The sequence below is a fragment of the Protopterus annectens genome, chromosome 3.part0, assembly GCF_019279795.1.
Source record: "Protopterus annectens isolate FY-2018-M chromosome 3.part0, PAN1.0, whole genome shotgun sequence".
NCBI classification, from domain to species: Eukaryota; Metazoa; Chordata; order Ceratodontiformes; family Protopteridae; genus Protopterus; species Protopterus annectens.
Genome location: NC_056731.1, coordinates 33,229,319 through 33,373,497, shown reverse-complemented (window position 1 = coordinate 33,373,497; position 144,179 = coordinate 33,229,319).

Sequence of the window (144,179 nt, the reverse complement as noted above, 5' to 3'; positions counted from 1 at the left end):
CATTTTCTACCTGGAGTCAGGGTGTCGCATTAACTGTTGACATCTTCTGAACTGAATGCAACTCTCCTGCCTTCATCAGTGGTTATGCCCAACTCTCACAGTTCTTCTCTTGCTCCATCTAACCATCTATTTGCTGGATGTCCTCTTTTCCCCTTGTCGTCTTCCTGTCTCTCACAAATCTTCTTCACGAGACTGCCTTCTGCTTTCCTGCACATTTGTCCAAACCTCCATAATCTGTTCTCTTTGACCCTCTCTGCAACTGGAGTTACTTTACCATCTGCTCTGTCCCACAGTGTGCATCCTACCAACTGTTTCTGGCACTTCATCCCTATCACCTCTAGCTTCCTCAACCACTCTGCTTTCACTGCCCAAGTTTCTATACCAAACAGTAGTACAGGTAACACTACTGTTTTGTACACCTTACTTTTCAGCTTCTTTGGAATCCTTCTGTCACACACTACCTTTGGCATTATATGCCAGTTGGCTGCAGCCCCTCTGATTCCAACTTTGACCTCCTCATTCAAGCTTCCCTTCTCCTCAGCCTCCCCATCCGAGATACTTGAAGTTGTTAACATGTTCCACTATTTTTCCTTCACTCTCAATTTTCATATTTCCCCTAGTTGCTACGACAACTTTTTGTCTGTACTCAGTTTCTTCCCATGAGCCTTCAGTTTTGTACTCCATTCCCCTATCATTTGCTGAGGTCCTTGTTTAGAGTCTGCTTGTAATGCCATCTCCTCTGCATACAGCAGCTTTGTTGATCTGTCCCCTCCCACCTGTTTGCTGATGCAGTCATTCACCAATATAATCAACAGTAGACTCAGCTGTAAACCTTTATGCATGCCCACTCCCACTGAAAATCCCTCTGTGAATCCAAACACTGTTCATAGTTGTGTCCTTGGGTCCTTGTATATAGCATGCACTAATTCGATCAATGTTTCCAGGACTTAGAACCATTTCAGGACTTTCCAAATCAGCTTTCTTGAGACATTGTCATATGCTTTCTCCAAGTCTAGAGATGTCCAGCTGGACTCTTTTCTCATCTTTAACTTTCTCTTAGCTATCTGTGTGTGTATTGGATTGGTTGTAATACATCCTGATATGAATCCAAACTGCTCATCTGCAATCTTTCTTTTTCCTACTCTGTATATTTATTTATCAGTCAATCTCTCCAACATTTACATACAATGTGACAGGAGTTTGATACCTCTATAATATCAGTTGTGAATACCCCCTTTATTCTTGTACTTTGGCAGCAGAATATTTATTCTCCAGTCATCTGAGATATGTCTTTCTCTCCACTCTGCTACAGGTAATCTCTGGAGCCGTTTCTCCCTTAATTCACCCAACATCTTGAGCATATCTGCTATAATCTTACCTGAGACTGCAGTTTTCACTGACTTCATTTTCTTTCGTGCTCTTCTTCTTCTAGCATGGGATCTTCCCCCTTTTTCATTGTTGGTTGCGTCTGAGGCAGTACAGCTTCTGTGGGGTTTCTTCAACGAGAAGCTACTAGAAGTACTTCTACCTGCCTTTAATGTAATATGGACTTGTGAGTAGGTCATTATTGGAATCCCTTCTGACTGGTGTGTTATGACTATCACTTTTATCTTTCTGTTTTTGCCTTGTGACCTGATAGAGTTTCATTTTGCTATTTGCTGAGTTGCTTTCCAGAAGACAGTACAGTGTCTCTGATGCCTTGTTCTTTGATATTGTGACTACTTTCTTAGCCTTTTTGTTAGTCAACCAGCATTCCTTTTTAGCCTGGACCACCACATTTTCTATCCTCCACTTTTATCCTGCACTCTTTTTTTTATAACTTTCAGCATTCCATTACCAGTTTTCCTTCTATAACTTCTTTCCATACCTGGTATGGCCACATATCTGTTATATAGTCCTCAAATATACTGTTTTGAGATGCTGCCATTTTTCTTCAACTTCACCTACCTTCTTCTTTCTGATGAGCTTCAGACCTGAGTATTTCTTTCAACTATTGTGCTTCCTCTCCAGTCAATTTCCAGGTCTTCAGCCTAGTCTCTGTTGACCTTTCAGCCTCCTCTAACCACTCCTTCCAGATGATTGTGGTCACCAGCAGTTTATGCTGTGGGCATACTGTTTCACTGGGGATGACTTTGCAATAGAAAGTAACCTAGATAAGAAGTTTTCAACAGTAGTGTTGAAAGCATGAAAGTAGCCCTACAGTGAAAGGAAGACAATCAGTTACTTCAGTTATTGGTAACTATGCTGCATTTAAGAGGAGTGTGACATAAAGAACAAAGTGTCTTAAGCTGTATCCTGGAATCATTAGTAACTCATAATATTTCAAGATAGGCATAACTGCAGCCAGCATTGAAAGTGGCTGAAACAAAGTAGGGGAACTGGCATAAGGGACCTTGGATTGGGACATGCAGTTCCCACCCATGGAGTAGGTGGGGCATAAGCAAAGAATTATTACATGGCATACATGTTACAATCTTTCCATTTATACATAAAGGAAAAAGTTCTCCTTATGTCTAGGATTGCCCCCCCCCCCCCCCCAGTATGTGTAATAAAATCAAATTCATCCCACCTCTAATTCTACAACCCCTAATACCATTTGAAAAATGAAAAGCAAACTTGACATGCATGGAACAAAACTCCCTTCTACCAATATGTAACAATAAAAATCAAGATCCCCTCACAGTTCTATCTAACCAATTCACAAAAGCTGCAAATGCACTCCAATTCTAAATCTAGACTCTCTCACATTGTTTGCATTTGTTTTCTTTTTCATAGCCTTTTCATCCATGAGCAGTGCCAATTTAAAAACGCAGTTTTGATATAAGAATATCAAAAGAAACCTCTCCATAGAAACCAAATGGAGAGAACACAAAACCCACACAGATAGTAACAAGATGTTAGAACTGAATCCTTGTACTCTGTGGATGTGTCGTAGAAAATGAAAACACTGAAACACCACGCTGCCCTACGTTTTTAAACTTTCTGTTCCCTTCACAAGTGAAATATATTTCAGTCTGCATATTGTCTTTTACCACATGATTAACACATTCACTTTTAATTTAAGTTTAGTTTTGCCTTGGCAGCAATACATTACAATATACAGTAAAATATTAAACAATCTATGTCAATCGTTGCATTTTGTATGCTAAAACATAGGATGCTGTGTTTAAGAAGCCATTTTAACCATGTTCAGAGTACATAAGAACAATTTTATATTTACTTCCTAGTGCTGTGACATGTTTTCTGGTAGCATAATGTAACATATACCTGCCCCCTCCCTGTACCCACTCCTCTCACTGTGACAGAATCTAAAACCTCAGTCCAGACAGGCTTAAAAGGAAAAGTGCACATGGGTCCTTTTAAACTCAGTAATGCTACATTTTTCATTGTCTTGTCTGAAAAATGAACTAAAACATATAATTTTAGTTTAGTCAGACAGAAGTAGCTGTTGCTATGACTAACCATGCAAAATGTCACTTTCAGATTTTTTTCACATCAGGACAAACCCAGTTTGGACAGCAACCAAGGATCCCCCTTACTCCATGTTTCTGTTAGAGATTGTAGTGCAGTGTACTTTTGTTAGGATGCAAGAAAGTTGTACAGTAGTAGTTATGCACTTTTTGCACACTGCATACGTAATGTGTTGTCTTTTTGTCTTTCTTATAAGGATACATGTAAGGCCATCTGCCTACAAGATCCATGAAAGTATATTTATTCCAAATGATCTAAGGTGGCTTACAATGTAAGTTATTATAATGTAAAGTGTTTAGTTTGTAAACACCATAACAATGTCTGGTTAGTTGACAAATTAAGGTAAATAATTAAGCCTCTTGCTCTCTAATTTCTTATATCCTCTTGCCATCCAATGGTACATTTAATATTCTAGAAACTGTACCATTTTGATTTCTTGTACATATTTAAGTTTCCCATTATATCATTCATCAAAAGGCATTTCTCTGTCAGGATCCATATCTCCCAACTGTCCAGAATTTCCAGGATGCCCAGATTTTTGGCTCATATTTTTGATCTGTTTCTCATAACATTTGTGGTTTTCTAGCAAATCACTGTGGATTGAAATCACTAAATAAAGACAAACATTTCAGTTTGAGACCTCATGTCTTTCTGGAAATGCATGCTAATGCAAAACTTACTATTCTATCAAATTTCTAAGTTTATAAGAGCAGCATTTAAAATCTGTCCCTGTTTTATAGGTTCATAGGTAGGTACTGGGCTATCTGCCCGAAAGCATATATTAGCCCAGTCATGTTGTGCGGTATTCACCACCCCTTTGGTTAGTTCCCCAGGCCCTTGATCTAGCAGCTAGTACCCTTGGCCCCTATCTAGTAGAGCTGTTGGTATGATCCCTGGTGTGAACTTTCTGTTACCCATCCACTAAGGTTCCTCTTGAAGAGTGATAGTGAGCTCTGTCTTATGTAGATCGGGACCTTGTTCCATAGCAAAGGAATCTATCCCTCCAGCATGTTCTATTCATTGTTGTGCTGAGGTTTATATCCCTAGAGTGTGTAGCTCGAGTGGATTTGGTTTTGCTAAGATGGAGCATGTTCAACAGTTCTGGGTTGGACATGGCTCTGTATGTTAGACAGAGATCACCTCTGAGAAGGCGGTATGCAACAGAGAAAAGCCTTAGTTTTTTCAATCGTGCTGCCTAGGGCAACTGTTTGAGGCCAGTAATCCTCTTAGTGAGGTACCTCTGTGGTCTCTCCAGCTGCTGGAGATGCCTAACCAGGTACATACCAATTGGTGCATTGTACTCAATAATGGGTCTGATGAGGGAAGAGTAGAGGGGCACCATTACATCCTTAGATCTTGATGCGAACACTTTCATGATCACATGGGTCACATAGAAGGATTTTATAACAACCTTGGCTACATGGTTATCAAAGGAAAGCTGACTATCTACTTGGGTCCCTAGATCCCTTATTACTACTTCAGATTTCAGGGGGTTACCTCTTATGTGGTAGTTCGCGGGTACTCTGTTTTTTCCAAAGGGGATTACTACACATTTTTTAGCATTTAGCTTGAGACCATGGCTTTGACACTATGCATCAGTCTCATTAATGCCCTTCTGGAGGATATCCATGTCTGCCGGAGACTATTATAGCACCCAGTTTGCAGTCGTCCGCGAACTTGGTCAGCCACAGCCCTTCAGTGTTTACCTATACTTCAGAGAAGTATATGCCAAACAGGAGGGGCCCCAGGACAGAGCCCTGAGGCACACCGCTTGTTACTGGTCTGGATTTGGACATAGATCCTACTACTCTTACTTTGTGGGATCTGTCTGAGAGCAAGTTTGCGATCCATCTTGTGACGTAAGGGTTTATGCCCAGGTTAGTGAGTTTATCAATAATACCCGAATGGGGAATGGTGTCAAATGCTTTAGGAAGGTCAAGGTAAGCCGTGTGTACCTCCTTTCCCTTATCTATAGCCTGAGTAACTGTCTCAAAGAAGTCCACCAGGTTCAGGAGGCATGCTCTGCCCTTGACAAAGCCAAACTGTGTGGGGTCAAGCGTTTGGAGGTTCCCAATCTCACCATTTATGAGTTCCATAATGATTCGCTCCATTGCCTTACAGATCAAACTGGTCAGGTTTATTGGTCGGTAGTTCCCAGGGTCGGTTGTGGGCCCACCCTTGTGCAGCGGAACCACCATTGCTGTGCGTCATTCTATGGGCACATATCCTGGCGAGAGGCTGAGACTGAACAGGGTATTCAGATGCAGGCTTAATTCATTTTGGAGCTTGCGTATGACACAGCCCAGGACACCATCTGGTCCCATGGAGGCAGTGTTTTTAGCTTTAGATAGAGCCTTATTAACCAACGTATCAGTAATAATTGGAGTTACACAATCCCCTGGAATAGTAATAGGCCCTGTAGGTGGTGGTGGGGGGGGTTTGCACTGAACCTGTCAGCCAAGATGTTGGCAATGTCAGTGGGGTCAGTGTATTTTGTTCCATTTTGTACTAGCTCAGAACAGACCTGACGGTTGCCATTTAGGTTTTTGACATAACCATAGAAGGCCTTATGGTTATCCTTGGCATCCTTGGCAACTTTCTTTTCGAAATTGGCTTTAGTTGACTTGATGAGGGCCCTCAATTTCTTACTAAAGCTGATCAGGGAAGATTTTATCCTCCCATTATTCCTTGTTTTGGCCAGAATTCTTGTTTTAAGAAGCTGAGATATATGCCAGCACCATTTGTGCATAGATATCTGTTAAGAGGAAAGATTTGTGCTAGAACATATGATACAATCACTATATTCATTTTAGGTGCCAAAAGCAGAAATTTTGGTAAAATGTGATTTTTCACCAAAATGCCAACACACAGCAATGGCAAATGATTTCTTTCATAGCATCTTAAAGATGTGTCTTGTGTGTTAAAGCATGTGTTTCCATTGAAATGCTGCCAAAGCATGTGCTATTTCTGTGTACAGAACACAGTTCTGAAGTCAGGATTGCTAACATCCAAATGGCAGCTAATACAGATCTAGCTCTCTAAATGATAAGCCATACAAATCAGAAAGTGGAATGTTAGGGGATAAGAAGCTCTACTGCCATAGTAGAATAATGGACTTCCTTCTGCTTTTGCTATTGGACCCCTGCAACTGTGTACAAATGGCAGTTTCTGTAGATTGCCTTGGTATACAGTATAGCTGCCTCTGAAATGTGTTAGCACTAATATTCACATTGAACTCACTGGCATATGCACTGGATACTATCTTTCCTATTTGTGCCAGTAATATATAACATCTGCAGTTTTGGTTTGCAAGTCTTTCTGCAATGGGACTTTATCTGTATTCTTCTCTGCAGTACCCTCTATAGAATGCCACGCCTATGAATCTAAATCAGTAATGCAGCTGAACATTTTGGTACCGCAGGATATCGTCATTCCCCAACATCTGCCTATTTATCTATCCATCTATATCTATCTATATATCTTTCACACTGTCAGAAGATATATGTTATATGGAATTGTTTACTGTAATATGTAATTTACTATTGTCATACTCACAGTTTCTGCATTCTAACAGCTTGTTTCAAAAAGGAAAGGTGGATTCTATTTCTATTAGGAAAAGTATCTAACTTCTATAGAGTATACTAAGCCAGAGATCCTGCTGACCTTTTCTTTCTGTTTTCCTGAGACTGTTTGGACTTGGAAATCTACTCTAACTTCCATGGAGTATAGTGAAACAGAGATGCTCCTGTCATTTTCTTTCTGTTTGCCTGGGACTGTTATTTGGACTTGGGAAATCCTAAATTGTGAAAAAAGTTAAACCAAAGATTTCTGCATCACAGAATTGTTGAAAATTATTTTCATCCTGAGGCTTGAGTCAACTATAAGTACCATGTAATAACAGATACTGTTAGAGTTTTTTTCTGTCATCAGCCTATCCGTATGAAGTATTTAATTTTATTTTTTCTGTGTAATTGTAAATCTGTCTTGTATGTGTATGCCAATCATTTTTGAAGCTTACATTTGTATTTGTTCATATGTAGAAAGCTTTCTTACTTTACAAATGAAATATATCCTCACTATATTGTTGTGACTGTTGGCATCTGCCCTTTTGAAGGGAAACTGGACATCAGCTATTATAATTCAGAGTTGGTTGGCTCATTGGTAGAGTGGTCAGTGACTGAGATCTTGATATCAGATTAGTAATCTGACTGGTGGCAGCATGCCCTGAATACAGGGAATGGTTACTTTCACTAGAGAGGTATCAGTAATCCCTCCTGAAAAACAATGTGATGAATGATTATGAAAATGAGCATGGTTAAGTCTCAGTTATTGTTGGAAAAACTGCACTGGAAGACATTAGGCTTACACTGAGGTGGGTGAAATTGTAGGCAGTCACTGATTATAACCTTGATCTGTAGTTAACAATATCAGTCTTATTTCAGTATGACAGGTATCAATCACAACTCAAGGCAGCAGTGCACATTTGCTATAAGCTCAAAAGGCCAATCACCCTTTTTTATGTATAACAAGTACAAATGGTGCATCTTTAGACTCTGTAACCTCTATACCTCACATTATTTTGTGGCAATGGTGGGATTCAAATCCAATTTGTCCATCACATTATTTGGTAAGAGCAGGGTTGGATTTAAGGATCATACCCCTGTCCTTCACATGCACACATGTACATCCATAGGTAAAGTTCATTCTTTACTTTTTAAGCATGGATTTTTTTGCACATTAATATTATTAGTCCTGTTGTACAGAATGCTGCAAACAATGTCACAATCTAAAACATACTATATGATATGATTCATAGCATGTTCATGGCAAAATGGCCATGAAGAGAATTAATTTAGACATAGGCAACTTAACTGATTTAGACCCCAATCAGTTTTGTTTTGTGAAGGACAGGTCCTTTCTCCAAAACCTATTACATTTATCTGACAAGGTCACACTGGCTGTGGACAGTGTTCATTCTGTGTACAGTGCTTACCTTGACCTAGTTACACTTTTGTCACCATCACTCATTCAGGTATTACTGGAAAATTAAACAAAATTAATGTAAAACCCCTTTGTTGTCCACTGGATTGCAAATCTGTCCTCCAACAGATCCCAAGTGGTGAAAATTGCTGTTACACTCTCTGAACCAAAAACTGTAACTAGTGCAGCATTATAGGGATCAATATAGGGATCAATGCTGAGCCTTCTCCGGTTTGGCATTTATTTTGCAGACATCCACACCAATATCACAGAAGTTTGGTTGACCAAGTTTGCTGAAGACTGCAAACTAGGCACTATTATTTGTTCATACACTGATAATAAATGGTTCCAATAAGGACTGGAATATGCACATAACTGATATACAGAAAATAGTCTCATGCTAAATGCAAAAAAAGCATAATATAGTTGTGTTCAGTAAAAAAAAATGCTCCGAATTCATACTACTCTTAAGACAGACAGACCATTTAAGAGACCTGGGTACTTATGTGGGTGACTGATTGCCATGTATCCACAATTGTTTGAAAATCCTTCTGTCACAGCCATTCAATTTCCAAGAGAATATGCTTAAGATCCAAAGCAGTCATCCTACCCTGTAGTCTATCCTTGCCATACTTATTATCAAATATGATGCCTCATTTGGTGTGCACAAATCCAAGCATATTACCCAACTAGAAAGATAACAAAGACATGTAAAGCCCATAAATCTTTCAGTTATCCCAGCAGATTACCATGATTTTCATTATATCCAGTAGCATACCAGTTGCTCTAAGGTGACCTATGTCTGCTTTTCAAGCAATAAAAGGCCCATTGCAAAACTAGTAGTTCTGCTAGCATCTGCACTATGACCTAAATCTACACCAATAAATAAACAGGCCTTGCTAGAAGGAATAGGTTCCCAACTCAATGTATTCCCAGCCTATGTATTAAGTTACCAGTACATGCCTATCAAAGTAGTACTTTGGCTAACTTTAAGGCTAATCATGATTATAGGATGGGTAGACACAAATTTACACTAGGGTTATCATGTATGACCCTGCTTGATTTGGGAAGTGATCACTGTTAAGTGTTCAAAAAGGATATCAGGAGTTTTTAAGGGTATCTCCTTAAAGTTCGATATGACTGAGCATCTTATAGTTCCCATTATCTCCTTCCTAGTATTGTTCCTGTATTCCTCGATATCAGAGCTATATCCTGCATTTAAAGTCTGCCTCTGTATAAACAGCGACAATGTTGCTGGGTATCATTAGGACTCCAGTAATGACACGTTGAAGACCATGCGAAAATGCTGAATAGACACGGAGACACTCCCCACTTTTATTTTCCTGCAGAAACATAAAGAAATACACAGGAAGACTTTGCAATATATTTAGAGCCCCTGCCAAATAAAATAAGGGATTCGGAAATTCAAGGATATAATTAGTATGGTAGTCAAGAAAAGCTGAATCTATTTGCAGATGAAATTGTTTATACCTGATAAAACTAGAAAAGGACATTTCAGTGTTGTGGAACATTTTGAGACAGTTTCAAGCCTTTTCAGGATATAAAATTAATGAAGCTAAAACAAAGGCAACAGCTGTAAACTATGAACCCACACATGAACTGGTTCAGCAATATCCATATTTATGGGGACATGGTAAAATAAAGTACTTAGGAGTATGGATTAAAAAGGATTCTAGTGTGGCAGTTAAGGATATGTGGGGAGAGACTAAACAAAAGATAATACAAAAACTGAGAAATTGAACGCTCTGTTTTATGGATATGGATAGCAAGATACAAGCAGTTAAAATGTCTTCAGTACCTTTAGTTTTATATATATAGGTCAGGCATATTTTATCAGCCAGAGGAGAAGTTGCGGAAAGCAATCAATAAAAAGCTGAATGATTTTATCTGGGAGGGGAAGACGGCAAGAGTCAAATGGGATAAGCTGATTCTTCCAACAGAACAAGGCAGTCTGTGATTACCCAATTTGATAGGGTATTTCAGCGCTACAGAGTTAAGGCTCCTATACATAACACAAGCAGAAAGTTATAATTCACAGTGGAAAGGGATGATGTTGAAACAAGGAGGAAGCTCAAGAAACAAGGAGAGACTGGGATTTTGGATGCAGATCCCTAAGGAGAATAACAATAACAATAACCATACAGAATATTATATTCAAAAAGTAGCAGAAAGTGTTCTAAGAACTAAGCCAACACAGGAATGGAGAAAGGAGATTCTACTGATAGGGCTGATTTCAATTAGGGATACAGACAACAGGCAAGATGGGACTGGAATTTACTGGTGAAAATTGGCAAAAAAACAAGATATAGGGAACAATTAATTACAGATGAAAAGGTAATAGAACGGGAAGATGCCAAGAACTTATTAGGACTGCAGGCAAGAGATTGCCTTCCCTATCAAGGACTGATATCAGAGTACAGGCAAAGGGAAAGAAATAAGGAGCTCTTGAGTACAACACCAGCACTGGTAGAGTTTTTAGCAGAATCTATAACAGAAACTGCTGTTAAAAAGGGGTAATTGGTTGAACATATACAATATTACATGATAACTATAAGAATCAATCAGAGAAGGACAGAAAGGATTGTGAAGAGAGACTGGATAAACAATTCACAAAGAAACAATGGGGTGTGTGTGTATATATATATATATATATATATATATATGTCTCCCAAATATGCAACAAAGTCTAGAAGATTTAGGATCTTTGCTTGGAAGTAATTACATAGATATTTTTATACCCCAAGCAGACTCCAAATAATTTTTCCTCAGGTAGATAGCAAATGTTGGAGGTGTGATGGGGAAAGAGGTAATTGGGAACATATTTTCTGGGAGTGTAATGAGTTGGCAGACTTTAAAAATTCCCTTCAGACTACTCTAGCAGAAATACTGGGTAAGCAAGCAAACTTGTATAACTAAGGAAGGGTCTACTGCCTTTAATCGAATACCACTTATTCGAAAAAGAGCAGCAGAAGTGCACATATTCAGTGCACTTTTTCAACGAACCAATAAAAAGAGAAAAAAAAACAGAAAACACTTACTAACATTATGAAGAGGATCACCTAAGGAACACTGCAGCACTCAATCTAGAAAATTTATTGAAAAAAGTTAAGAGCTTTCGTCAAAATCACAAGACTTCATCAGAACAAGAACAAACAGAAAATGCCATATTTAAGTACCCTAACCCTTACAGCCATTGGTTGACAAAGGAAACATCATTTCCTGTAAAATAATTAAGCAATTTAAAAAAGACAGTAACACATAATCAAAGTAACTGCCCACTACAACACATCAATTGCCACCTACCAACCACAGACATTAATGTGTTGTGTATTGAAGTATGATTTAAAACACAGATCTTGAATAAAATCACATAAAAAAGCTGATTTTAGTTTTAATACAGAACTAATGGATAACTTGTCATTGAGCCCAGGTGGTTGACATGCATTTAATTTAATCTGCCACTTGAGCTCTAAATATTCAAGGAAGTCATCATCAGGCCCCCCTCGTGGACCCAGGTCTACTTGTTCAAGTACAAAAAATTTAAAATAATGTGTCGGGTGTACCTTTATATGCTTAAATAAAGCATTGGTTTCTTTGTTTTTTTGTATATCATAGTTGTGTTGATATATTCTTTGTCTAAGGGCTCTGATTGTCTTCCCCACATAGTACCCCTCACATACCATACAGGTTGCAATATATACAACTCCCTTGGTGTAACAGTAACACTTCTTAATAGTAGTAATTTTATCATAGTTCCTGATTCTAATGGAATCAGTGTCCAATATATAGGGGCATTGTCCACACCTCCCACATTTAAAAGTTCCACCAAGGCCTGCCTTTAACTTTTTTCTCTCCACCAGGCCTTTCAAGGAGGTGCCCTTTTTGTAAAGCACAAGAGGTTTTTCCCCAAACTTTTGTTGATCTTCTCATTCAAACAAAAAATGTTCCAAAAATCATAAATGATGCTTCCAATGTTAAAAAAATCCCTGGTGAAGGGCAAGACACATGCCCTAGTAAAACTGTCAGTTTTTACCAAACCAGAGGTTCTATTCAAACCTTCAGGCTTCTCCAAGAGTGTAGAATAAATACCCCTAGCTCGTTTTGATTTAGTTCTTCAGCTATGTCATTGGCAAAGTTAAAGGGGTAACCTCTTTTCTGCAACATACCCATTAGGACATCACATTCTTTAATAAAATTGTCCTGGTCAGACATCATTCTGGCCAATCTCACATATTGACCCTTGACAAGGGATTTTTTTCTGATGTAGAGGGTGGCAACTCTCAAAATGCAACAAAGAGTTAGAATAGGTACGTTTTCTATAAAGGTGCGAAGTAAACCTACCCTTAAAGTGATCTTTCTTAATAGTAACATCCAGATAATTCAAGGTGTCAAGGTCCTTGGTCATGGTAAATTTCAAAAAGTTGGTGGTGGTGTTAATGTAAATGAAGAACTTGTTCAGGTCATCTTTGCTCCCATGCCAAAATAAGACCATATCATCCAGGTACCGTCCATATAGTACCCACATGTCCTTGAGGTCTTCCCACTGTGCTAATACAATGTTAGCAAATGTTGCCACCCTGTGAACCTGCTTGAATAAATTCCCCTCAAAAGTGATAAAATTGTTGTCCAGAACCATTTCCATACAGGACCTGATAGTAAGGATACTGTCATGGTTCAATGTACTGTTTAAGCATAGTCATAAAACCATTCTAGTCTAACATCATAGGGTATTACTGAGAAGAGGTCACAGATGTCAATGGTGACCAAGATCAAGTCCTTGTGGTACATACTGTTCTTAACTTTAGACAGAAAGTCCCAGGAGTCCTTGATCACCAGGTCTCTGTTATCGAGGGTGTGCTTAACAGTGTTGTCAATATATTTAGCCAAACTGAAGGTTTTAGAAGCTTTTGCATCGACAACTGGTCTTAAGGGGGAGTCAGAGATACTCTTATGTATTTTAGGGATTCCAAAAATGGTAGGAATCCTAGGATGCTTAGTTTCCAAGAATCTAGAAGTTTCTACAGTAATTTGCTCATTGAGTAAATGTTGTTCAATGTCTAAATCTATACGCCTGTAGGATATATTCAACTCGTTTTTGGAAACCTCTGTGTATGTATCACTATACAATAAGTCAGTCATTTTACTATTGTAATCACACACATCCATGATAACTATACCTCCCCCTTATCTGGTTTCATAATCCTGATTTCATCATTCTTCAAAATATTACGGAGCAATGTAGTTTCTTGCCTAGTTAAATTATTGGCCCCATTATTGTCAAGAAGGTTTTTGTTACAGTTTTTGGCAACCACTTTTCTGAATTCATTTTCACAAAGGGTCTCATACATTTGTACTGTAGGGTGCATAGGGGGAATGAAAGTACTTGGTCTATTTAATCGGCCTAGATTTCCCTGCAATATGCATTGTCCAGCCCCCTCTTGTGAAAAAAAGAATTCCAAATTCAATTTCCTAGTGAATAATTTAAACTCCAAAATAGTATTGACAATGTCACTACGAGTTGTTGGCAAAAAGTTGAGCCCTTTTGAGAACAGTTCTGCCCAATCAGTACTCACAGTTGTCCATACATCATCATCTTCATTAATTACATTAACCTCTTCACATCTTTCAGCCCATGACTCGGTGCAATTGCAAAAAAGGAAAGAAAGAAAGAAAACTGTTCAGAGATAAAACTGATTATGATGAGGGGAGGGCATACCCTGACCCACCCCTGGGCCAACAAGCTAGGTGGGCTGAAAGATGTGAAGAGGTTAATGTAATTAATGAAGATGATGATGTGGTAGATTCAGTGGATGACAATGCCCCTTTAGAACCACCACCTCTGAGGAGATCCCAGCGATTGATGAATCAGAGGGGGGGGGGGACAAGGGAACAGAGGGTATGGACAAGTAAATTATCAGAATCAATGGAGGAGGGGGAGACAACAACAACAGTATTGCAGGTGATGAATGATACCAATGAAAGGGATGGGATGTATCAATGTACCATTGTGAAGAATCTTGAGCATGATTTCAGCATTTACAATTATAGTAGGACAACTGTGAGTACTGATTGGGCAGAACTGTTCTCAAAAGGGCTCAACTTTGTGCCAACAACTGGTAGTGACATTGTCAATACTATTTTGGAGTTTAAATTATTCACTAGAAAATTGAATTTGGAATTCTTTTTTTCACAAGAGGGGGCTGGACAATGCATGTTGCAGGGAAATCTAGGCCGATTAAATAGACCAAGTACTTTCATTCCCCCTATGCACCCTACAGTACAAATGTATGAGGCATTTGTGAAAATGAATTCAGAAAAATGGTTGCCAAAAACAGTAACAAAAACCTTCTTGACAATAATGGGGCCAATAATTTAACTAGGCAAGAAACTACATTGCTCTGTACTATTTTGGAGAATGATGAAATCAGGATTATGAAACCGGATAAGGGGGGAGGTATAGTTATCATGGATGTGTGTGATTACAATAGTAAAATGACTGACTTATTGTATAGTGATACATGCACAGAGGTTTCCAAAAACAAGTTGAATATATCCTACAGGCATATAGATTTAGACATTGAACAACGTTTACTCAATGAGCAAATTACTGTAGAAACTTCTAGATTCTTGGAAACTAAGCATCCTAGGATTCCTACCACTTTTGGAATCCCTAAAATACATAAGAGTATCTCTGACCCTCCCTCCCCCTTAAGACTAATTGTCGATGCAAAAGCTTCTAAAACCTTCAGTTTGGCTAAATATATTGACAAAACTGTTAAGCACACCCTCAATAACAGAGACCTGGTGATCAAGGACTTCTGGGACTTTCTGTCTAAAGTTAAGAACAGTATGTACCACAAGGACTTGATCTTGGTCACCATTGACATCTGTGACCTCTTCTCAGTAATACCCCATGATGTTGGACTAGAATGGTTCTATGACTATTAATGCTTAAACAATGCATTGAACCATGACACTATCCTTACTATCCGGTCCTGTATGGAAATGGTTCTGGACAACAATTTTATCACTTTTGAGGGTCATTTATTCAAGCAGGTGCAGGGGGTGGCAATGGGCGCATGTTGCGCACCGTCATTTGCTAACATTGTATTAGCACAGTGGGAAGACCTCTACGTAATGAACTCTGAATTCAAGGACATGTGGGTACTATATGGATGGTACCTGGATGATATGGTCTTATTTTGGCATGGGAGCGAAGATGACCTGAACAGGTTCTTCGTTTACATTAACACCACCAACAACTTTTTGAAATTTACCATGACCAAGGACCTTGACACCTTGAATTATCTGGATGTTACTATTAAGAAAGATCACTTTAAGGGTAGGTTTACTTCGCACCTTTATAGAAAACGTACCTATTCTAACTCTTTGTTGCATTTTGAGAGTTGCCACCCTCTACATCAGAAAAAAATCCCTTGTCAAGGGTCAATATGTGAGATTGGCCAGAATGATGTCTGACCAGGATGATTTTATTAAAGAATGTGATGTCCTAATGGGTATGTTGCAGAAAAGAGGTTACCCCTTTAACTTTGTCAATGACATAGCTGAAGAAGTAAAATCAAAAAGAGCTGGGGGTATTTATTCTACACTCTTGGAGAAGCCTGAAGGTTTGAATAGAACCTCTGGTTTGGTAAAAACTGACAGTTTTACTAGGGCATGTGTCCTGCCCTTCACCAGGGATTTTTTTAACATTGGAAGCATAATTTATGATTTTTGGACCATTTTTTGTTTGGATGAGAAGATCAACAAAAGGATGGGGGAAAACCTCTTGTGGTTTACAAAAAGGGCACCTCCTTGAAAGGTCTGGTGGAGAGAAAAAAGTTAAAGGCAGGCCTTGGTGGAACTTTTAAATGTGGGAGGTGTGGACAATGCCCCTATATATTGGACACTGATTCCATTAGAATCAGGAACTATGGTAAAATTACTACTATTAAGAAGTATTACTGTTACACCATGGGAGTGGTATATATTGCAACCTGTATGGTATGTGAGGGGTACTATGTGGGGAAGACAATCAGGGCCCTCAGACAAAGAATATATCAACACAACTATGATATACAAAAAAACAAAGAAACCAATGCTTTATTTAAGCATATAAAGGTACACCCGACACATTATTTTAAATTTTTTGTACTTGAACAAGTAGACCTAGTTCCATGAGGGGGGCCTGATGATGACTTCCTTGTATATTTAGAGCTCAAGTGGCAGATTAAATTAAATACATGTCAACCACCTGGGCTCAATGACAAGTGATCCATTAGTTCTGTATTAAAACTAAAATCAGCTTTTTTATGTGATTTTATTCAAGATCTGTGTTTTAAATCATACTTCAGTACACAACACATTAATGTCTGTGGTTTTTAGGTGGCAATTGGCGTGTTGTAGTGGGCAGTTACTGTGATTATGTGTTACTGTCTTTTTAAATTGCTTAATTATTTTACAGGAAATAATGTTTGCTTTGTCAACCAATGGCTGTAAGGGTTAGGGTACTTAAATATGGCATTTTCTGTTTGTTCTTGTTCTGATGAAGTCTTGTGATTTTGACGAAAGCGCTTAACTTTTTTCAGTAAATTTTCTGGATTGAGTGCTGCAGTGTTCCTTTGGTGATCCTCTTCATATATTTTTTACTTGGTTTTGGTATTCGTTGTTTCTAAACTTACTAACATTGCATTGAGTGGGGGGCTTTGCCCCCACACCCCCTATTTAAATATACCAACTCCGAGATTGCACTACAGTGGGGAACATGTAAACTCCTTATTCCCCACTGTAGTGTGCCTTGGTGCTTCAGTTTCACTGAACGGTTCATTGAACTGTGTTTCACGGAAGTGCACTTTCGCTTAAGTGCACTTTCACGTAACTGAGGATCCACTGTTCATTTTCGAACAAGTGGATTTTCGGTCTTTTACAGTAGATCCATATATATATATATATATATATATATATATATATATATGTACACACACAGATATATATATATATATATATATATATATATATATATATATATATATATAGATAGTCACACACACACACATATATTTATATCTATATATTACATATGGGTTTATGTCATAAGGTCAACTTTTCAGAAAATCGTGCTACATATGGTCGAGACCATATGACTGACTTTCTGAAACAAAGTGTTTGTACTGATAACAGTACCATGGGGATCAGGAAATTTGCCCTTTTCCCACTGTAGTGTGATCTCAGAGTTGGTATATATAATTATGAAGGGGGTGTGGGGGTTCATCGAAATTCATATGGTCGAGACCATATCATCGAGTGTTTAGAATATCAATGTTGTCAAGAGGAAGAAAAAGGTAAGTAAAAAAGGGAAAAAGTCCTGCACACTGTCTGTGAATGTGCCATCTCTGTGATGGCACTGCAGACAGGGTATGGGAAATCTCCCATTTAGCGCTTCTGCATATAGCGCTAAAATGGAGATTTCCCTTTACCCCACTGTAGTGCGATCTTGGAGTTGGTATATTAAAGTAGGAGGTGTGGGGGGTGCAGGGGGCTTGCCCCCATGCATACACTTGTTTTAAAAGGTTTTTTTTGGTTTTACTTGAAAGCTTCGATGTTCCGAAATATCGATGATATGGTTTCAACCATATGGCATTCGATGTTTTGGAATTTCGATGTTTTCAAGTGGAACTATATATATATATATATATATATATATATATATATATATATATATATATATATATATAAAACAAAATTACACACTACAGACACTGATACCAACAGCAGCTGGTCAGATTTACTTTAATTTGTTCATCTATTAACTGGGTAATGACTGGTTTATTTCAGATCCATTTCAGTAGTGACCTAGGCCAAAATGGCAAAAGTAAATGCAGGTTCTTCTATGAAATGCAGTCTTCCTAAAAGTCTATGTTTCAAAGGAACAACAACAACAACAAAAATCTCTGAAAACCAAAAGGGCAAAAACTCCTTTTTTCTTGTTTTTTTGCAGGGGGCTGCACCCCTTGATTAGTGGGGAAAGCTGCCCCACACCCCAGACTTCTATATACCAACTCTGAAGTAACACCAACTTGAAGAAGAGAGAAATCTCCCTTAAAAGTGAATCACTGCTTACACACTTAGAAATCCTGAAAAAGTATGGGAAAAAGCATTCTGCGTAATGCCATTCAAAAGTGTCGCTGGCTCAACTAGAACCCTAAGCCAGTACCATGAACTAGCACCCCCTTTAGCTCTTCAAATGAAGAACAAAAAAAAGCATTTTACTGCTTATTAAAGCTCCCCCAGCTCTCACATTGTCCAGTAACAAGAAAAAAAAATCCACAAATACCTAGCCATTTAGGTCCTGTTCCTGTGCTCCACCGCAACCCTCCTCCATTTTATTAAAAAATAATTTCTTATTATTATAAATGCAGCAAACAGTTGCCACAGTTTATACTGCGTTTGTACAGAGCGCTACAGTGCTCAAGTTTTACTTAAAAAAAAAAGAAGAAAAAAATGTTACTGTTTGCTACAGTTTATACCCTGCCTGCACAGGAGGTTTTAGTTAAAAAAAGTGATTTTATTTTTCTTTACTTTTCAACTTTAATAAACTGCTTGCCACAAATGTAGTGAACAGTTGCTACAGTTTATACCCTGCGTGCAAAGACTACTAGACTCTCACATTTTACTTTAAAAAATCTAATAAACTGTAGCAAACAATTGTTATGGTTTATACACTGCCTGCACAGAATGTGGTAGTGTTTTTTTTTTGTTCTGTTTACTTTTAAACTATGTTAGCAAGCAGTTGTTACAGTTTAGACCACACATGGAGTGATACAGTGCACGTTTGACCATGAATGCAATACCAGCTTTTAAAAGCACCTATAGAAGGTACACAAAAATCATAGCAGGCCAACTTGTAGACCTATAATGGCTGCAGCTCAGTCTACGACAGAACTTGTTTCTATTTTACTGGATCACATTTTGAATGCAGTTGTTCAGAGCTCACAATATTATTGTGAAACCCATGGCACATGCCATTTGTATTTACTTCTCTTGAGATTGTTTCCCTCTACACCAGTATTCATCAAGAGGTGGGAATTCATTACGTCAGGGAATATCTCAGTAATTAAACTTCTTTTGACCACAACAAGATTTATATTGTTTGTTCCTTGCTGGACCTTGTATTATGTAACAACTTTTTCTGCTTCTCTGACAAGTTTACAAGCAGATTTCTGGGGTGGCTATGGGAATGAGAGTTGCCCCAGTGTTTGCTAATTTAGTTATGTGCATGTAGGAGCAGAAGCTCCTTAAGGGGCACAATTTATCTAAGAACATTTTACTACGTCACAGATACAGAGATGATTTGTTTTTTTCTATGGAGAGGAGACTTTGAGGATTTTCACACTTTTGTATGCTATTTGAATGAAAGCATGAATTTTTGAATTTTACTATTGGATGTTTTGGTGACCATTTGAATTTCCTGGACATTTCCCTGAGTTACAATGTTAGCTTGAGAGTTTTTTGAAAGGATACCTTTGTTAACCAGTACCTTTATAGGGACAGTTTACACCCCAATCATATGAAAACAGGGATTGTCAAAGGTCAGTTGATCAGAATGAGTAGGCTGACCACAGACAAGGTTGTGTTTTCACAAGAATTGATTAGATTAAGGACATTTTTTATGGATCAGGGTTATGATCAGTCATGGTTGGAAGGTTTGGCAAAGGAAGTGCTTTTGCTGAGACACACTAAGGCATGTCCTATTTTGGCTGGTCAATGCTCATCTGTTTCCTAACCATGTACTGATATTTCATCTTTCGAAACACAGCAGTCTTGTTTATTCCAAATGGCTTTTCCCATTTCTAATTAAATGTGGTTAATTAAAGACATAATTTTGATGACCTGGAAGATCATTCTTGGGAATGTGGATTTATCCAAAATTCTGAGTGACAAACCAGCTTTTACCTTCCATTATTACTTGAGTTTGGTCAAAAGGAGAAATCTTTTGTTTTGCCACATGGTTTATTAGACATCTTCAGTTGTGGCCATTGCAAGGAGTCCAGGTACATTAGCAACTCGTCCTTTGTTCAGTTTAAGCATTGTGACAAGTTAGTTTGGACAAAGGGTTGTTACAGTTGCATCTTGAAATATGTGGTATACGTTGCCTACTGTGTTTCTTGCAACTGTTTTTACATGGGAAAAACAATCAAGTGTTTAAATAGAAAGTTTTATGAACACTTGCTAGCTATAAAGAGAGAGGATTCAAACAATGCATTAATTAAGCATGCAATAGTTTGCAATGACTTTAAAAAGTACATTTTCAGTTTTGGATTGTGTTAGAATGGATGGGTACACTGGGGATTATAAGACTTTACTCAAATGCAGTGAGTCTATATGGCAGATAAGACTCCAAGCAGATTGCATCCCATGTGTTAATGAATCTATTAACATCAAGTTTGTTTCTTACTAATGCAGAATATATAATTATTTTATTAGTAGTTTTATGTTTGTGTCATTAAGAGTAGTTTTACATCATAGCACTTTAAAGTTTTGATTGATGGGACAACACCCACTAGTTTTTTAGTACTAGTGATGGTTTCAAGTCACGTGAATTTTTGTTTTACTTTTAAAAGTTGGATGCATTCATGTATATACATTTTCTGAATAAGTTCTTAAGTAATAAAAAATGAAGGAAAGCGCTAAACTCTTAAGTCAGTAGAATAGCTTTGGTTTTGGTTATTTTCTGTTTTTTATTTTTTTTTTATTTTTATTTTTTTTTACTGCTTCACTGTGCTTTTCAAGAGGAAAATATGGCCAGTCACCCAGTTTTAGGTTAGACTGAGAGCACTCAAGTTTAAGTCTACTGGCAGTTACTCTTAGGTTATGGTAAGAGGATTTACTTATCAAATATGTTACAAGAGGAAGGCAGTGAGTGAGATGTACAAGTCTGAAGGATAACAGACTGATGGCTAAGCTAGCTTTTTCTCTGACTGGGAGTCAAACTGTTCTCTGCAGAGTTCTTCAGTGATGCACAAAGCATTTAGTAAGGAGAATGAGCTAGCACACCATGTTTTACTAGGTGAGGGGGAGAAGTAGGTTTTGTATGATGAGATAATAAATAAGGGGAGAGTGTATTCACTTTAACAAAGAATACAATTGCCAGTGACCTTACTTAGTGGTGGTTAATAGGCTAGAGATTTTCTTGACAAGGGCAAGTGGAGCAATGATTCTACCCTTGAGAGACAGAATGTGATTTTGGAAACAGAGGTGTCTAGACAGATACCCCACTGATCAGCCTCATTAGGGGTACCAATAGTATTGTTTTTGTTGCTGACCAGGCTGATTATTAGATATATGAAGGTAAACCATTCCGCAAGTTTTACTAAGTTAAGTTGTAGCACTTCTTTTACTAAGGCAGCTAAACAGGATTTCCTGATAAAGCCATTTATCATTAGAACATATTATAGTATTCAAAAGCATCCAAAAGCAAAGATAAGAAAGATTGTTTTGATGTAAAGTCAGTATTCTAAAGCAAAGATAAGGAAGATTATTTTGATGTAAAGACAGAGTACAAGATGGCCACTGAGACAGCACTGGTTACTTGAGAACCAACATAGATAAAAGTAGTGGTTACCAATATTAACCAACAAGGAGCATCTAATCTAGTTAGATTCTCTGAGAAGCATGCACAACTTCCTTGATCAAAGTCTATTCAAGAAAGTAACTGTAATAGAAAGGAATGACAGAGGAGTTCAAATTCATCTGTGAGGGCTATATAGAAAACAACTGTGAGCTCACGGTCATCAGTTCCATGTAGAATGTGATTGCACACAAGCCACATGGCAGAAAACTATGACAGCAACACTTGAAATACATCTTGTTACACTCGTTTGATATAAGAAGACAATACATCTATCTAATCTTCCTTTTAATTGAAATCGACATTCTACCTCCCCACAACCCTTTAATTGAAATCGACATTCTACCTCCCCACAACCTTTTAATTGAAATCGACATTCTACCTCCCCACGACCTTTTAATTGAAATCGACATTCTACCTCCCCACAACCATTATCTTTCTATTTATCTCTTCTTAAATGATCTCATACCTTCTAGAATTCTTCCACAGAGCCCCATACTACTACCCATTCTGGAAATCTGTTCTCTGTCCACAACTTTGTCAGTGGAGAAGTACATTTGCAGATCCAAGGAGAAGTTAATCCCTACAGTATTCTGCCTGCACCTCCTCCTCGCCCTCTGTAGTTCCTGGTTAGGACAAACCCTTCACATATCCCTACTATAGTCTTGTATATCCATATTATTAGATTAGGGACTTCCATTTTATAGTAGTTACCAGACATTAGACAGGCTAAAGGGTAAAATAGGCTAGAAATTGTGTTTCATTTATGCATAAAAGATAGTTAAGCAGAAAGAAAGAATAACCTTGCTGGTCAAGCATGAGAGACAGTTTATTAGAAAGGAAAGATAAGCATAAAGTGTGTGGAAAATGCAGAATGTTCTTTTCTCAAGGGAAATATACAATCTTGTCAGCTACAGAATGTTCCTTAATGGAATGTTAAATAAAGCACATACGAGACAAAGCTCAAGACCAAGGTTGGGGGAGTGAATGCTGTTTACTGAGGAAAATTACTGGACTGAAGCAATATAATACATTGTGTTCAGGATAGCAGTACAGTTAAAGTTAGTTCATTCAAACTGTTACTACAAAGAAGACTAAGCTACAATACAGGCACTCGAGCCTGACTACAGAAGACAGGTCAAATAAAGACTAGTATTATTTTAGTTTATGTTGTTCAGGACAATCAGAATATGACATGCAGTAACTTTGGATATTGGTTATCAGCACTGTTAATGAAGACAGTATATGGATATTGTGAACATCTAATAAAGCCTTATTAAATGAACTACAATGTTTGGAGAATTCATTCTGAAAAGTACAAAGTACACAAGACTTAGTCCATAATGGAGAGACTGGCACCTGTTCAACATGAGTTTGGATAATTAACAGATAAAGACTTTCATTCTCAGCATCATTCCAGTGTTTCCAGCTAATTACAGTACAGTACAGTTTTATCACTTCTTTCACATATTATGTTTACCTATCTCTACTTGGTTCTAGTGAATAAAACTTTAGCTCCTCTAGTCATATCCTTTCTTCTCCCCCTGCAATGTACATTTGGATGGCTTTCTTCTACACTTTTTCTGCAGCATGTCCTCATATTACCCTCAGAACTGTACACTGTACTCAGGTTGTGCTTGACTAGATTCTGGATAACAAGAGGAATTCTCTCTATAATATGGAGTCTTTCCCCCCTTAACATACTTCCCAGAATTCTGCTGGATTTTGCCACTACCTTTTCACTCTGCTCTTCTCCAGATCTTTTATTTGCTCTTCTACCATCAGCTATAATCCCCCAGGTGATACTTTACAGCTGGATTGCTGTGGCCCAGGTAAAGTAGTTCAGGACTTTGCACCTGTCTGCAGTGGACTTCAACTGCCAAGTTTTTGATTATTTTAGCAATTGTTTCACATCCTTCCTTAAATTTCTGCTCCATCCTCTATCACTTTACCTGTCTGTCATCAGCAGAGAAGTTGTCCTGTTATATGTTTTCTCAAACAGACCTGAAACAAACACATTGAATGGCAGTGAAGCTAGGACTTAGTACTGTGATAATCTACTAGTCAGTTTCCTTATTCCTGATGCTGTACCTCTCACTACAAACCTTTGTATCCTACTTTTCATTCAGTAATCCAGTTCCTTAGTCTTGTTCCCACCTTCCAGTTTCCCTTTTCCTGACATCTGTCTCTTTAGGACTAAGTCACAAACCTTGGTGACATCCAGGTAACTCACACCTACTGGCACTTCCCTGTCAGTTTTTCTGTAACCCATCAAAAAACTGGCTCATATTTGTCTGGCCATGAGCCAGTGTTAGTTGTTGGTCTGCAGCCTGTTGATTTCCACCAGATTTCTCTCAATGGCTTTCCTTGCCATTGCTGTTAGGTCAATAGTCTTGTAGATCCCCTGGATTTTTCAAGATCCACTCCTTGTGCAGCTGAAAACAGTTGCCACCTTCTGGTTCTAAGGTACTTTTATAAAAGTGATCTGCTGAAAACTTTTGATAGGTGATCTAACAATACATTGGCCAGACTCTTTTTGACTCTGAGAGGCAGACTACCCAGTCCCTGTGCTCCATCTTTCCTTAGGAAGTCACTTATTTCTTAGCCTTTTCCTTTTTTGTTCTGATATTTGTCCACTTCTCTCCCCACTTTGCTCTACCTCTCTCTCTCTCTCTCTCAATCCCACCACAGCAATGTCCTATTGCTTTCCTTTGTAAAGATACCTACCTACCATACCTAGGGCTAGTGGTAGGGACACTGCTGCTTATGTCCATAGGTACTCACCCCTCAGGAGATCTGAGAGACTCCAAAACAAGAGTAACCCTAGGACGGACAGTAATGTTTTTTTAGGGGCTCAGGGTGGGGGGAGGGTAAACACATACAGGAAGGAGACAGTGGAGGAAGAACAGTTACCATTAGGGAATAGTACTGATGATCTTGTGAGAGAAACCAGTGTTAATGAGATTAAAATTTCTTTTGGTGGACTTCTCCATACATATCAAGGTTTTAACATTTTTAACTATGCAGGTATCAATATCAACAAGGACTTCTTCTCCCTTTTAATGAAGGGTGTTAAGTTTGTGCTGTCCAGAAAGGAAGAGCTATGTACTACTTTAACTGAATTTAAAATATTCGCTAGGAAGATGAATTTAGGGTACTTATTTAGGGATAATCCCTTAAATGGAGGTACAAACAAACTGAAGAAGAAGAGTTGTTACAATCCACCCCTTCACCCTCTTATTGGGACATTTGATAGAATATGTTCCCAGGAGATACATCATATGTTAAAACAACACAAATATAATAAATTTAATATGAATAGAGAAGTGAGGAGACTATTAGAAGGCCTTAGAAGCATGACCACTCTGAGATTTATGAAACCGGACAAGGGTGGGGGGATGACTATTATCAACACTGTGGACTATAACAATAACATTTTTAGTATGTTGCAAGAGGGTAACAAATACCAGTGTGTTTCGCAAAATGAAATTAATATTGCTTATAGAAAAATTAGAATGGTAATTGATGACTCTCTTTTCCAGAGAGTTATTAATGAGGAGACCCACCAATTTTTGATCAATGAACATCCAGATATTCCTGTTGTCTTCGGTATTCCGAAGACTCATAAAGATATCCATGACCCCCACTTATCGACTCATTATATCTTGTCAGAATAGTATTACTTATTCATTGGGGGTCTTTATCGACTGAGTGGTGTGGAAATCCCTAGCTCAGATTGATCATATTTTAATCGATTCTTGGGATTTCCTGAGTAGGATTAAGGACGAGTATTTTAGTGAGGAGGTAAATTTTTCCACAGTAGATGTTGTGGATTTATTTTCATCTATACCTCATGAGTTAAGGTTGGAATATTTCCATGAAATTTTAGTTGAGAGGACTGAAATGGGAAACTGTATGGTTAATTTCATTATGGTTCTTATGGAAATTGTTTTAAAGAATAATTTTTTTAGTTTTGGAGGTGAGTTCTTCCGTCAAATAAATGGTATAGGAATGGGAAACAGCTGTGCACCTTTGTTTATGAACATTGTTATGTATCGTTAGGAACGTGAATTAATTTTAGAAGCCTATTCACTGATTTGTGGGTCGTGTATTTGAGGTTTCTGGACGACCTTTTCATTCTTTGGAAAGTGAGGGAACAATACAATGTTTTTTTAATTTTTCTTAACAACCTTTGTGAATATTTCAAATTCACTGGTAGTAGTGGTGATTTTGGGATCAACTATTTAGATGTTTTTATTTGGAAGGAACCAACAAGTTGGGTTTTCAATCTAGTGTTTACCGAAAGCCTACTTTTTCAAATGACTACCTTGAATTTCGGAGTTGTCACCCTCACTTTGTTAAAAGAAATATAGTGAAAGGACAGATGGTGCGCATAAGTAGGATTGTGTTCCGATCCTGACATAGTGAAGGGAGAAATGGACAAGCTTGTTAGTATGTTTACAGCTAGGGGGTATCCATTGGAATTTATGAGCAACATCAGGAACCAGGTTATCAGTGAATGAGACACTCGGTATAAGCTGTTATTGGGGACTAGGTTGGATAGGGAAACTGAACATACCCGCTTACCCATTAATGATTTCTCCTACTCTATGGTATTGACATATGGAGAAACTTCCAACAAGGTTAGAGATACCATTTTGAAAAATTGGGTAATATTTAAAACTAATTCTGAATTTTAAGGCGGTGTTGGGAGATGTTCCAACTTTTTCCTACAGGATCAATAGTAACTTGAAAAGATTATTAGAACATCCGATAGAAGGGAAGATTATGACTTCCAAGGGTAATAAAAAGTGTGGGACTTGTGAATATTGTAAGTATATTATTTCCACCCCCACGGTTACATTGGGTTCTGGTGATTTTATAGTTAGGTTAACCTCAGGATCCTGTAATAGTAATGATGTTGTTTATATTGCCATTTGCCAGGTATGTTTTTATTTTTACATTGGCAAAACGGAAAGGAAGTTTCGTAGATGGATTTACGAGCACTTGTATGGGATTAAGAAGAAAGACAATAATAACATATTATATAGGCACATTAACAAACATCTTGACCACTTTTTTCACTTTGGGATTTTGGAGGTGGTCAGTTTTGATTTGAGAGGGGGGGACTGGACTAACAAGTTGGACTGGGCTGAAATGTACTGGCAGATCCGGTTGAATGCAACTGGGTTCCCAGGCATTAACAACCACATCAGTATTAAACCTGAGTTGAAACATAGGGCAACCATATTATAGTTATCCTTGTCAAGCACTTTTTATATATACTTTTTTTCTTCCCATTTGATTTATGTTGTGAAACATTGTTTTTTTATACCTCTGGATACTTAAGGTTTTAAACATTTTATATATTGTTTTATGTAGGATGGGTTTATGAATTTAGGCAGAAGTGTATTTTTGGTAGTTGTGGGACTACCGCTTTAAGGTTGTTATTCGATCAATGGTTGATTATTATTTAATGTATTGGTTTTATGGTGAGCACAGTTTTGAAAAAGTCTTTACGACAAAAGCGCTTGACTGTGTTGGATTGTTTTTGAGGATTAAAGTATTTTACTCTGCTCCAAAGACAGTGTTTGTTCATTGTGTGGATTCCAGTGTATTAACTTACAACTTGTGAGATGGGTTCTTGCCACTTGTGAGGCATTTTTGGTTTTATCCGTGGTTTTTGCCTCTCAAGACCACCTTTTCTTATTTTTCTTTGTAAAGACTGATGTGAAGAATTCATTCAATACTTCTACTTCCCTCTGTCATCTTGGACTTCCTTCCATCTTTGCTCAGTATGGTCAGGTTTGTCCCTCTCATTATTGCTACTATGTATCTAAAGTGCCCTTTGCTTCACCTCTTGTCAGCCCCTAACAATTCCCTTTCAACTTGTGCCTTTGCTCCCTTCACCTTCCTTCAGCTTGCATTCCTTGTAGTGTGACTCTTGCACTGCTCCATTCCTCCATTTAAATGTCCCATATGCCCTGTTTTTTTGTCCTAATTACTAGCCTCACCTTCCTGCATAGCTATAATGTCTTTCTCCTCATTTTGCATTTTTGCCTCTTCCTCAAACCCCCTGAGTACTGAATTCCTGATTGCTAACTGCTCTCTGTGGATATTACAACCCCTGAGTCTCCTATTGTCTCTCTGATGGCTTTCTAATAGAATGTGCAAATGGCTGAGAAAAAGGGGAGGAGCTTCATAAATGTTTTTGAGAGCTATACATTCCAGGGGCCCTTAAGGGATACATGCTTCTATAAAAGCAGGATTGCTTACCAGCAAAATAAAATACACCCATGAACCCATAGCTATATTCCCTAAGTTTGTCCCCAGACCCCTAAGCCATATCTGACTATCTCTCAGGTTCATACCTCTCAACCTCTTGGCACAAAAATTTCTGGTCAAAACTAAAAAAATATGGGGACAAAAGCCCAAAATTAGGGACAAATTTACTGTTCTTATTAACTTAGAAATTTGCTAGAGTAACAGATTTTACATTGGCATGCTTTTTCTAAAGGCTGTTAAGTGTGAATTTCAAATGTCTTCCATTATTTGGTGATTTTGATCTTCAAATGATTTGCAAGAAAACCACATTTTTTGAGGAAAAGACCAAAAATATGAAGTAAAAATCTGGACATCATGAAAAATTCTTGACAGTTGAGAGGTCTGCTCAGGTTCATTATAATCCACATCCCTAAAATCCTACACCATAATCTTTGTGTTTTCACCCCCCAATTCTAAACCACACAGTGACATGATCAGTGTAAGATATTATTGCCTTCACTTGAATGTTCCTCATACTTCTTCCTCTTTATCCCTGGTAAGGACTGCATCCTTAATTCTGTCCTTTCTAGTACAGACCTGTGCCAGATGGCCAAACTCTTCACAGTTCAAGACCTCAGACAACTCCTGCCTCCTCTCTACCAAAGTGCTCAGAACCTTCCAGTCTACTACTAGAATATTCACATCTCCCATGACTATAACTCTTCCTCCTACCCCACTGCTTTATTATCTCATTCAGTATGTCATCCTCCTCTTCAGGCAAGTCTAGCAGGTAACACAATTGAGCCCTCTACCAGCATTTTTTGTCTTCCTTAACCACCAGGGTGCTTATTCCAGCTAATGATCCTTCTTACTTCTTTGCCCCTTCATGAGATGGAGTTCCTCCTTTTCTCTGATCTCACATCTGATAATCTGCCTTATACAAATCCTTTTTCTACTTCCGCTCTTCCTCATCTGCTACAGCCAGACACCTCCATGTCCCACTCCTCTTGTTTCTGTGATGCTAGCTATGCCCACTCTCTCTTGTGCATTACTGCCTGCAGCTCCCCAACTTTTTACCTTGACTCGTTGCATTGCACAGTAATACTGCCCAGCCATTATCTGAGTATTCCTTATTCTCTGCCACTTTTTTCTTTCTTTCAGCTGCTTTAGTACCTACCCCGACTTTTGCATTTGTGACACCACTCCCCCTCACATCTTTGGTGGCCTTTTTGCCAGGTCTTGATTCTCCTATCAGTCTCAAGCCCTTTTCCTTTGTCTACTGCCATCCATTGTACTCCTAATCATCTTCTTCCTCAATGTGCTGGCTGTTGGCATAGGTAATACTTCCTAGAAAGCTACTTCCAGTTTCATATCCAGCCATCTCTCTGACACTTATCTATCCTTGCTTGCTACTATTGCAACCGTCTCCATGACAAGTCATTGGCACCTATATGTCTTGTTAAGTCTGAGCACAAAAATAATTCTTTGCAATCCACTCTCCCTGTTTCCTTGCCAAGAATCTTAATATCTTTAGGGACTGATTCTCCAGTTCTCAAAACCCTCTTCTCTCTCTCCATGTTGCCTCTCACCTCCTTTGCTTCCTCACCCATATGCAACCATTTCCCCCTCGGGTTCTACCCCTCAGTGCTCTTTAATACCTGTGCTGGTTGTCTCATTCTTTTTACACCTGTTCTGCACTCTTCCTAGAAGCCCTTAAACTGTTCTGTCACCTTCACCCTCTGCCATTCCCATATGGCTGAATGTTTCTCCCTGCTCTCTTCCCTCATGTTCTTGTTCTGATGTTTGTTCTTGCATGGCCACCACTGTCTCCTTTCCTCAGGAAAAAGTGTCTTATCTTACTATATTGGAAAGTTACTTGACTATTATCCATCAATGACAGACAATACTAATGCAAACCACTAACTGTCCATCACAGATTCCTTTTCCTTTTAATTTTTATGGGAAAAACAGAATGGGATTTGTTCTATGTGTGGAATACCACAGCACAGTTCTTTATTGTCACACTTACGGATCATGGGATCATAGGTGTTTACTAGGCTATCAACCTGGAGGTTATTTCAAGGCTAGGTGTTTCATCCCAATGTAATACCATAGATACTCTTGTCAATACCCAGGACTGTATTTAGTAATGACTGCCTATGTCCAGAAGGGTTGTGGGCATTATCCCCAGTAAGAATTTACAGTGCCCCATCCACTCAACCAAGTTCCTTTTGAATAGTGTCATAGAGGTGCTCTGTTTCACATGAATTGATAACCTATTCCAAAGATGCAGCAGTTGCTGGGAGATAAATCTATCCCTCCAGCATGTCCTATTTAAGTCTCAGGCCATATCTAGGTCCCTGGAATGGGTAGCTCTAGTCCCGCTTGATTTACAGATGTGCAGGAAATTCATTAGGTTTGGGCCTGAGATTGCCCTGTAAGCCAGGCATAATTCTTTCCTAAGAAATCTATATGATACAAAGTATAGTGAGAGAGACTTTAGTCGGTCTGTACAAGGCACTTGCTGGAGTCCCTTGATCTTGTTTGTTAGAAACCTCTAAGATCTCTACAATTACTAAAGGTGCTTTGTACTGTGCATGCCAAAAGGGGCATTATGCTCAATTATGGACCCGATTAGTGACGAGTATAGAGGGGTTATAATCTCCTTTGCTCTAGAGGCGATGTCTTTACTAATCAAGTGTGCTATACAGAAAGCCTTCCTTACTACAGTGGGCACATGGTGGTCAAAGTTAAAGTCGCAGTTAACTTGTAATCCCAGATCCATTACCACTTCATACGTACTTATGGTATTGTTGTTGATCTGATAGTGTGAAGGGACATTTGTTTTGCCAAATGAAAGGATGATGCATTTCTCTGCATTCAGTTTGAAACTGTGACTAAGACACCAGTCATTGGTCTGCATAAGACCCTTCTGAAGTACACTAACATCATTTGGGGATTCAGTAATTGCACCTAGTTTGCAGTTGTCTGCAAACGTGGTCAGCCACAACCCCTTCGTTTTGGCCTGAATTTCTGAGAAGTATATAAAACAAACAGTAGAGGGCCCAGCACTGACCTTGTGGCACACCACTGGTGACAGGTCTGCTGGTTGATGTGGAGTCACCCACTTTGATAGTGTGTGTCCAGTTTGTGAGCCAGCTGGCAACCTATCATACAACAAAGGGGTTTACATTCAGTTTGCTAAGTGTATCAGTAATGCCTGAGTGTGGGATTGTGTTGAAAGCCTTTACCAAGTTGATGTATGCTGTGTGCACAGATTTGCCCTCATCAATGGCACTGGTCACATTTTCAAAGAAATCCACTAGGTTTAACAGGCAGGATCTGCCCTTGACGAATCTGAATTGGGATAGATCCAAGGTTTGGAGGTTGCCTATGTCTTTATTAATGAGGTCCATGGTGATTTTCCATGGCCTTACAGATGAAGCGCGTCAGACCTATGGGTCTATAATTCCCTGGGTCTGCTACTAGGCCACCTTTGTGGAGGGGAATAATGGTTGCTGTTCTCCATTCTGCAGGAGCAAAGCCTATGGTTAGGCTATGATTGAATATGGTACTTAAAGTACAAGGTGTCACCTGTAATCAAGACATTTTATTTTAGCCTCAAGAATATTGCCCACATAAAATATTAGAAACCAACATCAGACCTAGCAATGGTGGACCACATAGCTCATATCCTCTCATATTGGATAATGTACTGTTTTCTACTTAGTGCTTACAGGGAGTGACTTAGAACATATGTAACAGGTGCAGAATTCTGCAACCAGGCATTTGTCTACCGCTTCTAACTCCAGCCAAATAATTCCTGTTATGTACAACCTGCTATGGTTGGTGTTTGCAGACAGATTTATTTTTGAGATAATATTACTTACCTTCTCAGTCCTGTTTATTTAAAGGAGTTCCTACTGCCTATTCCCCACTGGCCCCTTTGAAAACATCAGGAGAGAGTCTGTTAGTTATTTTGACAGCCAGCTTAAAAACTTGCAGTATAAAATACTTTTTCTACCCAAGTCAGGTAGGGGAGAATTGACTGCATTCCCTGATATGAGGATGTAGTGCCAAGGGCTCCTTTTAAAGGCACCCTAGAGTACAAAATCTGTTAGGGAAGCTATTCATCTCTGCATAGCAAACCTGGTCTTTAATTGCTGTAATCTATTTTATTTATATTAATTCTTAAATCACACTGCACTTTCTTTTATCTGTCAGATTTTTTCCTGTTGCATTTTGGAATATTTATTTCATTGTTTAATGCCTTAGCCACTTAATTAATACATGAGATTAGCCCTTTTCAGATCCATAAGCTGAGGTGGGGAGTAAGAAGTCAGAAGCTAAAGAAAGCCCGCAGTAGGTTGCTGACTGATCTCTAAGTGAATAAGGAGTTTATCAATGAAAACAGTAGCAAGAGGGGAAGGTCAAGCCACCCCACTAGGTTCCATTGGAAAAGGCCAACTGTTGACTTAAAATGGACTGTGAGGTTCCTGACTTCTACCCAGAAGCCCTGAGGAAGCAGACTGTTAAATGCACTTAAAGGCCAGACTAGCTAGAAGGTCTCAATCTGCCATTATACAGATGTAATGCAATATAATGCAATTCTATTTTACTTAAGAAATAATGCCTTGTACTTGTGAATGGAGTTTTATAAAAATTATGGAGACTAATAATTGAGTTTCATCTATTATCACATACATACATGAGCGCGCGCGTCACACACACACACACACACACACACACACACACACACACACACACACACACACACACACACACACACACACACACACACACACACACACACACACACACACACACACACACACACACACACACACACACACACACACACACACACACACACACACACACACACACACACACACAAACTGTAGTATTTACAGCAGCAAAATTCTTAGAATGAGATAAACAGATCTACAGTTTGGTATCTAAGAATGTAAGTTGGGGGGTGGATTACACCCTACTGTCTTGTGATCACTTAATTATGTGGATTTGTTCCCATGTCCTGTGACTGAAATCATTGCTTGTTCCCCTGTCCTCTGTCAAGAGTCACTCCTAGCATGCGAGTCATTTTACAACCTTCCCCCCCAAAATGCATGAGCCAGTGTCAGTCCCCAGCTTCCATCACCAACAAGATCCCACCAACCCTAAGCCAACTACTAGAACCCAAGTCGATATCATTGGCTCTATCCCTGTGTATCAAGACAGTGGCCTGTACTTACTGCATGTTGCAGCAGAAAGTAGAAACACAGAGGACAGATTGTGTGACATACAATACAGTCCTGGCAGATATGTATCCAGATCACTTGATTCCTTCTTTCAATGGCCCAGCACAGAAAGAAGCCTGACAGCTTAAGAAGATGGCTAGATGTCAAGGAGGATAAAACTCCATTACAAAAATAAAAGGCTATCAGGCAGATAGACTGTAGAAAGCTAAACAAAATTAGGTACAAGCAAAATGTTGTTGCCTGATTATCTATCAAAAAAATGGCTGAATGCTTACACTAAAAGCAGGCATCCTGAAGAAATTTCTGTTAAACTAAACACAAAGGAAGCTATAGTCTGGGCTGAAAGCTTGAACTCAAAGCAGGCAAGTTATTCCAAAATGAGTACATTCTGCATTAATGCTGGACAAGCCATATGCCAAGAACCATTTACAACTTGACTTGTCACTGACATGTACATGGCTAAATTTTCCAAAACCTGAATGGTTTGCTTTTTGTGTCTGAAACTGTAATTTTCAGCAGAAAAAAAATCTGAAACCACAAAAACAAGAAATGCACTACGCATTTTCTTTCTATGAGCTGCAGTAGTCTTAGAACTTATTACACAATTTATGAGGTTGTAGGACACAGCCCTGTGAAAAACATTTTATCTAAAAAATGCTATCCATATTAGGAACCTTTAAGTACTATCCTTGTCAATAAATAACTATGGACTGTAAAAAGCTGGTTTGGGTACAGTGTCCTATATCCAAATATCAGCTGCAGATACATACTAACAATCTAAAGATAGTCCTGTTGTTAATATTATCAGCAGTGTTGCCATTGTTAATCCAGGCTCCAGGCTCTAGGCTGATGATTCTATTTAAATGGAGTACTCCCTTTACAATGTTTGTTGTGGCAACATGTTAGCTGAAGGTATATGAGAACTGGTTTACATATGCAGCATTTTCAACATAACAGGAAACATACAGAACTACAAACGAGAAAACACAAGTGGCTAGTTGTCACAGCAGGATGGACATTTTGTTCTGGATATACATGTCAAAATAAACTCAACAAATCTCCATAATAGTGCTGTAGAGTTCTGAGCAGGTGCACAGGTCATCTTATTCAGAAATGTATGCAAAATACATTCAGCAAGTTAGTGAGTAAGGTACATTCACTGTTTTTAATACATAACCTCCCAAAGTCTTTATTCAGGGAAGCAGATTTTTATACCACATGCCAGAAAAACACACTGTAGCATTCCTTTATAAAATATCTATGTGTTGTCAAAATATTGAGCATACTTTTTGTGGAGGTTGTGAAAAAATATTTCCTTTGGAACACACAAGGTACCTCAGCATATTATTAATTTTCAGTGCATGTGCTAAGAAATGTTTCTTGTGAATCTGTTAATATTTTTTCAGTACTTGTGTATTATTGCAACCAGATTCTTAAACAACTCACTTGGCTCACTTTGTAAGCAGAAAAAAAATTCCCGCTTCTGTGAGGAAGTCAAGGTAGGCATGAACTAAAACCTTGCTGGATAACAGTAAAAGTTAAATAAAAAAAAAAACGGAATAACAGAATCTGTAAAACTGATGTCATTGTGCAGCTTTTTTCCATGAGTCTTGGATGAAGAAATGGTAAAGAAAGGCAACCCCCAGGATGTGAAGGTTGCAGTGTTTTAGTAACTCTGAGTGGAATTCCCTCGGTATAATTAACAAAGCAAATTCCTAAAATATCTGGAGGCCCAGCTTGTCAAACAGAATTGAAAAGTTGATGACAACAAGTAAGGAAAATAAAGCTTAAAATTCAATAATTAAAAGCACCAACACCATAAAAATTAAAAATGTTTAGCAGACGTTCCTAGGATCCAGTAGATAAATCTCAGTAGTCTTAGCATAAAATAAAGAGTCGAGTCTTCTTGTGTTCCAAATGATTCTTTTTATTGTGCAAGGTAGATGAGCGCTGTGTCTGATAACAAGCAAGTGTGATCTCAGTTGTTATATAGCCATAAGTATCATTCATATTATAATTGTGTGATGTCACTTTGTGATGTAAAGTGGGCAGGTTTATCTTTTACGTCAATCGTTATTCAGTAATCTAGACACGCTTACACCTTATTCAGCTTTGTAGCAATATTTTTTTAAATAATTTTCACAATTGTAGTGTAAACTAACAGATTACAAAACATGTTCATAAAACATTTTAATACAGTCCATGACATAGAGAACAGAAGTAAGTTTGCATCATCAAAACATGTTTGATTAGAATGTTAAGGGTGAACCCGATTCATCGGGGTGTGTGTGTGTGTGTGTGTGTGTGTGTGTGTGTGTGTGTGTGTGTGTGTGTGTGTGTGTGTGTGTGTGTAAGGAGTTTGATTGACTGCAGGGGGCAGTGCTAGTGAAAGTGCGGGCTTCCGGAATGGGGTAGGGACAGTAGTGAGCAATGGTTGGAGTCCTTAATGGGAAGGATCAGGAGGGGTAATCTAGGCATTTAAAACCTAGATTCCAATTTAATAATAAAAATAAAATCTAATAAAAGTCTGAATCTAATAAAAACCACCAATGAAAATAGGTGCGGTTGCTTAATAGCAAGGAGAACGGGTGGCCTAGTGTAAAGAAGCAGATCATTGCGATCCCTCTGTGTCAAAAAAATCAATCCCTCCATGTCCCAAGAAAACGTCCCTTTAACAAGAGTAAATCTACCGGTATTATAAGTGTCAAAAATAAGTAAGCAGTAACAAATGACGTGAAGTCCCACAAGTGCACTGTGTGCTTTTCTATTACACTAAGCATATGCACATGTCATCCTTACTTAGTCATAGACAACTTGTGGCCATTCCTTTGCATAACCATCTAGATCCCCCTAGTGCAAAAACAAACAATGATAAAAATACATATATATATATATATATATATATATATATATATATATATATATATGAAGTGAGCCTAGTGAAAGTACCGCCAGATGAAATAAATACCAAGAGGGCTGGAATTCGGATTGCAAGCGATCTCCGTGTTAGAAAATAGGGTTGGGCTAACGCAAACTTGCAATGTCCATGTGCCCATACTTGTATGGCAGGGTCTGAGCCAGCGGTGATCAGTCTGGTCTGTGCAATGTTGTGAACAATATAAACCAATAAAGAACTACCAGGAAGTGTGCATATCAATCTAAAAGATGACTTAGAAAAATGACTCTGGATAGAAATAAGGGGAAAAATTAAAAGAAAAAAAGAGAACAGGAACAACATTGATTAGTGTAGTAGTGAACTAAGGGCGGTAGTAAGATGAGTTAGCCTGAGGTCTAGGGGTCGTGGTCTGGGTTGAACCCAGAAAAAAATGTCGTTCTTGCCATCCTAGATCCATTTTTGTCATATCTCCTCAGGTAGACACAGTCATAAGGGTTTAAAATAACTGTTAAAGTAAAAATAAAAATAAATATAACATGACCGGGAATGGGGTTAAAAATGGGGCGAGATTGACACCTACCAGTAACTAATCAAACATGTTTTTGACGATGCAAACTCATTTTTGTTCTCTATGTCATGGACTGTATTAAAATGTTTTATGAAAATGTTTTGTAATCTGCTAGTTTACATTACAATTGTGAAAATTATTTAAAAAAATATTACTACAAAACTGAATAAGGTGTGGGCGTGTCTAGATTACTGAATAATGACTAACGTAAAAGATAAACCTGCCCAACTGACGTCACAAACTGACATCACACAATTATAATATAAATGATACGTATGGCTATATAACAACTGAGATCACACTTGCTTGTTATCAGACACAGCGCTCATCTGCCTTCCACAATAAAGAAGAATCATTTGGAACACCAGAAGACTCGACTCTTTATTATATGCTAAGACTACTGAGGTTTATCTACTGAAGCCTAGGAACGTCTGCTATACATTTTTATATTTTTATGCTGTTGATGCTTTTAATTACTGAATTTTAAGCTTTATTTCCTTACTTGTTGTCTTCAACTTTTCGATTCTGTTTGACAAGCAGGTCCTCCAGATATTTTAGGAATTTGCTTTGTTAATGGGTCTTGGATGACAAAAGGTTACTGCCTACTTGCACATTCATGGTAAACAAATGTCAAATAAATAAATAATTTTTTTTTCCTTGTTCAGTGTAATGCTGTTGTTCTGGTAATGAGAAAGATGCCATGACATTATTTCAACACTACATTCTGTACCTCTTAAGAGTCAAGTTAGCTGCTGCGAATGAAAGGGAGTGTTGGGACAACGTTACTTCCTAATCACCAGTCACATAAGTGAAGCAGCACTCAGAAAAGAGAAAAAAAAACACAAAAGCATGATGGGGCTGGGGGGAATGACTGTACCTTGCTCGAGAAAATAACCAAAACCATGATTTTATCTTCTTCCAATTAAGTACAGATCTGAAGGCCGCTTGCACATTCCTGATAAACACTACAAATACAAGCAAAATGGGGAAGTCAGCTGACTGTCTATCCCACTTGGGTCATTTTCTAAACAAAAAAGAAATCCCAGTTCTGTACACTACTACAGGCAGCCATCAAATAAAACCTTGTTGGATAACAGTTACACTTTGACAAAAAAAAAAAAGACTGTGTGACCGGATCACTCTTTACCATCGTAACGTGAAGTCACCGTGAGCTGTTTAGGAATCTGGTTGCGATAATATGTAAGTACCTTCTAAAGGATGATGGCCGCGGCGGTGCAGAGGTTAGCTTTGTCTCCTCACAGCAAGAGGTTCTCCCATTCGATTCTCAGCTGGAGTGCCTTTTGTGTGGAGTCTGCATGTCTTCCCTGTGGTCGAGTAACGTATAAAGACATGCAGGTAGGTGCATGCATGAATGCGTGTGCCTTCTTTGAAGGTTGGACATTGGGCTGGCAACTCGGCACCGTAAAAATCCACTGCCAATCATTAGCAGACCAGAGTTCCACTGTGGCGACCCCTAAGCGGGAAAAGCCGAAAGACATTACATTTACCTTTTTTTCTAAAGGGATATTTTTTTTGTAAAGCTGAACAATATTCCATGCTTTCTTGTGGTAGCATAAGAAAATATTTCCCTTGCAAGTGACCAAAAAATTTTCCACACACCTTTTCTTTGATGCTGCAAACATAACTCTAGGCATTTTTCATGCACTCTTACCTTTTGTTTGTTATTATATGGAACGCTATGGTATGAACTCTTTAAAGACTTTAGAATCAGAAGAAAATGATGAAGTATACAGCTGCTTTTATTTTAGGAAACAAATCACTGAAAAAAAGACTATGAAGCTGAAATCAAGCATTTTGCATATGTTACCCATTTTACAGAGGAGTGTTTATTGAGCACGGAAAGCGTGTGGTAACTGCAACTTGTAAGAAATTGGTGGTGCTAACTTCAAAACATCATGTGAAAAGATCTAAAGCCAAAATATACAGCAGTGTACTGTACCATTTCTTAGATGGAATATTATATATATTTTTGTTTACGAAAAAGGTCATACTATGAATCCTAGCATTCATTCCCATGTAGGTTTCTTTTTTCTTTTTCAGGGAAAAGCTTGTTGAACATCAGTGTACTATAGGGTAGAACTTTCATGATGTAGCATTTTAGGAATGCATAAAAGGGATGTAGAAATCCCAATTACCTCATGATCTGGGCAACTGGTTGTGTTAAAGGGTAAGTGTTAACAGTAGCTATATTTAACAGTGTTCCATATAAATTATTAGATACTCTCCCTATGACACTGAAAGGATAAGCGATTAAAATATTTTATTAAAAAAATGCCACAAGAGTTCAGTAGTACATAATAAAATACACATGTTCTGCGAAATCTGTTCTGTTTACTTTGATGTGTGACTCCTCCAAATAAAAATAAAAATATAACACAGCATACCTTGTTATAAACTGTGCCAAAATATTTCCATTATTAATTTTTCATTAGTATATAAAATCACTGCACTGGAACACAGAAACATCATTATACTGAAGGTATCACAGAAATGCTCTGTCATTAAGCTTCTCAGTTTTCTGTCACCTGGTCTAGAAACGGAAGGTGGCAACAGGGATGTAACAGGGCACAGCTGATGGCATTATGCAAATGCATATTACATATTCTGATTCATCTGGTTGTAGTAAAGCAGACTTTATTTTTGAACTACTTAAAAATGCAACAGCTATTGCCTGTTTATAAGATGAGCTGGCATCATGGTTGCTTGTCAGTTATAGGTCAAAAAAATGAAAATAACACAGAACACTGAATAGCAAGATAGCAACTATCATTTATACTGCTTTCACTATTTGAGAAGATCCCATATACTTTCAGAGAAGCCTTGTTTTAAACACCAAATGGACACCTGACAAAAAAGCCATTCCTAATTATAAACACGGACATTTATTTAAATGCATTAATATATGCATGTGCCAGATATTTCACAACTTCAGTTGGTGACAGCTCATTTAAGGATGTTTGTGGATTACTGATATACATGGAAACAAAGTCTGATAGGAAAGGGCATAAAACAATTGAACTATGCCATAAGGGTGCTACTCCCTTCCCAAACCAATTTATGGGTCAGTGGGTAGAGGGCAATCTCCAAACCAAATTCTATTTGGAGCATTTAAATGTAACCTTCTGTCCATAGATTTCAGGTACAGACACAGAAAAAGTATCCATCTCTGAAGGCTTTGTAAAATGTTGTAAAACATAATCTGATTTTTTTTAACATGACAGAGAGAGAGAGAGAGACTAAGCCAGATTTCTGTATCTTGCTTTTATATTCTAGATGTTTGAAAGGTACAATTGAGTAAATTAACTTACCATAACAGTAGATGTCTGAATAAATCACTGCTGCAGTAGACTTAACTATATGGGGCATATTAACTATATGGGACATATTGCCTCCTAACTTTCAACCGACTTCCATCAAACAGCATATCATCAATCAAAACCAGTCTAATGTCCTACTCAGCAAATGTTTAAGACGTCGCCTCTAGAACATTGAGAAGAGCAGCACAGAGTCCATCTACACCTCCAGCCTACTCTAGCCCTCAAGCAGCAGTGCCTGCTGCACTAGATAAAAGTTACAGTCCAACAAAGTCCAGTAATGTTAAAGTGCCAAAGTATGGTATGAAAAATTCAAAGTACTCAAAGTATGAATGTATGCAAAATTCAAACTGCAGTGGCTATAATCATAATATCAAATAGGTACACAGGTCCAAAATGTAACAATAACTTCAATAAAAAAACAGTAAGAGCATTCCAAAAAAACACCAACAACATCCATACCCTATGACAGAAACCACTGTACCAACAAACAGCTCACTGAGTGGGACTGCTAAAGTGTTCATTACCCAATGCTAACATATCTGCTCTCTGATGCCACCTTTCTGTCTTTCAGGTTTTTATATTTTACTATCAATGTTTTGTAGGTAACATCTTAAACGTTCACTGAGTAAGAAGTTCAACAGGTTCCGATTGCTGATATGCCATTTGATGTCTAAGGAATTGATTGAAACTTAGGAAGATGGGATATTCCCTGCTAAGTACTGGATGTGCAGCCAGTCAGCCAAGCTTTGGGCTCCTTCCTTGCACACCACGTACATCTGCCCATGGTATGAGATTACATGCCGGTGCACCAAAAATCAAAGCTTTCTTGCCCAATGGGGAGACTGAGGTCTAAAGCTTGAAACAGTTTAGTCAAATAAGTAGAGACAGTCATGTCAGGAGGTCAAAGGAAAAGTAGGGAACTTCATCTGGCCTGAAAAAAGCACAAAAGAAAGTAAAAGGGAGAAAGTGGGAGGGTGCTAATACTGCAACAGTGATCTATACAAACATCTACCATTATAGTAAAGTACAGTTTTATAAGTAAACTTACTATAATAGAAAATTTTTGAATGATCACTGCTGCAGTAGCCTTAGCTTTATTGGTAGATTATCCCAGCTTACAACATTTGGGAGGTGGAAGGAGAACAGTCCAGGAGCCCCTGGAGGATGGGCTTGCAAGTCTGGATTAAGACCTAGAGAAGGAATCAAGTTTATAATGCTTTGTAAAAGTATGTACAAAAGACCCAAGTTGCAGCATCTAGAATACTTCTAGAATCCAGCTCTTTCCAAAAAACAATAGATGAAGTCAAGGTCCAGGTTGAGTGGGACTTGACCCTACCTGGAATAATTTTGTTGTGATGAGCATAACAAAATGTAGTAGCCTTAGACAACCATTTCCAAAATAGTATGTTTTGACATGGGTTACCTTTCTTTTTATCTTCACAAGAAATGAACAATTGATCCAAAGATCTGAAAGATTACATTTTGTCAAGATAGTACCAGTGTCATCTGTGGACATCCAAGGTATGAAGTATCCCTTCCCCTCAATTTTGAGTTCAGGAAAGAAAACGGGGAGCTGGATAGTTTGACTTAAAGTAAACTCGGATATCACTTCATATATAAAAGAAGGATTCATTCTCAAAGAAACCCTGTCACTGTGGAAATGCGATAGGGTTGACTCACCATAAGAGCTGGCAATTCAAATATCTTTCTTACAGAGGTTGGAGCAATCAGGAAACTGTCTTCCATGTTAGCTGATTCATATGGAGCAAGTGTTAGTTTCTCTAACACAAAATTAAGATCTCAAGGAGGGGCCACCAGTTTTCTTGGAGGCCTCTTATGCAAAACCCCTTTCAAAGACATTTTGACATGAGACTGCATTGGAAGAGGAGGATCCATGAGTAGACATGCTGAAATAGCTGTTAAACTAACCTTGACAGAGATGTAAGAAAGGCCATAGGATAGTAACTCACATAAACAATGTAAAACCAGAGAGCAGTTAGCCCTGAATGGATTCTGGTTACGTTGCTGGCACTAACAAGAAAACTTTTTCCACTTGGTAATATATGATTTTCTAGCCACAGGCTTTCTTGCAACCATTAGTAACTGCTGCATGTCCTCAGTAAACAGATGTCAAAAGGGAATTAAGACCCTGTCATCCAGGCAGTCAACTGAAGTCGATTGGTGTCAGGGTGTATCAAACACCCCTATTCTTGTGTGAGTAGATTCTGTCTGTGAGAAGGCCTGTGGTAAATGCCCTTAACCATTTCCAAAAGAAGAGAGAACTACAGTTGTCTAGGCCAGAAGGGAGTCATCACAATGATCTTGGGGGATTCCTTCTGAATCTTCAGAAGTAACCTAGATATTAGTGGAAAGGCTGGAAAACATACAGGAACATTCCTGCCGAAGGAAAGAAAGTCTTCCAGGCCTTCTTGCATGGAGTCCTGGAGCAGAACCTTGCCAACTGATTGTCAATATAGGAGGCAAACAGATCTACTCGAGGAACTCTCCACAGATGGATCAAATCTTGGAAGGCCCTCAATCTAATTTCCATTCATGAGCATCTGCCTTTGTCCTGCTCTGTTTGTCTGCAACACAGTTTTGCTCTGATGGAAGGCAAAATGCCAGTAGAGGGAGATTGTGCTGAAAAGTTATATCCCAAGCTAACATGGCTAGTCTGTCAAGAGTGAACATGCTGGATCCCCCTTGCTTGTTGATGTACCACATGATTGTGGTATTGTCAATAACTTTTTATGAGGTCTCAGGGACCAAAGATGATTCAGACAGTCAAGTGTCTTGATAAGGCTAAGCATCTCTTTTACATGTATGGTGTAGTGTTTGTCCTTGGTGTTCCACACACCTTGCACTTTTTAATCCACAAGCAAAGTCCGAGGCATCTGTGGTAACTGACTGCTTTGGAACAGGAAGGAAGAAGGGAAGACCTGTATTTAGGGATATCTGTTGTCTCCACCAGGAGATTTCCCTTCTAACAAACCTGATCTGAAAAGACAAAGGGTGTTTGGGCTGGGACCAAAGAGACTTCAGAAACTACTGTATCCTTCTCATGTGGGGTCTTATCGGAGGTATCATGAGAATCATAGAAGCCATGAGACCCAAGATCCTGAGGTATTCCCTCACAGTGACCAAAGTCTGAGTGGACAACCCTTGAAATAGATCTAGATATAGATCTATTTTTCCTATGAAGGAAGGCTCTTTGAACTGTGGTGTCTAGTTGGCATACCAGAAATACAATATTGTGAGAAGGAATCAAAAAAACCTTTGCATGTTCTTTGGAATCTCAGCTTGTGTAAGAGATCTCTCACCCAAGAGAGAGATTCCTGTCACTTTGGAAAAGACTCTGCAAAGATAAGCAAGTCATCTAAATATGGAAAAATATGGATACCCTGTAGACTGCAATGAGCTATAACTAGAGCTAGACAGTCTGTGAACACTTGGTGCAGTGGATAGTCCAAAGGTTAAGGTAGAGAACTTATAATGTGATCCAGACACACAAAATGTTAAGAAATGTCTGAAGTCTGGATGAATAGGAATGTGATGATAAGCACCATTTAAATCTAATGTTACAAAGAAACTTGAATGAGGGAGATGAGGTAACAGATTGTAAAGTGACATCATTTTGAATTTGGGCGCTATCACAAACCAGTTTAGGAAAGAAAGATCCAGAGCTGGTCTCCAAGCATTTTCTTTCTTTCTTTCTTTCTTTCTTTCTTTCTTTCTTTCTTTCTTTCTCACTAAAATCATCCTTGAATAAGACCCCTTTCCCACCTCAGAAGGGGGAACTGGTTTTATCATTCTCTGGGACAGCATGTGTTGTCTGGTGGATGAGGAATTCCTCCCTGGAAAAGAAGAATTTCCTCCCATAGACATCTGTCACCTTGATGAATGGTCTTCAGAACCCATTTGTGGAGATTCAGACTTTCTGGAAGAAAAAGAGGTTAACAGGGTGAGAGGGGGAAACAAAGTCTTTCAAATAGTCATTCTGACTTGTTGGAATGTCCTTGATTTGGGGAGTTTCCAGAATTCTTCATGGAACCTCCTTGCCATTTCTTCTTAAACATCTGTTTACCTGTATTTTGCTGATAATGTTTATTTTGTTTCTTACCAAAACTGGATAATGAGTTAGAGAATCCCCTGCAAAACTTGGAAATGGAGGGATGAAAAATCTTACAGATTCTCTGTAGCTGCTTACCACTTTTTGATCACCTCTGCAGCAGAGGGGACAAAAACTAAATCTCTATCCACAGGAGAATTTAAAATTTCATTTTTAACATCAGTGGGGAGGTTCTAAGAATGCAGCCATGCAAACCTCCTCAAAACAGTATCAGTGGCTATAGACCTTGAACTATCAACAGAGTCATATACACACACTGTAAGCAATAAGTAGTGACTTGAACAACAGAAGAAATTGTTATTTAAAGCAGATTTTTCCTCACAATAAGAAGAAACTGCAGATTCCTTATGCTTTCACAATTAATCAGAACAGACTGTAACATATGAACCTGACAATTCAAAATTCTTAAAGTCAAAGTTTCAAAAGCATATATTCCCCCCCATACTTATCAATAATCTGCCCATCCTTATCAGAAAGAGAATGATTGGAATTAACCAAGTGTTTAGCAGTAGAAGGATAAATCCCATAGCTGCTGGATCAGGATTGGGAAGTGAAATGTTCCTCTATGCCTTTCCTTCTTTTCTGTGACATGCAAAGTTCTGCTAAAGATCAAGTCAGACTTACTAAAGGTTCCTCTGGTAACTCCTATTTGGCAGAAACAAAACTGGTTCTCCCTTTTCACTCATCTGAAGAGGGGCAATTACCAAAAACTTCCTGATAGAGTAGATTTACTCTCACAGAACAAGGAATCCCTAATCCACTCATCCATCATTAAAAGACTGAGGAACTTTATATATCCTACCTTATAGGTTCATAGGTTGGTACTAGGCTATCAGCCCTAGGGCCTATACAAGCCTAGCCATAACAATTCCCTGGCTATTTCTTCCCACAGTATTTACTTCCCTGGACCCCTGTCTAGCAGGGCGACTGACGTGATCCCCGGGGTGAATTTCCTATCTCCCTTCCAATCATCAAGGTTCCTTTTGAAGAGAGCCAAAGAGGCGCTCTGCTTGACATGTATGGGCAGTCTATTCCACAGTCTGTGGAGTCTCTGGGTCAGGAACCTATCCCTCCAGCATGTTTTGTTCATTGTGATGACAAGGTTTAGATGTCTCTGAGGGATTGGGATTTCTTTAAGTGTAGCATGTCCAACAGCTCTGGGTTTGACATGGCCTTGTATGTTAAGCAGAGATCGCCTCTGAGTAGACAATATGCGACAGAGAATAGGTGGGTTTTTTTAGACAGTCAGCATAGGGCATCTGCTTTAGGCCTGTGATTCTTTTAGTGAGGTATTTCTGCAGCCTTTCCAGTTGTTGCAGATGTCTCGAGAGGTACATACTAAACGGGGCATTGTATTCTATAATGGGTCTAATGAGGGATGAGAACAGTGGGACAATGGCCTCCTTTTTTCTGGATGAAAAGCCCTTAGTGATGAGGTATGCCACATAGAATGATTTCCTGACTGTTGTGGTGATGTGGTTATCAAAGGTGAGACCACTGTCCACCTGTGTCCCTAAGTCTCTTATCACACTTTCGGTGTTTAGTGTACTGCCACCTATGTGGTAATTCATGGGTACATGTTTTTTCCCAAAGGGGATAACTATACATTTCTTGGCATTGAGCTTGAGCCCATGGCTCTGGCACCAAGCATCTGTTTCTGTAAGACCCCTTTGTAGAATATCCACATCATTTGGGGATTCAGTAATGGCTTCCAGTTTGCAGTCATCTGCAAACTTTTTTAGCCAGAGTCCTTTAGTGTTGGCCTGTACTTCAGAGAAGTAGATGCCAACCAAGAGCAGTCCCAGGACTAAACCCTGAGGTGCTCCACTTGTCACTTGTCCTGAGATGGATTTGGAGTCAGCTACTTTTACAGTCTGGGTTCTGTCAGTAAGCCAGTTGGCAACCCATCAAGTGATGTAGGTATTAATGCCTAGCTTAGTAAGTTTATCTATGATTTCAGAGTGGGGGATGGTGTTGAAGGCCTTGGTGAGGTCCAGATAAGCTGTGTAGACCACCTTATCCTTGTCCATGGCTCTGGAGACTGATTTGAAGAAGTCAATCAGGTTCAGGAGACAAGATTGGCCCTTCATGAACCCAAACTGCATGGAGTCCAGTGTTTGAAGGTTGCCAATGTCTTTGTTTATAAGTTCCATGATAATACGTTCCATGTCCTTGCAGATCAGGCTCATCAGACTGATGGGGCGGTAGTGCCCGGAATCCAAGGTGGATCCCCCCTTGTGGAGTGGGATAACTGTAGCTGTGCACCACTCAGTGGGCACAAAGCCTGAGGTGAGGCTATGATTAAACATGACATTTAGGTGAGGTGCCAGTTCATTTTGAAGTTCATGTAGTACATAGCCTGGGATGTCATCTGGTCCCATGGATGCTGTATTCTAAGCTTTGAAGAGTGCATTTTTTACCTGTGTGGCCATTATTATCAGAATTTGGCAGTCTTTCGGTATTGAGATGGGCCCTTTAGGGGGTGAGAGTGGAGTTAAAGTTTGCACTGAATCGATCTGCCAGGATATTGGCAATATCCTTGGGATCAGTATATTTAATGCCATTCTGTTGTAGCTCAGAGCAGATCTGAGCATTGCCATTTAGATTCTTGACATAGCTATAGAATGCCTTGTGGTTGTCTTTGGAATCTTTGGCAATTTTATTTTCGTAACTAGCTTTGGAGGATTTTATGAGGGATCTCAGCTTCTTATTGAGGCTGGTTAGGGAGTTTTTTGCATCCTGGGATTTTCCTCTTTTCTGCAACAGTTTCTTCCTTTTGTTGTAAAGTTTGTTTATGGCAAGGGACCACCAGATTGGCTTCCTTTTTTTTGGAGGAGAGCGTCTTTGTTCTATTGTGGATGGCACGATTCATGCACAAGTGGATGTGCTCATACAGTGCCTTAGTGTAGGATTCAGCAGTCGAACTTTCAGTTCCCATCTGCATGGGTGTCATGAAGTTTGTCACATCTGACTTGAGTAGCATGAAGTTGGCTTTGGAGAAGTTTTTTACGGAGGTTTCCTTACTGGGGGGTGGGGGGTGTGGATGTCAAGAGTGATTAGCTTATGGTCAGACCTGACCAATGATGGGGTGACCATAGGTATGGAGCATCGATTTCCCATGTTGGTAATGACCACGTCTAGGATATTGGAGCCCCTGATGGGACTAAGGATTAGTTGATCCAGGGCATTGGAATTTATGAATTTCAAGAACCGTTGGGCAAAGGTGTTAGTGCTCGAGTAGTTTTCCCAGTTAATGGCAGGGTAGTTGAAATCATCCAGTATTAGGGTGTTTGGTTGTATCTTAATATTTTCCAGTATGTTTAGAAAGGTGTAGTGAGAATCTTGGGGCATGGTGGGGGATCTGTAGCAAGCTACAATTTGGATTGCAGTCTTACCTAGTGTTAGTTGCACCTGGAGAATTTCAGAAGCATTGTGTCTGGCAACTAGCCTGGTGTTGTGAATATCCTTGGTGAATATGGACACTCCTCCACCTTTAGTGTTTCGGTCCTGGTTTGGTGGCCGAAAAGAGTAGTAACAGTTGTACCCTGGTATTGCAGGGGTGCTCTCTGCAGCCTTGAGCCAGGTCTCAGTTACTGCACAGATATTGACGTTCTCCATTTTTAGGAGTGCCTCAAGAGAATGCATTTTGAAGTTTAGACTTCTAGCATTGAGTAGCATTACAATCAGATTTTGCATGCTTGTACCTGTTACGGCGGTGGTTTTATCCTTTGAACTTTGCCTAAAAAAGGCACTATAGGGGTGGCAAGAGCCTTAGCCAGTAACCTGAATTGCAGGGACGACAGGTGCAGACCATCTCTGGCAAAGCATCATGGTCTGTCGATCATGTCTTCCCAGGCAACCAAGCTATCTGCCTTTTAGGGGCAGTTGGCTGACTGACATTAAAATTGCAGGCAGTAACCCACACATCATCCAAAGCTGACAGAAATGGAGGAATGGATGAAGGCTCTAGAAAATCCTTCTGTAACAGCTTATAGTATTTTATGAGGGACTGAGAAACTTCAGTTTTCTCCCACTGAATACACTGAAACATTCTAGAAATAGTTTCAGAGAAAGAGATCAGAAACTAGGCTCTCTTCTGAGTTTGAATCAGAAAACCCTGTATCTGTCTCTTTATCATCCTGCCCAGAGTCAGGATTTTGAATCTCTTCAGGAAAGGAGGGATCCCTCTTTCCTTTACCAGAAACTACTCTATAAGAAGAATCAATAGCCTGAATTAAACCCTGTGCCAACCCAGTTGATTACTCCTGTCTATGAAAATTTGAGAGGGAGCAGATACATGCTTAGTTTTCTGCTTCTTTTTAACAGGAAAAATGGGGTAAACAGTGTTATTAATGGGAGCAGCTGTTTCCCCAGGGATAGGCACAATATTCTGACAAAACAGGGAAGCTTTATCTTATTATTATTTATTATTGGCATTATAAAACATTCTTGTTGGGTCAGACTGGAGATGATAATCGTTAAATATAATGAAAAACAATTTGAAGTTCAGTTTTTGATGATTTGAAAAATGTCTTGTGTTATGTAAAAAATGTTTGAATCTTCCTTCCTTCTTTATATGTATATATTGTAAATATGTTAAAATTAATAAAATTATTGAAAAAAAGGAAGCTTTCCCTGTTTTCTCTCCCAGGACTGACAAGAGTGGCTCTCCCTTGCTCACTGAGGGAGCTCCAACAGCCCCAGAGGACATGGCTAACTCTAGGCCCATAGTGGCTGTAGGTGCTACACCAGAGGGATCCAGGATAAAGAAATGAGTGATCTGAGGTACAACTAATGGCCACATCAGAGTCATCCACCTGCGGCTAAGGCAAATTGGTAGTCTGCTGAGATGGCATAAGCTGCTGGCTTAACTTTTTCTTTTTGTGGTTAGACGAAGGAGCGACCATAGGACTGACAGATTGTTCCATGTTTAAGATGAAAATGGTGCCTTTTTCCCTGGGAAAACAAGCAGCAAATGGCAGTAAAAATGAAGAATCTTTATAAGTCTCTTTTCACAGACAAACACAGTATAAAGAACTTTAAAACACTTTGCTAACCCCACAGAGTAAAATAAATACAATTTCTCTACAACAAAATGGTTTTCAGTTACTTAATCAACTTTTAAATTGACAGAAAAAAAGAGCAGCCTCATTTAAAAGTACAGTACAGACTTGTGGCAGTCCATTAAAACACAACCTCCTAGCTTCAAAAAACATTCCCAGAGAGTATTAATAATAAACAAACATCATACAATGGAAGGTTTTTGCCCCAAAGGGAACTTATCTACTCAGCAAAGGAACAGCATAAGCCAACTGTCATTCTTCAAGGCCTCAGAGGAATGTACTCTTCAGCAGCAATACAATTCTGAAGGGCTTGGCACCCAAACGTGTCTTTCAGTCAGCTCAGCTCAAGCTGCCAGACAGTTTGGGCATGTGGAAAGTGCCCTGAAGCTTTGGCTGGCTGTTATATCCTTGGCAGGATATAACACATATAGCTAAGGCTCCTGTAGCTGTGATCATTATATGAACATGTTACCTTACACAACTGTACTATGTTCATCATTATATCACTGTTGTGGTAGCTATAACTAAATGGGATGATTGCCAAAGCTTATGCAGAAAGAGTGCATGGAGAAGGTTCAGAGTTTAGAAGTCTCTGTAGTATGACGTGCAAATCTTTTTCTAGCTATGGACATTGAATATAACTTGTAGTGTCTAGTAAAGGTGAGTAGTGAAGACAGAGTAGCTACCTCTAGAATAGACCTAGAATCTATCCCTTTCCAAAAGTCCTCAGAAGTAGCTACAGCTCTGGTAGAGTAAGCTGTAACTTTCTGAAGGGAGTCTCATACCATGCTGAGTGCAACAAAACTGGACTGCCAGAGACAGCCACCTGGAAATTGTTTGTTTAGATACTGTGTTTTCCTTTTCCTATAAAAAGAAACAATAATTGGTAAGATTTCCTAAAATCTCTAGTCCTGACCATGTAAAATCTCCACTGACTTTGGACATCCAATGTATGCAAGATTCTTTCGCCTCTGTTTTGGGGTTTAAGATAGAATGCAGGGAGATGGATGGTCTGATTTAAAGTAAACTTAGAAATAACATTTGGCATAAAGGAAGCATTCATTTTAAGATTAATCCTGTCCGTGCTGAAAATCAGAAAAGGTTGCATAGACATTATGGCCTGTAACTGAGATAACCATCTAGCAGAAGTCAGAGCAATAAGCAAAATAGTCTTCCATGAAAGAAATTTTAAAGAAGAAATGCGTGAAAGTTCAAAAGATGTGAGAGTTATCTTCAACAATATACCATTAAGATCCCAATGAGGTGCCAGTCGTTTTCTAGGTGGTCTAATATGCAAACCCCATTTCAAAAATTATTTAACTTGGAATAAGGAAGGGGGGAGTCAAAGGCAGACAAGCCGGAAAAGATGAAAGGTATACCTTTATAGAAATGTATACTAGGCCTGAGATGAGCAATTCACATGGATACTGAATAACTAGAGAAACCCCTGCTTGGGATGGATTTTGTTCTCTTTTATGCCGACAATTAGAAAATATTTTCCATTTGGGTAAATATGATTATTCTAGTAGCTGAGGTTCTAACCTCCTTTAGTAGCTGCTGCGCATCCTCACAAAAAGTAGTGCTTAAAAGGGTCAGAAATCTATCATCTATACTGTCAAATGAAGATTTTGAATTTTAGGGCGGGTTAGGGATTTGTTGTTCTGTGTAAGTCTACTCTATGAGGAAGTTTTCGGTAACTGCCCCTCTTCAGATGCGTGAGAAGGGAGAACCAGTGTTGTTTGGGCCAAACAGGAGTTACCAGAAGAATCTTTGATAAGTCTGGCTTGATCTTTACAAGAATTTTGCATATAAGAGGAAAAAAAGAACAGCAGAGAGGAACATTCCCATACATGGAAAAGAAAATGCATCTGTTTTCCAAGACTTTTTGCAAGGTGGCCTATAACTGAACTAATTTAGTTGTCTGTAGAGATAGGATGAAAACAGGTTTACTTGAGAAGTTTCCCACAGCTGGACAATCTCCAGCAAAACCTCTGGATGTAGCACCTACTCATAAGTATGTATCCTGGATCTGCTCAAAGTATGTGATACTGTGTTCAACTCTGATGGAAAGTATGTGGTCTGCTGGGTGAGGTTGTTCAGTACTGCTAGTTCCTAGGCAATCATCTCTGGGTCTGCACAGGGCTATGACCCTTGTTTGCTTATAGACCACATAACTATATGTTCTCTGTTAAAACTAACAGGGGTCCACAGCTGATTTGGGGCTTTGATAGCTTTTATTAAAGCTGTAATCTCTTTAAGATTTATATGCTTACTCCTGAAATGATGCTCACAAATGCCTTGAATATTGATGCCCTGGCAGACTGCCCCTATGCAAAATCCAAGCATCTGTCATGACATGATTGAATGAGTGGGGAGGGGGGTGAGAGGCCTGGATTTAGTAGATTCTGACTGGTCCAGTGTAGGAGTTCTTTCATGACGAAAATGAGTACTGGAATTTGAAAGGTTAAGGGATGAAGAGGCTAGACCCAGACTGATCTGAAGTACCACTGTATTTTCCTCCAGTGTAGGCTGGCAAATAGGACCATTAGGATTAACAAAGCTATGCAGAGTACAATTTTGAATATCTCATTTTCTATGGACATATTTTGATAGGCCAGATTGAGGAAGTGAAGCTGAAAAGATGGTACTTTATCTGCAGAGAGGTAAGAAGTGGGTAGAGTGGTATCTCTAGGAACACTAACCTGTGAGACGGGTTTAAACAAGGCATTTTCAGATTTAGTTTAAAACCCAGGCTGTTAAAAAGATGAGTCATGAAGGGGTGTCTTGGGCAGAAGAATTCAAATGAAGTAGTTGTCCAAATATTGGAAAATTTAAATTCTTTGAAGTCTGCAAAAGGCTATGGCTGGGCTAGGCACTTGGAGCAGTAGAAAAACCAAAAGGTAATGATGTAAACCCGAAAATCCATTCCCAAGGCAAATACTCTTATGTAACATCTTTTGTGCATTGGGATGTGCAGGTAGGCATTTTTGAGGTTTAGAGTGACTAGAAAGGCCTTAAAAAAAAGAGTTTGTAAAGTAATCATCTTGAATTTTTGGGATCAAATGAAATATGTTTAGCTTTAAAAGGTCCAAAATACGTCTCCATGCACCTTCCTTTCTGGGAACCAGTAATATTCTTGCATAAAAGTATTTACCTCTTTAAGATGGAGACACTGGTTCTATTACACCTTTTGGATAGCATGTCTGACAGAATTTGAAGAAACTGATGGATTTTTTTTTGAGGAGAAGTAGGAGAGCTCTCCAGCAAAACCTCTGGATATAGCATCCACTCATGGGGATGTATCCTGAATCTGCTCATAGTACGTGATACTGTCTTCAGCTCTGATGGAATGTATGTGGCCTGCAGTGTGTGGTTGTTCAGTACTGCCAGTTCCTAGGGAATCATGTCTGAGTCTGCACAGGGGTCTGCAGAAGGAAGTAGCAGTCCATAAAAATCACAAAAATGTATAGGCCAAAGAAGAGCCATAAAGACAATAGAGTGGACTATTGAGGATAAGAAAGAAATTATGTATTGTTACTACTATGTAAAAGCCCAGAATTTCCAGACACAGGATATACAAAAAGATTAAGAAAGAAATTAGAGGAAAGAAAAATACTTCCACAAAAAAAACTGTCAGAAGCTTCAAATGAAAATTTGCGTTCATTAATACAACAGATTTTTGAAAAACAGCATATAGATCAATAAACTTTTATCTGTTTTGAAAAAGAAGCATTTGAGGAAGTGCAAAAATGTAAATAACAAAACCTAGATATTTTTGAAAATTATAAAAAAGAAATATGGGCATGGGAAAGAAAGAGAGATTTGATACAGTACAATATTTATGCAAAGGAGAAAGTCAAATTAATCAATATAAAGAAGGAAGCCCCAAAGATATTTGAAGAGAAATACAGGCAAAGGCATTCAGATATGGAACATTTCACAACAAAAAAATAATATCACAAAGATGGAATGTAGAAAAGATTAGTAAAGTAGAAGTTAAAAAACAGAAGTTGAAGTTATGGAGTGCCTGTGAAGGAGTGAGTCCCCAAAGTAAAGAGAAGCAGGAAGATCAGGAGACATGTGAAGAAGAAATATGGACATGGGAAAGAAAACGAGATTAAATATGGTGTAATATTTATGCAAAGGAAAAAGCAAAACTAACTAATACAAAAAGAACAGCACCAAAGATATTTGAAGAGAAATACAGGCTAAGGAATCCGGATATGGAAAACTTTACAATACAAAAATAAGAAGATAAAGAGGAAAAGTAGAAAAGGAGATTAGTAATGGAGAAGTTAAAGAAATAGAAACTGAGGTTATGCAGCACCTGCAAAGTGAAGGACTCTGTGTAAAAAATCTAATGCAGAAAGCACCACAACAGGATAGAGCAATGGATATCCAAATTAAGGGGGAACCAGTGGAACAGGAAGGAATTTGATAGGTGCCATATCAAGATATTTTGGAGCCTTCCACAGGAAACCAGTATAAACAGTCACTTGAAGCTAGACAGCAAGGGAAGGAACAGGAAACTGTGCAAACTCTGCAATCAATGCTGAGGAGTAAAAGGCCAGTGAGTTCCAATATGACAGAGCAATGGATGGCACAGGATGAAATTGAAGAGAAGGTGCCACAGGAAGATGCTATAGAACTTTCTATAGAATGCCTGCAGAAAATGGAAAACAAGGGATGTACCCCCAGTTTGGAAGAAAATGAACTGAAAGAAGAGTTGCTTGATTTAATAGATAGATATATTAAGATCAATGAAAGAAATAGACTACAGAAGGTCAATAAACCCCCAAAAATCCAAAGTCTGAAAAAACAAATGAACACAGTAATTAGGACTGTCCATAGAGATCCATGCGATATAACAGAAGTAAACAGGATATATTACTGTGCGTCTAAATTAATAACTGATAAAGTTCTACCACAAAAACACAGGGCAGTGAGGGAAAGGAAGGGGAGAAATCGAATACCATCATGGAAGTATTGAATAAAGAAAACTATAAAGCAATTAAGACAAAAAGTGTCATTGTTAGAAGACTATAGAAGAGGGAATAGATCAACAAAAATACTAAGAAAGATAGATGTGATAAAAACAATGCACAGTATTAGAACAGACCAGGATCTATAATGCACTATTGCAAATAAACTAAAAATTTCAGCACTGTCAGAAAAACTTAGACGATACACAGATAAATATAAAGAAAAAGTACAAAATAAGAAATTCATTGATGACCCAAACAAGTTTTATAGAGAACTGGGAAACAAGGTAAAAGGAATTGAAAGACCACCAAAAAAGAAGAAATAGATGTCTTTTGGAGAAGTATCTATGATGATCCTGTGGAACATAACAAAGATGCTAAATGGTTAAAACAAGTAAAAGAAAGAATAAGAAGTTTAAAGGTACAGGATATGAAATGGGATGACATAACAGCCAGAGAGATTGAAACAAAGTTAAGAAAAGCCTCTGAGTGGAACCCCCCCCCCCCCGGCCCAGATGTATTACCCAACTTTTGGTTAAAAGTACTAACATCTTTGCAAGAAGAGTTAGCCATGACTAAGAACTATTTATATGCACACCCTGAACAGACACCAACCTGGCTAACAACAGGTAAAAACATTGCTCCTACTTAAGTATGAGCCTGCAAGCAAGCTCAAATATTATAGACCAATAACTTGTCTTCCGACGACGTATAAACTATACACAGGAATTGATGCTGACAGAGTTTATAGTCATTTAGAAGAAAACTCAATTATGGCAGTAGAACAAAAGGGCAATAAAAAATCATATGGAACAAAGGATCATTTGTTGTTAAATAAAGTCATAGTGGAGAACTGTAAAAAGGGGAAGAATCTAAGTATGGCATGGATTGACTACAAAAAAGCATTTGATAGTATCCCACATTCATGGACAAAAGAGTGCTTAAAAATGTATACACTGTTCGACTATATTACAGTGACCATGAAACAGTGGCAAACCACTTTGCAATTAAGCCATGATAAAGGACAAATTATTATCCCAGGGATAAAAATTCAAAGGGGGATATTCCAGGGTGACTCTCTCTCACTGTTGCAAGTCTGTCTTGCCCTTAACCCATTAAGCTGCTCTACTTAACAGTTTAGGCTATGGCTATAATTTGGCTCCTAGAAAACAACAAAGTCTAAAGACATCTCATCTTCTCTTTGTCGATGATTTAAAACTGTATAGCTCATCAGATGAGGAACTAAAAGCACAGCTGCAGGTTGTCAAAACTTTTTCAGATGATATTAGAATGTCATTTGCATTTGACCTTGATAAATGTGCAAATGCAACCTTTAAAGCAGGAAAACTGCAGCACCAAGAAAATATCAGTTTTGGACAAGAATGTGATATAAAAGAACTTGAGCAAGAGGGAGTGTGTAAATATCTGGGAATGGATGAAGGATCAGCAATAAAACATGAACAAATCCGAATAAAACTTAGTAAGGAATACTTTAGAAGACTTAAATTAATCCTGAAAACAGTATTGACATCTAGGAACACAATCTAAGCTATAAACCAATTTGGATTGATCCCAAAATGTGTTGGATAGATTAGATGTTAAAACAAGAAAGATGCTTTATGCTCACCAAATGATCTATAAAAATCGGTGCATGCCAAGATTATATATTCCCATTCTTAAGGAGGGATGGGCCTTCTTGAAGTTGATTACATGTATAGCTCTGCAATCACGGGACTCCACACATATCTGCTGACCTCACAAGACCCAAACATAGGGAAAGTTTTGAAACACGAGGAGAATAAATCTAAGATGACTTCTCTGCTTAATCTAGCAGGAATGGAAATCAAACCAGAAGTAGATAAAAAATCAGGCAAGAACTGTATGTGCCAAAAACAAAAGAAAGTATATAAGGTGAAGGACCAGATGAAAAGGCAAGAAATGTGGAAAATGCATAAATATAGTTACAAGTATAGAAAACTTATGAAAGAACCTCATGTTGATCAAGAACGAATGCAGGAATGGTTAAGGAGAGGTGAATTCAAACCAAGAGATGAACGGTTAATATTGGTGGCCCAAGATAGTGGGCTATGTATACGCAGGTTTACAAAGTCCATTGAACATGTGAAAGAAACAGATAAATGTAAACCGAATTGGAAACAGTCGCACACCTTGTTGCTGGTTGTGATTTATTAATGGCAGAAGAACTGTATATTGAAAGGCATAATAATGTGGCAAGACTACTGCACTGGGGATCGTGCAAACATTATGGTATTGAAGTGGCTGAAAAGCACTGGAAACATGAGCCATAAAGCATCATAGAAAATGATGAAGTCTACATCACATGGGATCATCCATTACCAACAGTTCAAAAGATAGATACTAGAAAAACGGATATAGTGGTCCAAGAAAAGAAGACAAAAATAGCATTGATCAATGAAATTGCCTCACCCAGTGACTACAATGTCCTGTGTGCAGAGAAACACAAAGTTATAAAATATCAGGATTTGCAAGCAGAAACGAGAGCAATGTGGAAGAAAGATACCCAGATAGTTCCAGCAGTAGTAGGAGCAACGGGTCTTATAAAAAAGAGTCTACAATCATATTTAGATATGCTACCAGTTCATGTAACTCCATACAAATTGCAGAAGGAGTCATTACTGGGCACGTTGCAGGTGCTGCGTAGAGCACCTTTGGCTGATATCAAACAGTGAAACAATACTAATTCATGAAATTTAATCGTACTTTGACTTAGGAATGGGGTCCATTCCCATCATGGTATTAGAAACCCAAAAGATTTGGAGAAATTTAAAAGGAGATGACTTTTTTTCACCCTTATGAATGAGATGGAAGAGATGCCCATTGCAGTTTGCAGCCATTCTGGATTACTTTTAGAATCCAGACATCTGAAATGATCTGTTTCCAGAGGTGAAGACAGTAGGAGACATTGTCTGCAATTTAAGATGAATGGTTGGGATAAGGAGGGGAGGAGGGAAAGAAAAAGAGGCACAAGTTGTCAATGATATTCTTTTGAAAGGAGGGTCCTTATGATCTGTCTCTTTCTCTTTGACTCTCCCTGCCATTTTTTCTTATATTTTTGTTTGGGTGGTTTTTGCTGAAGGGATGCAAATGATTTTTTGAAGAAAGAAAATGGACCTGGGGAAGAGTGGTAATTTCTTTGGAATTTATGGACAGTGGACAAAAAGAGTGGTTTGACACATTACAACAACTTTCACATTTCTTCCAGTATCTTTAATACTTCAGCTGCAAAATTTCCAAAACAAATGTTCTCTGTGCAGAGATGCATTCAGCAGGCGTGCCTTAACATCAGCAGGGAACGTCCATACTCTCTAATCCATGTATCCCTTTGCATAACTATATCTGTAGCAGCAGCCCTGGACACCACATCTACAGCTTCAAAAGGTCATTTAATAGAATGCTTAGTGACCTGTGAGGCAGAATTTAGTGTTTCCAACAGGGAAGATTTAGTATCCTTGGTAAAGAACTTAAGGTTTGATGCATATTAGCAAAATAGGTAGTATATACTTGGACTCGTGAGTCTGTCAATTGGAAATTAATTACTATAAATGCCAAAGTGGATGACATGTAGACATTTTTCCCAAATCTGTCAAATGAAAGCAATTGTATTTTACTGCATTTTTTAGATTGTCTGCTAATTGAATTCCTTTTACAACTGTAATTACTGTTCATCTACTTGTTTTGTTCATTCTATTTGTTTGCTGCACTTGAAAAACACTAGCATAGACTAGGTTCAGTTTTTTTCTGAATCTAGTACTGTCTGTGACCTTTGGTGCTCATAAAACAGTTAATCTTTTGTCTGGAGAGGCCCCACCCCACGTACCCTCGTGGCAGGAAGGTACAGTTTGGACTGATCTAGCTAGAGTCACTGTTGCAGGGATCTGTTTAGGGTGTGTTGATTGGATAATTTGAACTTTAGATATTTCCTGTTTTTCTGCTTTAAAAAGCATGTGTTTTAACCAGTTTGTGCTTGTTTGATCAAAGTTGCAGTCAGTTAGGCCTTCTGCCCTTGCTCTACTGTTTTCCAAATACAAGCTGAGAGACTACAAACAATGTGCTTATTTTCAACTTTTTTTGCACTTTCTGATTAACTAAAACAATATTTGCTGTTTGTTGAAACTGTGTAACTGTATTTTACTGCATTTTTTAGATTGTCTGATAATTGAATTCCCTGTAACAGAGCTACTAGTCCAATGAAAACCAAAATACAGAGGAGGAAACAGAGGTCTCAGACACACTGAATGAGTACTTTCATTCTATTTATACCTATATATGTCATTCACATGTTTTATAAAATTGTTTTTAATTGAGTTTTTAAAACTTAATGTTACATCATCATTTTGATTGATTACATTGGTCAGATCTTTCATGTGAAATGGTGCATTTTTTAAAAGATGGAGTGTGTTTTGTGAATGTTTTCCTGAGAAAGTTCTAGATTATTATTAAATAGAATGAAAGCACTCATTCAGTGTGTCTGAGTCTTCTGTTCCTCCCCTATAACTGAATTCCTCTTACAACTGTAATTACTGTTCATCTGCTTGTTTTGTTCATGCTACTTGTTTGCTGCACTTGAAAAACTCTAGCATAGACTAGGTTCAGGTTTTTGCTGAATCTGGTATTGTTTGTGAGCTTTGGAGCTTGTAAAACAGTTAATCTTTTGTCTGGAAAGGCCTCCCTGTATCCTTGTGGCAGGAAGGTACAGTTTGAACTGATCTAGCTAGAGTTACTGTTGCAGGGCTCTGTTTAGTTTGATTGGATCATTTGAACTTTGGCTGTTTCCTATTTCTATGCTTTAAAAAGCCCAATCACACAGCTTCATGCACTACAGCACAGGGGGATTGCTGGTTACAGACTCCTGCTCTCTAGCCTCATAAATATTACCTAAACCAGAGCTCTTTGTGAATACACCTACTAACACCTTTCCCTGCTGTAGTCCCTCTTGAACTGTTATAGCCAGACCAAGATTATTCCTAGGACAATGAAGTGTCAGTTTCCCTCCTTTTCTCCTTCCAGCCTGGTTGACATGGGTCTACTGAGGCATTGTAGCAACTGCCTCATGTACACTGACAACCCCCTACCTCTAAATCATTCCTGTACCATTTGTGAGAGATACACCTACATTCTGAATCTGGAATCACAGCTCGCTTGTGCAATAGACAGCAATACAGACAGGGTTGTTAACCCACCTACCACAACTCCTACTCATGACATACAGCATATACATAGACCAACATATGCGGATGTACTCATGAAAAAATCTACCTAAGCACCAGTGACCTCCAAAACACATACATTAAATCAACCATATCACCCAAAACACACAATACACATAATGATGCAAGCACAAGTGTCTCACCATCAAAGCCCACAAGGCAACACACATCCAGTCCAAATATCTTAGTCACAGGAGACACTATAGTGAGACACACAGATGTCCCCCTCACCAGGCTGAAAAAGGAGAAAGTCATGGTCTGCTGTCTTTCTGGTGCCAGGATTCATCAGATCATGCAGGCACTCAAGTATCTCATAAACAAGCCCAGTTATGATTCGACTACAGAATGAACTGGCACCATACCTAAGCACCATGTTCAATCATAGCCTCACCTCAGGCTTTGTGCCCACTGAATTGTGCACAGCAATGGTTATCCCACTCCACAAAGGGGGAGCCACCACGGACCCTGGGAACTACCGCCCCATTAATCTAATGAGCCTGGTCTGCAAGGCCATGGAACGTATCATCATGGAACTTATAAACAAAGACATTGGTAATTTCCAAACTTTGAACCTCACCCAGTTCAGGTTTGTAAAAGGCAGATCATGTCTCCTAAACCTGATAGACTTCTTTGAAGCAGTCACCAAAGCCGTAGACAAGGGTAAGGTGGTTCACACTGCCTATCTAGATCTCACCAAGGCTTTTGACACCATCCTGCACTCTGAAATTATAGATAAACTCACTAAACTAGGTATAAATCCCTATGTCACAAGATGGGTTACCAACTGGCTCACTGACAACCCACACTGTGAAAGTAGCAGACTCCAAATCCAACTTCAGACCAGTGACAACTGGAGTACCACAGGGTTCAGTTCTGGGCCCTCTCCTGTTTGGTATCTACTTTTCTGAAGTACAGGCTAACACAGAAGGTCTTTGCCTAACGAAGTTCACAGATTGCAAACTAGGAGCCATAATCAAAACTCCTAACGATGTGGACATCCTACAAAAGGACCTCACTGAGACAGATGCCGGCTGTCAAAGCCATGGCCTCAAACTCAATGTCAAAAAGTGCATTGTCATCCCCTTTGGTAAAAACTATGTACTCATGAGCTACCACATATGTGGTAGTCTACTTAACACCGAAAGTGGGAAAAGAGACCTTGGGACACAGGTAGACAGTAGACTTTCCTTTGATAATCACATCGCCACAGTAGTCAGGAAATCCTTCTACGTGGCACACCTCATCACAAAAGGTTTCTCATCCAAGAAAAAAGAGGTCATTGTTCCCTTCTACTCATCAGTCATTAGACCCATTATAGAGTACAACGCCCCTTTTGGTATGTACCTCACGAAACCTCTACAACAACTGGAAAGGCCACAGAAATACCTCACAAAGAGGATTACTGGTCTCAAACAGATGCCCTACACAGACAGTCTCAAATAATTCCAGCTTTACTCCATCGCATATCGCCTACTCAGAGGCTTCTTACTGAGGCTGACCAGGGAACTCCTTCACTCATGGGATTTTACTCTCTTTTGCAACAGTTTCTTCCTTCTGTTGTATAATTTGTTTATGGCATGGGATCACCAGATTGGCTTCCTTTTTTTGGAGGATAGCATATTGGTTCTGTTTGGGATAGCATGATCCATGCACTTGTGTAAGTGCTTATAAAGTGCAATTGTGTAGGATTTAGTAGTCGTAACTCTATTGTCCATCTGCATGGGTGTTATGAAGTTCACCACTTCTGTCTTAAGAAGCATGAAGTTGGCTGTGGAGAAAATTTTTACCATTGTTTTCTTAATAGGGGGTGGGGGCAGGATGTGGATATGTAGGGTAATTAGCTTATGGTTGGATCGGACCAATGAGGCATTGACTTCAGGTATGGAACACCAGTCACTCATGTTGGTAATGACTAGATCTAGGATATTGTTGCCCCTCGTGGGGGTGTGGATAAGTTGATCCAGGGCATTGGAGTTTATGAATTCCAGAAAGCTTTGAGCGAAGGAGTTGGTACATGAGTAGTTTTCCCAGTTAATGGTGGGGTAGTTGAAATCGCCCATTATTAGGGTGCTTGGTTGAACCCTAATATTTTCCAGTACATCAAGAAAAGAGGAGTGAGAATCCTGGGGCATGGTGGGGGATCTGTAACAAGCTACAATTTGGATTGCAGTTTTGCCGAGATATAGTTGCACTTGGATAACCTCGGCTGCATTATGCTGAGCAACTAGCTTGGAGGTGTGGATATCCTTAATGAATATGGACACACCTCCACCTTTGGTGTTCTGGTCCAGGTTACATGGCTGAAAAGTGTGGTATGAGTTATAGCCTGGTAGTGCAGGGGTGCTCTCTGGAGCCTTGAACCAGGTCTCAGTCACTTACAAGGCTATGTCAAACCCAGAGCTGTTGGACATGCTCCACTTAAAGAAATCCCAATCCCTCTGAGCTACATGCGCTAGGGACTTAAACCATGTCACCACAATAATCAGAACATGCTGGAGGGATAGATTCCTGTCCCAGAGACTTCCCATACTCTGGAATAAACTACCTATCTATATAAAACAAAGCTCTTGATGATTGGATGGGAAACAGGAAATTCACCTTGGGGATCACCGATGTGGTTCTGCTCAACAGGGGCACAGGAAAATAATTTTCTTGGGTGGTGAAAGCCAGAGTACCTTTTTGGCTAGCCTAGTACCTACCTATGAACCTATGAACCTATTCGTTCATAGTATATGTTGGTGTGAACGGCTTGAGATGTACCTCCCTGGACTACATGAAGAGAGGCATGATTGAGCTCTCTGATTATGTGTCACAGGCAGGTATGTCCCTAGCCTTGAGCAGCATATTATCCTTGCCTAGGATGATACCATAAAATAAACAGAAAATCATTGACTTCAATAATTGGCTTAGTTTATGGTGTCAATCTAAGGGGATACAGTTTTTGTCAGCCTGGGATGACATGATAGATAGACCTCAATGCTTTGCCAGTGATGGCCTTCATCTGTCACCCCTGGGATTTTGGCTACTGGCAAAAGATCTTGCCACCCCCATAGTACCTTTTTAGGCAATGTCACGAGGACAAAATTCCAGACCTAAAAATTTAATCAAAAAACAACCTGAAGGGTATGCTGCTAAATGCTAGGAGTCTTAGCATGAAACTGCACTCACTGGAAGCAGTCCTAACCTTGGAAGACACTGACATTTATGCAGTCGCAGACATCTGACTCAAGGTTGTGGAGAGCACCCTGGCCATACTGCTAGTATACACCTCCTACTACATGTTCAGACCATGAACGGAAAGTGTGAAAACTAAAGGAGGCCATGTATCAATATTCATTAAAGATAAATACACCACCAGATTGGTTAAACAGAATGATTCTCTGGAGACACTTCAGGTGCAACTAACTCTTGGTATGACACCTATTCAAGTCATTGCCAGCTACAGGACCACCCCCCATGAATCAGGACACCCAGTCTGCCTACTTGGATCTACTGGAATCCATCAAGATACATCTGAACACCATGGTTCTGTGTTTTGGGTGATTTTATTTACCCATCCATTGACTGGGTAAATTATTTGTGCTCAAACTCACTTGCCCAAAGATTCCTTGAGTTCATTAACTCCAGCGTTCTGGACCAGCTGGTGGACACCCCAACTAGGGGTGTCAACATCCTGGATCTGGTGCTTACCAATATGGGGGACTGCTGTAGCACCCCTACTGTGAAGTCTTCCCTTGTCAGATCTGACCACAAATTAGTCTCATTCGAAATGACTATCACACCTGACCCCCCACCCAGCAGCAACTAAACTAAAAAATGTCTCCAAAGCAGATTATATCCTTCTAAGAGGTAGTATAAATAGCTTCACTGCACATCCTCCCTCAGATGGAACTTTCAACTATGCCGAGTCCTACACCAATGCTTTTTTAATAACACCTGTATAACTGCCTTGATGCAGCCATACCTGATAGGACCAAAACAAGCTCTTCAAGGAAGAGCAAACCTACCTAGTGGACAACTGCCATTAACAGGCTTTACAATAAGAGGAAGAAATTGTACAACAGTACGAGGGAGCATGACCTAAACTGGAAACACTCCCTCCTCAGCTTAAACAAGCAAATAAGACTTCTTGTGAAGTCCTCCAAAGCAAACTATGAATCTTCAACTAAGGACAACCATAAGGTGTTCTTTAGTTAAATCCGTAGCCTAAAAGGTAAGACCCAGATTGCTCTGAACTGGTAGTTAATGATACCACATACACTGAGCCTGTGGACATAGCAAACCTGTTAGCTGACAGATTCTGTGAAAAGTTCACTCTCCTGTCCCTACCACACATACCCTATGAAATTCCTTCTATCTGTCCCCCACCTTGTATCTTTAAAGAGCAGGTCATATACGTCCTCTCTAAGGCCAAAAACAGAGGATCTATGAGACCTGATAACATCCCAGGCTGTGTCCTACATGGGCAACAACAAGAACTAGCAACACCATTGGGTACTCTTTTCAATCATAGTTTAAGCACTGGCTTCATCCCAGCTGAATGGAAAATGGCCACCATTATTCCTTTGCACAATGGTGGTGCTTCCACTGACCCCAGAAACTATAGACCTATTAGTCTTACTAGCCTTATCTGCAAGGCCATGGAGTGAATCACCATGGACCTCATCAACAAAGATATACAGTGGATATAAAAAGTGTACACACCCCTGTTAAAATGCCAGGTTTTTGTGATATAAAAAATGAGACCAGAATAAATAATTTCAAAACTTTTCCCACCTTTCATGTGACCTATAACCTGTACAATTCAATTGAAAAACAAATCTGTTGGAGGGGTATAAAAAATAAAAAATGTACAATAAGCTGGTTGCATAAGTGTGCACATCCTTAAACTAATACTTTGTTGAAGGACCTTTTGATTTAATTACAGCATTCAGTCTTCTTGGGTATGAGTCTATCAGCATGGCACTTCTTGACTTGGCAATATTTGCCCACTCTTCCTTCCAAAAGCCCTCAAACTCTGTCAGATTGCAAGGGCATCTCTTGTGCACAGCCCTCTTCAGGTCACCCCACAGATTTTCTATTGGATTTAGGTCTGGGCTCTGGGTGGGCCATTCCAAAACTTTAATTTTCTTCTGATGAAGCCATTTTTTTGTTGATTTGGATGTATGCTTGGGGTCATTGTTGTGTTGAAAGGTGAAATTCCTCTTCATCTTCAGCTTTCTAGCAGACTCCTGAATGTTTTGGGCCAAAAGTGACTGGTATTTGGAACTGTTCATAATTCCGTCCACCTTGACTAAACCTCAGTTCCAGGTGAAGAAAAGCAACCCCAAAGCATGATACTGCCACAACCATGCTTCACCATGGGGATGATGTTCTTTTGGTAATGCAATGTGCTGATTTTGCGCCACATGTACCTTTTGGAATTCTGGCCAAAATGTTCAACTTTGGTTATCAGACCATAACACATTTTCCCACATGCTTTTGGGAGACCTGATGTATTGTTTTGCAAATTTTAGCCAGACCTGGATGTTTTTCTGTATAAGAAAAGTCTTCCATCTTGCAACCCTACCCCATAGTCCAGACATATGGAGAATATGGGAGATTATTGTCACATGTAGTACTCAACCAGTACTTGCCAGAAATTCCTGCAACTCCTTCAGTGTTGCTGTAGGTCTCTTGGCAGCCTCCCTGACCAGTTTCTGCCTTGTCTTTTCATCAATTTTGTAGGCATGTCCAGTTCTTTGCAACGTCACTGTTGTCCCATAATTTCTCCACTTTTTGATAACTGTCTTCACTGTGTTCCATGGTATATCCAATGCTGTGGAAATTTTTTTTGTACTCTTCTCCTGACTGATACCTTTCAGCAATGAGATCCTTTTGATGCTTTTTAAGCTCTCTGTGAACCATGGCTTTTGCTGTAGCAGGCAACTGAGTAAATGTGAGGAAAATCCTACTAGGACAGCTGAACTTTATTTGGGGTTAATTAGAGTCTCTTTAATTGATGGCAGGTGTGTACTTAAGAAGACTGAATGCTGTAATTAAATCAAAAGGTGCTTCAACAAAGTATTAGTTTAAGGGTGTGCACACTTATACAACCAGCTTATTTTATGTTTTTTATGTTTTATATTTTTCCCCTAACAGATTTGTTTGCTTTGAATTGAATTGTACAGGTTATAGGTCACATTAAAGGTGGGAAAAGTTTTAAAATTATTTATTGTGGTCTAATTTTTTATATTACAAAAACCTGGTGTTTTAACAGGGATGTGTACACTTTTTATATCCACTGTAGGTAATCTCCAAACACTTGACCCTACTCAGTCTGGATTTGTCAAAGGGAGATCAAGCCTGTTAAACTTGGCGGACTTTTTCGAGACAGTCACCAGAGCCCTGGATGAGGAGAAAATTGTGCATACAGCCTACCTGCACTTGGCCAAGGCTTTTGATACTATTCCCCACTCAGGTATTATTGACAAACTCACCCAATTAGGTGTCAACCCTTATATCATTAGGTGGGTCACTAACTGGCTCACCGATAGAACCCATACGGTCAAAATATGGGAATCCACCTCCAAAAGCAGATCCATAACCAATGGTGTTCCATAGGGATCAGTCCTGGGAGCTCTACTGTTTGGAATCTATTTCTCCAAAGTACAATCAAAAACTAAAGGTCTGTAGCTGACAAAGTTTGTTGATGACTGCAAACTGGGAGCGGTCATAGAATCCCCAAATTATATCAACATCTTACAAGTTGGTCTTATGCAAACAAATGGCTGGTGCCAAAATCACGGCCTTAAAATCAGTGCAAAAAATGCATTTATCATCCTTTTCAGTAAGAGCGATGCTCCTGCTAAGTACCACATCAATAGAAACACCATAAGCATGCAGTCAGTGGTGAGAGACCTGGACAAATAGGTTGACAGCAACCTTATGTTTGATCACCATGTCTCCACAGTGGTAAGAAGGGCATTGTATATTGCTCATCTCATAAGTAAGGGCACTGTCTCCATAAAAAATGAAGTGTTAACCTCCCTGTACTCTTCCCTCATCAGGCCAATAATTGAGTACAATGCCCCTTATGTACCTTTCCAAGCACCTGCAGAAAGTGGAGAGATCACAAAGGTTCCCCAAACAGAGAATTCAAGGTCTTCAGCATCTGTCCTATGTGGATCGGCTGAAATCACTGTCACTTTACTCCATTTCATACAGACTACTCAGAGGCAATCTCTGCCTTGCATATAAGGCAATCTCTTACTCTGCTTTATTGGAAATGCTGCATATCCGCAAGTCCAATGGCTCATGGATTACTCGCTCTAAGGACCTTAACCTGGTATGTGACATTAATAGAACCTGCTGCAGGGACAAATTTGTCTCCTAGAGGTTACCACACCTGTGGAACAGACTCCCAATTCATGCAAAGCAGAGCACCTCTTTGACACTCTTCAAGCGCAATCTAGATGACTGAATGGGTAACCGTAAATTCACCCTGGGGGTTCCAACTGTGTCTCTCTTAGACAGGGGCAATAGGTGCTGATCAAGGGCAGAACCTGGCTAGGCTTGTAAGTGCCCTAGGTCCATTAGCCTAGTAACTTCCTATGATCCTATGACCCTATGAATGGCTGCCTTTGTCATGTGGTACAGGGTTATAAGCAGAAAAGGGCCTTAGATCTATCCTCATCACTAGAAATGATAGCCGAGTCTGCCACAGTGTTTTTATAAAGGAATGTGTGTGTGTGTGTGTGTGTGTGTGGGGGGGGGGTGTCACCATGTAAAATGCAATTTTTGGGGGGGAAGGGAATGGGAATCTTGATAAACACAAGCTGGAGCAAAGGCATCCTCTAAGGCTTTTAAGATGGAGGGTAGCTACTGGTTTGAGGAAATCCATACTCAGCAAGCCATAATATTTCTTCTAAGATTTTAACTTTGTCTTACCCTTCCAGATGAAATACCCATTCATTTTAGAACCTGTATCCCTAAAGGGCATTTCTTCATCGTGGTGTCTTCAGTTTCAGACTCTCAAGGAGTGGGAATGATATATTTAAAGTATAGTCCAGATCCTCAATATCTGATACAGAAACATCCTCTTCCATATCATGCTTTTCGGCCCCAAAACCCGGGCCGAACCACAAAGGGAGGGGGAGTGTCCATATTCATCAAGGACACCCACACCTCCAGGTTAGTAGCAACACATGAAGCATCAGAGACCATACAGATGCAACTAACCATAGGCAAAACTGCTATACAACTGGTAGCATATTACAGACCACCCTCCCAATCTCAAGAACTCCACTCAGCCTTCCTGAAGACATTGGAGGATATGAATGTATCACAAAATACCATCATACTGGGAGACTTCAACTACCCAAACATAGATTGGGTACATTATTCTAGCCCTAATACCCTAGCCCAAAGGTTCCTGGAATTCATAAATTCAAATGCACTGGAACGATTAGTCACCTCTCCCACTAGGGGAGATAATATACTAGACCTGATCATCACAAACATGGGGACAAAATGCTCCACACCGGAAGTATACCCCTCACTAGTGAGATCTGACCACAAACTAATCACCCCGGATATACATATCCCACCTCCACCCCCAGCACAAAAGACCACAGTGAAAAACTTCTCAAAAGCAGACTTCACTCTTCTTAAGACTGAGATGGTATCCTTTAAGCCCACTGTGCCAGTGGATACCACATCCCACAATGCCGAATCCTTCACAAATGCTTTTTATGGACATCTCCAAGAATGCACGGATCATGCAATCCCAAACAAATCCAAGTCCCTCTCCACCAAAGGTAAGCATCCTGTCTGGTGGACCTCAGCCATAAACAAATTGTATAACAAAGAAGGAAGCTACTGCACGTCAGAGCAAAATCCCATGAAGGGAAGACATCTCTGATCAACATTAGCAGAAAACTACGTTCTATCATAAAAACATCCAAGGCCAACTTTGAGAGAAAAATCGCTAAGGACACTAAAGATAACCACAAAGCCTTCTTCAGCTATGTTAGAAACCTGGGCGGAAACCCTCAGATATGCTCAGAGTTGGTTCACAACAATAAAAAATACACTGAACCCACAGATATTGCCAACATTCTGGCTGACAGATTCAGTGCAAATTTCTCCCCTCCTTCACCCCCAAAAGAAGAAATACTTATCCCAGCTGAATGTAATCTCCCTGTCATCTCAGATGTCCAAGTGAGAACCACCCTAAACAAAGCAAGAAACACAGCATCAATGGGACCTGACGGTATCCCGGGTTGCGTGTTACGTGAACTCCAAGAGGAGCTAAACCTACACATAAAAATGCTATTTAACCTTAGCCTTACTTCGGAATATGTACCTGAACACTGGCGTACAGCAACAGTGGTCCCACTCCACAAGGGGGGTGCCTCTACAGACCCTGGAAACTACCACCCCATAAGCTTTACCAGCCTGGTCTGCAAAGCTATGGAAAGAATCATTATGGAACTCATAAACAGAGACATAGGGGACCTACAGACACTTGACCCCACCCAGTTCGGCTTTGTAAAGGGCAGATCCTGCCTTTTAAACCTGGTTGACTTTTTCGAAACAGTCACCACAGCCATTGACGAGGGCAAAGCAGTCCATACAGCATACCTGGTCTTGGCTAAGACCTTCGACACAATACCCCACTCAGGCATCATAGATAAGCTCAACAGCTTAAAAGTAAACCCTTATGTCACTAGATGGGTTGCAAACTGGCTAAAGGACAGAACCCATAAAGTTAAAATCGCTGGAGCAATGTCAGACTCAAAGCCAGTCACAAGTGGTGTCCCACAGGGATCTGTCCTGGGACCCCTCTTGTTCGGCATTTATTTCTCAGATGTTAAAGTAAATATGGGAGGGCTGTGGCTGACAAAGTTCGCAGATGACTGCAAACTAGACGCCATAGTCGATACACCAGCAGACACACACATCCTACAAAAAGGCCTCACAGAAACGGACAACTGGTGCTGGAGTCACGGCCTTAAACTAAATGCCAAAAAATGTATAGTCATCCCGTTTGGGAAAAACAAAGTACCCACAAATTATCACATAGACAGCAACCCACTGAGTACGGAAAAAGTAATCAGAGACCTAGGGACCCAAGTCGACGGCGACCTCTCATTTGATACCCACATTGCCAACGTGGTTAGAAAAACATTCTACCTTGCACACCTCATCATGAGGGGATTCACATCCAGATCCAAGGATGTCATTGTACCCCTATATTCCTCCCTCATCAGACCCATGACTGAGTACAATGCCCCATTTGGTATGTACCTCACCCGGCATTTGCAACAGCTGGAGAGACCACAAAAGTACCTCACCAAGAGGATCAAGGGTCTCCAACATATGTCTTATTCTGCCAGACTAAAGAAACTTCAGCTCTATTCAGTAGCATACCGCCTGCTCAGAGGTGATCTCTGCCTGATGTACAAGGCCATATCCAATCAGGATCTGATGGACATGCTCCACCTCAAAAAATCCAAGTCCATCAGGACCACGAGAGCTAAAGACTTAAACCTCGGCACAAGTATGAATAGGACATGCTGGAGGGATAGATTCATAACCCAGAGGCTTCCCATGCTTTGGAACAAGATCCCAGTTCATATTAGACAGAGCCCCTCACTGACTCTCTTCAAGAGAAATCTTGATGAGTGGATGGGAGATCGTAAGTTTACCCCAGGGGTCACATCTGTATCACTGCTAGACAGTGGCACAGTATTCTAAATTTATTCTGTACATGTTTTGTACCATTTCATGGGGTGGCAAAAGCCACATCACTATGGCTAAGCTTACAAATGCCCCAGGGCAGATAGCCTAGTACTATACTATGAAACTATGAAACTATGGAAGTGGGGTTTTCTTTCTCTTAACTGGGGTTAACATTGGAACAGTAGGCTACAGAGACTGGATTGCCTTAAATAAGCCCTGGGCAAAAATAATACTAGTCTCCTTGAAAAGTTTTCAGCGTAGACAGGGTGGAAGAAGGGGACAAATGTTTTGCCATTTGAGTTCTCGTTTTAAGAGTCTACAGACAAAGTTTTAGGTTTAGAATCCAACTACTGGCCCTCCACATGGGATCCAGCAATGTCCTCCCTTGCTAAAACTTGTAGGATACCTCCTTTACTTTCAGAGATATTAATTCTAGGCTCTCCCATCATGGCTAGAGCCTGATGTATAGTCTGAAAGGATGTGCTTAAATCCAGAGCCTTAGTGCTCTCTGGTGGGGTCACTCCAAAGGGACCAAGACAGCTGGATCAATGGTCCAAGTACAGCAAAAGCACTTCAAAGCAGATGTTATGCCCAAATTGTAGAGAAGAAGAGGAAGTCTAGGTATTGTCTGGAAAGCTGTTTCTCAAATTTCTTCTTTTCATTTTGGGGGGTGGGGGTCTGCCAAAAAGGAGTTATTTGTCATAGTCTCTCAAGCCAATTCCCTAAAGTGATGATTTTCTAGAAAATTTGTAAGAGGCTTTAGCCTATGCTTATGGCTTTTGGAGAAAAATAAAGACAAATCTGGCAAGGCCTTTTATAATGTTGATTTCCTACAAAGAATGCAGAAATAATTGGGGTCTTTATATGGAATCAATCTACCACACAATCATTTATCCTCTCTAACAGATATAAGTACATTTTATATAAACATTTCCACAAAAAAACAGAAAGTTCCCCAATAAGGATACTTATCTAGCCAATACTCTAGCTGAAGCCAACAGTCAAAGCTCCCCAAACTAAGCTGAAGAGGTCTGTATATAAGCATACATACAGCATGAAAATTCTCATTTTTGGTACACTCATACATCCCTCTTATACCACCACGTGCAAATGTGCTACGAGCAGCCATATGCTATGTGATGAAGCCCAACGTTTTGTACACTGTCCACATAGCCAATCCTTGACAGGAAACATCCAGTATAGTAACAGCTACTGCAACAGTGATCTAAGGAAGCACATCTGGAAATTCTCTTAGCCAATCTATATTTTATTCTATTTGATTATTTTGAACAGAGAAGTGCAATTTTACAACATAGGTAAGCATTCCAGGGTGGGTCTTACAGCTATAGCATAATCACTGCTGCTCTATATTTAATTGATCTCAGGGGAGCACCTATTAATTTATTGACTTTTGTACAAAGCTGATTTACATAAAGAATTATTGAGGAGGGTACTTTTAGTCAATATACCTAAATCATTATATAGATGAACTCTTCTATGATTTGGTTTGTATTATACGTCACTGCCTAATTTTGCCAAATGCCAAAACATCAGATGTAGTAAACATAGGTCTCATTAAATGTGGTAAAGTTAGGGCTCATACATAAGTTCCATAACCAGAAATATAAAGGTTTGATGGCATATTGCATAACTTCATTGTTGCTATTTTGTGTAATAATATTTGTTATTTTGATAATTTGTATTTGTGCAGACTGGAATGGTGTTATCCTAAGTTAAGTTACTAAAATAAGATAAATTAGTCACAGAGATTGCTCTAAATACTTGGGCTCTCAAGAATCCTGTGTTGGACATTGCAAGATCTGTCTGATGTTTACTGTGATGATGTGAGGTAAGCTGCATCTGGAAATATAGTGAATCTTCCTCACCAGTGCCAGTGGTTAGAACTGAGGCTCCTTGATTACTGGCCTGGAGGAGGGACGTCACATGATAAATAACATGAGCAATGATGAAACATGACAAACTGTTGTATATACCAGCAGTAGAGGAAACTATGAAAGCACTGTAAAATAATTTAAAAGGTGTGAGGCAAATACTAATAGATTAATATCTCTTTATTTACTTGCTCACTTAAACTTTGTTGATCGGGTTAGTCCCACTAGGCCAATGAAATCTTTTCAGGGGATACTAGCAATAGTATTCATACCTTATTTATTATTTGTTAATCAGGTTAGTAGGTTGGTCTTGGACCCTTTTCAGTCATGACCTGATTCATGAAGCCAAGACTCAATGCACAGTTTGTCTCTCTCTATCTCTGTACACACACACACACACACACACACATATATATATATATATATATATATATATATATATATATATATATATATATATATATATATACACATACATATCTATATACATACACACACACACATCAGGCAACATATTTGTTTTTTCTGGACAGAACCCATACAAGCTGGGAGAAAGCATACAAAATCTACTGAGGTAATCTGAAGTCAGAATTGAACCTCAGATCCTCAGATCCTGGTGTTCTGAAGCAGTAGTCTTACTAATGAGCTGCAGTGTTGTCCATATTTATGCTGACCCTGATCTTGGAAACCATATTCCCCTTAATTCTGTGCTATTGCTCAGTACTGTAGAGAAGCCCAGCAAAAAACTAATAGAGAAACTCAAGGTATAGTACCAGTATGCAGAGGAGTTCAGCAGTCATATCAGTGAAGAACCCTATCAATGGTACCAGTAAAAAGAAAGACTAGTAACAAGATTCTTATTGAGAGGAAACTTGCAACACTGAGCTGGATAGCATGAATTTGTCTCCATCTAAACCTGAAAATGTTTGCAAAACGGGATGAAAGGCTCACAACAGGAAAACATGAGATGTTTCTTTGGCTGAACAAAATCCATACCAACTGGCTACCAGGATTTCCTTACTAAATGAGTAAGCTGAGCATATGATTCAACAATCATATGCTCAGCTAACTCCCCCTCAAATCTACTCTCTCTGACTCTGAAGGTATTTAATACAATTGAGACCTGGTTCTTAAAGCATTGCCTCCTTCTTAATGCTAAGAAAACAAAACTCCTACTCTTTACTCCTACCAGTAAGTCTTCCCCAATAGACTTCTCAATCAGTTCTACCAGCGGTACCCTCATATCACCAGACTCCACCACCAAACTGCTAGGAATAACTACTGATAACAACCTTAACTTTGACAACCATATTAATAACACCATAAAATCTCTTAACAGAAAACTGGGCTCCTTATATAAAATCAAACCCTTCCTAACACAATCAGCTAGAACCAAAATTGCTCACTCGCACTTAATCTCAACACTTCTTTACGCCTCACCCATTTACTCTAACCTAAAAAAAACTAACCTTAGCAAACTAACTTACTCCTACAATAGTATTGCCCGTTTTGCTACTGGTAATCCATTTAGAACCCATCACTGTCTGACCCTAATGCAACTAGGCTGGCTAGAATTGCATAATCTCCTGGCATATACTCAACTTACCATTGCCCACAAGCTATTTTACCATTCTAACAATACTCCTATACTCTCTGACCTCATCATCCCCTACAAAAACCTTGACTCACTACGCTCCTCCAGCAAACTTCAAGCAACCACAACAAAGTCCAACAACAAAGCAGGTGATTCCTTGTTCTCGAATACTGTAGGTAAGCTATGGAACCAACTACCTATAGAGCTTACCTTACTTCCTCTCTCCCTCTTTTTAAACAAAATCTCAGAAAACATCTGAAAATCCATTGGTTTTGCCCCTGCAGCAATCCTGATTAATCCTTTTATGCTATACTTCTCACCACTCTCTTTCTTTTCTTCCTTAAACCCTGTGCCTCTCCCTGTAAGGACAGAGCTGAAAATGTTTTTCCCTATACTATCTATGGTACTATCTATTGAATAACTTATGGATTTTGTCAAACTTTATATGACACTGTTTAAGAAGTATATCTTGTATCCTTCATATTGTGTATTTTTAGTCTTGTATGTACTGTTAGTGCTTATAGTGGAGCTTTTCTCCTCGGGCCTCTACTGAAAATGGACATTAATCCAGCTAGACTAGCCCGGTTAACAAATGTAAAATAAAAAAAATAAAAATAAAAATGTCCCCTCCTCCCTGTTCACACCCCATATTTGAAATTATAGAACTAAAAGATGAGTTACTTGTAGGTGATTCTTTAGTCAATGGGCTGGACGAGGACTAGTGCAGAACCAACAACTGGAGATGTAGAGCCTCCTGTTTTGCCAAAGCCAATACTGTGGATAGTAGACATATTGCTGAGCAGCTGCTGAAAGGAAATAAAAGGCAGGTTGGGGAATCATACTGGTGGATGGAAAACAGCATCATTTACGATCTCCAAAATACTAGTTAGAGACCTCATGAACTTCAGCAAATTGCAGATTTTTAACCTATACTTTATCCTTTTAAATATTTTATTTCAGTATAATAGATGTGAGAGTATTACTCACTCCGCCCTACCCAAAAGATAGATCTTAGGGATAGGGGTCTATCTGTTAATTGCTTGAATACCTTTCATGATAAAATGGAAAAACATAAAAGGGATGGTATGCACCCTAATCCTTCTAGGGCAAAACGTCTAGCACAGCAATTTGGAAAAAAAGTAGTTTGTGGTCTTTTTTAAGACCAAAGTCCACCTTTAGCTCACATAGACAATTATCCAGTAAATGGGAACCAGACATATCACATTTCCTAAATGTTTTCAGTTTCAGTGTAAGGTGTTTTATCAAAAATAAGAGGAGCTGGCCCTGTCCATTGGTGTACAGGGATGAAACCCTGATTACAATCCAGGTGATCAGAGTGTGAACAGTGGTTTGGCCACATCCTAGGGTAGCATGGAGGGTGAAAAGAGTGAAGCAATTCTGCTAGCTTTCCTCTCTTCAAGGGGAGGGGATATATCGTAAGTCCAGATGCTTGATCCATTGCACTCTGAACCCAGGGGTAGTACAGCACATGCACAGAGGGGCTAGGGCTTTAAAACAGAAAACAGCCATCACCTCAGTAGCTGACTACTCTCCACTACATGGCTACCTTCTCTGGACGAATGAATGGGCCACAGGACTCTCAGATCCCAGGAGAATGAGTGGGCTATCAGAGCAAGCAAACAATGGTAGCCTGATGATCAATGAAGTCAGAAGAACAATAGATTAAAAAAGTAAGAAAAGCTAGACTTCTATCTGTAAAATGAGAATTTTGATCTCAAAATAACACTGAAACTTGAACAAAAGGTTCATTTTTGACTTATGAGCTCACAGGCTTTTCTGTTTATACTAGTAACAAAAATGATTTAAGCAGTAGTGGAAGGGAAAACAGTAGTTTATGTTAATCTTTGAACGTATAGTAGATTCTTTTGCAGCTTGATGAGAAATACAAGCAGTCAGTATTACTGAAGTTAAAGTTAACTGTTAGGATTTGTTCTATATGGTTGTTTATAGTGCACCCCATGGTTACAACTTAATTTTAGACACTTGTCTTGAGAAATATGTCTTGCTATTAGTTGAGAGAGATTTGACTGACAGTGGAGATTTAAGTTAGACTGATAAAAATAGGCAAAGGGAAAACAACAGAAATTGTCTCCTTTGTTTTATGAACATTTACAACTTAAGCAAATTGCCTCAGAATCAACTAGATATGTGATGCAACAAAATATTAACAGTAATTTTAACAGCACAGAGTTATGTCTGTGGTAATCCAAGTGTACATTAATTATCAGCACAAAATAAATTTCACAACAAAAATAAAGTTATAGGTGGAGTAATACATATTTGGGGCTGTAAACTCATTAAAAAATTGTTAATGATATGAGTTGAATAGCTACAATTTGGATGCCATTTGAAATCTAAAAAAATCAAGCTGCACAAACTTAGGAGAGTTAAAATCCTATTAGTTTAAAGCCATGTCTTTGTGGCACAGTTCATTCAGTACCCCCCAGGTAAAAGCTGCAATACTGGTATTAAATTAAATAATAGCTATGATTTACGACTTTCTGCAGACAAGTGAAGAATGTAATAAAAAAAAGAAAAGAGAGAGAACATTCAGGAAAATAATGTCTCAAGGACAGAGGAGCAGGCAATGTATCTTCATGATGAAAGTGCACAGCTGTTAAAATATCTATTACATTTAGGGAACATTTTAACTCAATTTTCATGCAGGTATCCAACATATTGCAGGAAAAGAACAAAAGTACAAATCAGGTTATTGAATATAATTTTGTATCATTGTGAATTGGATGGATAAATTGTTAGGGTTGTTTTAAAAATTAATTGCAAAGTTTTTTTAACTATTTCTTTCTGTGATCACCTTATCTTGCAAAGTGAGCTTTCTTATTCTAAAATGTGTAGATTTTACTTTAGTTACTTCAGCTAACCTATATTTATTAAGTTAAATAAACGGGTGTTTCTGTTTACTGTCTGCTGAGCAACTGTCTTGTTAGTTTCTGATTTCATGTCATCCATCCCCATCTTTTGATGATGTATTTGGAGGGGACAGTTCTGTAGTGGGTTGGCATGTTTTCTATACTCTGCAGCAGATTTTATTATGAAGTAAACAGAATGCAGCACAATCAGTTACTCAATCAGACAAATCAATCAATAAACACAGCTCTGTTTAAAAATGTAAGATGGAATAGGATAAAATGCTTAGTAGGTATATCAAGCTTGGCATACAGTGCAATAAAACAGATATAAAACTAATACATATTTGTCTAGCAATGGACTGACTGATCACTTTTAGGAAGAAAACTATGGGTGTGTGAATCATCTCATTGACAAACCTACTGTACAGTGAGTTTGTATGTTTTACTGCAAAGCATTAGTGCTAGAAAGAAAACATTTCAAATAATTTGTGCATCTGTGAAGAAGAAGATGCAGTAACGTTATTATTCCCTACTAGACAGCTGTTTACTACAGTGTGACAGGCAGCTGTTTACTACATTGTGATAGGCAGCTGTTTACTACAGTGTGATAGTTGTTTCTTAGTGTGATAGACAGCTGTTTACAATAGTGTGATAACTGTTTGTTACAGTATGATAGACAGCTGTTTACCACAGTGTGGCATCTATGTTATTACACTAAATGCCAGGTACAATAAATTTTACTAGGAATTTATTTGTAGCACATGGAGTCCACTTGTTGCCCAAAAAGTGATCAATCAGCCCACTGATAGCCAATGATTTATTAGTTTTACATGTTTTATTACACTGTCTGCATGCCAAGCAGAAAACACCTAATAATCTTACTTGTTCCATCTTAGTTTTGTTACCTTTCACTTGAATATAACTGTATGTATTTATTGATTTATTGTCTGATAAAGTAACTAATTGTGCTGCATTCTGGTAATTTGTAATAAAATCTGCTTCAGACTACAGAAAACATGCCACTCCACTACAAACTATTTCTCCTCTCCAATGCATCATCAGAAGGCAGGGCTAGATAACATGGAATCAGGAAGCAGTTGGACAGTTGCTCAGCACAGAGTAAACAGACACACCAATTTATTAAACTTTACATTCAGGTCCACTGAAGTAACTAAAGTGAAAACTACACATTTTAGAATAAGAAAGCCAATTTTACAAGATGAGAGCATAATTATAACAAAATGAAACAGTAAAAACACTCTGTACTTGATCTCCAAGCTAAAAGGCAAGCAGACTGGATAGTATTACTAAACTTGAAGAAAAATATCTTAACAAAAGAACTGACCCCCGCTCTTTGTTATCTATTCAGTAGGTCAAAAATGTATCACACAGTTACACCTGAGAAAAAGAAAGCCTTAGTCATTCTGAACTATAACAGCAGAGGACCCAGACAACAGGCAGAGTCTTATTGGCTTATTAGTCTCCTCTGCAGCTTCATAAAATTTAAAGAAAAAATGATTTACGGTCCATTCATTAGATAACTTAGTGAGGTAGGAAAATAGATATTACTCCGTATGCTTTCACAGGGAGAGTCCCTCACAGTAAACCTGCTATATCCAGGGACTGTGTACCCATGGCTATCTACCAGAGACTACAAATAGATTGTCTGCTCATCTGTCCTTTGAATGCTTTTGTGGACTGAAGTGAAGCATTTGATAAAGTGAATTGTGATCTGATGATTGTTATACTATGGATCACTATCTTCATACAGTCAACACCTGAGCCTCTCTATGATAAAATGTCATATAAACCTACTAGAATGAGATCTGTAAAAGATGCATTGTGATGCCATCCTTCACCATTGCTACGATACAGGCACATGTATCAGTAATTTTTTATATGACCAGGTTATCCTGAAACTTAAAGACAGACGATCTGTTCTTTAATTTTCCTTCTTTACTGTCTAGATCATACAGTTAAAATGTGCGTCCTTTCCAAGTTTTCCAACATAAGCTGATGATGGATTTATCTCTGCTGCTATGCATTGCCAGTCAGAACCTATTTTAAGATAACTCTACCTAACTGGTGTGCTAAACTGCAGTGGGAAAGCAAACCTTGAAAAAGCTGCAAATGCAAAATTTAAGGCAGTTTCTGTTTCTAAAACAACTCAGTCCATACATGAAAATGAAGATATTTATTTTAATACTAGTCTGTAGTGGTCTGGTTTGTGGTGCTGTCGGCAAGCATGTCTTCACTTTCAGATGTGAATAATTTTTTTTCAAAGCAAGAAACTGTTCTGCATGTAAAGTTACAAAATAACATTTTTCTGTGATTACATGTGTTGAAATTATGGTTGATTAGGATTAACCGTTTAACAAGTCTTCTGCAAAACATAGGACAAGAAAAGTGTGTATCAATAAGACTATTAAAAAGTACTGGAGCAAGGAATGAGACTTTAAATCGAGGCCCCATGTGCCTGTGCTGGTGGTAGCTCACTTGGATGTAAAATATCTCATGGCACTTATTGAAAAGATATATATATATATATATATATATATATATATATATATATATATCATGAAATAAATGGTCAGGCAGACGGAATAAACCACATAAGAACTTTTAATACAAAAAAAACCTAAAAATAAGATAAAAGATGAGCGCTTTTGCATAAAAACTGGATGCTTCATCAGATCTGCAACAATGAAACACACAGAGCATTTAAGCCATTACCTTAGACCATGTGATTTGAGCACAGGTTTTACAGGTATATAATCATTCAACCCTTTGCCCCTAGTGGCCTGTAAAATAATCATCCATTTAATCTCAGTGTACACAGTATGAGTCCTAATATTGCCCACTCTAGGGCAAACATAATCAAGTTCAAGCACCATAAACTTAAAACAATGCTCAGTCCCTTCCAAAGCATTTTTGTCATCATGTTTATTATTAGAGTAAAGGTTCTCCCTAATACTATCTCTAAGGCACCGATTAGTCTTGCCAACATAAAATGATTGGCAGACATCACATACAACCAAGTATACAAGATTAGAGGAACTGCAGTCAGCATATCTATTAAAATAAAGCATTCAGGAAGTATCAGGATGAAAAAAAATGGTTGTCAGTTTTGATAAACTTACACATGCTACACCCCTTAGAGGGAAATGTCTCAATCTTATTAGCATTATAAGAACACACAGATTCAGATGTCAATTTCCTATAACACAGCCTGTCCTTCAAAGTTTTACTATTCCTAAAAAGAAGAAAGGCTGCATACCTAGAGCAGTCTTACACTTCTTTTTTTTACTCAGATGATTTTTATTTTAAATTTGCAATAAAAAATAAATTAAAACTTATCACGGTTTGCAATCAAGTTAGATAATTATTAACTATATACAAATTTACATTTAGCCTGACATTTTGAAACTTGCGTGATAACAAATTACACAGATAGAGTTTAATTAAAGTTAAATAGTACTTGCTTCATGAGGAGGTTAGATCCATTTGCAAAGTATCAATCAAAGTTAGAACTTTTTTCCAAGGGTTTTTAGTTAATGGTCTAGGAAACAGTCTTAATTCTTTGTTTTTTATTTCCATTAAGGCTGTCCTCTTCAATAGATATATGAAATCTTCTTTGCTAGGAGCTGTGGTAGAATTCCATCTCTTTGTTATGCATTTCCTAGCTATAGCTAGTACAGTCCAAAGTAAATGAAGGTCAGTCTTATTTGAAGAATAAGCATTATCAGTTATATTCAGTAATAACAAAGCGTTGGTCATGACAAAATTATCTGTATAAATCGCCTGCAAGAAATTGTTAATACTTTCCCAAAAGGGTTTAATTTTTATACAATCGTAGAAAATGTGAGACCAATCAGCTTTATTATACTGTTGACATCTCCAGCATAACCCATCATTAGACAGATTGATTTTTGAAACTTTGTCAGGGGTTAAAAAGGATCTATGAAGGAATTTCCAGGTAAATATTTTCCAATAAAGAGAACAAGAAGTTAATTTTACTGAGAGAAGTAAATTAGATTTATTTTCTGAGGTTAACTGAATCATATATCCTTTAGTAATATATTGCCAATATGCTGGTTTAGGTTGTGTTTTGTAATTTTTATTAGATTATATAAATATGAAGTACCATTTTCCAATTTCTTATTATTATATAAAATTTCAAATAGTCTGGATGTAAAATTTGGTATATTTGAAAAAGAAGAATTATTTATTATCCTACATAGATCCTTGGAGTACGTCAATATATTCTGAAGCATTAACCATTCATGAGAATTCACTTTGTAAGTTGACATCATATATTGTAAATCCCATATTTGCTGATTTTTTAGACAGTGTAACCAACAGATTAGATTTTTCTGTTCCCAGGAGAGGAATATATCTCTATGAATTATATCTGGAAAGTTTTTAGTAATGCTGAAGGGAATTAATGTTGCAAACCAAAGCTTTAAATCCATATTCATGTTTATAAATTTCCAAAAATAGTCAAATAAATGATTTATTAAATTTGTCCTAGTTAGTTTAGTTATATTGTATTGATAATTTAAGGCCAGTGAGCACCATAATATATTGTCCTTGTCTAGAAAAGTAGAAATTTTAAGTAAATTATTGTCATTTATTATTATAGTTGTATGTAACAATTTCCAATTAGACATATAATTTGGATTGATCCATTCAACCATGGTTTTAAGTAAAGTTGCTCTTATATCAGATTCAATATCTGGGAAATGTATTCCTCCCTGGTCCCATTGTCTGATATGATGGGTATATGCAATTTTGTTTCTTTTAGGAAACCACAGACATCTTAGCAAAACTGATGTTATTTTCTTAAGGTGAGTTTTCTCAGGAATTAACAAAGTGGCTTGTACAACATACAACATTTTAGGGAGAAGAATAATTTTAATTAACTGTAATCTATCTTCAAAAACTATAAATAACTTATTATATTTACCCACTAGAGAGTCTACTGTAGCTATGATCCTTCTATAATTAATATTCAATATATCTTGAATATTTTCACACAAGTCTATCCCTAAGTATTTTATTATTGAGACATGTTCTCCTATGATATGATTCTTATCTATTTGAAAATCCTTTTTTTATTTAATAATAAGTATTTAGACTTTTGTTTATTAAATCAGAGTCCTGAGATCTTATGAAATTTCTTTATCCGATTATCTAATTCAACTAATGTTTCTTTTGAATTCAATAGTGTAAGAAGTATGTCGTCAGCAAAGAGGATGATCTTGGAGTTATAGTGACCAAATATATTTATTCCTTTTATCTTTGGATTGTTTCATATTAATATTGCCAATAGTTCTATAGCTAATGCAAATAAAATGGGTGACATAGGGCATCCTTGTTTAGTACCTCTCGTAACTTGTATAGCTTCTGAGGTAAAGGGTCCTAATTTAACATAAGTTAAATTGTTTTCATAAACCTTTTTAATAAATGTAATGAAGGAGATAGGAAATTTATAAGCTTCTAAGATTTTAATTAAATAATCCCAGTTCAAGGAATCGAAAGCTTTCTCAATATCTAGTCCAATTATTAAGGTTTCTATATTTTCTTTGTTTAAATAATCAATTAATGTCAATATTCTTTTAATGTTATCATGTGGATGTCTATTTTGAATAAACCCAGTTTGGTCATAGTTGATAATTTCATTCATATTTTTTTTTTTTTTTTTTAACCAGTATATAGACATAAATATTTTATAATCATTATTTAATAATGAAATTGGCCTATATGAGCTGCATTGACTATCATCCTTGTTTTCTTTTAAAATGGGTATGATTAAGGAGTATCTCCATGAAGGAGGAATTAATGCATGAGTTTGAATTTCAATAAAAGTTTTATGTAGTAATGAGGTTATATTTTTGGGGAATAGTTTGTAAATTTCTGTGATTAAGCTATCCATTCCAGGAGATTTACTAGTTTCACTTTCTTTGATTGTATCTATGACTTCTTTGTGCATAATGGATTTTTGTAATTCATTTTGTAAACTTTCAGGGATTGGTTTAATATTTGAAAACACATTTTCTAAAAGGGGATGTTCTGGCAAATTATTGTTATTTTTAAAATGATTTTTGAAATGGCACTTTAAAGCATCTAGAATATCTCCTATTTCTGAGACTTTCTTACCTTTTTCTTCATGCAGTATATTAACAATAGTATTAGCTTTAGATTGCATTTTAACTTTAACAGGTAAGTTATGTAAGTGTTTTGGAGAGGTGGCATAATAATTTATTTTTAACCTCTCCATGGCTAAATTAGTTTTGTGATTTAAGATTTCAATATATCTTTTATTTAAGTCTTCTATTGTCTTCTTATTCTCTAATAAATTAGGAGATGTTTTAGATTTAAATAATGTGAGCTTCCTTTGTAGTTCTTGAAGTTCTGATTCCCATTCCTTGATTTTATTTTTATACCAAGCAATCATTTTTCCATAGATATAAGCTTTTAATGAATCCCATACCATTACTATATTTGCTTCCGAGTTGTAGTTTACATCTACAAAGAAATTGAGTTCATTCACTAACCATTGCTTAAATTCTTTAATTTTTGTAATATATGAAGGAATTCTAGTAAGAAAAGCAAGTGATTTAAAATTTATTTGCACTTTTAGAACTAGAGAATTATGATCTGAGAGGGGGCAAGGAATTATTGTAAAGGAAGTAATTTTTCTTTGAAGATCCTGGGAAATATATATCTTATCAATTCTGGTTTGGGTACCATATCTATAATCTTGATGGGAGAATACCAAGGAATTACTATCTGTTACATTAAAGGTATCTTTTAATTTTAAGGATTCGGTCCATTTGTTTAGTAATTTTGCAGTAGCTGTTAGACGTGGAGATTTTTTATTAGTAGTTTCAGACATATCTGTGATACAGTTAAAGTCCCCCCATTATTAAATTACCTTTAAATATGCTTGTAATTTGATCTAAATGCTTTTTGACTGTCCCCATCCCAATACCCAGAAACCAATATAGGTTTACTAGTGTCCACAACCTGTTACTAAACTTCAGAATTACTATAGCTATAAGGCCCTCATTGTCTATATATTTATGTATTGTTTCAGGATTTAATAAATTGTTTCTCCATAGAATTATTACCCCCTCTTCTTTGTTTTAAAATTGGAACATGCTAAGGTCTTGAACTCACTTGGGTTCCATGTGAAATTATCATTGCTCTTGAAATCTGTTTCCTGTAAAAAAAATATTTGTGATCTATTTAAGTTTAGATATCTTAGTAAGTTAGATCTTTTATTTTGGACTATTTAGACCATTAATGTTTAACGATAATATAGAAAGGTCCATATCAAATTATTTTGAGGAAATATTTAAAGGTGTCATTGTCTTTACCTGAAATCATCCGCACCTTAAAAAATAAAGTATTATTGATTAGTACATAATCAATTATCTCAGTGAAGCATGTTATCACTAAGGTACTCAATAAGTATATGTCAGGCTTGGTAAAAATAATGAACAATTTAAAAACTAAAATAAATACTAAAGTTAAAGTAGTTAGCTCATTAATCCCTACTCACCATGAAATGAAATACATTCCCAGTCCAACAGACTGCAACATCTGGTGAACTATCACTCTAACTTCCTTTTCCCATTCCTTTGAGCTCCATATATACTGTAAATAATCAAGAAGTCTAATAAATAACTATTATTGTGATTTAAAAACATTTGGTTGTAGAAGGCATTGTTTAATATGAATTAACTACTATAGTATTACCATCTAAACATAGAAAACAAATGCAGTTTAATTATATTAATTATTAACTTATTCAGCTCATTGTATAATCATAACTTTCCATATTGAATATGAATTCACTTGTTTAAACACACAGACACTTTAATCCTTAATCACAAGGCTTGCAAGCAATAACATAAATTAAAAAAAAGAATATCACATCTTATAATATATAAACATATGCTTTCAAGAACTGTTCATCAGATTTAAAGAGACTGTATAATTACCTTATAATCTAAATATAGGCTTAATCTTATTATATTTCAGCTAATAGTTATAGTAATGCTTTAGAAAGGCAGTCAAAAAGAAAAAAAAATGCATATGTTTAAATTATCTAAGTGGTGTAAAGCATAGTAGTTTCTATTAATGTGTTGACCAGGTACTTACATCATTTTAGTTGCTTGGTTTACTTTAATAATGATTTTGTTAAAATATGGTTCAAACGACAATCAGATTTAATTTTATATTCTGTTGTACAGGGTATAACTAGATAAGGGAAATCTAGCTTGTTTCCTAAAGTGTGTTGTGAACGTGCTTCTGTAGGGTACGAGTATACCAACAGCCAATCAAAACCTTATCTACTTGTTGTTATGACAACATTAAACTACTCTGCAATTGTAAAGATAGGAGAAAACTTTTAGCCTAGCTCGTGCAAACTGCAGTCTAAATAGACTTTTATAAAACTTCACAAGCACTTATTTCCCACTCAAACAACTGCCGTGAAAACGGAAGAGAGAGAGAAAGAGAAAAAAAAAAGAAAAAAAAAAAGACTCAAGACACTGACACTCTCCCTCGCAAGAAGCACACCACCCCTGACCAAAAGACACCAGGGTCAGCTCACATTGTGTCCATTGCACATTTAACCCCACTCTCTGCATACTATCTCACCTCATACAACACCAAGTCACTCAACCGACAGTGCTTCTCCAATCTGACCCGACATAACTGTACATCAGTTCTACATAATCTGCAACTACAACCAACAAAAACTGCACCATTCATTATCAATTCAGAAGGCAAAGCAGTACATCACCAGAATTACAACAGTTCCTGGCCTCTATTCCATAGAGAAATCCCACCAATTATCCCCGACAAGTAGAGATCGCCAGATACTTCAACAAACCCTGCCCAGAAAATCACTCCACTGTCAGCCAAGTTTCCGAAATAGGAGCAATCGTCAAGCCATTCCAAGTAATGCAGCCATCTAAGAAACCTAAACCCTACTTTCAGTAACAATTTTTTCCTCTAGCTGCAACAATAGTCCCAGTCCTTGCAGCAAGCACATAATGACAGACTGGACAAGATTTCAAATAGGGCATAACCCTGGTGTACAACCTTTCTTTGTCAGTGCATCTGAGGCAAGAAGCAAAAAAAAAAAAATGTTTTTCACCGTAATACCAACAGCGATGATTACGGCAATACTGTCCAGAAGCATGCACATTGTTTAAGGCCATTGCGAAGACCCCAGCTAATTATCAATGACTGCAATGTATATATTATGCAATAGGGTGTGGGCAGTATAACAAAGGTCAAAATAAATAGGTATGCAATAATTGTCGTTTATGCCAGAGAAGGAAGTTGATGTTTTAATACTGTAATGAATATAAATGAATGTGTATTCTGTATGTATTTGCAGTTCGTTAGATCACCTCTTCCATACATTACTCTAATGCATCGTCCAAAGGCAGGACATTCATTTTCGCTTAATTCAAATAATTCTATACTGTTCCCGATCACAGTACGTTAGTTACTAATCGAGCTAACATTTTAACATGGAATGAAATTTAGGTAGCATATTTAAAATGTAAAAACAAAAATAGAAAAAAATAAATTAATAAATAACTGTTTTATATGCACCTAGACTGACAACCACACCAGTTTGGAACAATCAAAGCCAATCAGATAAAGCATATATATATATATATATATATATATATATATTTACTCTACCATTACTAAATGATAAGCAAGGTAAACTCCAGATTTATATTATAGACAATTTACTACATGTAATAACTGCAACTCGAAACGAGTCTCTTTCTTAACATCCTCATTCACATCAGCAATGAGGAAATACCTTCTTGTTACTTTAATTTTAACTGACAGATCTCAATAGCGTTTCTCCATTTAAAAATGGGAATGTTTCATAGCTACGAGGAACATTTCATTAATATAGTCTAAAAAGGCTATAAGTGCTACTGTATGAGACTCAGACTGAAAATAACAATAAGCATTTTAATAAAATGAAAATTAATTAATTAAATAATAGACATGACACTAGTAGGCTGAAAAACATAGTTATAAAACATAATAATTTAACTTTGATATTACTAGATTAAATAAATAGCTATATTAAGTAGTAGAACTTTTTAACATTTATTTATTAAAACAAAGAGAAGAAGATAAACTTAATAGGATGATAAGACATGTATAAATAGTTATAGGAAACATACCTTTTTTTGTATATATATGTTGTGAATAAATGCATGAGATTAAAGATATTAATACATAGTGAGACCATTTAGATGCTTTTAATAGTTAGGCTGCAGTTGACACTTTGACAGATTTCATAGAAGTTGGTACTTTGGATTCAGTTTTCTGTTTCTTTTTTTTTACATCAGTCCAGCCATTTTTGTCAGTGGTTCTCTTCAGTGATGGGGATGCCCCTTCCATATCTTCAGAAATGGTTATAATGTTATTGTTCTGAATGAAATGCACGGCTTCTTCCAGAGTGTTGAAGGTTCTCATCTCACTTAGGTGCACTGTTTTAATTTTTGCAGGAAAGGCTATTTGAGCTTTAATATTATTCTGTTTTAGAGGTTTTATTAGAGGCCATACCTTTTTTCTCTGTTCCAGCACTTTAGTGGAGTAGTCATTGTCAAATCTTATTGTGTTCTGGTTATATTTTATAGGACTTTTCCTCCAAGCTGTTTTTAACACCAGTTCTTTGTCCATAAAATATAAGAATTTTACTATAATTGATCTTGGTGGTATGATGGATGTTGATGAAGTTGTTGCTGAAGTTCTATTCCCCAGAGCATGATGGGCCCTTTCTATTCCAAAGGAAAAAACCTTCTTTAAGATTTAGAGCCTCTGGTATCCAAGAGTTTAGGAAAGATATAGTGTCCCTTCCTTCTGTTTTCTCAGGTAAACCAAAAATCCTGATGTTTGACCTTCTCTCTCTATTTTCAAGATCATCTAGTTTGTTAGATAACCAAGTATTCTGCTTCAAGAGAAACCCTGTTTGTGTTTCCTCCTCTTTGAGCCTTTGATCAATGTCAGTCAAAGAAGTTTCAATGTTTGTTTACTTTGACTGGTGTTGCTGAAGTATTTCTTTGAAGACTTCTGTTTGTTTCTGTGAGTTCTCTTCTAAGTTCTGTAGATTAATCTTAAAATCATCCATTTTTGTTGATAATTCTTGTAATGTGGTAGTCACGAGTTGTAGTTCCTTCTTTAGTGTCAAGTCAGCATGAGAATTCTTTAGGTTGCTCATCTCTTCATATGCTGTGTATAGACTTCTAAGTAATTTGACAGGAAATTTCTTTTAGAAGTCCACCAAAATGTGTATTTAGTTGCTTTAGACTATTAACTAAATATTTGTAATAGTTTTGTTAGTAATAGATAATTTAATTTCCAGAATTTAGTACTAATCTATGGAGCTCCAAAAAATGCTGCTTTTCAGTAAGCTATTCAGGCTCCACCCCCTCGCAGTCTTACACTTCTAATCAACTCCAGTGTCTCCTTATTATATCACAAATTGAACTAACATCATTGGAGTAAGTCAGGCACATCCTCAGAGTGTTGCCTGGTTGAATACCACTACTCATAGATTCATCTGATCTTTTGTGAAAAAAGGGTCTGGTCCTGGTGCTCCTAAAAGATATGGCATCATTCTGTGTTAAGGATACCTCTGTCTGGTTATAGCCCCTTTCCATAAACTCTTTAGTCAATAAACTAAAAGAATTATACATGTCACTATCTTTAGTATGAAGTTGTGCTCGATCTAAAGAACTGGCTTCTAACAACATTACTTTTGACATGTGCTGAATGCATACTGCGTGCATGTAAAATATCATTTTTCTTACAAGATTTCTTAAATAGGGATGTATTCAGACCACCAGCTGATTTAAGCACCCTGACATCAAAGAAAACAATGTCAGAATCAGAAAACTCATATGTGAACTTCAGATAGGCAGTGGCAGCATTCAGATAGCCTATAAAATCAGACAGCAAATCCAAGGTGCCTGCCCAAACAAAAAACATGTCATCAACAAAATGGCCATAGTATAGAACTTTTTCAAGAAACACATTTTTTGCTAATAAAAATAAATTCTGACTCCCATTCAGTTAAAACCAGATTGGCATAGCTATTTGCACACATGGTGCCCATAGCTACACATGTACATTGTATATCTGCATCACTCATAAACAAGAAGACATTATTGTTAAAATAACTTCCAATAAAGCACAGATAAGATAAACAGAATTAGTGTCAAAACATTAGTGCCTGCTCAAGTACATCCATATGTTCTCTATACCATTGGTATTAGGAATGCATGTAAACAAAGAGACCACATCCATGGTCACAAGAAATAGATCATTAACTTCGCCTTCAAAGGTATCATAAAAATCAAACAAAGAGCTCAAAAAATGCTTCGTATCACTCAAAATATGAGGAGTTCTATCTACAACAGGACAAAGGCATTTCCCTACAAACCTGGATAGATGTTCAGTTACCCAACCCCTCCCTGATATGATAGGACACATCGGAGGGTCAGTAGGGTGCTTGTGAACCTTTGAGAGCCCATAAACAAGGAGTATAACAGGATGTATAACCATAAAATAGTCAGAAAGGTTTACATCAATAACACCTTCTAACAAAAGTTCTTCAAGATGCATACGTACTTCATTGGTTAAGGCTGAAATATGAGACTTATCTACCGTCTCATAAGTATCAGGATCATCTAGCAAAATATGCATACTAGTTATATAATGAGAAGAATCTAACACCACTACATCCCTGCCTTTATCTGCAGGGCGAACAGAAATATCGTCTGATGTCATTAGTTCACAGAGAGCACAAAACTGTTGTGAGTTCAAGTTATTAAAATGTTTACCATGCCTCTGGTTAAAGAATGCATATACATCATCCTCACACAATTTATAAAAGGCCTCAACTAAAGGAGGATTGACAAGTACATATAGACTCGGCTTCCTGAGGGTTGTAACAGGAACATTAGTGTTCCCAAACTGTAACCTAAGGTAGATATTCTGTATAAACAACTTTAAATCAGTAATAACATCATGTACCTGAGAATTGCCAGCAAGAATAAAGGAAAGACCTAAACAAAGTATCTCATGTTGTTCACAGGTTAAAGTGCAACTAGAAAGATTAAAATTACTAGACTTTCTGTACCTTGTTCCAAACCACTGGGCCCAGCTCCATCTGCCCTGATAGCTGTTGCCTCTTCCAAGAAGATCTGTTCCTGCTCATAGATCTGCCTCTCGTAACCTGTTGTACTGCCTCCGGAAGCCGGAGCTGTAAAAAAAGGTTGACTGGACAAGGTGAGGCTGTTGCCACCCACTAGCAGTTCTGCCAAATTTAAAGTATTGGTGGCATTTGTGGAAGCAGCTCCTGAAACTATAGGTGCATCAGTAGAAGCTTTCTTAACACTGGTTGTTGTGGTATGTTCCAGAGTAGTGGACACATCAACTGAAGGTGGAGTGTCACCCACTACCAAATTGCCCCTCATGTCTGCAGATATAGGGGATAAACTGGTAGTAGTACAGGCAAGATTCATAGCTTGTGAATGATCCCTTTGCCTTTTCTTGTTATCAGGCCAGAAAAAAATCCGTCCATGCCGAAAATCATTCACATCTCTAACCAGCTTCCTCTTCTTAGCCTCTAGGAGGCGTTTCTCATACAGGTCAATGTCAGAGGATAACCCATCTAGCTTACAGCTGTAAGCAGATGAATCAGCTAAGGTTTTAAGCTTATTAATGTCACTCAAAATTTCTTCACGCAGGGCTAACTCGATAGGTGAAAAAAACTTGAACAATAAATGGATATAGCCAAAGCTCATTTCCAGATTGAAAGTTGGCCAGTCTCTCCACAAATCTGCGTAAGTATTGCCATAAGTAGGCATTTTACATACCCATAGCCCTCTCGGAATGACTTTATGATTCAAGCATGCCTCCATGTGTAATCTCTGCCACTGAATTATTTTCAGGTGATATAAATTGTTCTCTATTGTCTGAAACAGATGTTTAACGTCAATAGACTCTAACATGTCTGATTCGGGTGGTACCTCAATGCCATTCAGGTCCATCTTTAGTAAAGGGTTCTCCACTAGACCCAAAACTCTATCTAATCATCCATTCAACAGAGCAGCTTGATTCAAATGGGGCATGTAATCAAGTTCTTGAATGCCACCTTTAGCCATGCTCCAAAAGTAAAATCAAACCAAAACAAAAAAGGACAAAACCGATGAAGGAAAAAATATATATAAAATGAAATAAATGGTCAGGCAGATGGCATAAACCACATAAAAATGTTTAATACAAAAATAAAACTAAAAATAAGATAAAAGATGAGGGCTTTCACATCAAAACTAGATGCTTCATCAGATCTGCAACAATGAAACAAACAGAGCATTTAAGGCACTACCTTAGACCATTTGATTTGAGCACAGGTTTTGCAGGTATATAATCATTCAATCCTTTGCCCCTAGTGGCCTGTAAAATAATGGGTCTATGTTGAATAGTCAAACATTCAAAATGTCGAATGTTACATGGTCGAGACCAAATGTTCAACATTTGGATGTTCGAATATCAAATAAAAAAGTAATAAAAAAAGGCAAACACAATTTAACAGTGTGAACAGGGGGCAAGCCCCCCTGCACCCCCCACACACCCCTACTTAAATATACCAACTCCGAGACCACACCAGTGCAGAAAAAGGAAATTTTCCCTCCCTATCTGCACCGTATGGTGCCGTTGAAAGTCAATTTTCGAACACTTGAAATTTTGAACGTTTGGTCTCGACCATGTAACGTTCCAAATTTTAAGCATTCGAAGAATTGACATAGACCCAAAATAATTATCCATTTAATCTTAGTGCACTCAGTATGAGTCCTAATATCGCCCCCTCTAGGGCTAACATAATCAAGTTCAAGCACTATAAACTTAAAGCAATGCTCAGTCCCTTCCTGCATTACATGTTATAATAAAGCATCTTTGTCATCATGTTTATTTATAGAGTAAAGGTGCTCCCTAATATGATCTCTGAGGCACTGATTAGTCTTGCCAACATAAAATAATTGGCAGACATCACACACAGCCAGGTATACAAGATTAGAGGAACCACAGTCAGCATATCTATTAAAATAAAACATGCGGGAAGTATCAGGATGAAAAAAACTGGTTGTCAGTTTTGATAAACCTACACATGCTACACCCTTTACAGGGAAATGTCCCAGTCATATTAGCATTATAAGAATGCACAGATTCAGATGTCAATTTCTTATAACACAGCCTGTCCTTCAAAGTTTTACTATTCGTAAAAGAGAAGAAAGGCTGCATACCTAGAGCAATCTTACACTTCTGATCAACTCAAAAAACCTGCCAGTGTCTCCTTATTATATCACAAATTGAACTAACATCATTGGAGTAAGTCAGGCACATCCTCAGAGTGTTGCCTGGTTGAATACCACTACTCATAGATTCATCTGATCTTTTGTGAAAAAAGGGTCTGGTCCTGGTGCTCCTAAAAGATATGGCATCATTCTGTGTTAAGGATACCTCTGTCTGGTTATAGCCCCTTTCCATAAACTCTTTAGTCAATAAACTAAAAGAGTTATACATGTCACTATCTTTAGTATGAAGTCGTGCCGATCTAAAGAATTGGCCTCTAACAACATTACCTCTGACATGTGCTGAATGCATACTGCGTGCATGTAAAATATCATTCTTCTTACAAGATTTCTTAAATAGGGATTTATTCAGACCACCAGCTGATGTAAGCACCCTGACATCAAAGAAAACAATATCAGAATCAGAAAACTCATATGTGAACTTCAGATAGGCAGTAGTAGCATTCAGGTAGCCTATAAAATCAGACAGCAAATCCAAGGTGCCTGCCCAAACAAAAAACACTTTGTCAACAAAATGGTCATAGTATAGAACTTTTTCAAGAAAAACATTTTTTGCTACTATAAACCAATTCTGACTCCCATTCAGCTAAAACCAGATTGGCATAGCTATTTGCACACATGGTGCCCATACCTACATCTGTAAGTTGTATATATGCATCACTCATAAACAAGAAGGCATTATCATTAAAAATAACTTCCAATAAAGCACAGATAAGACAAATAGAATGTGTCAAAGCATGAGTGCCTGCTCAAGTACATCCGTATGTTCTCTATACCATTGGTATTAGGAATGCATGTAAACAAAGAGACCACATCCATGGTCACAAGAAACAGATCAACTTCACCTTCATACCAATCAAAGAGCTCAAAAATGCTTAGTATCACTCAAAATACAAGGAGTTCTATCTACAACAGGACAAAGGCGCTTCTCTACAAACCTGGATAGAGGTTCGGTCACCCAACCCCTCCCTGATATGATAGGACACGTCAGAGGGTCAGTAGGGTGCTTGTGAACCTTTGGGAGCCTATAAAAAAGGGGTATAACAGGATGTATAACCATAAAATAGTCAAAAAGATTTACATCAATTTTGTATGTATTGGTTTGGTTTGTGGAGCTGTCGTCAAGTATGTCTTCACTTTCAGATGTGAATAATTTTTCTTCAAAACAAGAAACTGTTCTGCATGTAAAATAACAAAATAACATTTTTCTGTGATTACATGTGTTGAAATTATGGTTGAGTAGGATTAAATGTTTAACAAGTCTTCTGCAAAACATAGGACAAGAAAAGTGTGGATCAATAAAACTATTAAAAAGTACTGGAGCAAGGAATAAGACATTAAACTGAGGCCCCATGTGCCTGAGTTGGTGGTAGCTCACATGGATGTAAAAGATCTCATGGCACTTATTGTAAACAGCAGGTGAAGCTCCTCTGTGCCCTGACCAAACTTCTCCTACTCAGTATGAGTACCACCTTGGATCTCCTTTAAAAGAAGCCATTTGCCTTGAGGGACTACCCCGGTCCCCAAAGTGTAAATTAAGAAAAAAATATATAAATCAGTGCAAATATGTGAGGGCTGTACAGTGTATATGCACTTGTACTTTTATTAGACCACTTGGGCTTTTCTGTCATGGTCTGTCACACTCACAGGTAAATACTGTATAATTCTCACTTCTAGAATTTACTATTGCTTAACTAAAGAACATTTTTTTTGGTCTAAACTGCCATCTTGTCAACTGCAGAAGGGAATGACTATCATACAAAACTTGAAGGGTCTGAGATGATATTTTGAATGACAATAGTTGAGTAAACTTGGGTATTCTGCAAATATTCAGTCTGGATTCATTATGGTCTGCCCTTTACCTCAGTAACATGTAAGAACTGAATCTGAAGAAGTCTACAACAACAAAAGCACTTATCCCAACAAAAACTTGAAAAGGAATGATTTGTAGTCAGTCTCTCTTTTGAAGGAGGAGGATTTGGAACTGGATTTATATGGCTTTAGAAATAAATCAATTTAGTTGAAGGGATTGCTCTAAATACTTAGATTCCAATAAAACCTTGAAAGTGAATGATCTGTAGTCACTCTCTCTTTTGAAGTAGGAGGATATAGAACTGGATTTATTCGGCTATAGAAATAAAATTATTTAGTTGAGGGGATTGCTCTAAATACTTGGATCCTCGACAGTTCTGGATTGGAATTTTGGTTTGTACTGACATAAACTTCCTGTATAGATTCAGGTTGGATTGACCATACTGAAGTCCCCACCCACGGATGACCTTTGATTGCAGATTTTGCAATGTTTGACAGCATTATCTTTGTGGTGAAAGTTCAAGAATTCATCACCTACAATATTCCTTTGCTACACTTTAGAATGTACTATAAGAATTAAAAGAAAAAAGGAATCTTGACTGTCCACAAAAACTGCAGCCAAACAGTCATTTTAGAGAAATTCTGATACTTGAAAATATTGTGTGGTACAATGCTTTAAAGCTGCTGTATCAATGTCAGGTACATTCATTATGTTGGTTGAGTCTATCTCTGCTATTTTCACAGAATCTCCAAATTATCTTAAATCCCTCCAGCAAAATTCCATGTATTTACTTGAGTCCTGGTTAAACAACATGGGTCTTCTTTCAAACACATCCAAACCTAACGGTACTCCTCCAAACTACCATCTGAAAGCATTCTAACTAATTCAGCCTACACTTATGAGTCTATTAATGGCAATTCCAGTAAGTCTCTTAATATCTTCTCATTTAATTCCTCACCATACCTCCAAACTTTCAAATTTTTGCAGAATGTCCAAACTTTTGCCTTATAATTTTGATCTCTTCTTCATAAAATGTTTACCTTTCTAGATAATCACTAACTGAAGCCACTAAATATTGATATGCAAATGAGTCTCAGACTTCATATCCTTTAGAAAATGTATGTTAATGCAAAACCTTAATTTTACTACCTTTCCAAGTTTATAAGAGCAATATTTAAAATTTGTCCCTGATTTTAGACCACTGTCCACCATTGTTTTTGGTTTTGACCAGAATATTTGTGCTTAGAGGTTGAGAGGTATGCTCTTCACCAATTAATGAAGCTGACTCAATTAAAGTGCTTGAATTAACTCTCCATAACCATTTAAATTTCTATTTACACATACAGTAGGCAGTCACAAAAACAGTATCACGTGAAGCAAATTTTACAGAACAAAATTCTCCTGGAAAATAAAGTCAGAGTTGCTACTTCTGCCAGATCTTATCTACTTCAATGTTGTTTGCATGCCTCCAATCTCTAGAACAACTTAAATATACTCTGTTTCATAAACTGGAACAATCTTACAATAAAATTGCTTGGTTCACTGCAGGTCATAAAAGTCCTGTTAACTGCTGTATTTCCCTTTAAGAACTCGTTTGATTAGACATCTCTTCACTTCCACACAACTATGCCTGGCATTTAACTAGTTTACAAATGCAACTGCCCTGCCTTGGTTACTTCTATAACTTAAAGAGCCCTATACAAACACTTAGAAGTTCTACATAACCCAAAATAGACATGGGGACCCCTTATTCTCTATCTCTATCTCTGTCTCTATTGGTAAACTTTGGAATAAGCCCTTATCTGGCATAAAAATTACAAAAAGACTTATAGAAACTCAAATATCTTCTAACGTTTCATTCCTGCAAGAAATTAGTTTGCAGCTGAAGCCCAGCGTAAATTCTTTTTATCTAAAACTCCTTCCCCTGATCATACATTTGAATTTGCAAATACAGAAAAGCTAAGCTTTTACTTACTTATCTAAATACTCATTTGACTACAATTCTTCATAGTTTTACTACACTATACAGTACATACATGCTTCTTCCACTGCTATCATTAAGTCTTTGAGTGATAACTCCCTTAGGAAACAGCTCTTCAAACATGACTTGCCAAAAATCAATCAGAGAAAAATATATGAAGTATTTTTGCAAGGAAGTAAGCCCCTCCTGCAGCTCTCTGCAGAAAGCAAGCCACCCATCATCTCCCAGAACTTATACGTATATGTTATATGGACCCATGAATGTAGGTAAACTTTGTTTTGGTCAACACCTGTTTAGCTGATAAAATTTGAATGACTAAGCAGACAGGTGACACAGATGTGCTAGAGCACACAATTATTTGTGTTGGAGAATATGCCTTTTCACTAATGTATGATCTTGAAGTATATATATATATATATATATATATATATATATATATATATATATATATATATATATATATATATTAAATTAGCAGGGAGTGCAAAAAACAATGCTGTCTTTTTTGTTTTGATTTTGCATGCACTGTAGTTATTGCTCAACACATGCTTAGTAGTATGTTGTTTGTGGAGTCAGTGGTTTGTGGTCTGTATGAACGTCAACATTTGGGTCTTTCGATCTTTTTCAGTAGGCCTATATATATATATATATATATATATATATATATATATATATATATATATACATGAATGCATGCATACCAACTCTACGGTCACACAAACTGGAAGAAGGGAGAACTATCTCTTAGACTATAACTCTTAGAAATCACACTGGTACTGATTTCCTCTGGAAACAGTGATAGGAGAGTTAAAAATCTATGAGTCATTTTCAGTAAGTTAGTTTCTGGGGGCATCTGCTCTTGGGAAATAGTAGAGCAGCAATTTTTATCTACTGATTACTGGGTCCTCTATTCAGTTCCTTTCTATTCCATATCACTAGTTTTCCTTCACCATTTAGCCTTCCAGTTGTATTCTTACCTGAAATTACTCTAATCTACTCCCAAGTTTTAAGTTTTATATTCTATACTGTCCATTTCATGTAAACATGGAAAAAGCAGATTAAAGCACTGCTGTGTTTTTATATATATATATATATATATATATATATATATATATATATATATATATATATATGTATATGTCATACTATACTTCTATACTCAGAATCCTGTTTATACTTTTGCACAGATACATCACAACTTACTAAATAGTATACTGACTGAAAGTCAGAATACTGAATGTAAAGTCCAAAAGCGTTAGTATGTTTAAACTTTAGAATGTTGAATTCCAAATGCCTCCTAATAGCATACAAGTACTTAATATGTACCCTGGTCCAGTACATAGCTAGTCAACAAACAATATAAATCCACTGTTAGTGAAACTGGGAAACAAATGTTAACATGGGTACCCCCGAAAGGGGAAGTCCAGTTTTCTAGACATGTAGAGGAGCAGGTATTTTGGTTTCAACATTTCATATTGTACATTCAGTATTATGACTTTACATACATCACTTTTCAGTAAGTTAACAGAGACTCTTTTATCACATATTTCTTTTCTCACTTCTGTCTCTTTATGTTGATTTGGAGTTATCTCCCGAGGACTCCACAGAAAATAGGATTTTTTAAATGAACATTCCCATTTAAAATGTAACTAACTAAGAATAGAATAACATACTATCTGGAAGATCTATTGCTTCCAACATGTCATTGTAACATTATTGTTACAGTGGAACAATGAATCAGTAACTGCTTTATGATTCATTCGATGTCTCATGATCAAAAAGGCTATACTGGCAATGATAAAGTCAGGGGGAGTGTGTTGTAACAGATAACATGTTAAGGCCAAGTACTGTTCCACATACAATCACTACAATGGAATACCACATATTTCCATGTTGTATAAAAAAATGCTTCTTAAAATGTTTAATCCTCTCTTGTCAGCCATTTTTGGCTACTCTAACTCATAAAAAGAAAAATAAATAAAAGAGTTAACGTTCTGAGTACCCCTCAGCTAAGGAAATTGTCATCTGCAGTGCAGAACTGAAGATCCAGGTCAAATACATGAAGTGTCTCTAATAAAGGAGTGAGAGAAAAAAAGTACAAGTGAAGTAAACATGTGCTGTTGCTTAGAAAGCTATACATGCCAAATATGGTCTTCTAATATTTTGGGCCAGGTCATTTCTCTTAGTAAAAATACACAGTGTCCAGCAGGTATAAATTTTAAGTGATGTTGTATAATGATATAAATATCACAATGTTAATGTGGCATGGAATAAGTGGGAAGGTCATACATAAATGCTGCATTCACCTGGTAACTGCAGCCTTTATCTGATTTAGAATGAAAGCAATCCATTAAGAGGTGAATGTGTTCCTCATCATAGGAGAGTGGAAACTGAGCCAGCTGTTGTGCCTTGGCACTCACTCACTCAATCACTAGGTCATTTAAGGAGTATGTTTATTAGATTACTTTAAAAAGCACAGCACACAGACAGGAGGGATTTAAAACTTAACAGCAGGAGCACATGGCTATTCAGAACTGTAGTTAACAAGATAGAGGTACAGCAGGACAGTAGAAATTTTAACCATGACAAATAAGTTCTAAAGCTGGAGCTCAAGTCTCATGTTTCTTTTATAGCATCAATGGTGTAGTATACTTACAAAATTAACTTAGACCAATATTTTGTTTGCTTAACTGCCCATCTAATCTACTTCATGACTAGAAAGATTATTATTTAGCTTCCATGTTTATTGCATTATCAAATCTGAATAAAAATGAAGTTGCCACCTTATGGAAAGAGAGAAATGCTGAAGATATTATGTATTACCATTCAGGAAAAAATGTGAACACTTTCTAAAATAGGTTTTAGTGTTCGTTCTATTTACATTTAAATTCATTGATTTAGAAGTTCTGTAAAAATTAAATAAATAATCAGAAATGTATGCATTTAATAATTACTTTACCTGCAACAAAAGATAAAAAGGTCAATTCTGAATGAGCACCAGTTACTGAGAAAAAGAATATGATTTGCTGTATTTAAATCCAGTCTTGTGTACTGGCATACTTAATGCATGATGACACTTGAAACTGTGGCTGGTATTCTTAATTAGTTATGCAAGATGTGTTCAGCCTGCACTTATGCAAACTACAGACACATGCAGACTGAGATGCATAAAACATTGCTACACGTGAGTAAACCTCCAAAATCACAGAGAAAGTGTATGAAAACAAGTGCACAATGACATTTAAATGAGGAAGTGCATATACATGTTGCATTTGATGGCATGCTAAGTTGGGACCTTTTCTGCCTTTTGTAATTCAGAGCAGCAACACCAAAAAGTGAGTGTGTGTGACCATGCAGCTTTATAGAAAACTCAGAAAATGCAAGAGAAGCTCACATAGTGTAGTCGGAACCCAATGAGCACACAGCCTTTAAAACAGTTTCAGTGCTAAATTCATGACAACAGTACCTTCCAAGTAAAAATCTCCTGTAAAAAAACAGGCTGCTGAGTGTTGGAAGAACAAGGCTGGAGTTGTAGCAGCTGTAGCAACAGCTTTAGTTTATTTGAAGTAAAATAAAAATGTGGTTTTGCGCTTTTGGCCTTGTAAATAGTAATGGGATTTCTTCAGAACCAAGATTAGTTAAAATTACATAGTTTAAGTATCTAAAAAGGCTGGCATGCGACATTGAAAACCACCAATAAGATAAAATAAATTTACATAAATGATGAATCTAAATTGAAATTCTAATTTAAACTTCCTGTGAGGACTAATGCAGTCTGAACCAAACTTGCGAAGTAAACCGATAAAATACTGTGCAAGTGGAATGTAAAAAGTCAAATATCTAGCAATACAATGAATTATATAATAAATTCAAAAAATAAATATATATAGAATGCTCATACCAAAAGTATTTCATGTTGAAAGATAAATACAATAAGAAAAACAGTACAGTAAAAAGAATCTAAAAGGAAAGCGAAACAAAAATGCAAGTATGTCATTAGTTTAAAAACAAGTAAACAAATTTAAGACTTTTAAAACTAATTGAAACTATGCACTGTTAAAGTTTTAAAGCTTTTAGCTTTAGGACAGGTGTAATAGAAATACAGTCATGAATTCCTGGATATGCTGAAGCATTTAACTTACTCTCTCTTTTCCAAAAGAACTTCCCAAGGACCCCCCGTTCATTTCTTGAAATAATTTCTAAAATGCCAAAGTGGAATCTATGGAAATTTGTGCAAGAAATAGAATGTTTATAAAGTGAACTACCTTTATTTTATCTCATCATATCATAATTATGTTCATAAATCCTCTTTTTAAGTTGTATTGCAGTTTTTCCTATATAGAAACTTGAGCAAGGGAGATCGCATGCAATGCAGATTATACATTTGGTTAGACGATTGCCAAATACAAGTTCAACTTTAGAATTACAATAGTTGTCCAACACTATGCTTTCTTGTTCTAAAATATATGAACATTAGGAGCAAGCACCACAATTTCTAGTGCCTAAAGATGTCCTTGGGGGTAACTCAGTGGTATTTTTAAAAATCTTCAAAGTAGTGCAGGCTGCCAGAATGTGTTGCATGCTGTCTCTCTCTTGCTCAAGTTTCTATGTCAGAAAAACAGAGACAGCTTAAAAAGAGGATTTATGAACATAATTATGATATGACTTGACAAAATAAAGGTAGTTCACTTTATAAACATCATATTTCTTGCGCAAATTTCCAGAGATTCCACTTTGGCATTTTAGACTTTGTCTCACAAAATGAATGGGGGTTGTTGGGATGTTCTTTTGTTAAAGAGAGAGTTGTATTGGCAAATTAAGATGAATGCTTCAGCATACCCAAGAATTAATGAACGTATTTCTATTGCACCTGCCATAAAGCTAAAAGCTTTAAAATTTTAATGATGTATAGCTTCAATCAGTTTTATCGGTCTTAAATTTATTTACTTTTTAAAAACTCATCAGACACATGCATCTTTGTTTTGTTTTCCTTTTAGATTCTTTTTTACTGCACTGTTTTTCTTATTATACGTAAAAATATGTATCTTTCAACATGGACTACTTTTTTGTATGAGCTTTTCATATGTATTTATTTTTCGAATTTATTATATAATTCATTGTATTCCTAGATATTTGACTTTTTACATTGTACTTGCACAAGCTTTTATTGGCTTACTTCACAAGTTTGATTCAGACTGCATTAGAACTCACAGAAAGTTTAAATTAGAAGTTTTAATTTAGATTCATCATTTATGTAAATTTATGTTATCTTATTGGTGGTTTTCAATGTCACATGCCAGTCTTTTTAGATATGTAAAGTATGTATTTTTAACTAATCTTGGTCCTGAAGAAATCCCACTACTGTTTACAGGGACAAAAGCACTAAACCAAGTTTTTATTTTACTTCAAATAAAGTAAAGGTGTTGCTATAACTCCGGCCTTGTTATTCCAACACTCAGCAGCCTGTCTTTTTTTACTATAGGAGGTTTTTCTCGGAAGTTACTGTTGTTGTGAATTTAACACTGAAACTGGTTTAAAGGCTGTGTGCTCATTTGGTTCCGACTACACTATGTGAGCTTCTCTTGTAATTCAGAGCAGCAACTATGTATGTGTGCTTTGCGAATATAGGATCATAGGAAGTTACTAAGCTATTGGCCCTGAGGCACTTATAAGCCTAGCCAAGGGTTTAGCCCATGTTTCGACAAATCAGCACCCAGTGCCCCTGTCCAGCAGTGACACGGGTGGAATACCAGGGATGTATTTTCTATTTCCCATCCAGTTATCCAGGTTGCACTTACAAACAGGTAAAGATGTGAGCTTGATGTGGAGAGAGAGTCTATTCCACAGATGGATGAGTCTCTGGGACACAAATCTGTCCCCCCAACAAGTCCTATTGATGTCACAGACCAGGATGAGTCTGCGCATGGGTTACTCAAGTGGAGCTTGACTTGCGGATATGCAGCAGTCCCATCAAGGCAGGGTCCGAGATCGCCTTTATGCCAGACAGAGGTCACCTCTGAGGAGTCTCTATGAAACTGAGTAGAGGAATAGGGCTTTTATCCTATCTGTGTATGGTAGATTTTTGAGGCCCTGGATTTTCCTGGTGAGGAACCTCTGTGGTCTCTCCAGCTGCTGCATGTGCTTTGCGAGGTACATGCAGAATGGGGCATTGTACTCAATAATGGGCCTATAAGGGAAGAATACAGGGATGTTATGACCTCCTTGTCCCTGGATGAGATACCCTTACTTATGAGGTGGGTCATGTAGAAAGCTTTCCATGCAATGGAAGCAACATGGTGGTGAAAAGTCAGGTTGCTATCAATCTGAGTGCCCAAATCCCTCACAACTGATTACATGCTTAATGTTGTTATTAATGTGATAATTTGTGGAGACATCATTCTCTCCAGAGAGGATGATGATGCCTTTTTTGGTATTCAGCTTGAGGTCATGTTTTTGGCACCAGTTATTTGTTTGGGTGAGACCCCCTTGGAGGATGTACATGTCACAGTGCCCAGCTTGCAGTCTTCTGCAAACTTGGTCAGCCATATCCCACTGGTTTTTGCCTAAACCTCAGAAAAGTATATCCCAAATAACAGAGGCCCCAAGACTGAACCCTGGGGTACTCCACTCGATATGGGTGTACTGCTTGAGGTGGCTTCTCCTATTTTGACTAGATAGGTTCTATCAGTTAGCCAGTTAGCTACCCATCTGGTAATATACAGAATGATGCCTAGTTGAGAGAGTTTATCTATTATACCAGAGTAGAGAATAGTGTCAAAGGCTTTGGCCAGGTTAAGGTAGGAGGTATGCACCATCTTCCCCTCGTCCATGGCTTTGCTGACTGTCTCAAAAAAATCGACCAAATTAAACAGACACGACCTCCCCTCGATGAAGCGAAACTGTGTGGGATCGAGTGTTTGAAGGTTGTCAATGTCCTTGTTAATTAGGTCCGTGATAATCCATTCCATGGCCTTGCAGATCAGGCTAGTTAGGCTGATGGGTCTATAATTTCCCAGATCGGTGGATGCTCCACCTTTGTGTAAAGGGATGACAGTGGCTGGCCTCCACTCAGCTGGGACAAAGCCAGTACTCAGGCTTTGGTTGAATAGGGCAACTAATGGTGTTGCAAGTTCCTGCCTGAGTTCATGTAGGATGTAGCCTGGGATGTTATTGGGTCCCATGGAGGCTGTATTTTTTGCCTTTGAAACAGCAGTGATGACCTGATCCTTAGATATAAGGGGAAGGGGGCAGGTACTCAGAATATCCTGATTTACTGATGGGGGGACAGAAGGGTGAAATTTTTGCTGAATATGTCATCCAGCAAGTTTGCTATATCTACGGCATTTGTATATGTGGTGTCCTTGACCACCAGTTCTGAACAGATCTGGGTGCTTCCTTTGAGATTTCAGACATATGTGAAGAAGGCCTTGTGATTGTCTCTAGTAGATGTGGCCAATCTGGACTCAAAGCTTGCTTTGGAGGATTTCACTAGTGCTCTTATTTGCTTGTTCAGGCTAAGGAGAGATTGCTTCCAATTGGGTACCTGCTCCTTCTTTGTCTTGGACAGCAACTTTTTGCTTTTGTTATAGAGTTTATTTATTGCAGATGTCCACCAGACAGGTTTACTCTTCCTTGCAGAGGATGATTTAGTCCTGTCAAGTATTCCTGATTCTGCACCAAGCGTTTTCGTCTTATTAGGATAAATATCCTAATAAGATGAAAACGCTTGGTAGAGTCTTGAAGGCATTCATGTTTTATGTATTTTGGCTGTGAACTGGTTCATGTTCATTTTTATGTGGATCGAAATAAACTTTTAAACTGTGGTTGTCACCACGCTCCGTTTTTTTGCACCTTGGCTGGATTTATTGTTTTTTTTTTTTTTTTTTTGTGCAGTTCCAGATATTCTTTGGTTATTCCTGATTCTGTGTATCTATATAAATGTTTGTATAGTGCTTTGGTATAGTTTTGGATACTGGTGCCAGTTCCTGGAGATGGGGAGGAGGCTGTGAAGCTGTTTATATCATCCCGCAGGGGGCTGTAATCAGCTTTGGAGAAGTTTTTTTGTTTGACCCTAGCTGAAGGGGGGGGGGGTTGAGGAAGATGGTGACTTCGAAAGTGACCGCTTTATGGTCGGATCTTACCAGGGAGGATGATACTGCAGGGATGTTGCAGTGGTTACTCATGTTGGTTAATATCAAGTCCTAGATATTATCACCTCTTGTGGGGGTATCAACTAACTGTACCAAGGTATTTACATTGACAAAATCGAGGAATCTATGGGCATTTCTGTTCTGGCATAAGTAGTTCTTCCAGTCTATGTTTGGGTAGTTAAAGCCACCCAGGATCAGGATAAAAGGTCGAATCTTGATAGATTCGAAGAGATCCAGACAGGCAAATTGGGCATCTTAAGTCAGATTTGGGGGCTGGTAGCTAGCTATGATTTGTATAGGGGTCTTGTCAGTGGTTAACTGCACAAGGACTGTCTCCTGTTTGTCATACTGTTTAACCAGACTGGAGTTTTGTATGTCTTTAATATATATTGAAACTCCACCTCCTTTGGCTTTACTACCCACAGTTTGGGGTCTGAATGTATGATAGGATGAGTAACCAGGTAAGGCTGGGGTGCTTTCCACAGTTTTGAACCAGGTTTCTGTGACTGCGCAGATGTCAGCATTTTCCAGGGTTAAGAATGCTTGCAATGAGTGCAGTTTCATGTTTAGACTCCTAATGTTTAGCAGCAAAACCTTTAGTTTGCATTTTGTTGAAATTTTTATGTTGGTAGTTTTAACCTCAACACTTTTTCTAAAAAAGGCACTATGGTGGAGGCAAGGGCCTTTGCCAGAATCCTGAAGTCCAAGTGAGACATATGCAGGCCATCTCTGGCAAAGCATCATGGTCTGTCAATCATATCTTCCCAGGCTGTCAGGTACTGGATCCCTTTGGAATGACACCAGAAACTAAGCCAATTGTTAAAGTCAATAATTTTCTGTTTGTATTGAAGCATCATTCTGGGTGATGGTAGAATGCTGCTTAAGGCTAGGGATATACCCATCTGGGACACATATTCAGCAAGTTCAATCATGTCTCTCTTCATGTACTCCAGGGAGGTATGTCTCAAGTCATTTACACCAACATGGACCATAACAGAGTCATAACAGTATCTGTTGTTGGGAGACTTGAGTGTGTGTGTGATATGGTAGATTCTGGCCCCTGACAGACAACTAACTGTGACTTTCTCCTTATCCAGCCTGGTGAGAGACACACCTGTGTGTCTTACAGTGGAGTCTCCTATGACTAATATGTTGGGTTTGTGGTTAAACCTTAGTGGTTGTGAGACACAGGTGTGTGAACTATGCATGATATGTGGTGGTCGAGGGCTGTGGAGATCGTGTGTGTTTTTGCCTTGGAGGTCTCCTTTGTTTGGGCATGTTCTAGTTGAGGACCTCCACATATGTGGGAGTGTGTTGTGTACATATGGGTGGTGTTTGAGGTGTAGTAATTGTGTTGACAACCTTCTTGGTGCCAGATATACCGGTTTGTGAGGGATGGAGCATAGACACCAGGTACCAAATGTAATTGCATCTCTCGCAAATTATGTCCTAGGTGGTAGTAGTAGGTGGTCATCTGTTTACATAAGGCAGTTGCTACAATGTCTCTGGATGCCCATATCAACCAGATTGGCAGGGGAAACTGTAAGAAATTGTCCATCCATATTTGTCAACCAGATTGGCAGGAGAAACTGTAAGAAATTGTCCATCCATATTTGTCAGAATCTGAGAGAGAAAGGCCAAGGAGAGATAAGGGGTAAGCCTAAAGCCCAGGTGCTTAAACCAAAACTAAGATGCTTAGAAAAACACTTACAATTTAAACAGGCTATCAACAAGCAGTAATAAATGCAACAGAAAAGATGTAATTGAACTCTTTAGTGAACAACCACAGCAAGTAACAAAAAAAGCAAGATAAAGTAATAAAGTAGTAGTAGGAGGAAACACAAATACAGTAAAAGCAGCTGAATAAAGTTTTTTTTTTTTTTTTAGTAAAGTAGAAAGGGAGAGAAGAGGAACAGTTGAAAATTCAAGGTTAAGGAACCTTCCCAAATGATCTCTGTATTAGGTAGAATGAGCTAATGAGATGGTACTGGAAAGTGTCCCTTATGAAATTTACAGTAGGAGTGGGCAACAGCAAAAGCCATCAACTATAAGAACACAACAGCAGTTGGGCGGGAGGATGTGGGAAAACAAAAATTCAACCAGAGGTCAGCAAATATATAAATGGAGACACAGAAAAGTAAATAATGCAGTCAAACAAATAAATAAAACAGTGCAGTACTGTAAAAAATAAATAAATAAAACCAGTGCAGTACTGTTTAAGCAAATAAATAAAAAAAACAGTGCAGTACTGATAAGCAAATAAATAAAACCAGTGCAGTACTGATAAGAAACAGTGAACAGTTAAAGTGCAAAAAATATGCTTATTATCATCATCATCATCATCATCAGCCCCCCCTTTTTCCCATTTTTCTACATGGGGTCGGGAAATCGCATTAACTGTTGCCAACTCTCTTTATTCAGTGCCACACTCCTGCCTTCTTCAACACTCATGCCTGCCTGTCGCAGATCTTCTTTCACACAATTCATCTACCTCTTTGCTGGACGTCCTTGCTTCCTCTTACCTTCTTCCTGTCTGTCCCAAAACTTCCTCACCAGATTGTCTTCTGCTTTTCTACACCTATGCCCAAACCACCATAATCTGTTCTCTTTGATCTTTTCTGCAACTGGAGCTACTTTGGCTTCTGCTCTTATGTCCTCATTTCTTCATCTGTCCCACAGTGTGCATGCTACCACCTTTCTCAGGCACTTCATTTCCATCACCTCTAGCTTCTTCAACTGTTCTGCCTCTACTGCCCAGGTTTCTGTACCATACAGTAGTACTGGTCACACCACTGTCTTGTACACCGTAATTTTTAGCTTCTTTGGCATTCTTCTGTCATAGAATACACCTGATACTCTAGCCCAGCTGGCTGCAGCCCTTCTAATTCTAGCTTTGACCTCTTCATTCAGACTACTCTTCTCCTAAACCACCCCTCCCAGATACTTGAAGCTGTTTACCTGTTCCACTATCTTCCCTTCTATCGCTATTCTCAGCTTCTTTTGATTTCCGCAATTTGCTGCCATTACCATCATCTTATCTGTGCTTAGTTTCATCCCATGTGCCTTCAGATTTGCATTCCATTCTCCTATCCTTTTCTGAAGTTCTAGCTCAGAGTCTGCCTGTAATGTCACATCATCTGCATACAGCAGCTTTGTTGCTCTGTCCCCTCCAACCTGCTTGCTAATGTAGTCCATCACCAGTACGAACAGCAGTGGGCTCAGAGCTGAACCCCGGTGTACATCCACTCACATTGGGAACCCCTCTGTGAGGCCGAACACTGTTTGTATTCAAGTCACTGGGTCCTTGTACATAGCCTGCACTAATTCTACCAGTGTTTCTGAGACTTCTAACCATTGCAGCACTGCCCAGATCAGCTTTCTTGGGACCTTGTCAAATGTCTAGGAATACCTAGTTGGACTCTCTCCTCATCTCTAGCTTCTCCTCAAGTATCTGTCTTGGTGCAAATATCAGGTCAATTGTGCTGCATCCTGATTTGAATCTGAACTGCTCATCTCCCATCTTACATTCTACTACTCTGCATATCCGTTTATCCATCATCCTCTCCAGAACTTTCATGCAATGTGGTAGGAGTTTGATGTCTCTGTACTGCCCACAGTTATGGATGTCCCCTTTGTTCTTGTACACTGGCATGAGTATGCTTATTATTCAGTCATCTGGGATATGCCTTTCTCTCCACACTGCTATTAGTACCCTAAGGAGCCATTTCTACTCTATCTCACCCAGCATCTTTATATCTGCTGTGACCTCATCTGAGCCTGCTGCTTTCCCTGACTTCATCTTCCTTAGTGCTGTTCTTACTTCCTCTAAGGGGGGCTCCTCTTCTTCTCTCATCATAGGCTGTTTCTGGGGCAGTACAGCTTCTGTGGGGTTTTCTTCATTCAGAAGCTGTTGGAAATACTCCTTCCATCTGCCTTTGATGTCCTGTGGACTGGTGAGCAGGTTGTTGCTGGCATCCCTTATGAATGGTGTCTGACTATATTCTTTATCTTTCTGTCTTTGCCTTGCAACCTGATATAGTTTTTTGTGCCACTTACTGAGTCACTTTCTAGAAGTTGGTGCAGTGCCTCTGATGCCCTATTCTTCGCTATCGCAACTTCTTTCTTAGCTTCTTTGTTACCCAACCAGTAGTCCTTCCTAGCCTGGTCAGTCTTTTCCATCTCCCACTTCTTCCTGCACTCCTTTTTTATTTTGGTGACTTCCTGGACTTCTGCATTCCACCACAAGCTTTCCTTATGTACTTTATTTCTATACCTGGCTCGGCCACATATCTTTTCTGTAGTCCTAACACATGGTGTGTTTAGGCGCTGCCACTCTTCTTCAACTCCACCTATTTCCTCCTCTTCCTGGGGTGCTAGAACCCTGAATAATTCCTTGAACTGCTATACTTTCTCTCCAGTCAACTTCTTCAGCCTGGTCTCTGTTGACCTTAGAGCCTTCTCTGACCATTGCTTGCATCTAGTTGTGGCAACTAGTGGTTTATGCTGTGGGCCTACTGTTTCACTGGGGATGACTTTGCAATCATGGATTCTATCCCAGTGCCTTTTTCCTTACTAGGAGGAAGTCTACCTGAGTTGCATGTTAGCTACTCTTGCATGTGATCTTGTGACTGTCTCTCTTTCTGAACCATGTGGTGGCTACTATCAAGCCATTTGTCAAACAAAATTCTAGAATGGCTTCTCCTTCTTTATTCCTGTTGCCCCATCCATGTGAACCCAGGCAGTCCTCATATCCTGTTCTGTCTGTCCTGATATGTGCATTCAAAGTCACCCTTTATCAACACCGATTCATGTTGTCCTTCTTTATCTAGTAGGTCCTGCAACTGCTGTCTGAATGCACTCTTTTCATCACTATCTCAGCCTTGCTGTGGGGCATAGGCTGAGATTATGAATACTGCCCTACCCTATCATTACAATGAAGTCTGATTGCCATGAGTCTGTCATTAATTCTGATGATATCCCTTACTGCCTTCTGAAGCCTCTCTCTCACCACAATTCCTACACCATTTCTAGCCTGTCCCAGAGTCTGGATCCCAAGCCAAGTGGCTTTGCTGCGCTGCCCTTTCATCTCATCTCTTGGATAAATAGGATGTCCAGCCTCCTCTGTATCATCATGTCATCCACTTCCAAACTGCATCCTGTCAGTGAACCTACATTAAACGTAGCAATCCTCAGTTCATGTTTGGCAGGTTCATTGGTTTTATGTCCAGCTTTCACTCAACAGAGTTATCCCAGATAACCCAGACTGGGCAACTAGACACTGACCAGCCTATAGCTTATTGACCCAGGGCTGCTTGGGCTTTATGGGGGACACACACTGGCCAACAGGGGCATATATACCCCTCCCACCATTAGTAAGGGTCCCTGGTGTGGGTAAGAGTAGGCCAGGTCCTCAACCCACTTATCACCGGTATGAGCCCATGCCCATCTTTGGCAACATTAGTCAACACGACTGAATTACCTAGAGCCATATTTTACACTATTGAGTGGCTAGCTAACCCTGCCATGGCATGTAGTCTGTGATCCATGTTCTCCTATCTTGAGGGTACTGCGCACCACAGTAGATGCCCAAAGCAGTTGGCCTGTACAACTCTCCCCCCCCCCATAGGGCACCATGTAGAGTCTGTGCTACTGCCCACAGCTCCCTTCATTGGTGAGTTTGTGATGGAAAAATTCAGCATGTTTTTCGGACATGGTAGAAACCCCACGGAGACACAAGAAGAACATGCAAACTCCAAACAGGCATTATTCAAAGGTCAGGATCGAACCTTGTACCTTATGCATGAGAGGCGAAGACCTTAACCATTAAGCCATCTGGTCTCCTGTAATTCCTCAGTCAGAGCTATAGCAAGATAAGCCGACAATGGAGCTCTAATATGTGTGTCTTTCGGCTTTTCCTGGTCAGGGGTTGCCACAGCGGAACTCCGGTCCGCTAATGATTGGCAGTAGATCTTTTACGTGCTGAGTTTGCCAGCCCTGACGCACAACCTTCAACGAAGGTACGCCCATTCACGCATGTCTCCACACAGAAGACGCTCTAGCTGAGAATCGAATGGCACAACATCTTGCTATGAGGCGACAAAGCTACCGCAGTAGATTATAAAAAGGCAAGTACTTCTGTTTCTTGAAACTTCACAATCAGAGAAGATATTTGGCATGGCTGTGAATTCCACTATTTCATGTATTGAGTTGTTGTCATGGTACCACCACACAGTGTATTTAGTTGAGCTCAGTGCCCAGGGCAGAGGTATTACCTACAACATCTAACCCATTATAGTTATGAGGAGAAGGAGTTCCTTGGCTATTTTTCTGTAAAAACTCAGGGCTTTTTTTCAAGACTTTGGTGAACTTATATGGACACTAAACTGGAACTGGGGGAATGAATAGTATTCCTACTCCTGTGGATACCACGGTATATACAAGTCTCACTGTACTTGCCATGGGGATCTTTCAGAGACAGACTGGGGGCATGTTGGGTATCTCACAGGCCTTAAGGATACTGCAGAATTCCCTGATGTTATTCTAGCTCATGTGGATGAGCAGATCTATGGCTCACAGTTACTACAGGACCAAGCTACCACCGTGTGTGTTTTCTGTAGTCTGGCACACATTGTTATGATGCTTGATGCCACAGATTGCACCCATGTGACTATCAGGGCCTCATCTGGTCCAGGAGGGTAAAATAGTACCATAAAAGGAAGGGCTACTATTCTATCATCTGTCAGGTAATGTGTGATGTACATGGCTGTATCACCAGTGTCTTTGGACAAGCATCCTGGAAGCACCTATGATTTCCATATCTGGGACACAAGTGCACTGTACTGACACTTCCTGCATGGTAGGACGCCATAGATAAGCACAGCATAAATCTCCCACTACTCCCACAGCTTTTCTAAATAGTGACTAATGTTTAATTATTAGTCAGTCCATCTCTACAGTCCCCCATTCCAACTGTGTTTTTCAGGTGATCCAGGCTATACACTTGAACCTTAGCAAATTACTCCAGTTAAGAATCCATAGGTAGCTGCTGTACAGTGCTAAAACAACTCCCCATTACAAATATGGATAGTCATTTAGCAAGTGCTTAGTGCCTACTTAAGACCTGTTTTTGCTGTCTGGATGGGTCAGGGGGGAAGCTTTTCAATATGAACCTGCCACTACATGAAGAACGTTTATTACTTTTTGCATTCAGCACAATACGAGTCTGCACTGAGCTGGTGCACTGGTGCTGCAAGCACAATCAGTGGATCCCCCTCTACTAGTCATGCAGCTCCCTCCCATGTACTACCTGAAATTTGTAGCTGGTCAGCCAACAGCAGCAGTATGGTAACCCCTCAGATGAGCCTGTGCATGTTACACAGCAGCAACATGTAGTCTACAACTATGAACCTTGATAACTACTATGTGACAGTGTAAAGTTACAAAGATAAAACTTGGTGCACACAGTTTTAACTGTAGACTTTGCTACGTAGTACATAGTTGACTCCGATATTCCCCTACAGGCCATACACAAATGTGTAGTTGATAGAATTACAGCTGTCATCATTTAGGCAGTGTTCCTTGGACACAGACACAAGTAATAGGCACACTAACAGGGCAGTGCTGGTGACTGAACCAACTGGTGGTGGTTGTGAAGCCGCTCAGCTTTGATGGCACAGTAATCTTTCATGCACGTGCAGGCTTAATAATAAGTTTGAAAATGTTCTGGTTTACCTCTTTAATCACTTAATTGGGTCTCAACCCATCATGTAAAGGGACTGTAGATATTAATATGATTTAAGGGTGTTCAACTGTGCATAAATGAGCAAGTACTGTGTAGTTATAATTTCATTTTTTTCTGCCTCACAACAGGTAAGTGCATATTTTATTTTTAATGTCTTATTGAAGGCTTTTCTTGTGTTGGGTTTTCTTAACATGTGCAATGACTAATGGGGGGGGGGGGATTTTGAAGCACATATGACATCAGGTGTGGAGCTCACATCTGGATTGTGTCATACACGCAGTCTCCTAATGATAACATTGAGGATGGTCCTAGGAAACACAAACTAGTACTGCCACACTGAGTTGCTATGGTGGTTTGACCTACATGACGTTGCTGAGGCCCAGATAGTTACCGGCCAGTACTGATATAGCATAATCCTGACTGAGAGGTCCTTCTACATTATGTGGAAGCCTGACAGTATCTAACACACTGACATGTGGAGAAATTCACATTTATGAATGCCTAAGCTGACCCATGGTGCATGCCCAATACAGGCTCCAGACATGTCGCACTGATCTTTGCCGCAGTCAGCTAAATGAGTTATGTTTGTGTGTGTGATAAGTCATTACAAGTGTGTAGACATAAGCTGAGAAGGATGCTATGTAAACAATCATACCTTACAGAAGGATTATCATGGCTTTGTCTCTGGCTTCCACCATTCCCTTCTACTGGTGAATATCCTCACATATTCCTTTCAGCATTCTCATGACCTACCTTTCATTAAGAGTAATCATGTCTTAACAATATCTTGACATATTTCATGCAGTGAGACAATGCTTTAAGTGTCTCAGGAGCCAGTTATGATAATTCCCTTTATCTGGCATCCCTGTGAATGGGCGGCACATTGGGTATTCCAGCCTCCAACATTGTCCTGTCTTCTTCTTCTAGATTCCACATGTGCATCCGAGACAGACAGAGAAAGACAGAAGTAAAGCTTCATGGGGATTCAACCCGTTTTGATAAAGGCTTGTTCACATGGTGTACTATCTGTGACCCAGGAGTCAGCAACATTGTGTTTTGGGAGGCACCTTCCAGTACACTTTGTGACTGCGTGCCACTGGCTGTGCCATGAGTATGAGATTAATGGCATCATTGTTGACAGCCATATGGCTGTCAGCATCAGCCTGCTGGCCTGCACTACAGTCTATCATTGATGGTGCAGTTGCTTCCATACCTATGAATAAATGACAAATACTTCATTACTGTATTATGCATGACTCATGCATCCATAAACCCCTGCACATGTAGTAGTACAGCATAAAAAGAAGAAATCCATGCCTACCATGTGATGATTTTGTGTGCTTGGGCAGCATTGGCAATCCTGAATTTCCTGACAGAGAGAGAGAGAGATTGAAACAGGTTTGCTGTAATGTATTCTGTCTACAAACTAGATCAACTGTCCCAGTGTCCAAACTGCCACATGATGATACTACTACTTGGTCCTCTACATATTTTTATAAAGCACTATAAGCTTGATTCCTTCTTTAGGTCTAGATCATGCTTTGCTAGGACCATACTCCAGGGGCATCTGGACCCTTCTCCTTCCACCTCCCAAATGTAGTTAGCTAGGGTAATCTAACCATATTACTAAGACTACTGCACCAATGATCCATATGAAGAACATAGTACAGTTGTGTCAGCTGAACTTACCATAATAGCAGATGTTTGAAGGATCACTGCTACAGTAGCTGCTTTCTCCCTCCATGCCCCTTGTTTTTTTGGTGTGTTTTCTTTTCTTTTATGCCAGGGTGTGGACATTTATTTTTTGTTCTTCCCAGCGTTGTCATTTCAGGGCTTAGCCTCCCTCTCTCTGCTGGCAGGAAAGCCAAGAATGGCTTCACTCCCAAACTTGTCTTTTAGTCAGCTCAGCTTGAGTTGTCTGACAGTTTGGGTGTGTGGAAGGTGCCCTGAATCTTTGGAAGCTGACCGACTGTTATATCCTTGGCAGGATATAACCCATATAGCTAAGGCTACTGCAGCAGTGATCAATATGATGAACATTTAGAGGGCATAGAACTTGCTTGCAGCTTATTTTCTTTGTCACTAGACATAGATCTCCATATACAACAATCTGCTTCTCTGTATTCATTAATGAGTTTACATATTGAATGGTATTAAAGTATATAATTTTGACATGGAAGTAAAAGAGAACAAGAAAGAAGATTTATGAAGATGTACACATACTGCGAAATCATACAGATCATGAAGAAATATTCAGCTACATATACTGCCATGTGGCATGATGGACACTGTATTTTGATGCAACAGAAATGAGAAGTATGCTTACAGATATGGAACAGAAGAATCTGTGGGCCAATTGAATAACCTTACTTATTTTTTATTAAAGTCAGCAGTTCAGGACAGGTATTCTGCTTGTGGTGTGGTACAAACATATGTAAGAAAAAACAAAAACTATTTGAGCAAGTCAATAACGTTTTGCTTTATCCTCCCATCCACTGCTTTCTTCAGGCTCCCCCATTGCCAGGTCTCTATAGTCCAGTTCTCCCTAGTTCCCATGTCATGACAAGCTCACTGGTGTAATCCACAAAGGGAAGGTCTCCCTTCTGGAAGAGCTCTTGTGCACTCAACTCCATGCATAGGCTCACACTACAGAGTAAGATAGTCCAGAAGAGGAGGGTAATTTTCTTTAGCCCTACTTCCCTTCCCTCATCTGAGCAGGCTATGAGGTGTGGCTTGAGGAGGTGTTAGATGTGTTTGCCCTGCGCATACAGAGACTATACCTTCTCAGCGATGCACACACACATGCATGCACACACACACATGAGCACATGCATGCACACATATGCATGCGCGCTCGCACGCACACACACACACACACACACACACACACACACACACACACACACACACAACACAGCCTGGCAATCTTCAGTGAGCTTAGGCCACTACCAGGTTCAATGAGAGATGCAGAGACTATACTTCCTCCCCTTCTCTATGACAAGTATGTCCCACATGCCCTACCTGTACCATTAAGCACCTGAGCTACTATTAAAACTTTAGTCTGTTGGGCCTGGGTCTGGTCTTTATCCTTCTTTGCAACCAGCACAGGCAATAACACATTTTTGATGAGGGCCAGAAGAAAAACTCTTGCAGAATAGCCTTACAGTCACATTTGTGGAAGAAGACTACAATACAGCATAATCTTAGTAAACTTTTATGCAACAACAAACATGCATTGTTTGGACTAGAATTTCTTCAAAATGTTTGCTAATCCCAACAGCTTGCAAATTAAAGCTGAATTACCTGTTTTAGGTAAGTCAGCTGGATGCAGCTCCAGAGTAGGTTCTTTGAGCAGGTTGATTCAGACAATTACAGATAAAATCAACTAGAACAAAAGAATAATTGCCAGTGAGGTCCTACAGGGGTTGGTGTTAATATCTTTGCAAGTTACAAAGTCTGATGAAAGTTTATCTTCTGATTGACGGTATGACGGTATTATGTCATATAATCAGGTTTGTGCAAAAGAAGGCCTGGAAAGGATGAGGATAGACATCGTTGGGTTAAGGGGACATAGTAGAAATGTAACTAATTCAAGGGTATCCATGCAGTCTAGGTAACTAGCTGGGATGGAAAACGTTTCCAGTGAGCTACAAGGATACTGCATCATAGACAGGGTGATGAATGAAAGCAAATGCCAACAGGTTTTCAGTCAAAAATACTAAGACAACTCAAGCAATTAAGGGAAAATATTAGAACAATTCTTAGTGAGGGATTATGAAAACACACAAATTAACTCACAATAAAAAGATCATTGCACAAGTCATGGTACTCTGAACAGCTAAGACCTCCAATTGGGAAGTAGCCATACTGTGATGGTCTAACTTAAAGGAAAGTCCTTAAAAGATAAAAAACAGGCTTTCAGTGTTAGTAGGATGTGATCAGACTCTGCCCTTCAGCCAGGAACATGGTAAACAGGTGAGTAAAGGAGACAAGAGAAGACCAAATAATAATGAAAATAATATCCAAAATGAAAATCCCAAAAATACCAATTGGAACAATCAGGGCAATTATTTCAGACGTAGTGTCTCCCACACCCTCAACAAACTATACTAACTTCAGGGCTGTCACATCTCAGAGCCAGTGAAATACAATTAGTAATCCAGATCCAGCAGTTTGAAACTATTTAAAATGGAAATGATGAAAAGGTAGATTTGTGTTTATTTCAGGCCAGTGCAATAGTACCAAAGGAAAAGCTGTAAATTAATTTTCTTCTCTAACCTACTGAAAAAAAAACTTTCTGTCTACTCTCAATGGCTCATCTGGACAGAACAGTGTTCTTAAATGCAGAAAAAGGAATGTTCCATTTCCTCTACACCCCATTCAGACACACCTAAGATGAAGGTGCATGTAAACTATGAACTGCAACCAGGAAAGCTCCCCAAATGTACTCCCACTACAAGGTCAAAATAGTCTTCCTAAAAGCCTGAATGCTTTCTCTTTTTAGATGCCATAGCATTATCTAACTGTCTGACCTGACAGTTTTAGCCTCATGGGGTCTCCAAAGACTTGAAAAGGCAGTAGTATGTCTCAAAACTCAAGAGTGTTAAAATGTGAGTATCTGTTGGAGCACCTCCAAATTTTTCTCAGCCATCACTGCTGTAGTATGGCACTCCCCACTTCACAATAGACAACTCACCAAAACACAGTCTGAAAGAAGATAACACAAGCTGAGCTCACCCATGCCAAAGCTCCAAGAGGTAAGCTTGGAACCAAGGAGATTCAGGTCCGAACACCCCCCCCCCGGAACCGACAGGAGAGCTTCGGCTCCTAGACACCCAGGAAGGCACTGAGAGTGTCAGAGCAGACAACGGTTCCAAAATCTCCTGGATGGGTCTCGGTACCAAGATTCTACATCTAATGGTACTTGGCACTCTGGCTTCGAAGATCCAGCTTGGCTCAGAGGAGGAATCAACGTGGATGAAAGAGTCTTGGTTGGCTCCAAAACTGGTTGGGTTGGAGCCAAAAATAATTTAGCCAGCGCTGGCAACTTCAGAAGTCTGCACACCACCCTAGCCACATCATCATCCTATAAGCTTCTAGAGGACCTGGAGGAAAGGGTGGGTGAGAGAGATCTCTCCAATATGGAAGATCTTAAGGTTGGGGAGACTGGTATTAACTCAGTGGACCAGCTCTGAAAGCTAATCTCTTTTGGCCTGGAAGGCTGTGGCACCAAAGGACTTGACTTGTCCAATTCCATGATCTCTCTCGGTTCTGAATCCTGTGGAGCCGAAGAGATTGATTTGTCTGAAGAAATTTTTAATATTTTTTCAGGTGGTTCCGAATGACCAGATGAGGAGGAAGAAGAAGAATAAGGTCTCTTTGAAGGTTTGTCACTTCCTGAAGCAATGGACTTAAGCTTACAGGAAGTACTCTGGTTTTCTAAAGCTTCAGAAAAAAGAGTTTTTAGAAGCCCTCTGACTATCAACTTATTCTTTCTCTCCTGCAAAACGCGGGAACTGAAAGAGTGACAAAAGGTACATGACTACTGCACATGAATGGCACTCAAACAATAAACACACACACTATGACCATTAGTTAGAGACATTTTTTTGTGAACATTTCTGACACTTTTTAAAGCCAGATGGCTTTGGTTCCTTCTCTCTTTTCCTTCCTTAGACATTATGAGAAGGAAGCACAAACTACAAACACTATAAATTTAAAGCACTAACTACAAGAAACACTATAAGTTGAAAAACACACATAATATATAAAGCCTAATAGCATTCTATAAGAAAATAAACACACAGCACATCTATTTTAAGAATATATATATATATATATATATATATATATATATATATATATATATATATATATAAAGAAAAATATAGCTCTGCCCTCTAACTTAAATGGACCTAGCACTGCTATTAAACGAGAAAAAATAGCTAAGAGAATAAAGATTAGTTAAGCCCTCTAATTTGTGGGGACTTGGCTCTCTAACTCAAACGAGCCAAGAAACACTAATAAAGAATACATGCATACACTCTAAAAACGGACTTCACTAAAGATTTCCGATGGGATAGTAAAGAAGAAAATAGGCCCTACAACTAAGCAACAGTCATGGCAGTATAAAATTAAACAGCACACACAACAGTAGAGAGAAAACTATTTATATAAATCTGCTAAAACTAAGTGTAGGACAACAACAGTTAAGCAAAATAAAAAGTATATACATTTTTCAAAAACTTAGCCACAGCCAAGGAGAAGATCATCCGATCTTGTTAAGAGGCAAACGAGATCTGGGGAATCACTCACTGCATGATGGGATAGGTGTTCAGCCATGAGCGAAGTGAAAAACTTCGAGCTATAGTATGCGGCCAAGTCGGAGCCAAGGATCGGCTCTGAACCCAACCAGTAAGAATGAAGGTGAGATAGGACAACATAACATCATAAGTTACTGTAAAAGCAGTGAACAGTGAAATAAGAATTAACAGACATTGGTGCTTCAGTAAATACAATTATTAGTAGCATATATGAGATAAAACTGTGCACAAAGACAAAAGAGTGCAGAAATACATATGTACAGTTCAAAATGTATGATCACCCCAAAAGGCTGTTCTACAATGGTGGCAAAAGTAATATACAAAAAAAAAATAGAATTATTCCACATTAAAGAAAAAAACAAGGCTATGTATATTCAGTTTGCCAACAGCAGAGTCACTGAGAGTGTCACATAGACTGAACTCCATAAATAGTAACAGAGAGAGCAGTAATGGAGCTGACAACTTATAAAAGGACATATATACCCTAAAGTCAATATTTATTTGTAGTAAGTTAGATAGACGGATAGCTAGTTATTTACTTAACCAGGTTAGCCTTACTATGTAGAGCCTGTCTGCCAGAAGAATCTATGGAAAATGTTCCCACAAATCATCAGTACAATAAAATATTTAACTAAATAGAGTAGCAGGCATTTGTTATATAGCAAAAGAAAAAAGGTAATTAAGTGAATATTCAAGTAATATACACATTAAAGCTCAAAGCAATCAATAATGCATTAGCATTCAATAAATATCATTGAAAAATAGTATAAAAAGTGTAATATGGGTTCCATAAAGAGATACGCCTTTTTCTCATTTGATATACAATGACATAAGCCATAATGAGCAGTATGACTGTGGTCAAATTAGATCAATGCCTCTTATTTATCAAATGCATTCACACAACTTCACACATTACTGAGGTGGTTAGATTAAACATCTCTGCAACCATCCATCCATCTGCAACCCCTTTTTTTCCTCACTTTTTGCACATGGGGTTGGGGTGTCACTTCAACAGTGACAATCATGTACAGCCAAGGTTACACACCGGAAGTGAAAGTATACGTATAAAGCTGCATCAAGTGTATACAATCAGGAGAAATATCATTTAGTTGGATTACTACAAAGCAGGTATTCCATAGTTTGCATAAATTATTGTTTGGTTCAGTACTTCAAATGCAACCAATTTTCTACTGCTCTAAGGTGAGGAAGAAGTTTATTCCAGTTTGGAGGGAAGAATAAATTTGGTTCTTTAACATTTACTTTAGGAATATGAAAATGTTTTTGATGGGTAGACCTCAGCTTCCTGCCAGCCCTATGCCACAACAACAGGATGAACACAGGCAGGCATTTGTTTCCATATGTTAAACAAAAGGTAAATAAACGCTGAACGTATACTGCTTTGTGTCTAAAGGTCATTCAATTTACTGTCACAGTCAAAACACTGATGATTGGCAGAGTGCAGGTTAGCAGCAAATCTTTTGATCCTGTTGTATGTGTAGTTAAGTCTGTCCATGAGATGGTTGAACAAGCTGCCCATAACAATGTTGTAAAATAGTTCTTTTTTCCAGAGTGTATCTTCCTCTCTGCAAAATTATCTGTTTTAAATATCTTTGGCATATGCAAAAGTTTCTGTGTTACAAACAGATCTACTTTAACTGCCACCACATCCCACACAGCAAAGGAACAATGTTCCTAATTTTGAAAACTCCTGCAATTGACAAGTAGAGCTTTTGATATAATTGGACAGCAGTAAATCTGCTAATGAAACATGCATTCAACTGAAATCACTGCAACCATATATACATACATACATACATACAAACACGCATTTTCTGGTCCTAGTGGTCCTATAAAAAAAAAGTAGAGTGACTTATCTGATAGTATAGGAAAACTCAAGAAGAGCTACCAAGTTAAGCTGAACTCAGATGCATATACTATCTATAGTCCAACAACCCAGGAAAACATTCCACTTGAGAAAAAAAATAAATAAAAGAAAAAGAAAAATGTTATGAGAAATGGACACTAATGAAAAGTGACAGGACTTGTACCACAGGCCTCATCTACAGTTAAGCCTCCAAAGACAAAGAAAACACAGAAATTAAGAACATGTAAAGATATGCTGGCTGCAAAAGGGGCCTGTGTTCATAGTCTGAGACTTTGCAAATCAGTTACAGTTACGTGCAAACAGCAGCGCTACATGGATATGCAAATAAGGTCAACGAAAGGCATTTTCAATGAATACAGAAAAGAAAAACATTTTCTAAGAATACACCCACTTTTCTTGAAATAGTAAGTTGTGTAAAGTTCGGCATTACAAACTTGCAAATTACTTTGCAAAATCGTAAGTTGGTTTTTGTTTTTTTTTTTTTTCACATTGCAGGGAAGCGTAGCTGAGCAAAGTCACAATCAAGCATTTTAGGAAAGTTGATGACTGTGTAGCACTTAAGACTGACTTTTTACAAAAGAAGGGCTTATATATATATTTTTTTATATGGGGGTATCCTTTTTGTGGACACCTTGATGGTTTCATTAAAGAATAGAAAGATGGTGACAGGAAAGATTGTAAAAGTGGAGACTAGACAAAGAGGGCAATAAAAAAGGGGAAACATCAAGAGGGTTTGTGCTGCAGGAAGTGGGACAGGATGGGCACTATGTTTTTGTCGAGGGATAGACCCCCCTGTTGTTTTCATTTTTTTATGAGAGGATAGCATGAGTGGGAAACAGGGAAAGGGTGATGGCGAAAAAGTAGAGGAAGAAGGGCTGAGGAAGTGCCTGCTGGAATCCCAGTCCACAGAGCCTCAAACACATCCACTGCCAGATGGTGTTGCAGTGGAGGATCCGATGTTGAGGGAGTAAGTGCCTATGCTGGCAAGCTGATCAGCACCAACTGAGACAGCATGTCATCTACAAGCTTAAGAGAGGCTTCGACTGACTGAATTCTCCTGCTAACTACCTCCACCAGTACGTCCTCAACCAAACTCCGAAGCCCCCTTTCTGTGATGCTTGCCAGGCTGCAATGTGTCAGAGCACCTGCAGGACCAGCGTCTCTATTCCAACCTTCCAAGGACAATCCCCAGATGGGTAGAGGGTGAGCATTCCTTAGCCTGGGAGTATATGCCTGGTCTGCTCATGAGGGATTTGAACCTGTAAAACAATCCAAAATAAATGGGTAGGAAACAAAACAAAAATGGAGAAGGGAATGCATAAGCAAAAATAAGAGGGTGTGGAGAGACAAAGCAGAAAAAGCACAATAAATCCACACAACACTGTTTACATGCAATTTAATACAATACTGAAATACTGCAGTAAAATCTTTATTGAAGTAAACTTGTGTATGGGAAGTGCTTACGCATACAGTGGGGGCAGTGATTTGAGATGTGCTTTTGTTTTTGGAAACAATGCTAAGAGCACTGTTTATGCATACTTGTGATGAATTGAAAGGGCAACAGCTTTTCTGTTTCTCTCAGATTATTATGTGCTTTGAATGCACAGAATACAGTACCAAAAAACCTCAGTAATTATTGCAGCTAATCAGGTTTTGAACGTTTTTATTGATCTAAGTCTTCAGTTGCTTTTCATTCATCTGCAAAGCTAAAACAATATTTTCCTTAATAGTAATACAGAAACAACTTTTAAAAACATTTTTTCAGCTTGATTGTTACCATTGCACTACTATAATGAATTCTTATACATACTATGAGCTAATAAGACACAAATATTCTCTTGGACACTTGCTATAATTAACAGAAGATTCCCCCAGTCCCTCTAATCTTCCGTTTTGCCACTGGCTCTCACACCTAATTTCTTCCTCCGCTATGATTAAAAGAGAGAAGGCAAGTCTTGTTTATCTGTTTGAATTTTCTTCTCTATGTAAATATAAATATAAATATGTCTGTATTCTTGTCTAAACATTAATTCCTTTTTTCTTTTCACTTGCATATGCATACCTCTATGAATTAGTACAACACTGTACTAATATTCCCTTTCAGTTAAGAGGATAATATTAAAATATTAAAGGTGTATTGAATGTTGTTTTCAAAATGCACATAACACTGCATTCTGGTATAAAGAACAAATACTGAAATGTATTAATTCATGGAAGTATGCATTTTCTTTTCTGCAGAAATGTGTCTGACTTAATAAGTAATACTGAAGTAAAACAGCATGTTCTCAGAAAAGTTTGTACTGGTCATTCAGTTAGCAGAGCAACCCCCTCCCCCAACCTGCAGTCTAAGTAGAGTGTGGCGTTTGACATTTCAGCCATGTTGTATGTGCAGCTAGAAATACTTTTGAACTGTGTTAAAACAACTGTTTTGATTATATTTGTGTGGACTACAAAAAACCCTTTTCCCGTAATGGTTTTTCTTCTTCTTCTTTCGGCTTTTCCCGGTTAGGGATCACCACAGCGGATCACCTGTCTGCTCATGATTGGCAGTGGAGTTTTACAGTGTCGAGTTGCCAGCCCAGTGCCCAACCTTCCACAGAAGGCACACACATGTACGCACTCACACCTAGGGCCAATTTAGAGTGTCCAATCCACCTACAGCATGTCTTTGGAATGTGGGAGGAAACTGGAGCACCTGGAGGAAACCCACGCGACCACAGGAAGGACATGCAGACTCTGCACAGAAGGCACCCCAGCCGAGGATTGAACCAGAGAACCTCTTGCTGTGAGGCGGCAACACTAACTGCTGCACCACCGGGGCTGCCCCCTTTCCCCGTAATGCTAAAAGTGGTAAAAAAATTATACATGTGTAATTGCGATTTTTATTTCATAACTTTACATATCCAGTCACCATTACTGAACCCTTTCCCTGTAATGGTAAAAATTTATAAATGGGTAATTGCAATTTTTATTTCATAACTTTATATCCAGTCACAATTACTGATACCTGTAAAGTAGTACATGATTCACACAATTACATAATTACAAGCATGCTCCTGATTTCCTAACCATTACATAACAGCATTACAACTAATATTTTCAGGTACACAAATCTGTCTTTGCAAATACTTATATCTATGCAACCTTGTTAACTTTATACACACACACATATATATATGTATATATCAATCTACTTTATAACACTGAAATACCAAAATCACGAGACGATATGAGAATGCTGAAGAATGATAATACTGAAAGTTTAAAATACTGTCTTTTAGAACACTGAAACAAATTTAATGGGTGTTTTCATATTTTTGCAAGTGGCAAGCTCCCCTGCACCCTCACACCCCCTGCAAATTAAATATACCAGCTCCGATATCACACTACATCTAGGAAAACACATATACAGAATCGCACAGTATTGTTCGGTAAACATTACCGATAATGCCTGCAGCGTCATACATAATGTCTGCCATATTGAATAGGTACATATTATAAATCTTGAAAGTCATAGATCTATAGTTGCAATGAACTTCATAATAACTCTTCAGCTAGTTTTTCCATTATGTTCATTTCGGTGTTCTGAAAGATGGTATTTTGAACTTTTAGTGTTATCATTCTTCAGCATTCTTGTCTTGGTATTACGGAATTCACGATTTTGGTATTTCAATGTTATAAAGTAGAGCCATATATATATATATATATATATATATATATATATATATATATATATATGTATACATGCACAAACATACACACACACACACACACACACACACACACACACACACACACACACACACACATATGGGCCCCTATCAGATTATTGAAGTTTCAAAACTTCGAACATCATACGGCCAGCCGAGACCATATGATTAAAATTTTGAAACTTCAAAAATAAAATAAAAACAACATTTTTTTTTACGTTCTTGCAGGGGTCAAGCCCATGCACCCCTCACACCCCCTGTTAATTAAATATACCAACTCTGAGATTGCACTATGGTGAGGAAAACGATAAATTTCCCATTCATCCCTGTACAGCGATCTCTGTTCAAAACATTCAAAGTTTCAAAACTTCGATCATATGGTCTCGGCCATATGATGTTTGAAGTTTTGAAACTTCAATAATATGCATGTGTATATATGGTTCCCCTTCAGAAGACTGAAACATCATAAGCTCGAAATTCATAAGCCTGAAACCAAAAGTCTGAAAATTCAAAGCCTGAAAACTCAAAAGCCTGAAACTCAAAAGACTGAAAACACACAGAATACAAATAATGCTAATATGCCAGTACAAAGACACACAGAAACACATACATAACAAAGCATAGCAGTTGTCACCAAGTATGAGCGGGGGGGGGCAGCCCCCCCTGCACCCCTATGTGGGGGTCTGCACCCCCCACACCCCCCCTGCTATTTAAATATATCAACTCCAAGATTGCACTTAGTGTAGTGAAGTGCAATCTCGTAGTTGATATATACTTAGTGGAAAGTAATATGGTTTATGTTGTTTAAAGTCAGTATATGTATTTTGTGTGTTTTCAGGCTTATGAATTTCGAGCTTATGATGTTTCAGTCTTCTGAAGGGGAACCGTATATATATATATATATATATATATATATATATATATATATATATGACTCAGTTAAGAAACTTCACTTACTATAAAACTCTGTCCTTCTCGTCATAACTTAGTCTAACCACTGGCCAGCTGATCAGCCCTACACTTCTGCAAGTCTTCAAACCTGTGATGCACTGCTGACTGGAGCAGGTTACCTGTCAGAGTTGACAGGCAGTCACTAAACTTCTGCCAGATGTTGATCTTTTTTCATGTGCTATGTCTTGTGCACACCTTGATCTTCTCCAGGTGTGAATATGCAAAAGATAAAGCATGACCAAGGTCTCTTCATCAGAGCAGTTAGGAGCATGGCCTAGTGCCGTCATAGCAGTTGCCATCTTTTGAGGCACCAGAACAAGAATGAGGACAGTATGGTGAGGGATGTATTAAGCAGGGATAAAACCATAACCTGTTAGGTGTGACATCACTTTAACCCAACCCTTTTTGCTAGAAAGCGGATTATAACAGGTGTTGATACAATTGACAAGTTTGGTATAACCAAAATTACTTTGTCACATACTGATTTTTCTTAAAGCAAAATACTTAAATGCCTACTTTTTCTTTCCATGTGTCATAAAAATTTTAAATAGATAGTTAATAAATTGATCAGTAATGCTTATTGATAAATGGTATTTGTTTTGTACCCTAACATCAATATGTGTTTCAAACGTGTAGTAAAGTAGAAATCTTATCTTTTTCCTGTTTGTTTTTGGTGGGGGGAATAAATGACAACATGAATGTGATTTTTACTTTTATGACTTTTTGATTTGTTTGAGTTGCTTGGGTATGACAGACAATGTTGGATGGGCAGGGATTAACTTTCAGATTGCTGTAAATTGGACATTCACAGGACTCCATTTTGATTTTTTAAACTACATCACCAAACAGGAATCAGTGAGCAGCCAGGCATGTCAACAACATGAGTATTATTCAAACACACAATAATACAAATATTTTAAGATGAGAGTGAATGCCAGATGAACAGTGACAGCAGACCATGCACCACACAGCATAGCCCACAGATATCACTGCATGCATCTATTATATTGTATGTGTTTTTTTTACAGTAAAGGAAACGCTAACCCGAATATCATGGTCCATAGTTCTGGACTAGATGGCACCTCTTTACCTCCACAGCTGCAAAACATGCACGCACCTGCTGCATGGGGTCCTTTACTACTGCTGCCGTCTGGTCATCATTAGGTATAGTGAGACTAGAACTGGGAGCTGCATGGGTCACTTCACCACAAGACCAGTAAATGAACATATTATACAGAATGCAACCGGCAGTAAACATCCTGCATGCTGTAACTGGGTCATACTAAAGGACACCCCCAGACTCATCCAGTCACCTATAATGGCTCTTCAGGAGGCCAAAGACCCTCTCAATGACAATATAGGTCTGGGACAAGAATATGTTACATATCTGCTCTGCAGCTCCACAAGGAATTTTCACTGGAGTCATGAACCGTGGCTCCAGTGGATATCCAGCATCACCTAAAAAGGGAGAGAGGTAGAGAGAAAACAAGGGGGAGGGGACAAAACCGGAAAATAAACATTGCTATACAGCAATACAGTTTAACTTGAGTAACTACTTAAATCACATATAAAAAATATTTTTCCACTTACCAACAAGATGACCACTGGGCATCCTACCATGTAGAAAGAGGTGGTAGGGTGAGCTAGTGTGCCAGATGTGAAAATCATATGCACTGCCAGGATGCTGGCAGAGACATTGGTGATGTACCCCCATACATCACACACTTCCTGGTAAATGAAGGAATGGTAGTCTTTCCTATTGTGGTACTGCTCCCCCTTTGGAAGAGGAGGGGGCCCTAATTGCAATATGGGTGAAATCTATTGTACCAAGTACCGCAGGGAAATGTGCTAGCTCATAAAAGGCATGCATAGTCCTGGCTTGGTCCTGAAGTGACACTGGGAAATATATGTATTTATCCACACATGCTAAGAGGAGACCCAGGAACTGCTGCAGTATCCTTGAGGCAGAAGTCTGTGAGATCCACAGTGTGTCCCCAATTTGTCTCTGGAAGGTTCCCATGGCAAGTATAGTAAGGGCTATTTATACATTGGTGTCCACAGGAATAGGAAGTCCACACATTTCTCCATTGCCCCATGGGGATCAAATATGAACACTAAAACCCTTATAAAGTCCCTGTCCACTCTGAACCTATCAAGGATTTCCCTGATTAGGAAAGTTATAATGAGTAATCCTTTGCTCATATTTTTGCCTTCTTGGTGGGCGAGCACTGCTGTGTGAAAGTGGTTTTGGCACAACTAAGACAAGCAACTCAAACCAAGAAATAGCGAAGCTCACTGCAATTGATCACATTTCTTCTGACTGCAACTCAGACAGATTTGGTGATGCTTCTCTATATAGCGCATTTTCGGCCAGTGCATGAATCTCAAATGGTGTAAAACATACTTTGTTAGCATATGAAGATTTACATCACTCCACATTTCTATTTCATTATTTACATAAGCACATTTGAAGTCATTGTGCACTGGCGTAAATGGTCTCTACATACTGCAGCTCGGCTATGCTCATTCACGCATGCCCCCGAAACCCTTAACACATTTGCATAAATGATTACGAATACTGGCCATGGTTTCAATAGTGGGTGATATAATCAGTGAGTTTGATGCAGCGAGGGTGTTTAGTAAAACCTTGATTTGATGTTAGGCTACTACCAAATGGAATTCCATGCAGAAAGCATAAGCACTACATCATTTCTCACGTACACCAGACCTAGGATGCATAACCGGCTGTTCTTCCAGGGAGCAGTGCATGAAAAGTACTCCAGCACATAGAATAAGGTTTCTCAAGGCATGAAGGATGTGAAAAACTCCTTAGCCCAAAAAATCCTGTATAAACCCACTAATACCCCTATACTCACTTCCCTTATAACTCCTTACTGCAACCTCAAAAGCCTGTGTTCCTCTAAAAAACTTCTCATAGCAACTTGTAAATCCAACAACTTGGCAGGTAACTCCTTGTTCTTTAACACTATTGGAAAATCCTGGAATTCTCTTCCTGACAATCTCTCTTCCATCTCCTCTCCTCACTGCTTTAAAACCCAGCTCAAAACTTTCCTTAGAACCCGCTGGCTCTGCCCCTGCATAAATCCTGACTAACATTTCTTTCTATTTCTAGTACATCCACCTTTTCTGCTTGCTAATTTTTAGTCCACAACTAAATTGTCTGTTAGTACGTATTTAAGTCCTAACTACTGCACCTGAAAGAACTTGCTACTGTAAATGCTCATTAACTAAAGTGTAATTTCTGTAATTTCTGTTTATCAATTAATGTATTTTGGAGCTTTTCTCCCCGGGCTTCTACTGAAAATGTACTCAAATCCAGTTGGACCAGCCTGGCCAAAAAATGTAAAATAAAAATAAAATAAAAAACTACCCATAATTATATTTCACAGAGTACAACAACATGATGACTCACTGAAAAAGTACCCAAATCTCAAAAGTCTATGAGTTGATATTAAACATAAGAAAGTACAACAATATGATGACACACTGAGAAAGTACTTAACCATGTCAAAAATGAATGGGTTAACACTAAACAAAAGAGAAGTATGAATTTTACTAAAGACTGCTCTAGCTGCACTGTTTTTTATTTTCAGATATAGGAATTTGACCAGGTTCAAACAAGATAACCAACCCCCCCCCCCCCCCCACACACACACACACACACACACGCATACACACCAAACAATGCCAAGGATGTTAAAACTACATCTGTTATGAATGGAAAATTATAGCTCAAGGTCTGCATTAGACTTCAGTAACTCAGTATTCATCACTATTATGGGAATTCCTGAAAAAAAAACAATCTGAATGAAGTGAGGTGTCAGCATTGTAAACAAGGCCTAAGATTACTGACAGTGAAGTCATATTTTGACCCACAACAGAGAAGATAACAGCTTATTCAAGCAGGTCACCATCAGATGTGAAAAGTTATTCACTAACAACAAGAAGCACTAGAAATGTATTTATACTGAAAACAGACCACAAATCATGGAAGAGAGTTTTTAACACCAGCACATTCAAACTAAAAACCAAGTCTTCTAGAGAAGGTCACTGACTGTGCATAAAATGCACAGTAAAACAGAAAGAACATGTTGATGACTAGATTTTAAGACATCCAATTAGATCAAAGGATGGATAAGCAGACATGATTAAGTTGCAAAAAATAATATGGGTATGAGAACAGACTATACAGTACTAACAGCCCTAACTGTGCATGACATTATAACCAACAGAAAGAGATGCACGATATCACAAGTGCAACAATTTTGTGTTACTAATGTATGGTACAAGAAAAACAACATTGACCCCAGTGCAAGGTACAGAGGTTGTTTGAAGATATGAGAAATGCAAACATGTAATAACAGTACCTGTATGTGGCAGCCATTTGATGAAAAGAAATGTAGGAAATATGCAAAGAAACTGAGAATGTGCAAATCAAGTACATCTAAGAATGAGAGGAACAAAGGTGGCATTGTGGGGGAGAAAGACTGAGGGATGAAGCCCTGACTACAATCCAGTTAACTGTGGTTAAATTAGTAGCCATAGCATTACAGCAGCCATGTGTGGTGGTGGTGCTGCGGTAGCGTTGTCGCCTCACAGTAAGACGCTGTCTGGTTCGATTCTCAGCTAGAGCGTCTTCTGCGTGGAGACATGCGTGAATGGGCGTACCTTCGTTGAAGGCTGTGCGTCAGGCCTGGCAAGCCGGTACGTAAAAATCAACTGCCAATCATTAGTGGACCGGAGTTCCGCTGTGGCGACCCCTAAACGGGAAAAGCCAAAAGACACAAACAAAGCATTACAGCAGCCAATGAGGGGTGAGAGAGGAATGAATGAGCTGTGTCTGCTCTCTTCTCTCAGGAGAGGGATGAGAGATGTGTGCTGGGGAGATGAGTACCTTCTGTGTTGCCATTATTTATCAGACATCACAACAGAATGCACATCAGAGAGGGTGGGGCTGCACAGGAGGCAATATGCTGCAATGAAGAAGGTAGGATATAGTCTCGTAGTATCCCAGCGTACACCCCATAACTGTGAGACCTCAAGATAGGCTTGTCACCACAGAGGTGGTGATGTTTACTTCACAGAACATATGTCAATGCCCAGCCTAGAACCAGCACAGGAAGGTAGGGTTTACATATCTTATGAGTCTAGAAATATGGAGCCCAAATACAGAAGATATGACAGAAAAATGATTAAATTACATTATTTTGCCAGACAAACGCTCATAACGAAATAAAAGTATTCCTGTCTTGATGTCAGAATTACCCAAAGTACTGTTGGCAAAAATAGGACTTACATAGGCCAGTTAACAACATTTGACATATCAGTTGTTATCAAACCTGATAACAGTTCAACATTCAACAGCATTTAGTTCAAAATACTTTGTGCTACCCAAAGACTTATTCAGAGAAGGCTGCCCTCATTATGGTCATAGGCAAATGGTATAATGCAAAATGTCACAGCTAACACAAGAGGGCTACAGGACTTAATAATGTTAAATGGATGCTATGAAGACAACAGCTGTTCAGTACATTAAGGCAGTACATGATGAAAAAAAAAACACCTGACAAATGGGTCAGCATTAAGCAGACAAATCCTGATATATGAGCTCATATAATTTATCAGTGATCCAAGAGCCAAGTCAAATGATACAGAGAGCAGGACTGACTTTGAGCAAGTGTAAAGTAAAAAGTTATGCAGATTCCAGAAAGACAAGCCAAGGAATACACCTTCTGAAACATTTACTACTGTGTAACCCAGAGACATAGCCATTAAGGATTCTGTGGTAATTTTAAGTAATGGGATTGGAAGACACACATAATTAGTAAATGATTCTTTCTGAAGCCTCAGTCAGATGACACAGATCAGAATTTTCACCAAGGGTAATGAATAACAACCCATATATAAATGATTTTCCACCCAAAATTGCTTTGACAATAATATAGTTTGTGATCTGCATATTTAAAGGAATATGTCTACTATTTTTTTTTTAACAAAATCTTTTTAAAATAAATTTACTACAAATCAAAATGTTGGTTTTGTTAAAAAAAACAGTGACAGGATGACTAAATAGTTACAAAAAGATATAACTAATTTGATTCAAGAGTAAACAAAACTCATTTAACTGTGGTCCTGTGAACTAGAGGAGTGACTAGTGCTTTTGCAGACGTGTGATCCACGGCCAAGCTCCCCAAGTGCTTTGGGCTTCTTCTTACATCCCATAGAAGTCAGATTTCCCCACTGACTTACAGAGTGATGGCGCAGCTGGTCATTTAAGAAGGTCCAAACTGACAGGTGTGGCAAGTCAGAAAGTAAAAACACAAACAAAATCCCTCTGAATTACAGACCCACTTAATATATGCTTCTCACTGGTGGCTTATTGAAGAAAGTCAGACTTTGGAACCTATTATGAAAAAAAAAAAGATTCCATATTCTTTCTCAGTTTAGCTTGTGCTGATGACATTAACTGCACATCTCCATATCTCAAGAATTCTGGATAAAGTCAACAAAAATGCAAGGGACAGAGACCCAAAATCAGGAACAATTTTTAAATATTACTTGAATTAACTTAAAAAGTTAACAGAATAAGTTTCCCATCAGCATACACATTCTGAACAATAAGTATGACTCTTCAATGTCTGTCACTGTTGACCAACCATAATCTGCAGTGATTTACTAGAAAATCTAATTTTTTAAAGAGATATAGGCAAAAATATTCAACAAAATCAGGTACATTCTACTAAATTCTGAACACTTTTGAGAGGTATGCACATCTCTATAATGGTTTTATAAATCTAATGATCCTTTATTTAATGCAGTATAGCCTCATCCATATTGTTTAATTTTCAGAAAAAAGCCTGCCTGTTAAAGCAATGCATATACCATGCTTTGCATTGCTTCAGTTTTTTTAAACAGCTGTTTCTTGCCCATTCAGTCAGATTGCTGTGTCATGAAAAGGACAGTTTAGCTGACATTCCAGTTCCCTCTTTGCTGAATGTTTTAATTTCTTTTAATCCTAGTCTTTAGAACCCCACACCTACAGAAAGCAAGATTTAACAAGCAAGCAGTCTCAGTAGCATAAAAGGTAGCACGCTTGTCTTTGATGCTGGAAGGTCAAAAGGTTGTGGGTTCTTTTCCCACACTAGGCAGTTGAATTAATCTTCCAATACTGACACTGCAGTGCAGCATAATGGAGGTGCTGCATTTGTGAGTGTCCTATCTTTCAGATGAGATGTTAACTGAAGCTCCATCTGCCTGAGCCGATGGTTGCACAAGTGGATGTAAAAGATCCCACAGCACTTATCAAAAAGAGTAGGGGTCCTTTATTTACATATTTACATTTTTATACTTTCACATATTTACATATTACAATACAACATAACAGTAACATAGATTTCCAGAATGTATACTATCCATACACCTTTGAAACTAAAATATACTATTTTACACATTCTTGACATAAAATGTTATCTCCATAACCATAACCAGAACTTAATTTTCTTCAATAATTCATTTTCATTCCACACCTTATGAAATAATAATAATTATTTAGCCCTAGCATCCCAAATATTGAAAATAATGGTCATAAAAACTGTCAAGAGTGTCTACCAAGGTTCTTTTAATACCTGTGTATTATTTTGCCTGTACTGATTTCTCCCATATCCCTAAAAAAACACTTTTAACCTTCTCCACAGTCTACTAATCTCTGGACAGTCCAAATATGTGTTTTGTTGTTTCCACAGTCCCACATTTCCCAAATAATCTTTCATTCATGGCTTTATATACCACTGAGGTCTTAACTGTCAACTTATTCATCACTAGTCTCCATATAAAATGCTGTCTCTCTGCTAAATCTTGAAATCTCTTCATTTTTTATTGCTACTATGTTATCCTTCCCTAGGTTTGCCCAGGGATCTATATAAAATTATTTACCATATTTTTTCATTACATTCTTTTCTATCTTCTCAAATCATTAATGTCTATTTTCCAAGCCCCCATTTTCCCATTTTCATGAGTTTCCCTTCTTCAACTAATCTCCCTCTTTTATTCAAATACATCAATGCCCAAATTTACTCATAGCTACATTTAAATATCTCACTTAAATTACTTTCTTTATCCATTTAAAACCCAGAACAAATGCAATGAAAACAGATGAACTCTCAGATTTAACAAAGTTAACCCCAATTTATCTTCCCTATTAAATAACATACCTTATAAGATTTAATCTAGAACCCCAAATCACAGTGAAAAACATCATAGAAGTTATTTTCCAAATCTGATGGGAATGAAAAAAAATCTACTAAAAACTATGTTTTCCTATAATTATTTTAATTGTTACATAAGCTTTCTTTCTAAAACTTAACTTAAACAAACAATTTCATAACACACCAATGTATTTTAATATTCCTTCCCACTGTTTGATAATACTTTCATATTTTCCAAAAGTTACTCCTAAAATCCTTTTTTTCAGATCTACAGAAATAAACATTTTCATTGTCATTATCTCTCCCATAAATTTATATAGTTCTGTATTTACTTTTACTTTTCTACTTCATACAATAACTATCATCCAATTAATAATGTTTGCAATTAAAAAATATTATGTGCACAGATTATCAATGAAATATTTACATCATTTCTATACTAAAACTGTCCATCTTTAAAAATCAATAATCACATTTTCCAACAATCAATTTATAATCAATAAATATGAAATAGAACTCATAGAATAACACTGCTTCAAACCCTTTTCTGTTTTTATTATTGTATTTAACCATCCATTAACTATAACTTTAACAGTATTTTTACAAGCACTTTTTAGAAAATTAATAACCTCACTACAAACTTCATACACTTCTAAAATGACCTGCATTTAATCATATAATACAGTGTTGAATGCTTTAGCAACACCATATCCTACTAACATTCTTCTTGTCCTTCATATAAAATTGAATTAACCATATATTTTACAATAATCAGCTTTATCTAACCCATTTCTTTTTCATTTCATACTTATTCCACACATTCTGAGAAACTTTTTCAAATACTAATATGCATGCCTTTCTTTACAATTTTACAATCAGTATTACTAAAAATGTCAGGTCTTTAATTATCTAACACACTTCTATGTCATTTTTTCACATGTTAATCTAACACATTCTTCACAACTTTCTAGCCTACTAACACCTTCATTTTCCATTCATGTAATACCATCAAAATAGAAGTTTTTGTTCAGCATTTTTTTAAATATTACCCTACACAATCTATACCCAAAGCTGTATTATCATTACCATTTTTAAAACTTCATCTAATTCCTATAAAAAGATGTCCTTAACTAATTCAGAATTTTCTTTTCACTAATTTTGTGAACATTCCATTAACTTCTTTTTTCTTACCACTGTCCCTATATTTATGCTCTAAACATATTCCACTTCTTTCATCATTCCTTCCTGATTTCTAACTATACTACCATCTTTTTTATTACTTCTATGAATATTTCTTTCTTTTAACTGACTTTCCTTAAAAGGGTGAAACCACCATTTTTAACATTGAGTTTAAAATGTTGTCTCATTATTAGAGTTGCAATTCTTCTCTTAATTTCTTCATAAATATATTTTTTCTTAAAAAATAAATGAAGCTATTCTGTTCTAATAGATTATATAATTTATAAACCATTTCATCATATGTTTTCTTTTTCTTGTATTAGTCTTTCGGCTTTTCCTGGTTAGGGGTCGCCACAGCGGAACTCCCGTCCACTAATAATTGGCAGTGGATTTTTACGGTGCTGAATTGCCAACCCGACACCCAACCTTCAAAGAAGGCACTCCCATTCACGCACACACCGACCTGCATGTCTTTAACGTCACTCGACCATGGGGAGGACATGCAGACTCCACACAGAAGGTGCTCCAGCCGAGAATCAAATGGGAGAACCTCTTGCTGTGAGGCGACAATGCTAACCGCTGCACCACCGCAGCCTACAATCTTTTTTTTTCAGTTCCAAATATACCTTCTTATATTTTTAAATGCTAGCCACATTAAAAATTTAGACTTATATATGTTTCTTCCAAAGCAACTTTCTCTTCATTAAGAACATTTTCTCTATATTTTACCATTTAATTTCTTAATTCCTTTTCTTAACTTAATTATCTCATTATTTTTGCCAATGGACTATATAGCACTGTGGTTTGAAAAAATCCACGGATATAAAACCACTTGGAACTTCTTTTAAATTGCCTGGGAAAGAAATAAAAATGAATTTCCTTTTTCCCAACTTTAAATGTCCTATTTTTATTTCCTTTATTTTTTAACATTTTCAAAATTTCCCTTTTTGGCAATCACAATATTACAATTCAAATCACTTAAAAATTATTTCCATATTTACTATTACATATGGTTTCATATAATAAATATATGCATAAACAATTGTGATTCTACAAGAGATGTTTCTTTTTCGTGCATCTAAAACAGACATATGCCCCACTTTAGCGATAATATGATAAAAATAAATAAAGAGTATTTTCATGCTTAAGCAAAACAGCAATGCCAAACATGCCCATAACAAATTAAATTGTTCTCTTTTATTTTTGGTAATAATCTGAGTATCTAATAAAAAAATAGATCCATATATAATCTCTTATATCATTGAAAAAAAACATATGGTCTCCTAATATCGCTAAAAATACTATTCACATTCAAATATATTCTTCTTCTTTCGGCTGCTCCCGTCAGGGGTCGCCACAGCAGATCAACTATTTCCACTTCTTCTTGTCCTCTGCATCTTGCTCTGTCACACCAACCACCTGCATGTCCTCTCTCACCACATCCATAAACCTTATCTTAGGCCTTCCTCTTTTCCTGTTACCTGGCAGCTTCATCCTTAGCATCTTTTTCCCAAAATACTCTGCATCCCTCATCAGCACATGTCCAAACCAACTTAATCTTGCCTCTCTGGCTTTGTCTCCAAACCTTCCAACCTGGGCTGACCCTCTAATATACTTATTCGTAATCCTGTCCATCCTCATCACACCTAGTGCAAATCTTAACATCTTCAACTCTACCACATCAAGCTCTGACTCCTGCCTTTTTGTCAATGCCACTGTCTCCAACCCATATAACATAGCCGGTCTCACTACCCTCTTGTAGACCTTCCCTTTCACTCTTACTGGTACTCATCACAAATCACTCTTGGCACTCTTCTCCACTCACTCCATCCTGCCTGTACTTTCTTCTTCACCTCTCTTCCACACTCATCATTACCCTGAACTGTTGATCCCAAGTATTTAAACTCATCCACCTTCACCACCTCTACTCCCTGCATCCTCACCATTCCTCTATCTTCCCTCTCATTCACACACATATATTCTGTCTTAGTCCTGCTGACCTTCATTCCTCTTCTCTCTAGAGCATATCTCCACCTGTCCAGGGTCTCCTCCACCTGTTTCCTACTATCACTACAGATCATAATGTCATCTGCAAACATCATAGTCCACGGGGACTCCTGTCTGATCTCGTCTATCAACCTGTCTATTACCATTACAAATAAGAAAGAGCTCAGAGCTGACCCTTGATGTAATCCCACCTCCACCTTAAACACATCCATCACTCCCACCGCAGACCTCACCGCTGTCACACTACCCTCGTACATATCCTGTACCACTCTTACATACTTCTCTGACACTCCCAAATTCCTCATACAATACCACAACTCCTCTCTAGGCACCCTGTCATATGCTTTCTCTAAATCCACAAAGATACAATGCAACTCCTTCTGACATTCTATGTACTTCTCCATCAACACTCTCAAAGCAAACATCGCATCTGTAGTGCTCTTTCCTGGCATGAAACCATACTGCTGATCACTAATCATCACCTCCCTTCTTAACCTAGCTTCCACTACTCTTTCCCATAACTTCATGCTGTGACTGATCAGTTTAATCCCTCTGTAGTTACTACAGCTCTGCACATCACCCTTATTCTTAAAAATCGGTACCAAAACACTTTTTCTCCATTCCTCAGGCATCCTCTCACTTTCCAAGATTTCATTAAACAATCTAGTTAAAAACTCCACTGCCATTTTACCTAAACACCTTCATGCTTCCGCAGGTATGTCATCTGGACCAACAGCCTTTCCGTTCTTCATCCTCTTCATAGCTATCCTTACTTCTTCCTTGCTAATCCACTGCACTTCATGATTCACTATCTGCACATCATCCAACCTTCTCTCCTTCTCATTCTCTTCATTCATCAGCCCCTCAAAGTACTCTTTCCATCTGCTCAACACACTCTCCTCACTTGTGAGTATGTTTCCCTCATTATCCTTTATCACCCTTACCTGCTGCACATCTTTACTAGCTTGGTCCCTCTGTCTAGCCAATCGGTACAGGTCCTTTTCTCCCTCCTTAGTGTCCAACCTTTTATGCAACTCATCATATGCCTTATCCTTAGCCTTTGCCACTTCTCTCTTTGCCATGCACCTCATCTCCTTATACTCTTGTCTACTTTCTTCATCTCTCTGACAATCCCACTTCTTCTTTGCCAACTTCTTTCTCTGTATACTCTTCTGTACTTCTTCATTCCACCACCAGGTCTCCTTGTCCTCCTTCCTCTTTCCAGATGTCACACCAAGCACCTTTCTAGCCATCTCTCTTACTAGCTCTACTGTAGTTACCCAGCTATTCGGTAACTCTTCACTGCCACCCAGTGCCACATTACCATTTTTCAATTTCCACCATTTGATCCTTGGTGCTGCCCTCACACACATCCTCCTCTTCTTGATCACGAATGTCATCCTACAAACCACCATCCTATGCTGCCTAACTACACTTTCCCCTGCCACCACTTTACAGTCTCCAATCTCCTTCAGACTGGCCCTTCTACATAAGATATAATCCACCTGTGTGCATCTTCCTCCACTCTTGTATGTCACCCTATGCTCCTCCCTCTTGTTAAAATACATATTCAACAAGCCATGTCCATCCTTTTCGCAAAATCCACTACCATCTGACCTTCTGCATTCCTTCGCTTAACACCATACCTACCCATCACTTCCTCATCCCCTCTGTTTGCTTCACCAACATGCCCATTGAAATCTGCTCCAATCACCAGTCTCTCACCCTTAGGTACAGTCATCACCACTTCATCCAACTCACTCCAAAATTTTTCTTTCTCATCCATCGCACACCCAACTTGTGGAGCATATGCACTAACAACATACATCATTACACCATCAATTTCCAGCTTCATAAACATCACTCTATCCGACACTCTTTTCACCTCCAAAACACTCTTTTAGCATACTGTTCCTTTAGGATAATGCCTACACCATTTCTCTTCCCATCCACACCATGATAAAACAATTTGAACCCGCCTCCAATACACCTAGCCTTGCTATGCCTACGCCATTTCTCTTCCCATCCACACCATGATAAAACAATTTGAACCCGCCTCCGATACCCCTAGCCTTGCTCCCCTTCCATCTGGTCTCTTGCACACACAATATACCAACCTTCCTTCAGTCCATCATATTTCACATTCAAATATATAACGTGATTAATTACCCTTTCCCCCTCTTTTTAGCCTTTACATTTTTAAATTGCACCTTTCTTTTCCAGTCTCATTCACTTCCATGGTGGTGCAGCGGTAGCGTTGTTGCCTCACAGTAAGAGGTTCTCCCGTTCGATTCTCGGCTTGGGTTGGGAGTGCCTTCTGTTTGGAGTCTGCATGTCCTCCCCGCGGTTGAGTGGGCATTCGAAAGACATGCGTTGAATGGGTGTGCCTTCATTGAAGGTTGGGTGTCAGGCCAGCAACTCAACACCATAAAAACCAACTGCCAATCATTAGCGGACCGGAGTTCCACTTTGGCAACCCCTAACCGGGAAAAGCCAAAAGACAAACAACAACATTCCCTTTGGCCTATAGAATCGTTACCTCTAACCTTTTGTCAAATATTTCTTTCTCCTTCTTTACTTTCTTCTGTTTGAGATACATTTTTATTTTTCATCATTGCTTCACTTTCATCATTTTGTAAATTTGGTTCTGTTTTACCTCATCATTTACTTTTTGTTGTCCTTCTGATGCTTTGTATTCAAAATTAATTTCTCCATCCACAATAACAACAACTTGTTAGCACTCTTTAATTATTAGTCTCAATATCACTCAGTAATATATTATTTTACCTTCTCTCCATTTTCCAGACAGTCCATACAGAAATTAGCTTTTTTTTGTGACATTTATAACATTCTGCAACACAGTTTTTGGAAATGGGTCCTTTCCCTACATTGCCCACAAGTACGCTTAGAACACCCCATTAATAAGTGGCTGTCAGACCCACATTGTTCATAATTTTTTCATATTCATAACTGTATGACAAAATATCATACAACAGCAAATCTTATTTTTCCACATCATATCTAAACCGAACAGTAATCCTTTTAAGCAACATATTCTGAGAATAAAAAAATATGTATTCCAAGGAAATGAATTAGTTCTTTTTTCACAACCTTCATAAATCTATCCAAACCAGAGAAAGTCTTAAAATAATGTCTTGTGCTTTTAAACCCTACAGTAAAATAAAAGTTTCTCAAATGTCATCCCTTCCTAATGAATTGTTTTTTTTTTTTAGATTTAATTCTGTTACCTTGAATTTCTCATGTATACTTTCTTATACTGATAACCCGTTTATTGCCATGGAAACACTTGGTTCTGCAAGCACTGAAGTCTTCTCCTCTCATTTCAATGCACCCAACTGAATACCATTTCCATTTACAATGACTTCTCACTCAATTCTGTCCTTTATATATCCTCATGATATGGCAGAATCATTTGTGTCTCTTCCTGTTGAATAAATGCACACATCTGGTCATCTGATAATCCACTTGACTGCAAGACTATAATTCTAATATCAGAATTAACACCACAAGCTTCCTTCTCTCTCCCATGTGCAGTAGCTCTGTGCTATTCTCCTTCTCTGCCATCTTCCATTGTATCACGCACCAGAAATGAAAAAGAGTACGAAAAGTTACTGGCAAAATTTCCCTCATCAGTATGAATACCTCAATGTCCCCTGAAATGAGGCCACTGGACTAGTACGACTAACTTGGTCAACTAAAAAGTGTAAATAAAATAAAAAAAAAACAAATAATACATTTAAGTAGTCTTCTTGGTTCTTGCCTGTACCAGTTCTACTTTATCTCTGCACACCACGCTAGCCTAAATGAATCTTGCCTTATTTTTATTTGAAATTTCTCACAGCAGGCTAACACATCATTTGGCCTACTGCACCAAGCATTATAACTGTGGGTTGCTACTCACAGATATGAGGAGGATAGCATAGGCAAGGACAGCAGGAAATGTGACACCAATAGGCTAGATTCCAAGTGGAGGAGGGGTACATGGAACCAAAGATTACAACTTTAACAAATGCAAGTAAGTGGCCAGTGTTCTTTGTTAAAGCAAGCAAAGGTTTAACAGCTATTATACCATGACCCCCCCAAAACGTGCACGCTGATTGGCCAGCGTGCCCGTTGTAAATCGAGTTATACTAATGGAAAAAGGTCCGGTCGCCTGGACTTTTTTCCATTAGTATAACTCGTTTTTTTTAAAACACTGTCTCGCTATGTTAAATGGGTTTAACATAGCGAGACAGCTTTAAAATAAGCAACGGAGATCTCCGTTGCTTATTTTAAAGCTGTCTCGCTATGTTAAACCCATTTAACATAGCAAGACAGTGTTTTAAAAAAAAGCAACGGAGAAAGCAAGATCTCCGTTGCTTTTTTTAGAGTCTCGCTATGTTAAATGAGTTTAACATAGCGAGACAGTTTTAAAATAAGCAACGGAGATGTCCGTTGCTTATTTTAAAACTGTCTCGCTATGTTAAACTCATTTAACATAGCGAGACACTAAAAAAAAGCAATGGAGATCTTGCTTTCTCCGTTGCTTTTGCTCAACTCTGATGTACTGCAGGCGCGCAGTACATCAGAACTGCCGCGATGCCAGACATCTGCGGAAGGGCAGTAAACAGGCATTATACTATGCCATTATTTAAGAAAAGTAACAGTTTCTTTTCTTAAATAATGTCATGATATATAGCAATAACCACTTCTGGGTGTGGGTAATGCTAAATTTACCACGGTTGGCTTTGTTTGGTCCCTCGGCTTCTCGGGACCAAACCACGCCAACCGTGGGTAAATTTAGCATTACCCACACCCAGGCGTGGGTTATTGCTATAGTAATACAAACCAAAGAACAGCATTAACTAAATAAAGCTACTCAAATAAAACTTTAAATTAAGGTACAGCCATTCTAAGTCAATAAACACAGAACAACAAAGGTAAAACAATGCCTGTGTGGGCAGAGACAGCACTCTGAAAAGCAAAAGCCTTAGTGGAAAAAGTTGTCATTTGTATTTGTTTTCTTAATATGTGTTAAATGGGTAGCTGGGGTGGTTCAAGAATTCAGGCACAACAACTTGGCCCAGAGACATAGAAAACTACATTTGCTTGTTTGTTTGTTTGGTTTGTTTTCAACTGGGTAAATTACTGATCTTTTTAGACTTTTTCTGCACTCACCCTGGGAGGATAAACTCAAGAAATATACCATCATGTAACATAATATGAGTCAAACAGCATAGCATAAACAATATAAAATATTCAGAAACAGTATCAAAATAGCAAAAAGGCAGCAAATGTTTGGAATCTAGTATACACAGTCTATCCAACGCATTGTAGGTGAAATATTAGCTTAATAAGTGATTTGCGACAGACGAGTACCAGTAAGAGTGAAAGGGAAGGTCTACAAGAGGGTAGTGAGACCAGCTATGTTATATGGGTTGGAGACAGTGACACTGGCAAAAAGGCAGGAGTCAGAGCTGGATGTGGCAGAGTTAAAGATGTTAAGATTTGCACTGGGTGTGACGAGGGTAGACAGGATTAGGAATAAGTATATTAGAGGGTCAGCCCAGGTTGGACGGTTTGGATACAAAGCCAGAGAGGCGAGATTGTGTTGGTTTGGACATGTGCTGTGGAGGGATGCTGGGTATATTGGGAAAAGGATGCTAAGGATGAAGCTGCCAAATAAGAGGAAAAGAGGAAGGCCTAAGATAAGGTTTATGGATGTCGTCTGAGAGGAAATGCAGGTGGTTGGTGTGACAGAGCAAGATGCAGAGGACAGGAAGAAATGGAAACAGATGATCCGCTGTGGCGACCCCTAATGGGAGCAGCTGAAAGATAAAGAAAGAAGAAGACTTATGGTATTACACACTATATTGCAAGTCCATTTGAGAAAGAGAACATATAACAATGTTAGACAACTGAGAAGAAAAATCTACACTTGTTCAACACTTCCTTTTTCTTTGCATTTAGGTTCCATATCTGGCTGAGAAAGAGAAAAAAATGTTTAATATAGTCTTTTTGGGAGGAGGTAAGACAGGATTGGTGGAAGAGCATTTACATCTGAGTAATTACTACTGTTAGGCTGGGTTTAGAAACAAAAATCACAGGGTGTATTATTCTGAAAGCATTTGCTTGGCATTTTTCAATTAATGTTTTTTTTTTTCAGTTTGCTTTAAAACTATGGTATGCCTCATCTTTTCAGGGAGGCAGGCAGTGATATCCAAAGTTTGGGGCTTTATCATGAAAAGTTATAGTCACTGCAAGCAGGTCTGTTTTGAAAGGTATGGAATGGCAAATGTTTGGAAGAAGTGATCTAAGGTTTTATTGAGAGAGCCAGATTGATAGCCTGCCTGTAAAAAGGAGTTTAAATAAAGAAATTTATGAAAAAGGAGCCCAAAATCAGGTCTGTTCTTTGTTGGATATGAAGACTTTTTAGCTTTTGTTAAAACCTGGTAGTGATGTTCTTGACATAGAGCAACAATTATAAGCCAACATATTTTTTTAAAAGTAACTTGCAGTGAGATTTATGTTTTCTGAAAGGCAGGAGTAATATCTCAAGCTGGCTAGCAGAACCCTTTTCTAACTGCTAGTCTACCTTCTGGGGTTAAGAAATGAGAAATTTTCCACACCTAGAAGAATAATTTGTTCAATTTTGCCTTTATCATTTCTGTGTGATGTTGAAAGTTCAACATTCAGTTTGGCTATATCCCCATATATCGAAACCTGAATGTTCTAGTGGTTTTGGTAGTATTGGTAAAATGGATGGGATGAATTCATGAGATTAAGTGGTTCTGTCAGACTTGACACTGGGTTATATGAGAGTTTCTTGATTAGGTAGAGTCAGAAATAAACAGATTAGAAAACTACTTTAAAAACTCATAGCAAGAGAGGTAGTTGTGTAAGGGATGGTGGTATAGATACTCCACTGTATGGTTTCTGTGCTTCCAGAACTGTGTAGTGTTTGTGAGATGGCAAATTTATTGTGATCTGATGACTATGGCCTTGTGCCACCTAAAATTGGCAAGATTATGCACAGCTGTAAATCTCTCATGTTCAGTGCTTTCATTGCAGGAGTTAACCCAATGGTTAAATTAAAACTTTGGAGCTTGATAGTTCATAGGTTCACAGAGAGGACCATTAGCACCATAACCACAATATCCCATATTGTAGGTACTCACTAACATGACTAATTCAGTTTTCACTCCCTTTCAATGAGGGCTAAAAGGACTAGACCCAGGATGCATTTATGAATGCCTATCTACTGTCTAAGTTAAATTAAAGAAGAGGAGTTACTTACCTATCCATGGATGGATCTGTGGGGTTGGGGTTGTGAGGATTGCAACTAGTCTGCCTTTTGGAAGACCATCTGTGGTGTCAAGGGGAACCATTCTGTCTAGTGCTTGGAAACTCCCATCATCTTATACTGGGACTTCTTAGAACTGGACAGGATTAGAACAAGAGGAAAAAATGAGAGAGTACATCAAAGAAACCCTACATGGTGTCTTCCCATTTCCTCAGGAGTTCTTCACCCTGGTTCTGTGATGCCTCTCCAAATAGGATGTCCCCCTAAGCAGGAAGCATCCAAAACTGATCTGTTTCACTTTATAATCACAGGACAGCCTGAGTCAAGCCAAGCCATTTACCATAGATACATTACTGTTGCTTTTACATCTAGGCCATGCAACTGGGTCACCTGTCCCTCCTGATAGCTTAGGACTAAAGGGCGGGTCCTGCCCTACCAGCTCTGATGAGTCAAGGCCAAACAAAACTCTCCAAGACAACTCCCAACACTGAGCTAACAGAACATCCTCCAAAGCAATCTCTGCAACCCC